General features: G+C 47.3%; 2 protein-coding genes and 1 pseudogene across 8 annotated transcripts in view; all 3 read right to left on the bottom strand.

Annotated features, from left to right (window-relative positions):
- Positions 1 to 28,800: 28,800 nt before the first annotated feature.
- On the bottom strand, positions 28,801 to 95,344 carry LOC119461526 (probable serine/threonine-protein kinase yakA). 5 transcript variants are annotated; one of them, XM_049673176.1, is made up of 6 exons: positions 95,202 to 95,344; positions 64,672 to 65,977; positions 49,030 to 49,217; positions 43,927 to 44,052; positions 36,450 to 36,744; positions 28,801 to 33,871 (listed from the first exon to the last, which is right to left on the bottom strand). In XM_049673176.1, exons 2-6 carry the CDS (start codon positions 65,930 to 65,932, stop codon positions 33,555 to 33,557), a joined length of 2,187 nt encoding a protein of 728 aa, XP_049529133.1. In that variant the 5' UTR covers positions 65,933 to 65,977; positions 95,202 to 95,344; the 3' UTR covers positions 28,801 to 33,554. The 5 variants fall into 5 exon arrangements, with proteins under 5 accessions (XP_049529133.1, XP_049529132.1, XP_049529131.1 ...); XM_049673175.1 differs by lacking the exon at positions 95,202 to 95,344 and adding an exon at positions 84,212 to 84,566; XM_049673174.1 differs by lacking the exon at positions 95,202 to 95,344 and adding an exon at positions 71,336 to 71,950.
- Positions 95,345 to 119,805: 24,461 nt separating this feature from the next.
- LOC119462975 (U2 spliceosomal RNA) lies at positions 119,806 to 119,985 on the bottom strand (annotated as a pseudogene).
- Positions 119,986 to 142,280: 22,295 nt separating this feature from the next.
- LOC119462251 (arylamine N-acetyltransferase / N-hydroxyarylamine O-acetyltransferase-like) overlaps positions 142,281 to 144,179 on the bottom strand; it is a 211,403-nt gene continuing 209,504 nt past the window's right edge. For 2 of the 3 annotated variants that reach the window (XM_049673180.1, XM_049673181.1), the window contains one exon: positions 142,281 to 143,002. In XM_049673180.1, the coding sequence (XP_049529137.1) occupies positions 142,298 to 143,002 (705 nt within the window). In that variant the 3' untranslated portion in view covers positions 142,281 to 142,297. Of the gene's footprint in view, positions 143,140 to 144,179 lie in introns of all 3 variants that reach the window. The other variant, XM_037723596.2, reaches the window with a different exon arrangement.

Raw genomic sequence — 144,179 nt, 5'->3', positions numbered from 1 at the left:
CAGGATTAACGATAATAAAATTACGTGTGGCGCATACCCGCATTGAATATGAGCCAAGGATATGCGGGAATTAGCAGAAATAACTCGTGAAAATCACCTCGAAACGCTATAGTCTGGTACCAGCGCAGCGCAAGAGAGGGTGTACATTGCGTACGCCCTCTCTTGTTCGTACATCGCGGCATGCTGAAAGACCGCTGCCGTCGCGGCGCGTAGCATATTGCGCTCGAGCAGTTCCGTACACATGATGTCTGCTTATCGCTGCTGTGAATTCATTTATAGCAAGCATTTCCTTGCGTTTGTGCGCCTGAATCTAGCAGCATGCAAACCTTACCCGAAGTTCAACTTCGTACGTGACTCGCTTCGCTTGCGATTGACACCGCGCTAAAACTTCGCCGCTTATTTCTTGAACGGCGTACACGTCCTTCGTCCTTCGTTGCATAATATCTTGCCTTTACGCAGCGTGCCACCCCTGAAAAAATCTTCCGCGCCTGATATTGGCTGCAAGCCGTGGTACAACACAACCGAAAGTGGCGGGTCCATATTGTAAACGTGCTTTCCGAAGCAGACGACCGAGTTTGGTACTACCCAGTTTCTGACAGAGGGCGCTTTTTAGCACCATTTTCGCAGCGCCCCCGTGGGCAACGCAGGAGCCCCATAGGGGCCCCAAACGTTTTGGGGCCCCAGAGAAATAGCGTCGAAACCACTGCGCATGCGCGAAACGCAAACTGCGTTTGGGTTTTGCGTCGGGCACGCTATTTCACTGATTTATCGGGAGCCCCAAAAGCTGCCCCAAAGGGTTTGCGTCAACAAACATGGCGGCACTCATCGAAGCGACGGCTCTAACCGCGCACCAAACGCTCGATTCGTGGTAACGCGTGAAGTTCGTAAGCTAGGAGAAGTGAGCGTGGTTATCACTTTCTCTCAACTAACGTGTGTAATGATTGATTTATCAGCAGCCGCTGAATTCTGACTTCGATTGTCGATTTCATGGCTAGTAGGCCTAACATGGATTAGCTTGGCTGGTGAAGGCACGTAAAGTTTGTTATTCAAAATTAAGCGCAACAAATCGCTTGCTGCTAATAGAATAACCTCTAAATTGTAATTAAACGCAAAAACACGAAAGTCAAAATGGTTCTTTTATCATAAAATGGTATAGTTTACTTTAATATTTATAACAGTTTTTCTTTGACACCGTAGTGGCGCTGCAAGCGCAAGACGTTCGCAAACGCAAAGCCCTATTCTAACACTCTTCACCCCTGCATGCCCCAAAGCTAACACCAGCAAAGCTTCTTGGAGGCCCCAAACTTTTGGGGCCCCTATTCTAAAACACAAGAATAACATAAAGGAAACACCGGCGCATCACTGCTTCGCACTTCCACAGGTTCCACGTCAGTGGAGCAGTATTCTAGTAACGGTGAGTGGAGCTGCATTAACGCTGGATTTGAACTACACAAGCGCAGAATTTGAGCAGGATTGGATCTACATTAAGCGCAGGATTTGAGCCGGGTTTGAACTACAAAAGCGCACGAATTTTTTTTATATGCGCAGACCAGCTGAACACTCAGTTTTCTTTTTCGTTACCACATTGTTGTTGTTGTTGTTTTCTTTATGGTTCTGGGAGAAGCCCGTGACAGAATAGTTGTCAACATTAGCAACTAAATGGAAATAAATTATGTATTCGTTAGTATAGCTGTCGTATGAGTGCGCTGCGGTTTTCGGCTGAACAAATTCTGGCTTTCATGCACCCTTCGTATTGTGCGAAAAAATGGGTTGTGATGGATTACGCATATTTATCGGTACTTCGACATTTTGCGAATACAAAGTTGGAATAACTTTCACGGGCGCAACCTTTCTTATGGCGCTTCCCGAGAGTAATAAGGCCCCGAAAAGAATCTGCATTCGTTGCTTTCAAGAGAACAGTGTGCTAATAGCACTAATGCGAGGGTCTGCCTTAATCAACACGATGTCATTTTTTTTCTAAGCCTATACATACATGCCCGACCGTGCTTTTCGTAGAACTGTTGTTGGTACCATACAGCTGCCCTGATATCCACAAAGCGGTAGCGATAATGGAATGAGGTACACGGTGGTTTTGCCGCTTGGTTGTCAACCAAAGGCACAATCGTCGGGGGCTTTTAGCGTTTTAGAGCGCAGCTCTTCGGCTGCCCGTTCGTGCGGCGAGCGTCGGCATTGTCCTTCGTAACCGAGCGAACGAACAGAGAGAAGGATGAAAGCGAACGCGGAGCGCAGCGAGAGATGAAAGACGGCGACAGCGAAGAGAGCGCGAGGGGAAAAGCGGAGGATCGAGGAGGGCATGGCGAAAGATTGAGAAGGAAAGCGTAGGGCCGCGCAAGACGGGTTTTGCGGCGACGATGGCTACGCGATGGCGCCACAGTAGCGCGCGTCGTCTGTACGGAAACAAAGCGCTGCGTGAGTGGGGGTCGGTCTGCGACGGCGGCTGTGAATCGCGCCCACGCGTCACCCACGCGCTGCCTCTAGCGATCTCCCGATTAGCGAGGCAGTCGCGCCACGCTTTGCTCCGTCTGCAACGTGCCGCGCGAGACAGATTGTCTGCACCAGCCAATGTATCGCGAAATAAAAACATGTACCGCTGCGCTCAAATTTGGTATTAGGGAGCATCGTAACCGTCGGTGAATGTCTTTTCTGTCTTTCGTGAGCTGTCCATTATACAAGTAACTGACACACTGATCCAATGGCAAAAACGCAAAAACAGCCAATATATAATATATTACATATATATACGGCGTGCCTCATAATTAGAACTGGTTTTGGCACATAAAACCCCAGAAAGAAGAAATTTCACGGAGACGCGATGACTACACCTCCTAAGATTAAAATAAGGATGTGGGCCACAGCGCCGTCCACCCGCCGCTAGCACAGGCTTAATTTCCGGTCTGTTTCTTTGTCAGAGGCCGCTGCCTGACAGCAGGAAATGGCGCGCTTCGGTAGCACAAGGAATGCGCTGCTAAGGAAGCGGGAGTGCGGAAGGCCGCAGCAGTCACCAATAAGAAGCAAAATGCCTTCTGCGCCCCGAGCAAGAATGAAAAGCTCTTAGTGAACAGATTGTCCAGTGCGCCGATCAAACCCCTTGAGGTCTGGTGAGATGCAATTTCGCCTTAAACGCTCCACATGCACGAAATAATACATGCCAGCAGCGTAGAAGCCGTTCGCGAAACCACCTTTTCGCCATTACAGTAAAGACAATGTTTGATGGGCACGTACGAAAAAAAAAGCGTAGTCATTTTATTTTTCGTCGACAAAAAAGGCAAAGCAGGATGGGTGTGAAAGCCGATGCTGTATCGAATGGCACCGATAAATACGTGTGCGAAAACTGCAAGTGACGCCAGTGCGCCGTGTAGACAGAAAAACAACTTAATCTTGTCGTCGGTATTGTCCGAAAAACGGAGCAAACCAAAGTTTCTATAGCCGTAAAGAAGTCATATTCCTTCTCATTCCTTCACGTACAGTGCTCATCGATCGAAACGTGATACATGGCGCGTGTAGCTTCGAGAACTCTTTGCGCCACCGGGCGGAGCTGGAGACATCGATGTCGTGCATTTTTGTATCCGATGAAAGCGAGCGTCTTTGTGACGCAATGTGCCTGCATTGCGCCCCCTCACCTATGACCAAGTGGTCACCGGTGAAGCAAAAAGGACCGAGCGTCATGCGGTCCGAGTATAGCGTTTCAATCGCCGGGCATTACACCTTTGAACCTTTGTTGTGCCGCACAACTACACTTTTTCACGTGATAGGGCCGGACGACTGAGCCAGGTGTCTAAACGATCGATTTACGGGAGCGCAGCAATAGACTTAGGAATTATCCTCACCGTCACATTTCTGTACACAGTCACAATTCCTGCAGCACGTCTTTTGGTTGGCTTGTTTGCCGACTGCGTTGTACACTCGCGCGCCATATAAGGACAAGACAGTGGGAGAAATAATTCAAGTGATCCAGATCAAAGACAGAATCTGCACGCGCCTTTGTCGTGTTGGTTAGCACTTCGCTCAAAGAAATTGCCTTTGTGCAAGCAAGAGCGAGAAAGTAATTTTGGTGCGAGAGAAACGGATTGCGCATGCTTTGAAGGCATAGATTATCGGAGATAAGTATATTGGACGTGACACAGCGGGGTGTCGTCTCGATTCCTTTGTGTGCTCGCGTTTTACCCGGCGCAACGCATTCAAAATATCAGCCCCAAGAAGCCCAACAAGCCGCTTTGCTGCACGTGCTGATGTACGTCATCCCCCCGTATTGAAGCGCGAAGCGCGGAGCCCGCGAGAAGGGCCAACTGCGTTTAGTTCGAAATTTCAGCTCTTTCCGCGGCGCGTAGCGGTGTAATACTTTGCAGGCACGATCGTTAGCGTACATTGGATGCACTGCGCTTGTCAGCTCAAAATGGCCAGACCTGGTGAGGGGCCCCCCTCACCAGCAACATGAAAAACTCCCTATACAGATTTCTGTTGCTCAATACGTGCTACACAAAAATGTTTTTCCGAGCGTGAAAGATGCCCGCGAATACACACAAAGTGCATCGAGCGGCTAGTCCACGGCAATTTTGAGTGTATTTGGAGGCTTCTTTCACGCTCGGAAAAAAACACTTTTGTGTTGCACGTACTGAGCAACAGAAAGCTCTATCGGGAGTTTTTCATGTTATTGATACTTTTCACCTGATTATCGTATTTGAGAAGTTAATTAATTAAGCCTAATTATGTAATTAGGCGGAATGCAAAAAAATATCTGAGTATCTCCAAGCGGCGGCAAACAACAGTAGCTTGGTTCCGTCCAGCTACGTGGCATTTGCATATTTTAAAATCGTGGCGCATGATAGTTGGAACACCCTGTATAGCAGTAACGTCTGTCGTGATTTCAGGAGGAGGAGGAATAACTTTATTGAAAAGGGGTTGGGGTGAAAGGTTATGAGCTCGATGGGTGGGGCCCCAAGTCCAGGGCTCCACTGGCCTCTGCCACCTGCCTTACGTGACCCAGAAGTGCTAGCTGCACCTCGGGGTCAGAGCTGGCGAGTTGTGCCTCCCATTGCTCCAAAGTGTTCAATAGTTCAAATTTACCTAAAAAGGTATTTAAATTTGGTGGCAACCCCACGAAATGTGGTATAGCGATGGCGAGCCACCACACCACGGGCAGGCGTGCCCATACAGCGTTGGAAAAATTTTGTTTAATCTTTGTAGGTTTGGAAAGACCCCCGTTTGAATCCTGCGGAGGTCTATGGCGTCCTCCCCTTCTAATGATTTGTGGGGATTCTAATGATTCTAATGATTGCCACGCTGGTGAGCAAGAACTTCGCGAGGGGTCATTCGGGATGGGTCATTGTCCTCCTCGGTTGACTCCTCCTGGAATGTTTGGGGGAATTGACAGTGCGGTCGAGGCTCTGCTCGGTTCGTGAGCCCTCGAGCAAAAGCGTTTCCCTCCAGGCCTGTGTGTCCCGGACACCAGATCAACCTGTATCTGTTTGTCAATCTCCCGCCAAGGTAACTTTTTATGGGGAGGCGGCCGTTCAAAAAGAAACGGCACGCATCCTGCGAGTCGGAGATAATAGTCGTGTGTGGTTCCTCCCTTCGTTCTTGCTCTTTGATCGCCAGGGCAATGGCAAAGCATTCCGCCCTTGCGATCGAGGACGTGTACAGGGAGGCACTCGTCATCATTCTCTTTTCGCTGCCAATTACTGTTGCAACGGCCCGTTTACAGTTGTACCTCGAAGCGTCCACATACAAAACATTTGTTTTGTTTTTTAGGTGTTTACGGAGCCATCTTACTCTCTCCGCTTTTTGTTTTGGTTTGGGTCCATGTTCTTGGGCAGGAGAGCGACCGAGATCTTGCATCGGACGGGATCCGGGATTTCCACCAGTACCTCGCCCAGGTTCTGGGGGTACGGTGGGAAGCCCACCCTAGCGAGAATCTCTCTCCCCGCCCTTGTCTGGCTTAGACGACTTCTCTGTGCGTTCAGTACCGCTGTTTTTAGCTCGGAGTAGGTATTATGTACTCCGAGGTCTAACAATTTTTGGGTTGGTGTGCCTACCGGTAGCCCTAGGGCCACTTTGTAGGCGCTCCTAATTATAGACTCGATGTTCGCTTCTTCACTTTTGTTTAGTGTGTGGAAAGGTAGACTATACGTTATCTTACTCATTACAAGGGCTTGTACTAATCTAATTGTATCCACCTCCTTCATTCCTTTTTTGTGATATGTTATTCTTTGTATCATTCTGGCGACTTGTTTTGTCGCTGATTTTAACATGTTTATTGTGTGGTTTGCTCTTCCGTTACTCTGAACCCAATAACCAAGAATTCGTGCAACGGTTACCTCTTTTATTTTGACTCCTTCAATTTGTACGTCTATGTCTCCATTACTTTTGTATCTTTTTTCATGTACCCTGATAATTTCGGATTTATCTGGGGCACAACTGAGTCCGCTGGCCCTGGCGAAATTTTCAACTGCTGTTGCAGCGTCTTGGAGTGTCTGCTCCTTGCTAGCCAGGCATCCGCGCGTTGCCCATAAAGTGATATCGTCCGCATATAAGGTGTATCTCAACTTCGGTACATCATCCAGGGCCCGTGCGAGTCCTCTCATTGCGATATTAAAGAGCGGAGGAGAGCTGATGGCTCCTTGAGGGGTATCTTTGTTCGGCATCTGAAAACGTTCCGACGTGACTTGTGCTACACTAATTGTAGCTCTCCTCCCTGTTAGGAAAGCCTTTATGTAATTGAAGCAAAATACGCACATCGAGCATTGAGCGAACGAGGCTTAAAACTGTAAAGTTACCTGGTCAGTGTGTCTTGGGATAAAGACAAATGAGAGTTCCGTTTGGGAGTCGGGGTGAAATATATATATTAGCTGGTCCGTGTGATAAGGTCGTTTGTTCCGATGACTGGCACTTGTGCGTGCGCTCGCAGTACGCAGTGTTCGAGGTATGGCCCGGGTTTCGGAACATAGCAGACCCCCCCCCCCCCCCCCCCGCAAACCCCGATGAAACGTGAGAAGTGAATAATAACGAATTAGACCAAGTTGAGTTTCTTCCAACAGGTTTCTGAAAATTACCTGAGTTTTTTTTTTTTAAGAAAGTCACTACTAATAATGTAAATGCATGATTTGGAAACGAATTGAGGCAGTTCTAATGTAATGTAGCTACGTGCACAGCTTCAGAAAGCTAACTAGCTGCGCTGTGCGCGGGTAGATTGCTCTAAAGCTGGAACGAGCGCCGTTTGCATTTGCTGCATTTGCTTCTAAATTTCTTGCGAGCAAATAAACTGACAACTCATCGGGTTGGAAAAGAAAACAGGATATTCTGCTTACACCGGTAAACTCAAGCATGCATATGAAAATGATATCTTGCCTCGCAGCGAAACATGTGACATGGCCAACTTCAGACCTTAGGAGCTAGTTATCGTTCCTGCTACCGTGCCTGCGGACAAAAGTAGATTAGCGAGAATATTCCTGCTGCTCAAAGTATTAGTAACACTTAGGGGCAGAAAACCAACCTAACCAAATGGAAACTTTAACGTGCATCACTGTAATTTATTAAAGCGCCAGCCTAAACGGAAGTAAACTCCGCAGTTTGAAAGACCCACATGATATGAATGACATATAATATGAAAACGACGGTCTACTCACCGGGAAAAAAGAAGTCGTTCCGAGTGAAATCTTCGAACAAAGCAGCACGGTGTCGGCGTCCTTTGCCCACGGCGCAAGTTTCTTATCCATGTCGCTCACCAATGCGCGTAGTCTGCTTCTTGCAGGAAATGACGAAATGATACATTGCTGTCTTCCCAACGTGATGACACGCCCATCAGCAAAAGTCTTTCAACATCCGTTGTTTTTTTCTTTTTTTTTTCTTTCTGAAGGGGCGGGGGGGGGGGGGGGGGGGGGGGGGGGGGGGGGGCTTGTGCGCCGCGGCATCCCGACGATTTGAGAACTACAAGGCATCCAACGCGTGCCCTGATATGAAACCACCTCTCATTTTCAAGCCTCAACTTGGATCGGCTGGTTCTCTAAGTGGCCGCTAGGAGGCGAGCAATGCCGGCGATTAAATAAAAAGTGAAAAAAAAAAAAACGAAATCAAGAAAAAAAAAATTATGATACCTCAAAGAGAAGCTCTTTACTTTTCGAAACGAGATCAGGATGCCTCATAACGCGTACATATAAAGTGAGGTACTTATAAAGCTAGGGAAACAATGGAACATGTTTTATTATTATTGGAACTTGTGGATATATCTGCCCAGCTGCCGGTTTAGGCGCATCTGGTTTCGTTGAAGCCATTGGGTTCAGCGATAGCAGGGGGAGAGGAAACGTGTCCGCAGTAAAGATTAGTTAGAGGTGATAGTAAGTTTGGTGGCAGAAAAGTAGGGAGACCATGAACAACGGATGCGTGCAAAAACAGTTCCCAATAGCTTTAAGTTTGGTACTGGGAATTCTTTGTGTGCGTATGTGTGTGTGTGTGTGTGTGTGTGTGTGCGTGCGCGCACGCACGTATGTGTGTGTGTGCGTGTGTGTGTGTGTGTATGTGTGTGCGCGTGCATGCGTGTGTGTGTGTGTGTGTGTGTGTGTGCGCGCGCGTGCGTGTGTGTGTGTGCGTGTGTGTGTGTGTGTGTGTGTGGTGGCGTGTGCGTGTGTGCTTGTGTGTGTGTGTGCTTGTGTGTGCTTGTGTGTGCTGTGTGTGTGTGTGTGCGTGTGTGTGTGTGTGTGTGTGTGTGCTTGTGTGTGTGTGTGCGTGTGTGTGTGTGTGTGTGTGTGTGTGTGTGTGTTTGTGTGTGTGTGTGTGTGTGTGCGTGTGCGTGTGCGTGTGTGTGTGTGTGTGTGTGCGTGTGTGTGTGCGTGTGTGTGTGCGTGTGTGTGTGCGTGTGCGTATGCGTGTGTGCGTGTTTTAATTTTTACTACAGTTTAAATGAGGTACGTCACAGTCGGGAAGTCAGGTGCAAGTATGGCGGCGTGTTTTATTTTTTTTTAACGTGCACTCAGTGCACGGTACACGACCATTTTAGATTCTACTCCCCTCGAAAAGCGGCCGCTCTTGCTTAGCAACGCAACGCCACCTGAGCAATACCCCGGCGTTTGCTGTGGTATTCTGTCCGGCCGCTCAGCCATTTTTAGCCACAGCCTCTTCCATGTTTTTTTTTTATTTATTGCAGGAGAGAGCGATAGGATCACGGAAAGACAGAGAGGTTAACCAGACGCCGATCCAATTTGCTATCCTGCAATGTGGGAAGGAGATAAAGGGGCTTGAAGAGAGAAAGAAGGGAAGAGAGAGAGAACTACTTTAGCGCACACTTAAAGTATGCAGCAAGTCTACAAACGATCGCAGATACCTATCGGCTTCAAGTACTGAGCTATAGCAACGCCATCGTTGCTTTCTGCGCCCGCGAAGTGCACGGTCATGGTCCAAGGATCTTGGGTTCTGAAGACGGTCTTGAGTGCAGCCAGTTTAAGGCTGTCGGGAGAGAGGGCGGTGCTCAACGTCATAACTGTAGCAAAAGCATATGACGTGCTCAGTAGTTTCTTCAGTCCTACGCCCCATCGAGAACCGACGCTCGGACTGTCATAAATCATCTCCTGCTTCATCGAAGTGTCGCCTACATAAGCCTGATGCTTCTTTAGAGCTGCAACTGCTATCACGAATTTCCCACTCTAATGTGACTGGGCTATGCCGCTTCTGCATTGGAATGTCATTCACGAAAGCTTACTTGCTCCGCATTGGAATGCCTGACACACCTATGTGTGACTCCTGCGGGATTGGCGGGAATAAAATGTCATTGTATAGCCTTGTACTATCAGTATGTCCTCTGGTCTCTATTGCTCCACCTCGCATTGGGAAAATAACAAAGGAAGCTAAATGCACCCTTGGTTTCCGCCATCGTAATCACGGCAGTAGTCGCCGTATAACTGGTAATACAGATATAGTATTGCCGACCCCATCCTCATAACTCTAGTGAAAAATCAAGCTGCTTTTTGGTGGTTCTTTCTTTCCTTAACACCCGGCACCTCATTTCATTTAGTGCATTCTTAGACGCTTAAGCAGTATGCACGTAATTTTTTTCATCGCAGTTCACATGCTACTGCGTGGTTTATGCTACGTGGGCTTATAGCCGAAGATTGACCACAGAACTGAATCCTCGCTAAAGGGACATGGGGCTGTGTCTAACACTGCGCTTTCACATGTTAAATCAAAATTTTGCTGTACTTGTACGACAGCGTACGTGTTTATAAGAAGCAGTACTTACCCCATAAAGCCTGAATACTATTACACATGAATAAAAATTAGGGCAACTTGCTCACTTCTATTTTTGTCCATAGAGAGTAAAAAAAATACAGTGAAATTTTGCTTGAGTAAATGTAATGGTAGTACATGTCGCAAAAGCGCGCTAAATCAAAGTGTGCGCCGCCTGTCACGCAAGCCAGCGAAAGAGCACGTCGGCCCCGCGGCAGCTTCGACAAAGGGAGAGAGCTCATACGCCACAGACAGCCGACGCGATCAACGGAGACTAGAAGCTTCGACAAGATACGCCAAGGTTACGGTAACGCGAGAGAAGAGAGGGAGGGCGCGCGCCGAAACACCCTCTCAGACCCAGACTCACGGTGAGCCGGGAGAGAGAGAGAGTGCGACAGCCCGAGCGTGCGCCAACGGATGAGTCCCCACCCTTCTCGAACAGCCTTCGGAGCCGCGGCCGAAAACACGAGAAATCTCCAGAAGATTCCCAGGCTTTGTTCATGCTATGGGAACAAGACTCCGTCAGAAGGTTCGAGAAACGCCGGCGAATGCAATAAAAGCGCCGTGCGGGAATCAGAAGGGGGATCAGACCGCACCGGTGAAGAGATGTGACCTGAAGACTGACCGTCTGCCGAAGAAGGGGATTCCCCGGCAAGCTAACCGACGAATTCCTCGAGCGTCTGCATTTCCGGAAATTCCTTCTTGTAGATTTGCTTCGAGCTACACCGAGATCGTCCGGCTCAAGACCAGCACGGGTGAATACGAGTGGAACTTAGTGTTCCTATTCATTCTGTACTGTACGTGTTGGACTCTTAGTGCTTGTCGTTCATTATTTTCCAGAGTTTTGTTAACACCCATTTGAATTGCATTGTGTTGCGCCTAGCCGAAGTGTGTATGTGTGTATGTAACTGCCTTATTTGAAGAATATATTTTGTTGTGTTTTGACAACTCTGGGCTCTGACTCTGTCTTTGACGACAACCGGCGTTCGCTGGTGTTATATGCACGACTAACACTATGCACGACTAAAAACTGTCAGAATAGCGGACAGGAGAACAATTAAATTTGCGCGGTCAATAAATATAGTTATAACTGAATTCCACTTTAATCGTGCGGATGTAATTCCGTAACAACACGGCGCGTAACTTTCATCACCCTAAAAGCGACTCTATGATTTTGTGGCTTTTACGTGCTCACTGCTATCACATACCGTCATTCCTGTATGTAAGGAGAGTGCTCGGCCCGGAATGTACTGGACGTTTCACGTAACTTCAACCAAACGTTTCATAGGAGTGGCACATTTTACACGAATCAGACTAACGGCATATTGTTCGCAGTCGTCTTCAGTTGCCCGTATATCTTTTTTTTTTCATGCATGAATAATTAATTGGCTAGTAAGTTGAGTTCATTGTCTAGTTTTTAAATACTTGTTCTAGGGAAAAAACTAATATGCTGAGAAGTTGAGGACCATGCTCAGGAACAACCAATGAATTCCATAACGTTAACCTTTACGTGTCTCTTTCGTCTGGGCTATGAAAAAGCCCATGAAACATGAAAAAAAAGAAAGAAAGAATGACGTCACTCCGCGCTTACGTGCCTGAATTGCAGAGTTCTGAATCGTGTTTCCGAAGAACAAAGCCAGCATATCCCAGCATATCCCAGAGAGAATATGAAAAACACGATCTAGTAAAAATAAAAGCCATCGGTTACGGCGTACAACGTAAGACAGGTTGCCACGTCAGTACAGGCAGTGTCTCAAAAAATGATATTATTTTGTCGGGTACGGAGCAATCTTTGAAAGTTCATAAAATACAAGTTTTTGTCCTGTCGGAGCTGGCCTTGTGGTATATTCCGCCATGGTAAAAATAACGAAAAATGAAAGAAACGAAAAATAGTAAAATAAAATATACCTCACGAAACAAGTATGGGCAAATCATGTGGAGCTGCGCGATAAATACAAGTACGGCGCGATAACGCGGTTTATATCTGCAGGGGGTTTGTTCAGGACGACAGGTCAAGTCGAAACAGTTAACTGAGGGCGCGAGAGATTCACGCATGCATTTGGTGCAGCCGGCACGGCGGTGCTGCCACCTCTTGGCGCTGTCTGAAAGCTTTTGCAGAGAACGCACGAAAGCGCTAGTTTTGAGTATTGCGTTCATGTATATGTCACATCTTTTCTATTCCACCATCATACTGTTTTGGTTTTCTTCCTTACTTTTTCTTAAATAGTGTTACGCGAAGGATCAGTCAAGTAAAGGAGAAACTATTTACAGATTATATTTACAGCAGCGGTTGCAGCGCTGACCGGTTGGATTCACAGCACTAGCTCCATTCTTTCTTTCTTTCTTTCTTTCTTTCTTTCTTTCTTTCTTTCTTTCTTTCTTTCTTTCTTTCTTTCTTTCTTTTTCTTTCTTTCTTTCTTTCTTTCTTATTTGAGATAATTTCATACAAATTGGCTCAGGAGGCACAACAAAAGGCCAGGAGAGAGCCTGACTAGGCTATGCCACCCTTACAGCGTAGGCAGAAAATCTGATTTACAGATGATTACACATCGTAGGCCGACCCAGGTACAATACATCAATGCAAATACAGTGAAATATGCTGTTCCTTTTTCGGAACAAAAATCAAAACCTAATACATATGCATACACATAATGAAATAAACCTACATAATACACAATGAAATGCAACATTATACACAAGATTAATACCAAGATTGGCTCAGGCGCTAAAATCTCACACCTGCTCAAATAGAAATAGGGCTTTAACTTGCTTCTTGAATTGAGTTGGAGAAACTCTCAAATTAATTAAGTTTAATATGTCAGGATACTTATTGAGGAGTTCTGGTATTTGTGACAATAACCTCTGTAAACCATAATTTATGCGTGATCTTGTCTTAACTATTAAGCTCTGTCGTAGTTCATAAGGGGACTGCTTAACTTGATAGGTTTCTTGAAAATTCATTCTGTTTTCTCGGTATTGACGTAGGGCTTCCAGAAATAGTTTTTGTATTAACAATTTTTTATCTGAAGTATGCTATATCTGGTAAAGTACTATGCAGTGCTTTCAGTGTAGGGGACGTTTCCAATTGCTCGTTTAGCTCGCTTTTGCAACGATAAATAATTAAGGTTTGTCTCGGTTGTTGTTGACCATGCCAAAGAGCAGAAAATCAGACGTGAGTGTACAAGTGCATATTATATTTTGCATTTTGCCTCAGGCGGGAGGAATGATCTTGGTTTATTTAACATGCCAATGGCTCGAGACACGTCGGTTCCTAACGCATCCACAAATTTTCTTGGAACACGACACCTAAAAATCGGATCGTTGATGTGTGTTGGATAGGTACTCCTTGAAATTCCAAAGGTAAGGTTGGTACATTTGTGGGTCCTTTTGAACTAAACAACAATTTTTTTCTGTATTTAGTTGCATTTTATTTGATATAATAACCACGTATTTAGATTTTTAAGCCATTTATTTGCTTCAGTGCATATTTCATGTGCGTTGACTCCTGAGAAGAATACATTTTTATCATCTGCGTAAAGCACCGTCTTTTACGTCCTTGTACTTACTTGTACTTACTAATTGAATTAAAGAAATGATAAATTAATGGAAATGAAAATGGATGAAAAAACAACTGGCCGCAGGTGGGGAACGAGCCCACGTCTTCGCATTACGCGTGCGATGATGTCACCATTGAGCTACCGCGGAGCCGTTTTCCCATCCACTTTCTGGGGTATTTATGTTTTACAACTAGAACTAACCCTGGGAGTGTTAGCCAGCGCCACCACTGACAAACCATAGGGCGGATGTGGAACATCCTTTCTGCCGCAGGCGTCACGAGCACGTGATCTTTTTTGGCTGATGGCAACCGGTCAATAAACCCACATATGCTACCTGAAGGCATCAATGTTGCCGGATTCGAGCCCTCGTTATGTAATGAACGAGAAGAAAGGGAACCGAGAGGCCCGTCTAATTTGTATTAGATGGAGTGCTATACCTCGGATACCGTAAAAGGGTAATTTACGCAAGAGGAATTCATGTTGCACGCAGTCGAACGCCTTTCTAAAGTCTAAAAAGATACCTAGTGTGTACAGTTTATATTCTGTTTTCGAGAATTTCTTCTTTATTTCCAAGAAGGGATGTTTCCACGGATTTATTTTTACAAAAGCCGTATTGCTCCTTCGGGATTATGTTGTGAGTATTTAAAAAACCTGTTATTTTTTGTTAATGATGTTCTCTGCTATTTTGAAAATATAGAGAGGATAGAAATCGGCCTATAGTTCTTTAAGTCGTCAAAGAATCCTCCTTTATGAAGGGAAGAAACTCTTGCTTGCTTCATTTTGTCTGGAAACTCGCCTGTTATCATAATAAGGTTGCAAATGTGTGCCAGTGGGACTGCAACTATACCACTTACCTCTTTTAGTGGTTTTGGCTTAACTTCGTCTGGGCCACAGGCGGAATTATCTTTCATAGATATAATTACGTCCTGCACTTCATGTTGGTCTGTTGGAGATAAGAAGGCAGTTGAGGGACAGTTTAACAGTGATGTAATTTTCACACGGCATGTCAGGTGGGACATCTGACGAGGAGCCCGCTGTGAGAAAGTGTTTGTTGAACAAGTTTGAGATTTCCCTCTTAGTGACACCAGGTTTCTCAAAATGAATTTCTCTGGAATTACTGGCATAACTAAGACATTTATTTATTAGGTATTCAGCTTTAGCTCTTTTGATGTCCTTTTTCAGCTTATAACGCGTCTTTTTATATTTATGAAGATCACATTCATCTTTTGTGTTTAAGAACAATTGGAAGAGGCGTTCGCGAAATTTAATCATTTCCTATAGTGCAGTAGTTATCCACGGTTTCCGCAATTTGCTGCGTTTTTTTTTTCGAGGCTTCAGCGGAAAACACTGCTTATATAGAGACATAAATGAAGACATGAAGATATTATAGGCCTTATTAGAGTAAGTCTCTTTCATTACAACAGTCCAGTTAAAATTTGGCACAAGATCAGCAAGATTTACAACGTTACGTTCGGAGTAAATTCTTTCCAAGTGTTCTTCATTTGAACGAGATGATGAATTCCCAGGCAGGAACAAGAAGAAATAAACTTTATTTAAAGAGCCGGCACTTTGCTTGGAACAAAACAAATTGGGATGTGGTCACTCACGTGTGATTTAAAACACCCGGTTTTACATCATCAAAGTCAGGACTTGTGATACAGAGGTCAAGTGTCGCTTCAGTGGTCTGCGTTACTCTTGTTGGGACATTGATTAGATTGCAGCATCAATGTGTCTCTAAAATCTCTTTGAAATCTTTACACATTAACATACCCTAACATTAAGATACCCTAAAATGACTGTTTGAAAGGTTTAACTGAGAAGCTTTTTCTAACAATATTTCTGTGAAGGACAAGAAATCTTTGAAAGAAGTTGACTGTGGCCTGTAAACAACAGAAAATAATATATCTAAGCACTATAACGCTGCACATTCATGACTGTCATTTATTACCTTAAATTCTGGTATTATTCAATACGGCAAGTCAGAGCGGATATAGATACACACGCCGCCGCCCCGTTTTCCAGATCGGCAAGCTGAGACGCAGTCGTAACCATGAAGTGAAAAGTAATCTTCGACGGTTGTGAACTATGTCTTGGTGAAGCAAATCAAGTCAAAAGGATGATATATGTCAGACAGAAGTGTCTGCACTTCATCGAACTTATTACGTAAACTCCTAGCATTTAAATGAAACAGTAATAGTTTACTATAGGTATTGAATTCCGGAACAACATGAGAAAAATCTGAAACTGAAAGCAACAATTCAAGTTACAATCGTGACGGTGTTTTTTTTTATTTTTTTTTCTATTGCATCGAGAAACTAGATCATCTGAGGCATGCAAGGTCTCGCTTTCCGCGGACAACAGCTGCGCTTTCACCGTTTGCGCGCCTCACTAGCACTTTTCCATTAATGTGCCATTCAAAAGCATAGCCAGACACGGCTGCCCATTCTTTTGCCATTGTGAGTAGATTGCGAGAGTGCCTAGTCATGTTTTCGCAGACTTATAAGTTACCAGTTCCGTGGTTCAGCCATGTTCTTTTTTGAGAGCCATTTATCACGCATTTCTTGAGTCTGAAACGGCACTATTACACCGGGCGTCTTGCCTACTTTGACACGTAGCCTGTGTACATTTGTGATGTCATTTCGAGTCACCATCGGCACTTAAAGTTTCATTGCTAATTCATTCACTTTCCCCATGAGATCTTCGTTTTCGCTAGCAGGGTTACCATGTAATTCGAGGTTTAGGCGCCGGCTGCGGTTTTCCAGATTATCTATGTCCTGCTTGATTTGGGTCAAATCCTTACTAGGGCTCTCATTTTCGAGTTCTTCGACTCTTTTCGTCAAATCATTCGTAAATTTTTCTTGAGTAATCAACCGTGTGTGGAATTCATCAAACTTATCAGACATCAACGGCACAGAAGTTTCTAAACCTTCCACTTTGCTAGGCAAAGTCAGGAGTGTTACTGCACGGGCCGATTTTTTCAGCCCGGGCCCGGCTCGGGCCCGTTTTTACGTTGGGCTGCCCACCCGAGCCCGACCAAAAGTTTTATGGCGAGACCCGGGCCCGGCCCGGGCCCGGAAATCATCTACGTTACCCGCCCGGCCCGGCCCGCCACCCCTTTACCTTAGGCCTGAGTCCGGCCCTAGCCCGGTTCGAAACCTGCCCGAACCCGGCCCGAGACCAAAAAAGATCACCGAGCAGCATTAAAAAAAATAAAATAAAGAATAGAATGAAAGGAATTTATTCTTAAGGCATAAATACATGCAATGTGCAATCATTAACACCATTTGAGCAGTCTGAACGCAAATACCAGCCCGCGAAGTAGTACGAATGACCCTACTCGTACCAGCGTGACCTTGATGCGGCCCAATCCACTTCTATCGCAGCGCCGCCACAGTATTTTTTCACGTCCGGCGCCTCACTGCAAAACATGCGCCGCCCCAGCCACTCGTCCCACTCAACCGTATTCTAGCCGAAGCGCAGCCACGATCGGTCGTGAGCGTAGCGCATGGATGGAGTAAATTAATGAAGAAAGTTTCCCGTTCCTCCATGGTGCAGCGTAATGCACTACTGCTAGGCGGCCGGTTGAGAACATGCGTGCAATCATGGATGGACGCAGTGCCATATTTCAGCCGCGTGACGAATTATCTTACCAGTCATCGTGTTCCCAATTCACCTTTGAAGAATCAGCAAGTCGCGAACGCGCTTGCACCGCGCTAAATGCATTAATTACATTGATTTAGGTAAGGAATGCAATGACATCCTTTGGTTTGAGGCGACTTCGGTCTTTCTGGACTTTTACATTCTGTTCAAACAGCGCAAAATACGACGGAAGAAGAAAAGGGAAGCACACAGGAGTAGCACTGCTAGCTTGCAGATGCACCGGGGCAACAGGTTTTTCATAGTCGAGACGCGCGACGATAACTCGCTGCACGTGACATGCAAACCACCAGAAAGTCCGCCGTGCAGTGCTCTAAGGAATGTATCCATTTTTCCTATCCAATGAGAGTAGGTGTTGCGCTGTGTTTTTTTTTTTTTTTCAATATTTTGTCCTTCCGTGTCCTCCTCTTTGCTCGAATTATGGCGCCCGCGTGCCTCGTTCAAACGGCCAAATACAACACGCGTGTAGCATAATCCCCCCGTGGCAGAAGAGACGTCTCGGAGCGTCTAAATGGCATCACTGGGAGGGTGATACTTCTTCAGTCATGTAACGTGCACGATATCACTGGACTGGGAAGCAGATGGGGCGTCAGGGGCGATTTCGTAGGTGACGGAAGTCACGGCACGAAGCACTCGGTATGGGCGTGTATAGCGAGACAGCAGTTTTAGGTGCGAAGCACCTTATGCGCTCGGGCTGTCGGCGTCTCCTGTCGTCGTCGTGGTCACGGTAAGCAAGCGGCACACGCTCCCGCGTTCTTCGTCGTCTTCCATAGCTGCCTGCATTGCCACTCATAATTCCACCGTAGAATTTCGCTTCTCTTCTGTCGTAGTAATGGGGAGGCCGCGTTTACGGGGTTATGAGCCATTGCTTAAGGCAGTATGAGCCCATTAGCGGTGCATCACTGCATGCTTCGCACCTCCCCAGGTTTCACGTTAGTAGAGTTGCATTTCTCAATGGGTCAATTGACACTTACGCATAAAATTTGATTCACCGCTCAAACCGAGCCTACGACTTAACTCCTGCTAACTGTAATAACAGTAAAAACAAAAGCAGTAACAAAGGCGTCCATAATGGCCAAATTGCTGAGGGAGTTAAAGAAAACAATGATGGTTTCGCTATTACTTCATGGTAAAAGACATCATAAAGCTTATCCTAAAATAATACTAGTGACGGCTTGGCCGCACGAAGAGTTTTTCCTGACAGGGCGACCTGACGCAACGGAGACCACAGAAGTCCCAAAGAACCAGGCGGGAAATGCACGTCTCGGTGTCGCCGGTCGTACGAACGCCTTTGACTCTTTTGGGAGTTCAGAAGGCGGTCACGGGAAATTTCCCTTGCGTGGGCAGCGCGGGCGATGGCGTCAAGTGCATATTCACTGGTCGGTGCTGTGTAAACAAGGAGGGTTGTGTCGAGGGGCATGGCCGGTTCAGACATACTTGTCGAGCATGTCTGTGAGAGTGCGATTGAGACGCTCCGTGAGGCCATTTGTTTGCGGATGGTATGATGTGGATAGCTTAATTCTGCCTCATTACACAGGACTGCAGGATGTCTGCGATAACTTCTGATAGGAATGTCCGGCCACGGTCTGTTAGAAGTTGTCATGGAGCTCCATGAATTAAAATAACGTCGCGTAGAAGAAAATCGGCGACAACTGTGGCGCAGCTTGAAGGAAGCGCTCGGGTGATGGCTTAGCGCGTGGCGTAATCCGTGGCCACAGCGATCCACCTGTTCCCAGAGGTAGATAGAGGAAAACGTCCAAGTACGTAAGTCCAAACCAATCTGAAAGAATGGCTCCGCGGGAATGTCGAGTGGTTGAAGGTACCCCGCAGGGAGCGTCGATAGTGGCTTGCGTCGCTGGTATTTCTTACACGCTGCTACCGGTTGTATTCACGTTAGCGCGAGCCCAGTACCTTCTTCCTTCTCTTTGCTCGAGTGATGGGGCCCGCGCACCTCGTTCAAACGACCAAATACAACACACGTGTAGCAATATTGTGTTTGAAGAACGAAACGATCAGCACTGGAGTTGCATTACTTTTTATTTAAGTATTTTATTTATTATTTTTTTGAAGAAGAAGAACAGGAAGCAAGCAGTAGAGGGGCGTTATCATCGATGTAGGACGCGAACACAGATAACGAGCTGTTGACGCTGAGCCTTTTGTTCCCTTGGAACTGCGTTGGTTTTTCGCCTGTCGCTTTTCGTTAGTAAATCCCCGTATCAGTTTATTTATTTATTTATTTATTTATTTATTTATTTATTTATTTATTTATTTATTTATTTATTTATTTATTTATTTATTTATTTATTTATTTAAGAACATTGCTCCGAAATCATCGGAAGAATAGAGTAAAATTCAAGAGGGAGCTGTATGGGTAGACCTGCTGAGATATGCTGCTGTGGCTAGCACACATGTTCGTCCGTGTCATTTTCATTATCCTTTGTGTCAAAAGTACAGCGCAGTAAACAGCACTTTATCAGTACATTAGAGTCCGAATGAAAGTTAGTTTTGAATTTCAGCCAATTGATTGAGAGTAAGTCAACAAGAAATCGAGAGTTTGGCGTTGCTTTGATAGAGAGTGCTATATCAACCTAACGTGCATCTCGGCGTCGAAGGACCTGATACAGTATTGTCAAATTTCTCTTGTATATGGTCCTGTCTTCACTGTACGCTCTAGAGTCTAGCAGAATGTGTTCGAACGATCACAACAGTTGTCGCAGTAGGCATTTGTAGTTTGGACAATACAGTACAATAGACTGTTTGTACATGCAACGTTAGGTCATAGCCTATAGTATAAGTTCATCATATATAGAGACAGTAGTGAAATCAAGGCAGCAAGACAGACACGATGTTCATCAGTGAAGATGTGAAAGTACAAATCAAGATACGAGGTCGTCTTGTTATTTTAGTTTCTAAAGCGAAGCTTTGCTTACGCTTACAAAGTTACCCCGCTTCCCTTGGAGAAACAAATTGGTGCCATTAACTGCAAAGCTTTCTTTGCCTATCCTGTCAGGGTTTCTCGTGGTTGCTGTTGTTCTTACCTACAATTTAAACAAATGGTATATTACAGTTCTAAAGGTGACTCTATCGGTTGAGTAGCTGCTTGTCACATATACGATGCTTTATTTTATTTTTTTAGAATACATGAACTCTGTACTGCCTATTCAGCCTCTTCCGGAGGGGGGTAGTAGCACTAGAGTAATTCAACCCTACTACGGTTTCATCCCTGCTTGTAAAGGAGAATACTAGTAACTGAAAACTGGTTTCAGAAATTACAAGTGCAGGTATGTCCAACCTTAAAGGATTGCAGTTATGCCTACGTACAGTTGCAGTGGTCATTCCAGGCTCCCCACTGCATTGTACATCAAAACCCTAAAAGAACACCCTCAGCTACGTAAAAGTATCACGTATATGAACATGGCCATTCAAGCTTTTGAAATGCATACATAGTCTGTACATACATAAAACTACTATCCTTTCTTCGTATAGCTGTCCACTAATTTGCTGTCGCAATCGATGCTTCGCCTTTCGGGCGAAACTGCGACATTTTTTTTTTTTTTTCTGCGCCTCAATATAGTCGCCGCCGAGCCCCATCGTTGTCCCGGCGGGCGCTGGTGCTTCGCGTGAAGCACGCAAAGAATGACGTTGCCGTCTAGAGACGCACACAGGCGATGAATGTTCGCAATTTGAGGTTCCGAGAACTCGCCTCGGTCGTCAGCTATGGGTCGCCGAACAGACGAAGACGCGACACATAATGTAGTGTGGTTTCGTCGCCAGCTCTTTGGCGTCGAAAAGACGATGAAGCGAGGATGGCATGGCATAGCTACACGCTCGCCTATGTGACGCACCCTTTGTCAAGAAGGAACGCCAGGCACAACAAAGCTGAGCAAGGCTAGAAGCATGAGTGTTGCGGTAGTTAAAGCGCCACCTAAGTGATGTTTTGGTTGTACCAGTGTATTGCTTACGACAAGTTGAGCAGCAGTGGGAATCTCGGAGAATCTCGCGCGCAAGGGAGGCATTGTAGCACGCCTTTCATCGCGGAGAAAGCAATTAAAGTGCTGTGCCGAACTCATTGCGTATGTTGCGCACGAGAATTCATGGAAGCATGCAGTTTCACCGTACTATCGATTTGGAGTATAGTACCGCTCAAAAAGTCACACGATGTCAAGCTGCAACGGCAGAAGATTATTTCGGTGTGTGTCTATTGGCTTATCGCGTATCAGTTCAAAACCGTGACCTCTGAACAATGATGCAGTCAAGTAATCTAATTAATGAAAGAATAAGGTGCTAGCGTTTGCACCGTGACTGGGTATGGCGGCTTCTGGTAGTACGTGTTGACGCGGCCGCAAACATTCTTATGCGACAAATACACATTTCCCGACAGTGACCATCGGCAAATCGCGCGATCGAGTGTCTGCAGCTTTTGCGCTCACATGCACGAATACTAGTTCTATAGAGAGAGCGATACGGAATTCTGACTGCCTGCTTTAACTGGCTGTCTGTACCACTTCAGTCGAATTTGTTTTGCTTGTCCTCTAAGCAACCTGCACTGCAGCAGTTTCTACCGCATTACGAGCTCTCATCCGCGGTTATTAGCCGCTGATGATGATGAGGACGATGATGATTTATTGGCATCGCCTTTGAAACGGGGCGGCGACAGTCACGTAGCCTGCTTGAGTAAATCAGGTATGCTATTCACGCTTTTCATTCTAGCATTTTTGTATGCATTTTCTTAATCTTTCTGTCTCTTCCTTAAAACTTCTCTATCTACTACATTATACACCGCTACCTACTCCTGCAACGGATCCGGTCGAATCATTATCTTCCCTGCATTTCTTCCACCAATACTCTAATCGTATCTTGCTTATCTCGAATGCTGACCTGTTGACGCTTCCGTCCACTTTAAATCCGGGCGACTCCGCGAGATGCAGTGGAGTCGCAGCTTGGCGGACACTGGCTGGACCACGATTGAAAAAGTAACAGGTAGTTATGTATGCGTAGAAGCGGTGAAGTAGAGTCACAATAACTAGCTATTTTAACTTTATTCTACAAGAATACAGGCACTTCTACAACCAGTGCAAGAATAGCAGAAAGCTGAGTTTCACAACAGCAGTACCAACCGAATAGGCTGAACGCAAGTCGAACACCAACAAAAAGCACCATGGATGTATCGGAACAGAAACTGCGTTTCGTACTTTTTTCGCGTATAGTAGGAATGTCCAGAGCGTTTAGTGTAAAATGTGGCGTTGGTGGACTATATATCATCAGTTCACTTCAGTCAGCGTGTTTTGTTATAAAACAAAACGGCCCAAATCGCTCACTGCGACGCGCCGCCGTGTATCAATGCGCGCTGCCGACTGCCCATCCAAACTATGGATGGATGGATGGATGGATGGATGGATGAGGCTGAACCCTTTAAATCGGGCGGTGGCATACGCCACCTAGCCATGGCTATTAACATAATTTGTACTTTGTGGTGGGTGAAATTTCACCCCTGCCTTAATTTTATCCACCAATCAGATAACCTCTGTTTGGTTATTTCTACCCGCTTAAAGTCTATTTTGCCTTCACTGTCCCTAAACCCCAATGCTTTGAAAAAATCAGCCCCGTTGCCTTGCACTGTAGGGTTAAGCCCCTTACAGAAAAGTATGAGGTGTTCAGCCGTTTCCTCTTCTTCTCCACACGCACAGCACAACGTGTCTATACCTTGGTACTTGACTCGGTACATCTTAGTCCGCAATACTCCCGTCCTGGCTTCAAACAACAAAGAGCTTCCCCTAGAATTATCGTAGATATTTTCTTTGGCAATTTCTTGCTTGGAAGTTCGGTATGTGCCCAGTGCTGATTTCGTCTGCATCCCTGTTTTCCACAGACCCCTCTCTGTTTCCTTAACCTTTTTCTTAACCGCTGTTTCCTGGTTTGCACCCCTCCTGCAGTCCAAATATTTGATTGACAGTTTTCTGGTCAGCTTCCTCCATTTTGTATCAACATTCCTCATGTACAAATAACTGAAAACTCTCCTTGCCCACCGCTTTTCTCCCATCTCTCTCAATCGCTCCTCAAATTCTATCTTGCTGCTGGCTTCCCTGCCCTCGAATGACGTCCATCCCATGTTACCCTGTACCCCCTGATTTGGTGTATTTCCGTGTGCTCCCAGAGCCAGTCTACCTACCCCTCGCTGCTTAACTTCCAACCTTGCTCGAACCTCTGATCTCATGCACAGGACCGCATTGCCGAAAGTCAAACTAGGGACCATCACCCCTTTCCAAATCCCTCTCACCACTTCGTACCTATTGTAATTCCACAGTGCCCTATTTTTCATCACAGCTTCATTTCTGCTACCTTTAGCCGTCACATATTTTTCATGTTCCGTTAGGTACTCAGCCCCATTGTTTATCCACTCTCCAAGATATTTGTACTTATCCACCACCTCCAGCGTAACCTCCTGTATCCTATGCTCGCTGCCCTGATTATCATTAAAAGTAATGACTGCCGATTTTTCTTTACTAAACTTCAAACCTAAGCTATCTCCCTCTTTACCACAGATGTCCATTAATCTCTGCAAGTCTTCCTTGCTGTCAGCCATAAGTACAATGTCATCTGCATACATCAGTCCTGGTAATGACTGTTTAATCCATTCTCCCTGCTTGAAATAGGAAAGGTTGAAGCCAAGTCCGCTCCTCTCTAATTTTTTCTCTAATCCTTGTAAATACAGCATGAACAACAGAGGTGACAGAGGGCACCCCTGCCTAAGCCCCTGCTGTATCTCTAACACGGTGACAGTCCTGCCACCTATAGCCCGATCTCGCGGCCAATCGAGAAGACTTCATTGTGGCGCCAATGTATTGGGCGAACTGGGTGTATTTTCGACGAGCTGAAACACGCGCTAGTCTCAACGACCGTAGATGCCTTTTCTTACCAATATATATATATATATATATATATATATATATATATATATATATATATATATATATATATATTGGTAAGGAGAGACACAGAGACAGCACCCGTTCCGGGGCCGGCTGTTCTATTATCTCCTTCGTCGTCGTCTTCCCCCAGCGCCCTTGCGAGCGCCCGCGGCCAAGATCACTTCGTCTTTACAATATATATATATATTGTCACGAGCTCTTGCCTTGAACCACGGCTGCCCCACTTTATCTTCCTCTGTCATTTGAGGGTTGACGGTTCGGCACAGCTTCAAAATTTCTTCAATATAGGTAGTGCAAGTCTCGCCAGGCACTTGAGCTCTCTGGGCTAATGTGAATTCCGCACGTTTCTTCTTTGCGTCCGAGTCTCCGAAACACTTCTTGATCTCCTCAACGAAGCGCGTCCACGTAGTTAGCATGTCCGCGTGGTTGTCGTACCATACCAACGCCGTGCCGGCCAACTCGGAAGAAAACAACGTCCCTACGCTGACTGGCAGCCTTCCAATTATTGTATTGGCTTACCCTTTCGTAATGGGTTAGCCACTCATCCACATCTTCCTCTGCCTTCGCCGAGAACGTGCGTGGCTCTCGGTAGTGCTGGATAGGGACTGGGCTCGCCGAGGCACTGCTGGTGAGAGTGTATTGCTCGGTGGCCATGATTGAGCGCGACGGCGAAAGTCCGGCGAGGTGACGGCTTCGGCGTAGTTCTTGTGCTGATGGCTGCGTTGTAGGTCGTGGGACCAATAGATGCGCGGGGCTGTGGGCACTAAATTGTTCCACTGAAGCGACAGTGCTACCTCAAGGCCTAAAGATTGCCACGTTTCAGGAAGACTCGCCTATATCCGTGGCAGTACTTACAGAGCGACCCGATGGAGGAGCAACCAGTGTCTCGAACCCCGGGAGCTCGAAGATACTTTCCATGATTGACAAATCACTCAGTGACCACGAGCATCGAGTGTTGATGGCCCTACTTACGAAACACACCTCGGTATTCGACTTTGCGCAGCACGATGACCCGCCATCGATTCCTGCGTCCAGAACTCGTCAGCGCATCAACACAGGAGCCGCCCAGCCAATCCGACAAAAACCCTATCGTGTGTCCCCGTCAGAACGCAAGATAATCAGCGATCAAGTCCAAGAAATGCTATGCAAATGCGTCATTCGAGAATCATCTAGTCCTTTGGCAGCCCCCGTGTTATTGGTGAAGAAGAAAGACGGTACGTGGCGGTTCTGCGTTGATTGTCGTCGCCTAAACGCCGTTACTAAGAAAGATGTATATACGCTCCCACGAATTGACGATGCCATCGACTGCCTCTTTGCGGCATCTTGCTTTTCCTCCATTGATTTACGGTCAGGTTACTGGCAAATTCCTATGCACATGGAAGACAGAGAAAAGACAGCATTTGTAACGCCCGACGGACTATTTGAGTTTAACGTGATGCCTTTCGGGTTGTGTAACGCGCCCGCAACGTTCGAAAGGTTTATGGACACGATATTATGCGACTTGAAATGGTAAGTTTGCATGTGCTACTTAGACGACGTTGTGATCTTCGGACGTTTAGTGAGCACAACAAGCGTGTGGACTTGGTCCTGAACTGCTTGGAGAAAGCGGGTCTTGTGCTCAATTTAAAAAATGTGGTTGATCCCTCTTATATAGGAATCGGTATAGAACACGAAAGTGAAACGTGTCTTCACAGAAGTAGTGTAATGTTTATTGCACATTGATATATATTGGTGTTTTGTGGCTAAAGCGCCCTTAGGCGTTGATGCACCCACGCTGACGCCTGGTGGCACGTCTCCTCCATCACGACTACCAACGTCGATGACCATGAGCAACCGTCGTGCATATGGAAGCTGCACTACGCTGCACACGCTAGCACAACGCGAAAGACGAAGCACGTAACTGACACACTAATACAACGCGCAAGACAAAGCACGTAACTGAATCGTCACCGAGTCAAATCAGCGCGTACAGCGCGTCGTAATTGCAGCCTCCGCGATCAACTTCAGAAACATTTTCAGAGCTAATTGCGGAGACCACGCTCCGCTGTGCTGAGTACGGTGAACGCCACCTAGGTGGCGTTGGTAGTGCTTCTTGATGCCAGCGTCCCTTCGAATGCTGGCATCGAGGCGTCGTAGTGCTGAGACCACCGAAGCGTTCACTGTCGGTGCGCGTTAGTGTCATAATGCAGTACTTCTCTTTTCTGCTCGTAGGCGGCGGCACCGCCCCGAGCAAGAGCGCGGGTACACGGAGGAGTGTTAGATATATAAGGCGCGTCTGTGTAGCTCTCTGCAAATGCGTTTGTGGCGCAATGGTTAAACGCTCGGCGATCTATCGTCGCGGACCGAGAGGTCGTGGGTTCGATTTCCAAATTTTGCATGTTTGTGGAACTTTTTCTTCTGGTTTCTTTCTTTGTATTGTGTTCGCGTACATTGTAAGAACGTCATTCCGTATTTCCGTATGACGTATTTCCGTGACGGAAATACGTCAGTGAAGTCTTGGTGGACCCCGGCATAAAACACTTTCGTGTTAAAAAAAAAAAAGGTGGTCGCAGTTTCACCTGAAAGGCGAAGCATCAATTGCGATAGCAAATTTGTAGAGAGCTATACGGAGTAAATGATAGTAGCTTTATCAGCTGTATAAACTTCGACATGCAGCAGCACCGGCAACACGCAGAACTAATGTCGACGCCGTCGGTTCGCTCAAAATGCGTGCGGCGTTGCTGACTGGTGCCGGAGCCTCTGATATAAATAGGCACTTGGTGCCGCAGCTAAAGTCACCTCCCTTCCCTCCCCCTCCCCCCCCCCCCACCGCCTTTAGCGCGTCGGAAGAAGGCGCGTTTGCTCTCATATATGGTGATTGTAAAGGAGGAAAGAGATGCCTACTTCTGCAGCCCTTAAGGGAGCACAGCGCAGAACGCGCGTTTGTTTTCCGCCGTGGGTTCACTCCCCGTGAAAGAGCGCGTCCCTCGCGCCCTTTCACTCGCACATGCAGCGTTCGTAGGCGCGCGGCGACGATTTCATCTCCATTGACGTCATACGGAACCTCACGGTAACGGCGACGGCGACGACGACGGCGACGACGATGGCAGAAATCTGCTTTGGAGTGTCCATATAATTGCTATCGCAATAAAAAAAATGCTTTCTTTGCCCAAGCAATTAAAGCGATGATGTAATATGATGGTATGTTGATGCTGCGTCTGGATGTTCTAGCCCATCTCATGGTATTCAAAACTCAATTCATGGGTGTTTTTCTGCGTTGCCTACCAGACATTGGTGTAGATCCAAGTCAGTGCTAATATGTTCTCAAATGTTTATGGCAGGTAGGTAGGAAAAACTTTCTTTCGTCAGCGTTAGGTGGGGTTATTAGGAGTGGTTTGATGGTGACCTCTTCAGCTCGTTCTATGGCCTGGAGTTGGGTGTCCAGGCCAAAACTGAGTAGCACAGCCTCCCACGCTTCAGGTGAGGGAGAGGCCACGAGGTTAGGAGGAGGCTTGTCCTCCTCGCAGTCCCATATTATGCGATTCCGTGTTGCTAGTTCCCCACAAAATCTACAGACTGGGCTTACATGGCCGGGGTCTATGTGTGTGGGTTTGAGTAGGAGTTCGTTTGTAGTTGCCGCCATGTGATTTCTTGATGTTTGGTGACCGACTCGTGTGGTGGGGGTTTTGTTTGTTAAGACGAGAATATTGTGTGATGTCGTGGTATGTGCATAGGCTTTCGCTGGGTTGTCCACTGCCTGACGGCCTCATCACTCAGCTGATGAATCCTCGGCTGACAAATCCTCGAGCGTGTTGATGTGCCGCTTCATTCCCCAGGTTCTCCGCGTGTGCCAGAACCCATACCAGTTCTATTGTTCTTCCTTCTGGGTGGCCCGAGAGCATGCTCCTGGGTAGCAGTTTGATGATGATCATTTTCTTATTTCATGCGGTATTGTGGATGTGTCCTCATCCAGGCTGACGTGGTGCCCCATTTTTGCCAATATCTATTGTCCTGTTGTTTATTTAGTCGGTGGATTTGAGCCATTGCGTGTGCTTCAATGAGATCATGTTTATGGCAAGAATATAAATAAACTACATCCATGTAGTTCTGCCGGCTTCCAACTTCATGTCGGGGGTGAATATTTTATGTAAAGGTTTCCGTGATGATTTGAGAATAATTGAAGGCGGTGTAACATATATTATACAAGGGTGGTTCATGGTAAGCTTCATGAGGACATGAGGCAAAATACCTTTACAGGCAACCAGTCATTTTGCTTTTCTTAATTATAGGAAGCTTCTCCTCAATGTGCACTTCAGAAGTTTCGCTCCAGAAAAAGCCTTTACTGTGTTACAACATCAAGCCTTGACGTTGACGACGAGTCGTCATGACAAAGTAAGAGTTCACATTTGTTTCACCTTGAGCAGGCAGCAAACACAAGGTGGCAATCTTTCTGACCAAATTTTAATGAAATCGAACAAGAACAGAAACCACACTGAAGGGGATTAATGAACAAGCACACAATCTTTAGTATGAACGATGCTGCGAGACCTATTACCCGTTTGTTTTGAGCAACGAAAAAAAGAATGCACCCCGACTAAATCCAAAATTGTTCATTTGATAAGCCTGAAGGTTAAAGAACAAACAGCTTGTACGCAAGAAGAAAGAAATAAAGAACACCACGACACATCACACCCTCAAGATTTCAGTGCGTGTTCTTTCATCGGGCACCGAAGAATACCTTAAACTAAACAACACTGACTACACGATACCAAGACTTAGCGAGATCGTTTAGTACGGGATGGCAAGCTAGCCAAATAACATATAAACGCATTGCAAGAGCAGAAACTGTACACACAATGAGTCTCTCAAATACGACAAGAAACAAAGAATATCGAAAATCACATACAAGAGTAGAACAATGGTGAAAACAAATAAACTTAAGTACAGTGATGAAACGAATTGGCAAAACAAACAAACTATTCCATGCTCTTGGGACAGGTACTAGTATTGCAATACGCCCAGACCCCCTTCAGTTCTTTTTTTTTTAATTTAGTCTTTAACAGGGGAGGGGGCCACTTAAATTTACTCAACAAAACAATTCACCGCACTGGCACAATGCTTGAGCCGGAAGTGAGAGGTGCGTAATTGCGGCAATGCAGCATCTCAGATAAGACTGGCCTCTTGTGAATGCGAAACGAGCGCCCGCATGCTCTCTCAATAAACCGACGAAGTGGTTGCACAGAAAGGGTGAGGTTTACAAGTGAGAACGCTGCATGAATAGATGCACGTCATGGCCAGAAACCATAAAAAGGCCACGAAGATGTACGTCTAGTGCAGTTAGAGTGCAACTCAGATAAGAGTAGCCACGAACCCCCACGACCAACAGGTCGCAATTTTGCTGCGAGTCTTGCCTCCTAGCAACAAGCTCTCAATGGTTCGAGAAAAAACCATACGCAGCTTTGATGTTTTCCTATTGGTTGAACATTTTTGAACTATTCATATTTCTTCGTGCATGCTTCACAAGGGTTTCAAACAACCGTTAAATCCACAAACTGCAGTATGTTTGATTCCAATTGGTCTTAGGAATAGCACAGCCCTACCCTGTTCTGGTTGTACTAATACGTGTATGCTGACACTGGTTCATTTAGCTAACCATAAAACGAAATCATGATGTACTTTGGGCAGTCAACACATGACCAAACAAAACGCACACAATAATAAAAAAAGAAGTCAATTCCAGCTCGCTTTACCGCATTACAACATTGATCACAGTGCGGTTTAACTAAAAAGCTAACTTTACGGGAGTTCGTGGCTGAGCTATACTAGTTTTCCTTCATGTGAAGAAGCGCAAGCAACAACATCTGATAGGCATGAACTGGAAAGACTCATCTGTCCTGTTTGTATCTCTTCTGCTCTATCATCGTTAGTGGTGTCTGCTATGCTTGCAACTTCGACTTGAACGACGCAGCATTGTGCCCATAACAAGATATTTCCACTGTACACGTAAATGAACAGCCCAAGAGCTGTAAACAGACCAGGCACAAAGGGGGCACCACAACATGTCCAGCCGCATATTTCGGTAGGACAACACCTTAAGCAAGCACTATGTAAATTGAGCAATCTCCCCATGCACCTTCAGACTACCCACAAAGGTGTTTTTTGAGTATTGCAATTTGATTGCACTGATGATGCTACGCTTCTGGTGATACTGTCCCAGCCACATACAAATTTGACATGAAACTGTCATAGTGCAAAGCAATAACATATCTCAGAAGATGCAAATGGTGCTTTTGTATATTGCAGTGGTACATTACGATGAGACTTGTACTTTAGAGAGGCATATGAAATTGACATGTGTAAATATCCATCTTCTCAGGTGTGTTAAATATGGCGGAAGCTTCAGAGTGCCTTACATGCAGTATTTTGAATGAGTCTGCAGCAAGCATTTCTGAAAAAGCTTAAGCTGAACAAAGCTATTTCTAATCGGAAATTGTGACTCGTAACAATATACAAATGAAATAACTTGGAACGACTTTGGCACTGAGTGTTTTCAAGTATCTTAATGTAAACAACATTCATTTTAATTCTTGAGGAACAAACTTCATGTTACTTGAGCTTAGCAAGGAACTATATGAATTAACAAACTTCACATTGAAGAGCAGCCAAGGCACATTGTTCGCTGTATGTAATGTCAGAAAAAATTAGTGCACAAGATTGCCTATTCACTGGCCAACTCCAGTAAAACAGCCGTACTCTCAAAGAGTGCTATGCACTTAACTTCCTGCATCTTGCTACCTACAAGGCTTTATCAGCACAGTAGCATGTCCCTACATATTGCACAGTACAGGAAAATTAGGTTTTAAGATGGTAGAAATGCTAAGAAGCTCTATGTTTTCCTGAAATTAACGGTTTCTTAATCAACCTATCAGGTAACAAAAAGTATACTTAGAAATGTAAATAAAGTAAAGTACAACACTGATCACAGGCTTTCATGATCAACTGTACAGCAAAGCCTGCATATACAGGGTGTCCGAGCTATCACGCAGCCCGATTTAAGAAAAAAGAGGAACAGCGCTACGCGAAGCAAACCTAGTGTATATTGTTTCCAGTACAGTGGAGTAGCTGCCAGTAATTTTTTCGTTACTGAGATTTAATTAGGTAATTGTAATTAATTATCTAACTCAATAAGTACTGTCCTAATTAACAAAGTGTCAATGAGAAAATGTAGAGCAACATGAAAAACTCCCAATACAGCATTCTGTTGCTCAATATGTGCTACATAAATGTGTTTTTCCAAGCGTGAAAGAAGCCCGCAAATACACGCAGAATTGTCGCGTGACTAGTCGCTCGAGGCACTTCGCGTGTATTCGCGGGCTTCTTTCACGCTCGGAAAAACACATTTATGTAGCACGTATTGAGCAAAAGAAAGCTGTATCGCGAGTTTTTCATGTTGCTCTACAATTTTCTCATTGACACTTTGTTAATTAGGAAAGTACTTCTTGAGTTAGATAATTAATAGCAATTACCTTATTAAATCTCAGTAACAAAAAAATTACTGGCGGCTACTCCACTGCACTGGAAACAATATGCACTAAACTTGCTTCGCGTAACGCCATTCCTTTTGTTTTAAATCGTGCTGTGTGACAGCTGGGACACCCTGTAAAAAGAGAGCTTGTACAAACACTCCTCAGGGCCATTCTATGACGAATGGTTTTGATTGGCACTTGGAACGAGAGATGTAAGGTACAATGTAAGGCACATGTCAGAACTACTTACAAGTTCATGGTGAGGAATCGAACACAGAAAAATGGCAAACTCAAGCACACCACTGTGACTCAATGAACTATGCCAGGGAGTTTTAATTCAGATATGCAGCCTCTCTGTATAACAGAAAAAATCAACAACAGTATTAATGCAGCTAAATAAGAAGGCACTAATAGGTGAATGCCTTGTGTAATACCCTGTGACCAGGTGAATGCCCTTTGTTGAACCGTTTGTTTCGTCATGACTACAGGCACGGAGGTGTCATTTCATTCATAAAATCCATGAAAACCTATTGACCACGAGCACATATAGAGAGGCTAGGCTTTTTGCAGAGCCAGAGATCACTGCAGATCCCTCAAGCTAGTCTGCTCTTGACAGTAAGGTAGCCCATATGTGGAAAATTACGCCAAACCACGTCATAAAGTGAGGCTTCTATCTTTCCTGCAATGACTTTCTTAAGATGCTCATACTTTTATGACTACGATTGCAGTTTGTGGTCACTTATCAATAGGGTGCAGTGTCGCATCCCTATTTATGGCTCAATTCTGGCAGCGCACGAAGCTTGAACGCTCACTGCTGTGAGCCATTAACACAATTATGGCAATTTAATGCTGCAAACTGACCAAATTTGCAGTTCAATCCACCACATATCAGATAACTGTGCTTGTAGACAAGGAATTGTCATCAAGCAAATCTATGCAGAAAAATAGGCACTGCAAGATCATGTCCAGTGCTTCTCACTACACACGTTCCCCAATATGAAGGGCTCAGCCTTGTGTGCCAGTCTCTCTTAATGAGAAAAAAAAAGAACGCCGAGAAATCGTTTAGTGATATCTATTGCTTCTGCAGACATCACTCCCAATGTGAGCAGCTTTGTGGGGGCGATGGCCATGACGTCAAACTATAAGCAAGCGAGGACCTTTTTTGGCGCAGCAGATGCAATGCACCACAAAGCACCAACCGTCGTGGTGTGTGTGAATGAAATGGAGATGAGAGGTGACTGGGTGTGAGCAGCGAAGAATCACTGGGCAAAAACTTCACAGGATGAAGTCCTCGGCAACATTGCAGCTCAGGCGAGCTAAACCCATAATGAGCATAGCGGGTGCACTGCACATGGAAGTTGCAGAACGTCCGCTGTTTGATGCACTATGCAAACCAAAAGTAAATGAAACACGTTTCTGCAACGTAAATATAGCAACACTAAATCTAGCAACAACACCATGCCACGTCACTGCAAACAGGGTGCACTTCGTGGTCATGCGCAATGGTGACACATTTACAGTTGCGCATGCACACAAAGAGTCTGTCGCATTCCCCTAGATCGTGCGACAAGGCATTTGCATCGCAGGAACCATATTCCATTTATGTTTGGAGTGCATGTACCCTAAGCAATGTTCAGTCGAGCAGCTTCAGTCAATTCACGTTAAGTCCCGTTTCATGACGTAAGGCTCATTAAATTTGACGCCCTCTGCTCTGCTGATTGGGCTGCAGCAATGGGATCCAGGGCTGCCAGTGTTGACGGGGCATAGTGGCCATTGGTCTGTTGCCGCAGAACTCCTCCGGCGGCGCTGTAGGCCATCAGTGAGGACAGTGTCATGACTGCGGGCACGCGGGTGACGGTAGTGATGCCAGCACTACCGGCTTGACTAGTGGGCGCCATGGTCGTCATCCCAGCTTGGCTGAAGCTGAAGGGTAGGCTGAGGCTGATGTGTGGCAGTGAAGCGTTCTTGCTCATCAGGCTGTTCATATCGGCTGCGAAGGCAAGAGAGGGACGCAATTAAAGTGGACAAACGAACATGATGCACAAATTTTAGTCACATGCAGGGAGTGGCCATACAGGCAGAGACCTTGTAGGAGGTTCGGTAGACCACCTCAGCATGTTATCAATTCTTCACAGAAGACTTGCGTCTTCAGCACAAATCAATCAACACACAAATGATACACATCAACATGAATGCACAATGCGACCAACAGTGTTCATGTTCCAAAATGTCCTCTGCTGTACCATTTCGAGGAGAAAACGTGACTGTCTACCAGCACCAACTTGCAAAAACCCTGCATATATAGCGCCCTCTCACTTTGAGCTATGAAGCCATGCCTTGGTGGAAAAAGGGTAGAGCTAAGCAGTGCCCATGCCACCGTAAGAATGTGCCAGTTATCGTGTTCTAAATGACATAAGGAATGAAAGTACTTAAGCCTGTTATTAGGAGCTCCTATATTTACCCACAAATCAGCACATAACGAGACTCCCAAAATATTTAACACATGAGAAACAATACTTCCTTCACAGGCATGACAACACAAAATATCTCGGTCAGAAGCTAACCTATGTATTCAGAACAAGCAGTATACAAAAGTATAAACGAGGCAAGTACTTGGCAAGACTGCAAATTCTGAATGCCATCTATGTAATGAACAATTTCTCTTGTTGAGCTGCTGTGTGCTAAAGCTCTCTCTCCACTATCCTCACTGAGAATATAAATCTACATGAGAACCTAACTGCTAGTTTGGGCCCTTTGAGATCCAAATTGAGCGTGCTTCTAACATTTACATGTCAACAGCCCTACTTTAATTATTTCTTTATAGAGGAAGCTTCCCAAAATTTTCCATGATTTGGCATTATATAAGACTTGATTAACTGTTTTTATTTGGTGGGGTTTAACAGTCCCAAGTAATCAGAGGGGTGGCGAGATATGCCGCTGTGGAAGGCTTCAGAATAATTTTAACCACCAAGGGTTGTTTCACGAGTACCAAAAACTTGGTAAACGAGTAACTATGCGTACCTCCCATTTCTAAATTCACCCGCCACGACCGGCAAACTGAACCTCTGACCATCTGTTCAGCAGCAAATCATCATAGCCACTAAATATAAAAATAGACACTAAACAGAAAAAAAAAACATTTGAGCTGCATTAGTAAATGATGCTTCTACAGTACTAAAAACCCACTCTTTGCACAAGATGAGGCTGGGTAAGCGAGAAAAGGTTCAAGAACTAAAAACGCCTTGAAGTTGCCGCACTAGCAGACCTAGGACGTCAGATTGTGACAGCGTCTGCTTGCACCTATAGTTGACTATCATTAAAGACAGAATACATCGTATCGCAAAAGGGCCAAAGACTAAAGTTGCCAAGTTTCAAGAACTTCTTATTAAGCTACAGCGGCCTATGTATGAAAATATACTATTGAAGACCGTCACGTCAGCCCATTGGTGCTAGGATTTTGAGCAATTTAATCAACTGGAACTTTGACCTTGATTTTCTCTTTTAATAATAAAAAGCGATCACCAGGAAATTAAGCTGGAGTTTTCAAAGAATCCATCTAAACCAATTTAGTGTTTTGCTTTAGTGTGAAGTAACAAAACCATGGAGCTATCTATGGTTGAAAAGGTCTCTTCTATGGGTGGGCGAATATTCGAAGTTTCGAACACGAATCGAATATTACACCCCAGCTATTCGTATTTCAAAATTAACTATTTGGTATTTCTGAATATCCACTAACAAAATAGTTCGCAGAAACTAACTGTCTAGTTCTGGTTACTGTTTTTAGTTTTCTAAACAAGGTATCACAAGCTATCGGGAATGAAAGCCGACAAAAAAGTTTTGAAGCAACGCACAAAAACCAAGCTTTGTTAGCAGTTTCGCGGCTGGGGACTGCATGACAACCTGTGATTTTTGTTTGTAGCCTTCCATTTAGTGTTCATGGCTTTCTAGTCATGTAGCACTTTTATCGTTTATGCTACAAGTGATGTTTTCCTTGCAACGGACTGCATTATATAGTATGTGTCTGCGGCTCACAGATTTTTTGGCAGTTTTTATTTTCCTTTCTCCACAACTTCTGATATTCTTTCAGCAACCATTTGTTTAGTGTTTTTCGGAAAGCTAGTCATATAGCAGCCACTCATTCTTGGAAAGCTCATTTGGAACCAACCTTTAAAGATGTTGAGATGCTATTCCTGCAATTTTTTTTATTAGAATTACTAATCTTGTGTTTAAAACCGATCCTAACTGTTCCGGGTTGTTAGCTGCCTTTTTTTTTAATAGTCAGTACAAGCATGGTACCTAATTATATGGAAATAAATATTCCTGTTGTAAATATCTGCATCTGCATTTGACTATTCGATTCTATATTCGATGTTTACTATTCGTATTAAAAAAAATGTTGCTATTCTCCTACCTCTAGTCCAGTTTGGCTAAAGCTCCCCGATCAGTTATGCGGCGCCCACAACACGGCGACCATGACGTGTTTCCTACTCATACACTCGCTTCCGGCGCTTGCAGTAAGCAAAAAGCATGGATTTCGAGATTCGCGGTCCTGCAATAGTAGTACTCACCCATAGCAGGTTCGGGTATGCGCGTGGAGCCCAGCAGCTGAGAATGCTGCTGCGGGTGCTGCTGACCATCCTGGTCCTGGTGCGCTTGCTGTGGCTGGTGCGGTGACTGGTCGGCCGTGACCGTCGACAGCAGGGCGCTGCCGTGCGCGGCAATGGCCGCTGCAGCCGCGGCGGCTGCGGCCTCCACCTTCACGATCGGTCCGCACGCGGCGGCCGCGCTGCCAGCGGCTGCACTCTTGGGCTTGCGTTTCCTGGTCTGGATGCTGTCCTTCTTCATGGCCAGCGGCCGGTTCACCTGCGGACGAGCGGCGGCGGCGATGGAAAGTTATTGAACCCGCCGAGCCCAAATTCCATTCCACATCGAATAAAATTAAACTAACTTGTTCCCGTTTATTTCTGGCCAGCAGAGGTGCACGCTCGCACGCAGAATAAAAAAGTAAGCGTGATAACTGATTAGTGAGTTTCCACTCGCAGCATAAAATGCCATTTTTGGTATGTGTGTGTGTGTTGCAGAAGCATAATTTCTTCACACAACTTAATGCTCAGCTGTAGTATCCCTTTTAAACAATGTATTATTTTATCTCAAGTGAAAGGTGTCGTCACCGGCCCCAACCGTTAGAACTGGACCTCGGTAAGCTCGTCACCGCACGCGCCAGTTGGTTGCCGCAGAGCTCAAGCCCGCTCGAATGTCTCCGAAAATATGTTTACGCATCGCGATCCGCTGACGAAAGACGTCGCAAAGTTGTTTCCTCTTTCTCTCTCTCCATTTGTTTGTCTTTTTTTTTATGTTTCAGCTGGCAACCGCGGCGCACTATAGCTGGTCACGCGACGGGCACGCATACGGCGGCGCGGCGCCACGCTTGACCTCTCTCAGCCCGTCCAGCCCGGCGCGGCGGACGCGCTGAAACCGAAGCGGACACGTGCGTCTCGGGACCAACTTCTTCCTCTGCCCTCCACGCTTCACTTTTTTTTTTTTCTTTAGTTTTTCTTGCCCTCCTAACGTCTCGTTATTTCCCCACCGCTGCCGCTTCTTGGGAAAAGCGATCCCTGCGCCCACACGATCCTCCGCGGCCGTTTTCTTTAACTTTTGTTTTGGGGAACTTTTTATCTTTCTATTTCTCTCTCTCTCTCTCTCTCTCTATCAATGATTTGTCTCTTCGCTGCTGGTGCAGCGCCCATAGAGTTTCTCACTATATTACCTAGAGGTAAATCTCGCGCTTCTGCGCTGTGTTATGCATGGGAATGCCGGTATATTGTGACTTCGGATTGGCATCGTTCTCGGAGAGCCAGGACGCCTTGAAGATGTGCCTGGCCAGCGCCTCCTCTGGCCTGGCTAGTACCGTTCCTTCTGTCACAATGATTTATTTCCTGCTGAAACACCACGTAAAAAGCTGTTTTAGCTTTATTATTGCACACAAACATGATTTGTTTAATTTTGAGGACATATTATTGAATGTACAAGTATATGAAGTGTAAAAAGTATCCGCTGGCAGCTAAAGTTGGAGGATAGAAGACAAGATTCTCGCTCGCTTTGGAACAACTTGTCTGTTCTTTCTTTTCTTTGTTTGATCCTGCATTGCAGGTGAGTAAACTTTACTGAGAAATGTAATATAGGTACGTGAATGTAAGCCTTTTACGTAGGGTTTAATTTAAGAACGTATTATTTGTGTAGCCATATCCACGTTTTAGAAGAAGCCTCGTTCAACGCCAGCCAACGCAAGCCTCGCAGACACATATCCCGTCATTCCCATGAGGGCACAGCGCCCTTTACGAAACTCGCATAGACGGTGGCGCCAGATTACCCTCTAGGTGTTATAATGAGAAACTTTGTTCAGCGCCGGTACGTTCGAGCGCCTTGACCACGGGTTTCGCTCTCCTGGCGAGGAGGGCTTTGTACTCTCGCTTCGTGCATATAGCAGGCATATGGCGTACAGAAAGCGTCCGAGATCCGAACTTATTTGCCGCCAAACGAGCGGCGGAGTGACACGCTTCAGCGACCACAGGCCACAGCGCACCGCTTGCGTGGTTGTAGTAATGTTGGAACAGGCGGATTTAGCTTGGTAGTCGAGGATGGCGATTGCTCCGCCTGTGTATAGCGCCTCTCTCGCGAGGTACGCGGTTTGTCAGCTCACGTCGGCGATCTTCGAATTTTACCACGCTCACTTATCCTGCTTTCGTAGCGCAAGTGTGTTTCTCATGAGCGTAATATACATAACCGCGGCCACACTAAAGCGGGTCCCAGTCATCGCGGTAGCTCGATCGCTACGTGAGCTCACCGGCTGGGTGCCTGCCGCAGCAGCGTGTGCCGTGCTTTTGGTGCAAGTTTAAGAACCTCCAGAAGTCAAACTTAATGCGGAAATTAATGCCTCATCATGAGATCATAACTTTGGCACATAAAACCTCAGAATTCTTGTTTATAATGGTCCTGTAAAGGAAAAACCGAGCTGGCGCAACGCGTTAAACGTTACAATGGCCATGGGCAAAGGAAAATCAGGTCTGCTGAACGCTAGTGCAACGCGAACACTAGCACCGATGTGATGAAAACGTGGTGCTCGAAATTCGCGCGCATACGTGAAATGCTCACCACCCCGCTTCGTTTTTAGCCAGCAGGTCTCCAACTCAAAGCGGCAAGAAAGGATACAATGACCAGTGAATCTCGACGCAAGAAACGTTGGTTGCTTTCCACGAAAAACAACAGAAAGGAATACGAAGAAAGACGCCATGGAAGCGTCCGTCGGCGCGGACACTGCGTCACAGAACCCGATGCACGCGCCGTAAACACGACGCGTGGACGCGCGACGCGGGAGCCGGTCAGAGGCGCCGAGAAAACCGAGACCGGGCTGATAGACGGCGACGGTGGCGGCCAGGGGAGCGCGATATAAAATAGCATCGCACGCCCCCGCTCGAGATAGGGGGGACCGCCCTTATCTGCCCTATTAAGGCCCTTCATGAGCGCAGCCCATGTATGGGGAGAGGACGAGGATTTAGCTGAACGCCGAAAGCCGCGCTACTGCACTGCGTACATACTTCTAGAAGGGGCCTGCGAGAAGATGCGTGGACTCAGATCTTGAGTTTTTCGCATAAGGCTATACCACTCGACTGCTGCTCAAAGTTCAAAAGGGAAGGTATTGCATTTGCGTCGCGGCTTGAGCGAGGGTCTTCCACGCGAGAGCTTTCGAGACACAGTGTTCCCTGAAAGGCCCGGAGTAATCCGAAAAAAAAAGAAGGTTATATGCCTCCTAATTGCCACCTCCGAGACACCAAATCGATAGCAGTTTGCTGAAGCACCCGCACTAATAGCCCAAGATCAAAACAATTACCGGCCGAGCTCGCCAGGAAAACCCCCGCCTGATGCAACACCATCACCACATACACAGTTCTATAGGACGACATTTCAGGGCCAGCTTTCTAGAACCCGCTTTGCTAGAGTGACATTAGCGCGGAATGTAAGTTGGGATATGCCACGATCGCCTCCGCCTGCATCACAACTTCGACGGTTATCGCGTTTCCGCTGAAGTCTCTCCTCAGCCTATAGACGTTGTCCGTCCAATAATTGCTGTTGTCCTCTACTGCTTCGTTGTTCGTGCTGCTTGGTCCACCTGCCTTGCTCTTTGTCTTCCCTGTTAAGCCTTTCCCCAAGCATACGGTAGCCAGTTGGTACTTACACTGGCCGACCTCCTTGTCTGTTCCTCTCTCCTTTCCTCCTCTGCGGTTGCTCCGATTTTGACTTGATGACATTGAAAATGCTCGAAACTTTCGTTCACCGGCTTTTCCACAACATTTCGTTGTCTAATGCATACAGAAATGACATGAATAAATGAGCAGACAAGAACAAACTGGCTTCCTGATTACGCCTTTAAACACTGACATACCGGTTTGAGATTTGAAATTGAGATACCAGTTTGATACCGGTTTGAGGTACAGATTGAGGACCTTAACCGAGAAAGTGTAAGAGTGGGGTTGAAGATTATATGCAGAAGACAAAGATAATGTTCAATAGCCTGGCAAGGGAACAAGAATTCAGGATCGCCCGTCAGCCTCTAGAGTTTGTAGAGGAGTACGTTTATCTAGGTCAATTACTAACAGGGGACCCTGACCCTGCTTATGAGAAGGAAATTTACAGGAGAATAAAATTGAATTGGAGTGCTGGCAGGCATTGCTAAATCCTGACTGGGAGCTTACCACTGTCATTGAAAAGAAAAGTGTACAATCATTGCATTCTACCGGTGCTAACATATGGGGCAGAAACTTGGAGGTTAACAAAGAAGCTCGAGAACAAGTTAAGGACCGCACAAAGAGCGATGGAACGAAAAATCTTAGGACTAACGTTAAGAGACAGGAAGAGAGCGGTGTGGATCAGAGAGTGAACGGGGATAGCCGATATTCTAATTGACATTAAGAGAAAGAAATTAAACTTGGCAGGCCATGTAATGCGTACGATGGACAACCGGTGGACCATTAGAGTTATAGAATGGATACCAAGAGAAGGGAAGCGCAGTCGAGGACGGCAGAAAACTGGGTGGGGTGATGAAGTTAGAAAATTTGCAGGCGCAAGTTGGAATCAGCTAGCGCAAGACAGGGGTAGTTGGAGATCTCAGGTAGAGGCCTTCGTCCTGCAGTGGACATAAATATTGGTTGATGATGATGATGGTGATAATACCGGTTTATCTTTAGCGAGGTAATCATCTAGAGCGACGCTTGCGCGTAGAATTTTACGGCGATCTGGTAACGCTACATTATGCGACCGTCGCAAAGAAACACTGTATAAGAGGTGCCTTAACGGGAGCTCGGCGTTAATTTTGACCGCATGGGATTCTTCAAAATGTGCTCTGCAGCCTAATCACGTGACGTGTTTTTGAATTTCGCCACTACCAGAGTGCGGAAGACTCGTCCGGGAATCAAACCCGCATCCTCGTGCTACCCAGCACCAGAACGCCATAGGCACTGAGGGAAAACGCCTGCAGGCAATTTTCTCTTCCTACTTTTAAGTGTATTTTGGTCCAACCTATTACAATTTAAAGTTTAAATAAAAGCCGTCATGCCAGAAAACAATGTATTGATCTTCGTGACTACATTGCAATGTTACTAATCAACTCGGTAGAAATAGAGAGAGAGAGAGGTTCCTTAATGAATCTTGAAGAAAATGAAATGATAAGCAGTGGCACGGCCTACACAAAACACTAAAGCATCTCAATAGGAGATGCTTTAGTGCGCTTTAATCAGTGTTTGCGAGGAAGGTTAAACGTTCCTTCGTTGCGCGCGTTGCAGGCAGCGTTGGTTCGGGGGCCAAGTACGTGTCGCATCTGGTATTTCCTTTACTAAATACTACTACATGTCCAGAAGCACTCGGTCTAGTGTGATTGTGAGTCGCTAACCAAAACTGAACGGGACGCGCGAAGACTGCTCCGCACGACTGACATCGTTATTGCAGCATTCAGCAGTATTAACTGACTACAACTTTCACTACTATATTGCACGAAGGTGCCGTCCCGCCTTCAGCTGCGCGTACAGGCTTGCTCAAGAACCACGTAGTCGGTTCCAAGCTCGCTGCCAAAAGAAGAAAACGACGCAGAGCTGCTGCTCGGCGACACGTTGGCGTCGGAGACACCCTAGACGCAGCGGCCTTACTCAGGAGCATGCGGTTATGATCAAAATCTTGACGCTCCGGGTTATCGCAAAAAGCACCGAGTCTCTCAAGGGGGAGGGTTGGGGCGGTTGTACACAGCACCGACTGGCGTCCCCTGTTGCTTGGATGACTCGGCTTCTGGTCGCTTCAAAACCGAGAGGAGACCCCAAGGTTCGAGGCAGCTCGCCCGGCCTGATAACGTCAGTCTTCTCGCTGCTCGCGTCAAATGCGCGAACACCCGGTCTGGCGAAACTGAATGTGCAAGATCGCTTTTCATGCTCGGCCTCACCCTTTTATTTTTATTTCCTTTTTTTTCTGGTTTAGCTCGCGCGTGTAAGTATACCCTGTGGACGCTCTGTGCGATTCAGAAGGCTACGTCTGCCCGCACGATGCAGTGAGAACGGCTGCACCGTACAGCGTGAGAGTATTTACCACACGCGTCGCCCGCATTGCTGAATAATAACATCGAAACTACAAAAAGAAACATAGTAAATGACTGTAATTGTTCGGAAGACGCGTTTAACTTACAAGCAGCTTTAGAGAGTGCAAAGATGAAGAACTAGACATTGTGGACGATAGCATGTGCACTGAACTACTCGCACCTATCACACACACACGTGTGTGCATTGTCTGCTGGTAGCACTATGTCGTCCGCATACATCAATCAGCCCAGGGACTTTCTGTTGCCCCTTTTGCCCATTATGGATGTAATGGCACGTACACACTAGCGGCAAAACGCGTGCGGCGCGCCGCCGGCGGCAAAACGCAGCAGCGGCAGGGCGGCCACACCAACCGGCGGCGCGCCGCTGCGGCAATCACGTGACAGACTACACTCCTCTCCCCTTCTCGAACTATCCGGGAGCTCACGCGTGCAGATGATAGTGCGAAACGAGAAACAAGCGATCGGGCGTGTCCGCATGGCACCAGTTTCCCGCGCGCACGTCACGGAAGCGGGCCGCTCTCATTGGTCGCCTTCATCCGCGGCACGCGCCAAACCGCAAAAAATCGGTCCAGGAGCGATCCCTGCCGCGGCAACAAAAACCCGTTCCGCGGCTGCTTTCGCGGCGCGCATCTTGCCGCCGGCGGCGCGCCGCGCGCGTTTTTCCGCTAGTGTGTACGTGGCATAAAACAGATCAAAACCTAATTCACTGTTTTTCAGTTGTCTTCCTATGCCCTTAACATAAAGCACGAACAACAATAGAGACAGAGGACACCTTTGCTTCAGTCCTCGGTGAACTTCCACAACTTCATTGCAGTTCCGGCCTCCCCATACGATCTGTACTCAGTTATCTCTATACATGTCCATCGGTCAGGTTGGCGGCGTAACTTTGTGGCATAGAGCTCCACCAGAGAAACGCAAAGCTATTATTGCTGTAACCAAGGCCGGTATTTTGCAGCGATGCGTTATGCTCTATTCTATACTAGTCTTATCATCCACCGCTCACGGCCAGCTGATCCCGTTGATAACGTGAGCGGACCGTCGCTCTGACCACTGACCAAACGCGAAAAGCGCGAAAAGGCATTAGCATCGGAAAGGCATCGCTACAAAATACCGGCCCAAATATATTTCTCCTTGGCTGCTGATGTAAATTTTCGGCGACGGCGTAATCGTGAGCACGTCGTCTTCCAAACGTTCCTTTTTCGACAACGTGTCTGTGAGGCTATCGGCGGCCCGGTATTAAGCAAACGTCATTGCGTACACCGTAATAACAGGCACGCTGGAACTCTACATTACTCTCCTTTGGTTCCGGTAACCTGGATTTCGTAAGTGGTAACGAGTTTTAGGCAAATCTGGAACTCTCCAATCCACCCCCTTCCTCTTTCCTTTAGCAAAGTCAGTAGTGTACGTACCCCATGAAGGCGGAAGTAGAGGCCACAGGCGTTGCACACAGGCTCGCCAGCGTTGTTCCTCCTCCACAATGACGTCGTACTTGTGCTGCAGTTGGAGCAGGTCAGTCCCAGTCGCCGCGCAGCGGACTGCAACGCGCAAGAGGAAAGTCAGTGAGAGTGAAGAACACTATTCTCAATACGGCCAGCACGCTTTGCAAGTAAGGTTGCCAACCGTCCCAAATTTAGCGGAAGAGTACCGACTTGATCCAGTCGGGACAGTCAAGTGTCCCGCCTTTTTCTATTTTTTTTTTCTACTGGATACCAATATATAGAGCAGAGTTCCTTTTTTTATATTGCCTGGCAGCACGTTTGCACAGTCTACATTTTTCTGTGTGTGTGCCCTGTTGCATCGTCACAAACATAAAGGCGGTTTCCTGTTTTTGTCGTGCGTCGACTAGTTCTCTTATAGGCCCCCTAACCGTTCACAGTAACTCTTTCCGTATTGGTAGTCATGTTAGTCAGACAACTATGCTGCACCTTTTTTTTTGTAAATCTAGACATGGAAGGATAAAAAATAAATGGGTTCAACTTTGTTGCATGTACAAACTGACACTGACAGGGTCAGTCGTTGACAGCCTCTGAAAACCTTTGGCAGTGGTGAACGAAAATTAACGTGACGCTTAGAATGCAAATTTTTAAGCACGAAAGTAGACGAATTAATATGTAGACTGCCCATAGAGTTCTTAGCGAGCGCATTGCCTTCTTAGTCTATATACACTGTACACAGATAAAAGTCGTCAACAAGTAATACAGTTTGGTCTATTATGGTCCGCGCACTTGCTGTACGCGTTGACAGCAGAAAGTATAAACATATTTGTAGATGAAAAAGTCAAGCTGTATACAACCAATCTGTATGGACTTGATAAACAGAAGCATTCTTCACAGATTCCACAGAGTTTGTCTTACTAAATTTGTGCGAGTTTAGGTTCCGAAGGGTGTGCACGCAGTACGAGGCTTTAGTTGACACAATTCAGTATTCACTGCCTTGATCGCCGAATCAATATTTTCATCAAGTAAATTTCCAGATGGTTAGAAAGAGCCGGTAGTGATCAGACCAGCTCGGCGTCGCTAGTGCATCAGCCACTGCACGTTTTAACTCGAATTTCTTGATGCGGCTTCACGGTGACGGAACATTGTAAAGAAAATAATTCAGTGGCGATTTAGCGGTAAATTCGAAATAAATATTTGAGCATTACGACGCACCTCTACGAGGCCCCGGATCCGTGATTTAAACCGCGTTCACCACTTTGCAAGGCGTTGTTCAGGAGTTCACTCGACACACGTCCTGTCTTTTCCGAGGAGCGAAGTGCAGTTGACGGTGGTGCAGAGCACATGACCATCGGCAGTTGAACACACACACACACACACACACACACACACACACACACACACACACACACACACACACACACACACACACACACACACACACACACACACACGTGTGTGTGTGTTAGTTCAACTGCCGATATATATATATATATATATATATATATATATATATATAGAGAGAGAGAGAGAGAGAGAGAGAGACGAGATAAGGGAAACCGAGGGGCTCGATTTTGTTAATCATGATCTTATAAAGCCGACCGACACTGAAGCCAAGGAAAGCATCAGGCAAATTAGCTGTCATTGGAATTGAAATGTAATTGGAATCAATGGTGAAATTGCTTTATGTAGCGTTATGTGGTCATATATACATATATTACTAAAATACACCAATTACAACATTTACTTCACAGTCACGTCCCACCTAGCTGTCAAGTGCAGTAAGAGCTGGGAACATTCTACGCCAAAGCGGAGCTCTAACAAATTTCGCCGGTTCACAAAACGGTTTCGCAAGAAACGCCTTTCCGGGCTCGTCTAATGCCACAACTTTATTGCGCCTATCAGCGTGCGACGATTAGACAAGAAAGCACGCACTAAACGAGGCGTTCGCCCGCTAATGGCAAGAATAACTTCGACAAATCGACCCTAGACAAGAAACAGCGCACGAGTCTGCTCATAACGGATGGTGGGGGCGGGAGACAAGATAATAACGGATCAGCGCAACACAAGCCCTCGCGCCGGCGAAAGCCAACGTCATCACTCACGCCGGGTAGGCGCGGCGCGGTCGGGACAAAGACGAACTGTTGTGCGGGGCGCGATCGGTTTCGGTTACACACGCAGCCGCGCCGCGAAGTGTTTGGACAGCGCAGTGTCGCCTTCGTCCAGCGCTGTCAGCTCGCGGCTTCCGCAACCGGTCCGCGACGCAAACGCCTCGATGCGCGCGCAGGAAGCACCTAGCTACAGTAAAGAAGAGTTCGCCGCTGTGAGAGAAGTTCACGGGGAGCTGGGAGTTTCGAAGTGATGAACAGCGGTAGAACAAGAAACAGCTTTAAGGCCTAATTTAAGAGTATAATTCATATTGGCAGGCTTCGTGTACACTGCTATCATAGCGATTATCTCTGCGCCACCGATGCCGTAAAGGATGCCGTTAGATGTAGTCCTTAGTAAGCTGAAGGGCGGGCAACAGTGGCAAAATAGCGCATAGTTTCGTTTTTTTTAGTGTCCTTTTTAGCCGTGACAGGCGCGCTTTGCTCTAATGGATCGGAAGAGAGGACAAAGGTTCGGAATCGGATGACTGAGGGCTGCAGCTTCTCTACCGCTCCCGGTACGACAACTTCAGTATATTTTATTTTTTACACGTGGTAACATGTGGCCATTCGTTTTCTTTCTTTTTTTTTTTTTCGGATGACTTACGTACCGGGAGCATAATCCGAAGCGCGAACAAGAAATAACTGATCAGAACGCCTGTTCAGCCAGCTTATTTACGTTTAATCGCTGCGTGCACTGTTTCTAAGCATGGAGTTGCCCCAAGTATACATATTGAAGTCTGAATTAAGCCTCTTTTACAAATTCAGGTGAAACTGAAAACGAAACAACGCAATGAAGTAGTTTCGGAATTGCTCGATCTTCATGCTCAGAGAACGTCCATATCGTTGGTATAAGTAGCAACATTGCATCCTGTATACTATGCGCCTGCCAGGTCATCGTCCAACCATTGGGAAGCGGCCGTCGTTGGAACTATGGTGGTGGCGCCACTTACCGAGGCTGTCTCGATTGCACATTTGCCATTTTGTTTTTCGCTGCTAAAAACAAAAGCGAAAAGCGGCAGTACCAACAAAAGAGCGGTAACGACAAGTGAAGAATGAATTTATTGCGCATAGCTGTTTTTCAAAGCGAAATCATCTGCTACGTCTACTATACCGCCACACACGAACACAATCGCGATAGAGCAGAGACAATTTTTGCCGTCCGCCGCCAATAATGTGTGGTATGGCGATGGCAATGTTTGCCGCCGCCATGCCCATAAGATCACGACTCTCACCATACGTAAGCGGCGCCTCCATTGACGACGGCAATATTTGATGATCCGACAGGCGGAAAGTGTATATACGAGGCTATGGCAGCAATTACACTTTCACTTACTAACAGTTGGCGACTAAAGGAAGCATCAGCCCAGAGCCAACGTTTTTAAGTCGGGACTTGTTCTCCGCGGAAAGGTCGGGGTCGGCAGCCAGGTAAGCCGATAAAACAAGACGCGTTCTACGCATTTCCCTCGATTCTCATGCGAGGGGTTGCCTACACGAACGCCATATTGAAATTGATTCCCGTTCCCTTTTTCGGGCAGTACATCGCATTGCCTACGAGCCAAGACTAAAGGATCGTAAGCTATAGACTCTATAGAAGTAGAAGTAGATCTACTATAGAAGTAGATGCAGGCTATAGATTTTTTTTTTTCTGGGGTTTTACGTGTCAAAGTTACGATATGATTATCAGGCACGCCATAGTGAGGGACTCCGGATTAACTTGGAATACCAGGGGTTCTTTTCCGTGCACCCAATTCACGTTATTCATTAATCAATGTATTCGATGTTCTTTTTTATTGTTTTTTTTTTAACTTATATTTCCCTGCAGAGCTTTTTTATGTATCCGTGCATCAGCAGTCATATCCTATAGGGTCGTTCCGGGGCACAGTAAATTAATAGTTCATTATTATTATTATTTTTTTTTCTTAGAATAAGAAAAAGTATTTCTTTTTCTTATTCTGTAGATTCTGTGCCGTTGTGTAAGGTCTGCGAGATCAATGATCTTGGTGTACTTTTTGATGCAACCTTACACTTTTCGGCGCACATTAAACGTGTTGCAATGCGGGGTATGCGCTCTCTAGGTTTTGTATGCAGACTATCGAGGGAATTCAAGTCTCCTACTCCATTCCGCAAATTGTACACAACCATCTGTCTTCCTCAACTCGAATATGCCTCGGTCGTCTGGAATGGCTCTTCTAGATCCAACAGTGACATTATAGATCGTGTCCAGAAAAAGTTTCTAAGCATATATAATCACCGCTTTGCAAACCTGGACATTGCACCCTGTACTAGCACTGTTGGATTGTTGTCGTTGCCCTCCCTTCGCGACCGACGTAATCGCGCTGACCTCCTGTTTCTCTTCAAACTCATTCACGGTAACCTCACGTGTCCCGAACTTCTCAGCTGTGTCATGTTTCGTATCCCACGCAAGATCACCAGAGAACATAGACCTTTCCATGTTCCTGCCTGTCATCACGAACACTCAACCGTCCACAGGATACAGAGTCTTTACAACGCTTACTTTCGTGATCTTGATATCTTTCATAACTCCTTGTCATCGTTCTCTTCCGAGCTTTGCCTTGTGTTATAATTTCATGCATTGTTCAAGTGCCCTTCTCCTCCTTTTTCTTTTGTATTTACTTTGCGATTTGTTCTCGGTACTCTCTTCTTTTCACAATTTTTATTTTTAATCATTTTTTTAATGATATTCCCATGCAGTGTTTTGTTTTTGGTTTGTAATGTATGTGTGCGCCAGCACTCATACCTTAGGGTTGTTCCTGGGCACGTTAAATAAACATGATTGATTGATGATTGATTGATTATTATTATTATTATTATTATTATTATTATTATTATTATTATTATTAAACAAAAACCACAGCGCGTAATTAGCGCAGAGTAGAGAGAGAGTGTGCGAGCCAGCCCTGCTCACCAGTCTGCTCACCACTCTTCGGGGAGTCTTGGCGACCGGCCTGTTGGCACCGTTCATCTTGTTGTAGAGTCCGCACGCGTTGCAGAGGTAGTGGCCCGTGCCGTCACGGCGCCACAGGGGCGTCGAGATGGCGCCGCAGTTGACGCACTCGCGACCCTCGCCCCCGTAGTACTCCATGTCCGCTGCTGCTGAAACCGCACAGAGAGAAAGTGGGAAAGACGACGCTCATCCATCAATTTCGCAAACGAGCTCGCAAACGGATAGGGTGCCACAAAAACTCTGCTAAGAACCACCGCCAAGGGCGCGAGTATCGGATTTCCCTTTCCGTGTCAAAGGCTCAAACTCTAATTGAGCTCCAGCTCGAACCGTGTTTCATTTCTCAAACTGGTCGAGACATACTATACCAAGCAGTTTTTTTTTTTTTTAGCCTTAACTTAACTTTATGTAATCGCATGTGGCAGACAGTTCAGTTCTACTTCCCTAGATGGATTACTCGGGAAGGCAGACTAAAAATCCCGGTAAGTATTTACGCAGTTAGCAATATTTCATGAGATTCTTTCATCTTCTTTTATTTACTTTAAGGGCCACGGAGAGAGAGGAAAAAGGGAGGGAGAAAAGAGGGAGGTTAACCGGCGTAAGTACCGGCTCGCTACCCTGTGCTGGGGAAAGGGGTAAAGGGAATAAAAGGTCCACGGAGCATTACATGAAGATATGGGTAGAGAGGGGGGAGGGGGCGATTTCGGTGTAATGAACACCATAAGTTACATCAGTGCAGCAAAACTTACAACAGTGAAACACATTTTGAACAGTACAAAACAGCATAAAACACAACACAGCAAGATATAAGAACACACATCGTCACTTGTGATCGTACGATACAACGTAGGTTAGTTGGAATTTATAGGGGTCGACAACTGTCGGGAACGTGTCTTGTTATTACAGTACCGATGGAAACATCGTTACTCACAATGATAGGAGCGAGCATAATTTTATCCCTTAATTAAGGAAATATATTTTTAATAGGCACCGAAGCTAACGCGGAAACAGGCGCTGAAATTATGCACCGAAACGTGTCAAGAGGCTTTGAAAACCGTGTCCATTTCCTAATAAATGTGGAAGTCTTGGTTGGTTTCATGCGCTATTTCTCTAACGCCACAAAAATGTTTATTTCCTGTTATTGCAAATTATTTTTATTTATCTCTGCATTCGTTATCTGCAAATAGTTTTATAGAAACGTGACGCTACCGACGCCCAAGGAAGCGGAGCCATCTTTCGACACATTTTTTGAAACGCATATCTCGGAAATTGTGCCATCCTCGAAATTCTTTCCAAGCGGACGCATCTTGTCAACTCGCCGGCTTCAGTTCGCAGGCTGCAGTATTTGTCTGCCAATTATCATGAATTAAAAGTAGTTAGCAAAACATTGTTAAATGGTCTATTAGTTTTTCGTGCAATTGCCCAGCTCTAAGCTGAGAATTGTATCTACCAGAGGCGATTCTTATAAATACAGCTAGCATTGAAAAAAAAAAAAAAACTCGCCACCTTACCTTGCCAGTAAAGCCGCAGTATCAGCTTATGTGACTGATTCAACTGACCGAACGATGAACAATTGTGAATGCGTGTGCGTGCACACCGTGGCTTATCTATGAGTTCATATTTCCCGTTTCCCAGTGTAAGGTAGCCAACCAGGCTCAGCCCTTCCCTTGTCACTGTCTCTCTTACTCGTAGCTCTGTTGTGTTCTCATGTGCGATTTCGCTGCGGCGCCGGCAAGGTAGGCGCTGCTTTCACGCGCGCCTATAATTATATAAACTTCTATAAATCATAGTTGGAATGACAGACAGTGGCAACTGTTGCACATGTGGTACAGCAAGAAAACTAAAATGTACACGAAAGAGCAACACTGAATAACTTCAGACTCGTGAAGTGATCTTCCGGCGCTCCATTTTCATTAATTTGGCTGTAAAAGCACGAATATTAGTGCAGAGAAACGAAATCCGAACTGTCTTTAAACTTCGCGCCATACCTTTCACCATATCCCCTTTTCTCCGGTGCAGGGTAGTCAACCGGGTTCAGCCTGGTTGACTGCCCTGCCTTTCATTAACATATCTCTTCTCTCGACTCCTCTCACATACTTCTGTTCAAGAGTCACAAGGGGCCAAAACGCTGGACCTATATTTGAGAACAACTTCCCAAACTGCAGGACAGGCTCGCGTTTTCAAAAAAGAATCCTCGCGATCCTCACTGCAGAATTGTCAGAGCAGTGTGTCTGTACAGTGTATACAGTCAACCAAAAAATTGTTTACGGACCAAGGGATCTCAGGAAGCGTCCAATTTCCGAGCAGCCTCACATAGCAGCCTAGTATTCGCATTGACAGCTTCTACCAGTATATGCTAACAACATTGTGATGTTCGGTTTTACTGACTATTATTGCAGGCTGCTCGGAAATTGGACGTTTTCTGATATCCCGTGGTCCGTAAACTTTTTTTGATTGACGGTACACACTAATGACCAGCCTGTTGCCATGCGTTTTGGATCTCGTGGAGCTGCACACGGCGTGCGGTGTATTTCATTGCAAACCACATCACCAGAAGCTAAGTACCGAAAACAGAACAAAAAGCGAAGTCAAGTTCCTGCGACACATTGCGATGACGCATATGGTGTAGGCATTGATCGAAGAGTTCGGTCGCCACTGTACCATGACGTGGCCCGCGTTCTCAAGTCGCTGGGTGCGCCAGTAAGATGGAAAATGTGCGTGACCGGGCTCGTACTAGCGCGAACTGGGCGTTGCAAGCGACGAGGTCGCTGCCACATTATTCTTCGGCTCGCGAGCGAAGGCGTGTAACCGAATCTTGCTGTCATTTTAGCAACGAGAAGACGAAAATGAAGTGAAGTCATTTCTGGAGAAGTTCTTTTTGTAACATTACATCCCTGTAATTGCAACGTATAATGTGCGACTGAGTCGGAGCACGCTGGTTAATCCGAGTATGTGAGAAGGTGTTGTAGACAATAGGGCCGGTATAATGAAATAATGTACTTAATGTTTGCATTGCGGGCAAGTTGGTAGTCCATTACTAAGGTGTTATTGCGCAACAAAAGGACAAGGACGGTGTGTGTATTTTTCTCTGCCGTCCTTGTCCTTTTGTTGCGCAATTAACACCTTAATAATGAAATAGTTTCCTTCGCCTGGGCCGCGATTTTGTAGCGATGCCTTATCACTTATTTTAGAATAGTCTTATCATCCACCGCTCACGGCCGGCTGATGCCGTTGATAACACGAGCGGACCGTCGCTTCTGACCACTGACAAAGCGCGATAAGCGCGAAAAGGCATTATTACTTTAAAGGCATCGCTACAAAATACCGGCCCTGGTTCTGATCATTCCTTATCATCCACCGCTGTCCGCAGCCCGATGGTGCTTACAACACGGACGCAGAGCCGTTCGGACCAATGACAAAGCGCGAAACAAAAGAACAGGTGTGGAACAGGTTTGATATATTATCCTGCGTGTATACTTGCAATTTCTGGTTATACAACACCTCTCATAAGCTTGTGACTCCTATCGTACAAGAAACAACGTTTTAACACCGGTGGTCTCCCGGGAATTATACCTGTGTATAATTCGGAAGAATTATAGCTGTGTATATAGCGGAAGAATTTGGTAGCGTCAAAAAGAAAAAAAAATACCATCGATCGATTACTAGGGGAGAAAACGAGGGCCGCAGTCCCCGTTCTCGAATTTCCCAGCAGACCCTCAGGGCGCTCAGGTCACTGTAATGTCATTAATATCAAATGACATTTTCGTATTTTGCCTGCCCTGGCAGTGCAGAGAATCCTGAGAACTTTCTAAATTAGGTCATTGGTTCCCTTGGAAAGCAATGCAATCTTCATTTGCCGATAAGCAATTGACTAGACCCGTTTCGATGCCATAAAAATAGATGACGTCCGGGCGAGCTGTTGCGGCAACTTCACGGCGGTGTCGGTACGAGTCTATCGCTCTTGCATTCGTTCACTGCTCACGAAACCTCCCTCCACAGTGACGGGGGTCAACATGCTATTGCGGGATTGTGCTTAACTAATACAGTTTAACTTAACTGATCGACTGAAATTTGGTCAAGTTTCTTGTGGCAGAGCGATTTACTTGGGCGTTTTTAATAAAGTATTTCTGGTGCGAGTAGCGGCGTTGACCATCGTCTTCTCATTGTGTTCTGCTTGGCGCATAAGACATAACGACGTAACTTATAAAGTGCATCTTTAGCGTCCCTGCAAGTGCTAAGATCTCGAAGACGGCAGCTTGTTCGGAGGAGGATGCCTCGGCGTCGCGCAGACTGCAGCCTGTCGTTTATGCTACCGCGCAGGCACCAACCGGCAGTGATGTGTAGTTCGCCATTCTCTTTACGACCCTGCAGCGCCCGCCTGATCGCGGTTTCAAGTTCGCGCGCGATGCACGCGTTGGACAGCCTTCGTGCATTCGTAAGGAACGCATGATATTTATGTGAATCGTCGACACGTCGTTAGCCTTCTCTTCTCGTTTTGCTTTCCTTACTTTTTATTTTTGTTCGTCAGCTTTCCCGCTCTTCGGCCGGTTCCGACTGTTTTCCATCACGAGGACGACGACCGCGTAATTCTTGCGCTTGAAAAGACATTGAAAGGCGGACGAATACGAGCTTGAAACATTGCTCGGCGCGATGCTGACGGCGCAGGAGTTTCATATCCAAGTGCGTGTCAGAAAACGGAAGTACGTGAAAAGCTTGCCAGAGCCATACGGGCCCGAATTAAATAATGAGGCAGTCGGGGAGGGAGTCAGGAAGTCGCGCAAAGCGGAGGCTCCCATTATGCATGTCAGAGTGGTTGGTAAAATAATTATCAGTCTTTTTTTTTTTTGTTATTCAGAAGTCGCAATGCGTGCTGAGTCTGTTGAGACACGCTTTACTTTCGAGCAGTGTTGTACGGAACGGCATTCCAAGGAACGGCGTCCTGGAACTAATTTCCTTCTGGGAGGAACGGAGGAACGCCACCGTTCCGTTAAGAGTTGGTGGAACTGTAACAGTAACTCGTTAGGTTTTCGAAGGAACGGCAGAGGGAACGGCGTTCCTTCTATAAACGTTCCACGGCATTGAACAGACACACGCACGTACGCAGTACATTATGCAGGGCGGATGGGCGACCGCGTGATTCGCAAAGAACTACCGCTTGCCTGTCACGTGACTATGGTGCATTCTTTTCGTGAGTTCTTCGTTATATTTTAATGAATAAGCTTCAAGATTATCACGTGACGCTCCCCCCTGTATTTTCCTTCCTCCATGCCGGCATGCCGGCCTGCCGCAGAGGAACGATGACGTCAGGATCGCACGCCACTCGAGGGACTTCGCGGCGGATCGACAATTTCCAGTCCTCGCGTAACTCGGATTCGTCATGACCCCACCAACCAATCCTGGTTTTTACTTCAAGGGGCACGCCGGGGGCGCAGGTGAGCGCGCGGCGACGAGACCAAACCAGCCAGCGCAGATGTTGCCACCTCGTCCGCGCCCGAATATTTCTTCTCGTTCAGGCACCAAACAATTCCAGCCGTGGCATAGGATGACCTGTTGCGTTACCTGCTATAAGACCAGTGGACTACCCGCTGTTGCAGATGAACTTCGAGGGTCTGAGCCAACTATTCTTCAAGTACAACGCGGCAGTACCCTCAAGCGTTTCGGTGCTACGGCTGTTGAACTTTGCCAACGAAGTGCTGACGAAAAAACGAGTTCGTCTGTCGGACATCAACATCGAGATGCAACTCTTGCTGAGTTCAAACAAGGGACTTTACTAAGTTACGAATATGTATTCTGGATATTTTTACCCACTCATACAGTACTATTAAATCAGCATTCATTAAATGCATTTGTATTGTTCGTTTCGATGCGGTTTCTTGTGCAGGAAATTTGATTATATTGGTGCATCTGAGTAACTTTCTATTTGAACATCTGAAGCGCAGTATCCTGACTGCGCATTTGAAAACCGAAGTCGAAAGTGCCATATGTGTTCCGCTTGTAATAGACAAGCACCAATGTTGCAGTTAGACATGTCTGGAGTATGTCCGGTGCTACCTGAAAAAATTCGTCTAAGAGTGTTGCTTTGGATTCTTTTTATGTTCCAGATAATCTGCTGCCGGCGATGTTGCGATTCCTATAATATACGTAGTTCGATGCGCGTTTTAAATTTCTTACTTTATTTCGCCTCAAGATTATCCGACGCTACATTTGAATAAAAAAAATCAAATAGAACGTTAATGTAACGACACGTCCGAATGCTCCAAGTGTAACTGGAACGCGTTCCTTTCGCATTAAAGGAACTTGTAACGGGAACTCGTTTCAATATTCGTAAGGAACGAGGAACGAGCTTTCGTTCCTGTTTTAGAGGAACGTGTACAACACTGCTTTCGAGAGAGCCGGCGAAGTTCAATTATAACTATTTGGAAGTTAACTATTTGATTATGTACTGTTGAACTTATTTCTTGCTTCTCCGACACAGATGACTGCTTGTTAGTGGTATTTTTCTCCTGCCGGTGATCTCACACGCATAAAAAAAAATTGAAACGAAGTTTACCAGTTGCCGTTAGTTCTCGCAACAGCATCACACACCAAGGCAAACAAGATCTCTCCTTCTTCGACGTATTCGCGTAATAATAAATCAACTTATTCGAGTAAAACACACTTCCGTTTAGACAACACGACGTGAGAATTTTCTGTCGTGTAGACAACTTGCATACAACTGTAGTCATCGAGGCCGTTTCTCGGTTTATGCCAGACTCTCGGAATTACTTGACGGCTCTCCTCAAGTGAGCGCATTCAGGTGGCCGCTCGATAAGAAGTGTCAAGGCACTCACTTCGACTTTTTGTGGATCCCGGCGAAAGAACAAGCAGACACAATCGCCACAACGCCAACTCTCGACCAACCGCTGGCACAAATAAACGTTCGAGCGCAGTTTTTGCTAAAATGTGCACATGACATATTTGCAAGTTGGCACAAACTTGCATGCAAAGCTGGTGCGCCTATGCCTCCATTTAGGACGGCGCCAAAATTTTGCTATGTGACGGGAAAAGCCCTGCCAAGCCACTGCACCTCAGCTCCTTGTTCTGGACCAACTATTAGTTTGAGGAACTGTGAACTGTGAGTGAACTGTGAGTGAACTGTGAGTGAACTGCAAATATCCGAAGTTGTCAGCCAACAAATTCAATGGACTGAAATATCACGTTATCGTGGTGCTTGCGTTGTCTCGTGCTCAGATGCACAATGGAAGGGAATAGAAATATGAGAAGCAAGGACAGATGCGATGACTATACTACAGGCTTCTCAAGATACACGCCGTGGTATGCCCACGTCATACACCCTGAGGGCGGTTGCAACGTGGCGTGTTCCCACAGCCATGTTCCCGCAGTCATCGCCATACTTCCTCGATTTTAGTTCGCTTCATTTGGCTCGAATCTCCGCGCCCACTGTATTATCGATACTCATCCGTCCGTACGGGTAAGTGTGGGAACGAGCCTCAGGATGGGAACCAGTGCCATTTAGCCACATGCCAACTAGCGACACGTCACAGGCCGAAACACCACTGCCCCGACATGGATGCGCACAGCTCGCTGAGCGCTGCAAAACGACGCCGCCTCGTATATGAGCGCCGGGGCACCGCGGGGGCCAAATCTCACGCCCTCCCGGCAGCGCCGCAAGATCCCTTTGAAACGAACACTTCTGCCAGGCCACCACAGCGCCGGTCTCCGCCACCATGAAAGCAAACAGCAATCGTAAAGGCACGCGCACACACGCAACGTGTCAAGCCAGTGATCAAGACGGCACGACCAAATTTTCTGAGCCCATGGAACGGCGCGCGGCGGGGCCGCGAATGAATCAAAGAGCGCCCTCCGACCGCTATACAAGTCGCGGTCGCGGGACGGGCGAAAGGGAGAACCCCTGCAGGGTGCTTCTTCAACAGCCGTGGTGTCTCGTTACCAAATTGCAAGTTGAACACTGCCGCCGGACGGAGTCGGCGACTGAACTGGGCGCGTGGGGATGGGTGTCACGCGACGAAATAAATATGTCACGTCAGCGCCGACCGAAGGGGGCCGGCCGAGCTCGTACGTAGCTGCGAAGGAGCAGGACCCCGGTGTAGGGCTCGGCAGTGCTTCGCGCACTGTCGTGTGTGCGGCATATTCGTCGGTACTCGATCGTCAAACGGAGGGTCGTATGCGACGGGAGGGGGGAGATCGTGTTTGGGGCGAATGACTGCGACAGCACTGCATGCCGTGGACACGTCGTATACGGTCATGGAGTCGCATTGAGGCAGTCCAGACATCCTGTAGAGAGCCCGGCGCTTGCGCCATAGGCCTGGTCACGTTATATCTCTCTCGTTAACCGCATTCATCGAAATGCGCCTTTCTATCTTTTATTTAAATCTTTTTATCCCAGCGGCCGCCCCAATTTATAGCTTTTCGTACAGCGCGTTAGAAACAGCCTATACGGTCAAGCGCTGCTTCGGGCAACTCTTGATTTTGTTCCTGCCGCCGTAGAAGGCTAAAAATGGAGGGGAAAGGCTTCATGATGTCCATTTACACGCCGCCAGAATTGGTTCCTCCGAAACCGGTCATGTGACGTGAACGCGTACGGCAGCCGAACGTCTTAGATTACAACTTGACTAGTGGATCGGAGGCAGTCCATTGAGTGAAAAGAAGAACCGTCGTGCCATCAGTCCTGTTATCCTTAAATGGAAGGAGTATGTGAAAGAAGTACCCGGCGATGTGCCGCTTCCCTCGAAATTTGACAGGTTACTTATTTTAAAAAGTTCATATTCTCAAAGAGTCGAGCATAATGTAGATGTGCCTGAATGTACGCACAGCAAGTAACGCTGTACAGGGAGAGAGCGGGCATCGCGCGGGTAATATCTGACGTGAAAAGACGTGCGCGGCGCAAACCCCTTCGCTTTGATACGTGATTGGCAGTTAGGATCGCTTTGATTAGTGATTGACAGGTGGCGACACACATAGCAAGGAAGCTACTTCTCACTACGCATCACTGATTTCTACAGTGGAAATACTACCAAGCTAAGCAACCAGTGCACAATGAAAATTTGCATCCACCAGTACATATCTCACCGGTAATGAAACTCCCTCCATCTTGCAAGGTTATATTCTTTTGATCCGACTAATCAAGTCTAGTCAAAAAAGTGTGTATTTCCTTGAGACGCCTCGTACAATATATTGCACATTGGTTTCAATACATTCCAAAGTTAATTCGGAAGAAATTACGTGAAACATTCATATCAAATGTGAAGTAAGATGCCTGCGAAAGTGTATTTAAGTGATTTACTTATGTTCTTGCTGCCAGCTTTCGAGAGAACTGACACTAATTTGGCACAGGCATTAACGTCGTCAGAGACGACCAAGAGAAACCGGGAAGTGTGTTTTAGATTACCACGAAATCACATGAAAATACTAGGTTGTGCAGCCCATACATGCCAACGTGCACAACACGATGTTGAATCTCCATCTATCTGTTTATGCCAAAAGCGGTTTTTAAGCCCGAGTAGATCGTCACTTTGTCTACATACGTACCCGGATGTTTCATTTGTGGCATCTATAAACGGCATACTTAAGCAAAGAAATTATTTTTCGCATTTGCAGGATACAAGTCAGTAAAAAAAAAAAAAAAAAAGAAAAACTGACTTGCAAAGAGATTATGCCCATAATGCTGCATCCGGGTCTGAGAAGGATATACGGCGACCGATAATATTAAACTATACAACAGCCGACAGACTAAGAGATGTGGACATGACGGCATTATGAAGAACTGGCGCTGATGAAGACACGCGACGCGTAGCAGACGACTCTCTCTCTCCGTTTTCTTCAGTGACCTCCTGGAGCATGAAGCTCGCAAATCTTAAGAAACTACCGCGCATGGTTAATAAACATCAGCTACCTAGAGGGCATGGTCTATGCAACTATCCCAGGACATCCAGATCTCCCGTTAACCCGAGTGACACGATGAATCCGGATCTGTTCCGCCCTCCACTCGAGAAGCGTTGGCCGAGATGCAAGATCGACACGCAGCTTTATCGCCTTGTACTATACGATGAAATAATAGAAAAAATGCACCGTGTCGTGCCCCCTCGAGTGCTTATCGCGGTTCGATCGCACTAGACGGCCGCGACTCGCGACGGCCATCCACTGGGCAGCGCTTTCAAGACCGTTGCCATATCGGTTACGAGATAACGAAGCGCAGAGAGCTTTGGAATAACAACTGTGTATCTCTGGGCGCTGCCTTCTTGAGGGTTAGACAGAGAAGGAGATAGGTGGATGAGGCCCGTTATATGCGCGAGAGACAAGCGTCGAATTTCCGTGAAGCGAACTATTTTCTCCGCCAAGCTTTGGGCAAATATCGGTCACAACGGGGAGCAGATATTGATTACAAGCGAATATTCACAGAAACGAAAAACAATTATCCTAGTGTGCCTAAAGGTTACAGCAACCAGGCTATTTATCCAGCTTTAAGTATATTATAGTTGTACCCAAGCACCAGCAGTTGTTCCCCATACCTTGGTCTTCCTTTTGCTGTTTTCGCGTGCTGTACTGGGCAAAGAGCAACTTGCGAAGCGGTACACTTATAGACACAGAGAACGTGATTTCCAGTCAATTCGGAAAGCATATCGCATTAAAACTGCAATCCAGTTCACGTCGGGCACGCTATCACAGGATTTTGTTGCCAAAGTGCGATGCAAGCGATATCGTGTCGAGGTCCGAAACGTTTAGCGTAACATAACGGTATATACTCCGTATACCTTAAATACTAATAATAACGGGCCTCACCAAACCAGGACTCGCAATCTCAAAACGCCTACGTGACAACGTTCCCTCATTGGCCGGCACTATGGCGCCCGCCACTCGTGATAACAATCGGCACGATAACGAAGATGATCACCGGGACAATGGTCGCTTGCAACCAGCACTCAAGATTTTTTTGCTGCAAATGCGAGTCTCAAGTAGACTCCGAAGTATATATATATACTCTGGAGTGCAAAGCTAATTAGGAGAAACCCATGAAAACAAGACATGCACCGCACTATAACTTGAACTGTTTTGTTAATAAAGCACTCGCGGAATCTCGCTAAGCTTGTACAATGTATACGAACGACTCTCCAAGCATTGTCGCTTCCACTGGCACGCGTTTTGCGACATTGCGGCGTGACTCCAACGACACACGCACACAATCACGAAAAGGAACGCTGCATTGCAAAGATAACGCAACCCCCCACGGGTCGCCATGCCGATTGCGACACGCGACTCCGGGAAACGAAAGAAACTAAATTGTAATAAAACGGGAGAAAGAGAGACTGTCCGTCATTCGGCCGTACCTCCTCGCTGCGCCAACCGTTGCTTGAGATGGAACATGGATCCTGCCACTGCTGCTGCTGCTGCGGTTGACGGGCGTTGCGCTGCGGCGTGCCTTCTCGTAAGGAACGGATGCGAGTCTCTGCGCGCGCGCGAGCGCGCCAAGGCTTCGGGCGTACGTGCGCCTTATCACCGCGCCCGCGAGCTAGCCTGCAAGCCCCGTATCGTGCCTTATCGACTGTCTGCCAGATACATCGGCCCAGTGCAATAAACACCGCCGCGAACGACCCAGATTAGGCGCCGGGCGGCCGGAGCACGCGCCGCTCGCTATAGCTATATATACACATGTATGTATATATATCGCACAATTCACGCAAATCGCACAATTCGCGCAAACGCGCGCTCCACCGGTGTTTCTGTTTCGAAACAGCTGAGCCAAGTGCACGCAATGGGATATAGCGCGCGCGTTGAAGAGTAGCCGGAACTGCGGTTATTGCAATTCAAGATAGGTAACTCACGTTACCTGCCCAGATTAACCTGCGCGCGCAGTGAGACGATCTTTTTTTTTAAATAAAAACACAATACCGGTGCCACCGGAAACCTATGGGTTTCCGGCGACACCGGGATTCGAGCCTAATACCTCCCACATATATACCCGAGGCGGACACTGTACAATTTCACCATCACTGCGGCGAAACGCTCACTTCAAAACGCGGCCGTCGCGGCGTGGAATCGAACTGGCGACGTCGAGCTCACAAGTCCTGCTCACTCCGGTCCATGACGTCATGGTACCTGGCCCGAAATCTCCATTGCCAAGCCCGGCGTGACGAAAGCGGTGACGTCGAAATCACCACTGCTTACTCGGGAGCATCTCCATTAGATTCTAGGGCAGTCGGGCTTGGTAACATGACTTCATGGATCGGAGTGAACAGGCCTTGTGTTATCCAGCTGGTGTTAGCACAGCAGCCCAACGCCATAGACACTGAGCCATTACGACGGGGAATTCTGACGTATACCAGCTGAATTTCTCAAAGAGGCACGTGGTCATTATCCGAACGAATACTACAGTGTGAAGTAACAAGCTGACAAACAAAGTTACACTAATTAGCCTAGTAATTATTCACTTTGACGCTATCGCAATGGCGGAATTGAACACGAGAGGGTAATGAAGCCGCACCCTTTAAGGGAAAAATCATACGCTTAACGCTATCTTCGAGAGATGCGTCCCCGAAATCTGTGGCGAAATACGATGTCGTTCCACCGGTTGACCACTTATCAGAGCTGCATTTTACCAGAGCACTGGCGGGTTATTCTGGAACTGTCCACCTAGTGGACATGTGCATTCTGTCTGCTGCTTAAGTGCTGATTGGCTGGGGGCACCTGTCTCCTTCTGGCGCGTATACTGGGCCCAGCTCAGCCAATCAAACCTTCAACAGCCAGTTTAATGGACATGTCCACTAGGTGGACGCTTACAGAATACCCCCCTATAAGTGCTAACTGAAACACCAGTGTCATACCACCACAGAATTTGAACACATACTTCTCGAGGCTGACGCAAAGCGCACGATGTCTGATAATTTGATGTCACTTCATGCCAGCTCTGCTTGTGCGTTCACACGAATAATTTTGAAGTGAATTAGTAAATTTATTAAAACATAACATTTCGCTGCGACTTGTGCAAGTAATATCAAACGCTTGGAACGATTAAGCCGATAAAACAGAATTGCGCTATCTAACACAGGCGATCTTTACTGAATCTGTTTTGATGACTAAGCGAGCCATAAGTATATGATGGGTGTCACCATGTTTGATGACGTGAAGCATATGAGGCCAGTTCGGGGCAGCCCGCTTATTATCCAGGAAATACCGTGCTCTGCGCAAACCCAGAACAACATTTATAACCAGCGCATGGGACGTTGCGAGGACGTTATATTTCTTCGGAGCCCCGAGTCTTTCGGGCCCTTTCATGACACATTTTTTTTATGGCACGAGAGACTGCCCCATTAACGCCTGTGAACTGCGTTATCTTTCGTCCGTCGATGAAAAGGAGACACCAGGAAGGGTGTCTCCTTCCTGATGAGCCACGACAGTTTGAAATTTCAGCAACATCTAGGGTGCGATCTTGTACGCGTTCCAAAATGGAACGGAGGCGTTCCGTTCCATCGAGCCGCACACGATTGGTCAATTTCAACCGCGACGTTCAAATTGACCAATCGTGTGCGGCTCGATGGAACGGAACGCCTCTGTTCCATTTTGGAACGCGTACAAGATCGCACCCCTAATTTGCTCGGACTTTCTCGCATCAAAGCGGCCCAAGTACGAAAAGATACTTTGAAATACGCGACGTCCCACTAACTAAAAGTTCGCGGAGGACGAGGCGCGAAATTCGAAAATGGGCAAATCTGGCCCTGCTCTTCTGCATTGTCAAACAACGTTTTCACGTTAAACGAATGCAAAATTGTGATGAAATCATGAACTAATATACTCGAGCATTACAGATGCGTGTGACACTGGGCAAATTGGCGCAACATTTCTCGTGACGGCAAGCAGTGCAGGAAACGAAGACCGACAGCAAAGCAAGCACTTGGTAGTGTGTGCTCTGTTTTGTTCTGTCGTGTCCTATTTGCCTTCACTCTACCAGTCTTTTATTGGTGCTTTTTAGTGTACATTTAAAGGTGCTAAGTATGAGGATTCAAATGTGAACAGCGGAGGCCGTGGTATTTTCGATGGCCCAGCGCAAAGGTAAGGCCGCCGAGATCTAGTGCGACCAACTGCGATGTGCCACAGGCACATCGCAGTTGACAAATCCTGACCCACCGGAGTCGGTCGAATACATCTTTAGTGCATTTTGCTTCTCGCAGGGCTGCGCAAGAACGACGCTTCCGGTGTTCGCATTTGAACTGTACATTAAACGAAGTCGTCGTAAATCCAGCTGTACTACAAGACTGCATTGCTAACGTGACTTCTTTGTACTAGCTATTCTTGGTTTTGTGCTAAGAAGTTGAAACCACGCGACACATTCTTTATGTTTTGTTCGTTTTTCCTGCAGTAACCATCGGTTGACAGTGTCGCGTGGCGTCCCCTCCAACTCTCAATCCTGGTCTTGCGTACAGCGCTGTTGCAGCCTTGAATGTAGTGCACGCCCACCTTGCCCGATTCCCTCTCTTTCTGTACAACACTGCACTTCTGATACTACTACTACTAAGTGGTTCGTTTGGAAAAGGAAAGGTTAGCGCTATCTTCTGCAACCCTTGAGGGAGCACGGCTCAGCGCCAATATGCCAAGCATGGCTCTTACCGAGGGAGAAGCGTTTGCGTAGTAAAAAAAAAGGAAAAAAAAAAGAGAGAAAGAAACGGGAACAAAGTGAAATGCTTCGCGACACCTAGTTCGCTGTTAAATCACATTTCGTGAATGCATCTGACGCAGAACAGTTACTTTTTGGCCATTAGACAGATCAATGGCACTTGAACACAAAAATGAGTTCTACAAAAAGACAACGCACATTTGCGAAAAGGCCCGAAAGATCAGGCGCCACATTGTCATCGCCGCAGCGCTTTTAGCAGGCGAATTGAAGAACTTACTTCCTTAATTCTGATTTGATCCGCTAATCACTTTCTTGGTTCGCCGAACGACAGTTTCAAATTAATCACTAACTAATGCGTCCTGGTTTACTGTCTCCCCAAGTGTCCTTCTACCATCCAGCTTGGGAGCGTCAGAAGTTACAGCCCTATAAATTATCGAGGCTCATTTGGATTGAGAAACATTCAGAGCAGAATCGGAATGTCATCCAAACGTCGTAGATCTGCTACCGAAGCAAGTAAATCAGTCCTATCACTTGAGGTGGCTGTTCTACCGCACGAATCATCCTGATAAGTCCGACGGAAATCCATGTAGCTTTCAATGATAACAGACTGCAACAAAAACATGACTATCGGACCATTTTGTGACAACATTTTTCAATGAAAGGGAGGAGTATAGACGGTGCCATCGAAAGGCGCAAACCTATCCTATTACATCATGTCAATAGAATGAAAACGACACACACCTCCAAAGCCAGTGGGATTTTTTTTTCTCTTTTACTAAATTACTTAAATGAAAATTGTTATTGTTTATTGCTTTGTTTTTAGCCATGCTTCAGAGACAGTGTAATCTTTAATAGCAATACTCTGCTTTAGTAGCACTGCCGAACTACCCTAAACAACTATGGAGATTACATGTTCGGCATCGAGCTTACAGCATTTCGTGTTTCAATATATAATGGGGACAAAATGAACATGCACTCACGGTACTCGCCGATGAGGCCCCTTTTGTCATTGTTGGGAGGGGCGTAGGCAGCGAAGCCAGCCATGACCCCGTGACCGGAATCCATGCCGTGGTTCCATCCCATGGACGAGTGCTGCGCCACGTGGTGTTCCATTCCCTGGAGAAAGTGCGAGTAGGCGTTGCCCATCTGCTGACCCGTGACGCTCTGCGGTGTCCTCGGAGGACTCATCTGGGACTGGTGCATCTGTTGCTGCTGCTGTTGCTGTTGCTGCAGCTGCTGCTGCTGCTGCTGTTGGTGTTGTTGTTGTTGCTGCTGCTGCTGTTGGTGCTGCTGCTGGTGGTGATTATGGTGGCTGTGGAGATGGGACGAGTGTTGGATTCGGCAGGAAGGCCCGCCCAACACGCTAGTGACCAGCTTGGACGACGTAACGAAGTCGTCGTGATGGTGCGACGGCTGCGGCGAAGCCGTCCACATGGTGGTGTTCGATGACGACAGCAATACGGGGCTCGGGGACGAGTTTGAGTCGGGGGGCGAGTATTGCTGGTAGCCCTTCGACTGCATGCTGTACGGGCTGCTGGGCGGGTAGCCCAAGGGGTCGGTGCTGGCCGGGGTCAGGTGAGAATAGGTGGCGTTCTGTTCTTCCAGAAGAGCGCCATCGCGCGAACCATTCCCTGAAGAGGTGGACATCGTGGAAGCCACCGGAGGCGAGTAGTACGGCGACGACGATGGCTGGACGGTCGCGCTGGAAGCGGACGGCTGGTACCGGAGCACGGTCGTCGCCGAACCGTCCACGATGTGCATGCTTGCCAGGGACGTGGCCGGCGGGTAGAAGCCACTATCGTCGAAGCCGCCACCGTACTTTCCAGTGTAGAACATGGGCGGCGACGGCTGAGCCACGCTCCGTGGAGCCGCCATGCTCGGGCTGTGCTGTTGCTGGTCGGGGTCGATGACTTCGCACTTGATGTTGGGCGCCTGGGGCGACGAACCGCCGCTGCCGCTTCCCGCGTCCCGAGACGTGCCCAAGACTGGGGAGTACTCGCCTTGCCGTTGCTGCTGTGGCGGCTGCGGAGGGGATCCCGAGGCGCAGTCATTCTGCGCGTTGGTCGGGGTGCCTTGCTGGTTAGAATTGACGGGGGACCTGTCCGCGGTTTCCTCATCGAGACGCTCTTCCTTTATCCACGACTGCAGTCCCGCTGGGGAAGCCTCCCGCTGCTGTTGATTACTGGTCTTGTCAGCCATGCTTTCGGAGTCTCGCGGAGAGGAAGACACCAGCTTGCGCATCTATAGGCCGGCCTGGTTATCGATTGATTCCTCGAAGACTGGACTCTGCATGTGCAAGAGGGAAAGGGGGGGGGAGCGAAATAAGAAACGGGAATTGAGCTGTGTTGATTCTAGTTAGGTCCGTCTTTGGCCCGCACCCTCAAAGACACCAGAACAGAGATAGGATGGCAACGAGCGGGAGGTTCTTCGCGGAGATAGCCGCAGTTAATGTCGTTTAGGAAGGCCGCAGCGTTTCGGAGCCTGCTGCGAAGAGATAAGCACGTAGCTCTTATCAACCGAAAGGGTTAGAAGCAAGCTCCCCCCATTTCCTCCATTGCTGGATGGGCAAGGTCAGAAAATCTCCGACTCTAATGTCTCCCTCCATCTTAAAAAAAAAGAAAAAAAGAAAAAAAAAACGAGGCATAATTTCGTTAAAGCATTGCTAGGAAACCCAACACTCGATTGGAAGCTGTGTGTTTACAGAAACTGTAGAGGCAGAGATAGACAACGTTCTAGCACTTTTTTTTTTTTTTGCGCACTAAAAAGAATTTGTTTTTCTTGTCTGAAGCAACGTTTTAGTCCGTGCACTTCTAGCTGTATACCATCGCCGCCACCGTTCCGCCTACTTAGCCAGTTTGGCACGTTCTAGATAAGCCTCAAAGGGTACAGCGGCGACTAATTAGTTATACCATCATTCTTATACACTCCTAATAAGTCTGTTTGCAACGGTTGTAATTACACGTGCCGCTACATCCAATCCGCGCAAGCTGCGTAAAGTCGTTCCACAAGCGTTCTCATCATTATTGTCTACGAGCTTGTACTATATGCAGATAGAGGCTGAAGCACCCCGGCCATACTCTTATTCGCCCTTTGTTCTTCAAACTATTCGTAATACCTCGTTCATACGTAATGTAAATAGAAATGATACAATGCAGAAGGGTGAAAATCTGGAGCATTTGAGTCGGCTACACTATGCTGGTGATAACACAAAAAATTGAGGAGGAAGCGAAGATGCGATAAGCACGTGCACGCGACTTTTGCCCAACACGCAAAGCAGAAGTTACATTAACGAGGCAAGGCTAAATTTCTACTTGCACAGGTCTCGCGTGGTAGTATCTCCTATGTATATGCATTGCGGTGAAACGCAAACATTTCAACACTTTTTGCTTGCTTGCCAGCGATGTTTCTCGCTAAGAAGGTTTCTAGAGGTGCCTATATAAAGCATCCAGACTTTTCAAGTTATGCGAGATTTTTGAGCAAGCGTGGTATAAAAGCTTTTCTTTATACATAAGGTCAGCACTGCTCAGAGAGTTGACTCGTTCGCCCGAACGATACTTCCTAATCACTAACAACATTAATTTTGACCGAACGCGCTCACGTTCATGTAATTTCTTTCTTTCTTTTTTCTTTCTTTCTTTCGTTCTTTCTTTCTTTAAGTCCCATGCAAGTTGAAAACAGTTTGTAAGATCAGCAATCCACTACAGGATAAGACGCACGCCTGCCAAAAACGCCATAGAATACGGTTTGTGCTTTGTAGGGGAGAAGTTGTTTACCGAATACTCTTTTCCTGTGGCAAGCGGTATGCCGGGCACACGAGTCGCTTCCTAAATGGTAGATTTGCAGAGCGCTGTAGTTATGTCAGGAAAGGGCACTATCGGTGGCTGGCATTGCACTGTAGCACGCGTGGGTTCGAACCGTTCTTTTTTTTTTTCGTAAGAGCGTGGTTTGATCGATCCCTTCTTTGGCCAAAGAAAGAACTATAATTTATGTATGCGTCCGAGTGTGCGCTTTGATAGTGTGTACGTGTGGAAAGAAATAGCACAAACGGCATATATCTGCTCTTTGCATTTGATCTAGCTACGAGCTTCATCAATGTATGCAGGTGTTGCCGCGGTTTCAAATAAACAATTTGTTGAAAGCTACCGCTCGTGTTGCGTACGTCTCCCTCGTCCTCGTCTTTTCCAAGCGTTTCATATCTGTTACTGTCAAGAAACACTGCAATGCAGTGAATGGCGGTTGTTAACTGGGCAGTTAAGTGGGAAAATCCTTATCGAAAGCCAAGCTAGTAGTGAGACAGAAGGCTTCAATCAGTAAGAAAGTTCTTAATCTATTTGGCTACAAAATGTTGTAGTATAGCTTGAAGCGTCTCGTAGCTGGCTAGAGTCAAATAAAGCGACTGCATGCGGACTGGTGCAAACGTTCCTGCCGGCCTCCGTTCCTCGCACCATCCCATCTTTCAAAACGCAGTTCTCCGATTCAACAGTTGCATCACAGTGCTATCGGAAGCTCTGCCAAACAGGTTGGGACAACTTTGACGCGTCGGAAAGCCTGCTTACAGAATTTCGCATATTGTTTGTTCAGCAGCGGCACTTTTTTCATATCAGCATGATTTTCAATTAGAACACGACACTATAAGCATTGCGTCGCGATTCTCTTGTTCCGGGCATTTGAACTGGGAGACGCAGGACCGTTTCGAGTACGAAACACCCGAATTTTCACTTCCGGATAAACACGTAAAGGCTGCAGATGTGCCGTCCAATGTCAAATAAACTGATGTTCACGTGTGCCTCAAAGCTACATACAATTCGACTACGAGGGAGGTCTAAATATACGGTTCCGCATTAACTTATGCAACCTGTATGTTTCCTAAAGTCTACCTAAATGTAATCATAGAAGCACTTTTGTGATGTGCCCCCATCGGACTTGCACTGAAGGAACACTAAAGGAAAAAAAAAAAAAAAAAAAAACAAGTCGGCCACTATTAGTAAGTAACGATTCTAAAGCACAACGAAGAAGAAAAAACTTTGTGGGCGCATTCACACTGGAAGGGCTTTTTTTTTTCGATGGCGTGACGTAGTTGTTTTTAATCTACGTCACACGGCAAAAAAGAAAAAAAAAATGTCAGCAGACTTCAGCAATTTCTCTGTGCTCATGACAAAGAAAAAACGTACACCGAACAAAAAAAATGTCACAGTTTTGCCCTAAGGGCGAAGCAATGAATGCGATAGCAACACAGCAATGTCATAATACGAAGTAAGGTGAGCGGCTTTGGTAGCAACAACACGCAGAACTGTTGTCGACGCCATCGGCGTTTTGCCCGCGTTAGCTCAAAATGCGTGCGGCGTTGGTGACTGTTGCCGGAGCCTCTGATATAAATAGGCACTTGGTGCCGCAGCTAAACGTCGCCTCCCTTCCCTCCCCCTCCCCCACGGCCTCTCGCGCGTCTGAAGAAGGCGCGTTTGCTCTACATATATGGTGATTGTAAAGGAGAAAAGAGACGCCTACTTCAGCAGGCCTTAAGCGAGCACGGCGCAGAACGCGCGTTTGTTCTCCGCCGTGCGTTCACTCCCCGTGAAAGCGCGCGTCCCTCGCGCCCTTTCACTCGCACATACAGCGTTCGGCGGCGCGCGGCAACGATTTCATCTCCATTGACGTCATACGGAACCTCACGGCGACGGCGACGGCGACGCCGACGGCAGAAATCTGCTTTTGAGTGTCCATATAATTGCTATCGCAATAATAAAACTTTAAAAGCAGGACGTTTATCCGTGCTCATTTAATGCGACCGCAGCAAGCTCGCACAGCGCACACGGCCATGTGCTCAAGAAGATTTTTTTTTTTTTTTTTTGTGAGGCGCATGAAAGCCGCGTTCGTTCGCTCCTACAATGCTTGCAGTGGCCTCCGAAATATGTGCGCGTGCAGGCGCCACCAGTCTCGGATTCTACGTGGCGCACAAAACGAGTGTTGCACGATAGCTTACTGAACCGTCGGCGCGTCTCGCTCCCAACTGCACATTATATCACGACTGTGACCAAAAGGGCAATAACAGGGGCATGCTGTTGATATTCTTCTTGCACCATGTACGACACGGAAACGAACGGTGCGCGAACTTACATTTGGTTTTCTTCGTAACATGTCATGTGCTACATGGCTGCTGAGTAGGAAGTAGCTAAAAGGCGACGAGGAAGTAGCTAAAACGACGGACTCAACAAACGTATAGTTTCGAGCTATTAACTGCTGTCAAAGTACTACAATTGCGGCGATTCGTCACTGTTTGCATCATTGTCTAAACAATGTGTTTCGTGCTTAGCGAAATTCCCAGTCGAAATCCGCCCGACAACCTAACCTCAGCACCGCAGTGCGCGTGCTAGATTCCTGTTTGAAGTTTATCGCGGAGGCGGGTCACAGATGCAGTTACAGCTTTCTTTTTTTTTTATTAAATGCGTGCGCAGTAGTGGTTGGCATCGTGTGTGACGCTGGCTACACCTTTACCCTTAGTAATATTTCATATCAAAGATATCGAAGACATACATGTAAAACAAGCAAACAAACAAACACATCTACTGAGCTTTCATTTGCCACAATCACAGCCCCCATGCAAAATAGAGCCTAGAAACTTAGGCAGGTCGACGTATCCTCCTACTCAAAGGCATTCTGCCACCCTCGCCATGCTCTACATTTTCGTTTTCAACTGCAGTTTACGCCAAAGGACTGCCCAACGCAAAATGTTGAATGTATTTGATTTAGACGTTGTGCTTGAAATTCAGCCAGTTTATTCAACTCATGAGTCCCTTCAAGTCTGGAGAGTGAGCAGGCATGTTTATTCCATGCTTAGCCTGAGTACTAAGTACAACAGAATCGATCTAACCAATCAACAACTCAATCCCAAATGCTGCAACGAACATGCCTTAACCTGGGCGCTAGTAAAGCAATGTCCAGAAATGTTAACGGTACAAGTTCTCGTTAACAATAGATCAGAATTTATGCGACATCTAGGTACTTGCGACTTAGGCAAAATATTTGCGAGGAGCAGAGACGCGTCGCAAGATAAAGCACGCAATGCGAAGATGAATCGCCACCTTTGCACCGAAATATCTCCAGCATAAAGGGGCCGAGCTCTGGAGGACCAACGCACGAAAATGTTTCCGCTAGAGAAGCCTCAAGAAGTCGCAATCAAGTATGATACGCGTCGACAACAGAAAACCGAAGACGATTCCATTTTTCCAGCGCACAGAGACCGTATGCAAGCTGGCCTAATGCAGCAAGCAGCACGCCAACAAACTACGATAAAGCAAGCAAAGACCATTCCCGAGCGCCCGCCCAAGGGGTGTGCGCCATCGACATCCACGGGAGAAGCGATAAAAAAATCGGACGCTAAAAATACGGGTCACCACGTAACTCGGCGGCACGCATTCTTTATCGGGCCGTCCGCCCCGATACCGACGCCGGGAGGGGGACCGCACGCTCGCCGAGGTTGATAGGGGCGCAGCCGTTCAGAGGCCCAACCCGTAGAGCCCCTTATATCGGCCCCGCGTCGCCAAAGGGTTCGCACGCGGCCGGCAAAGTCAGTGGGCGGGCGGAACTGCTGTTGATAACCCCAAGGGAAGAGACAAGATAGCCGACCCTAATCAAAAGCCGGGTTACCTTGCATATAAGGCGTCGGGCAGCGCTGGGCCCCCACGAGAGCTGTTCCGGAGCCGGCACAGTGCAGCAGGAGCGACGGATGTGTGCGTCGGGTTCCGGGAGTGCCACCACGGCTCGACGTTGCAAGAGCAGCAGCCGCGAAAGAGCGAAGCTGGCGGACGTGTAACGGACGTCTCCGAGCCGGCGAGGAAGCGTTTTTAACAAGCTAGCAACCACGGCCACTGGGAGGAACTGCTGGAGGCAAAGCGCGGGGCGGTGGTGGCGTGTGCGCGCGCGCCCGTGTGTGTGTGTGTGAGTGCACGATGCACTGAAGGCGCGGGCATGCGCAGCGCGCGGTTTTTTTTTTTTCTTTTTTTTTTTTTCAGCGGGTCCTCTGTCTCTTGTGCATCGTCGGCGAGACACTGAACCGCGTGCCAGCGTCCGGCTAGCCTTTGCCGCCACTGGCGGATCCGCACGTGTAAAGAGAAGCGACGGCTGTGATTGGCCGCGTCGCGGTGTTTCGGGGCCCGATCTTGAGTCAGCAGTAGCGTCGGGCGGCTTCGGTGACAGCCCGTGCCTTCGATGGAGAAGGGCGAGCCGTTGCGAAGCTCGCTTGTGTCGCAAGACGCACGCTACGTTTCAATTTCTTTCTTTGTACCTTTTTTTTCTCACAAACTAAGAAGCTTTGCGCTATAACGTCACGTATATGTAACGCTCTAGAGACGAAAATTACCTAAGCTTCTTTTTTTTCTGCTTCTTTGGACGCTCTAGTATGGCGAGCATGATTGAAGCAGCTTTGTGGTGGACGTGCGATGCCAAAAAAAAAAAAAAAAAACGTGAATTATTTGCTGCGGAACGGAGCTGCACTTGCGCAGACGGCGAATTAATGTACAGCAGCCGTAAGACTTAACCCGAACAACGAAGACGCACCACCCATAGCGGTTAAACTTAAACACGTGCTGCATAAGGAGCGAACAGCGAATGTCTTGGAGGAAGACGCATTCAGCTAACACATTCAAGGCAGCTCCCAACAAGAAACCACCAGTGTCCGCCGAAGAAGAAAGAAAGCATTCATGGAGTATTCGGGTTAAGTATGACGGTAGTGACTAGTCTTAAAAATGTTTGAAGCGAGCAGCGAATTGGTGCGACTCGTCGTTCCCCCGCGGTCGATGCCTATATACGTTAATTGCTATGGTCTTCTATACTGGTGGTCATGAAAGTCAGCGGTTCAATTTCGGCACAAAAGGGGAATAGAAGAGTAGCCCATTCAGCGTGATTTCGATGTGCATGGCGTTGTATTGTTTCAGCGTCCGCCATTATATTTTCCATAGCCAAGATGCTATCTTGGGACGTTAAATCCATGAATTGTGACGTGTAACGCATCTCCCTTCGCAGACCAAGCCGTCAGCACTGTACCACATGCTAAGTAGGCAGCGTGGCGAAACCACAATTTATTTTAATTGCCCGCGTTTGAACGCTACCGCGGGCACTGCGAAATATATCACAGAGATGGGAGTATATAGAGCACGAGATGTCTACGAAGGTCTTTTCTGTCAGCCACGTGCGGTGGTGAGATGTGGATGAAAATGCGTGAGCAGACTCCATCCACAACAACGCGAAACATTCATTGGATTTCCAGTCAGGTTTCTTAACGCCAGTGCTGCATATTTGAACGGCTGCGAACTTCGAAAGAAAGCTTCTCCTGTGTATCGAAGCCGGAAGCGATGGGTGGCAGCGATGAGTCGCTGGATCGAACAGCAATAGCTGGCGGGTTAATTTATAGTCAACGCTCGCAATGTTTGCTTCGTTCCTGCCTCGCCGTCATTTGAGTGCACGTATAAATCGCTCGAGCTCTGCGCCAGGGGTCAAGTGAGCGCAGTTTCGAGTCCACGGCCCGACGCACGCACGCCGTTTTCCGCCTCTCTCCCCGTACACTCCGCTCTCAGCGTAGCGCTCTGCGGCGTCAGTCCGGTGACTTATGTTTCTCAAAGAGTGTCAAATTTGCTTACTCCCAGGGCCGCAGCCCCTTTCCGAAGGGAGGGCAAGGGAGGGCAAGGGGGGTCGAGCCTCTTATCGGCTGCGTCGCCGTCGAAAGCAGAAGCAGCAGCAGTAGCTTTTGCAGCTCACGTTTTTCTCCCCCAGCTCGCGCGGCACAGTTTTCGAGGCTCCCTAAAGCGACCTCGTTGGCAGATCTCAAGCGCAAATCTTGCAGGACCAGCAGTGCTGACGCAGTCCCAGAAACGAATTCCCGGCTACCGCGCAGCGAACAGCTGAAACCACCGAACTCATCACAGCGCGACCGCGTGCACTAAAGAGCTGGGCTTTCCGACGCGGGTGCGTGGGTATTGGGTAAGACCATAGCCTCCGAGATCGGTCGGCGTGCGCACCACGCTCATGATCGCGGAGGTCCTGGTTTAGAACTTGCTGATTCACTGACCACAGACGAGGAAGGAAGGTGGAGGAGCGGTAACTACTTGGGAGTATAGCACAGGCAGCATTTTCTGCTCGACAGTTTGCGTGTTTGTAAATAAGGTCGCATGGTAACGCACAGTTCATGGACCAAAAGAGTGTCCATTCTTCGAGCCACTAGCAACCGGTGATCAGGATGCATGTGACCACCTTCCGGGCACTGACCAAACACAATGCTGCTAAGGGGCAAAATGAGAAGGAAAGACGCACACCTCTGCGGATGTCGTGATCCGGTTCTGGGGTTCATGGTTCGGACACACAGAGGGTCGCTTGCCTGCGCTGCCGGAGCGCATAAAACATGGTAGCTGGCCTGCACAATGCAAAGTGGACTCATGCCGTCGTCCGTCTCTGTCACCAAGAGTGGCTTGTTGGTGAGGAGATGAGGTCGGGAGGTTTGAAGAAACCGAATTGGTTTATTTTATAGACTTACAACTCGCAACCCTCCATGGATATGGTGTGCACTCCATGTCAGAGCACTTTAGATGTCTTATCCGACTACATGTCTGGGCACGCTACATGGCACCAAAGATCCGCTCTTTAAGCAATCGTTTTCCCTAGATCACTATAGACGAGGGAATTCGACTACTCTATATCGGCCAATTATTTGTCGTGATGCTGCAGCGCACAAGCCCAAGGAAAAATGACCGATGTCGAAAGACTTTTTTTTGTGTACCCTTATGCATGTAATCGCGGTGAAAAGACAGCAATGCGTGCGTGATTTCATCGTTTCCCGAAAGAAGCAGCGACGCGAATCGGAGACCGATTTGGATAATAATCTTACGCATTGGAAAAAGGTGACTGATATCATGCTGGTTTGTTCAAAACTCTTCGCTTGGGACGATTTCTTTATTCCCGGCGAGTAGATCATTGCTATCATTTTACATATTTTAAATATGTTGCTGGCGTTTCAAATCGCGGAGTCTACTCCGTTTAGGAAGGCGCTTTAATAAATTAGTCATATACGCGTAAGCTTCATTTGGTCTTGTTAGTGTTACTAATGCCCGAAGTAGCAGGAATATATTGTTAATGTACTCGCAGGCATCGGTAGGAGGAACGATGACTTCCTCGGAAGGTCTGAAGTTGATCATCACCTATGTTATGCATGCCGCGAAGCGACATATCGCTTAAATAGCATGCTTTAGTTGAGCGGTTTAAACAGAATATGCTGTTTTCTCATTCAGCGCGGTGATTTGTCAATTTGTTTGCTCGCAAGAAATTTAAAAGCAGCTGCAAACAGCGCTCGTTCCAGATTTGGAGCATTCGGCCTGTGCACAGCACCGCTCCTGGTTCGATTCGTTTCCAAGTCATGCGTTTACACTAATGCAAGTGACATTGCTCAACAGAAAGTCCTCGCCAAATTTCGGAAGCATGTTGGAAGAAACGCAACTACCCTTTAAATCGTCGTGCACTTTGTGAACTCTAGTCCACGTCAGTTCAATACCACTTCCTGCTCGTTCAGAACGAGCCTCATCTGCACCTGCACGGGCTGTGTACTATCTGTCCGACGAGCGCGGAGAATGCTATCAACTGGTCCTGCACGAAGCCTGCGCTGTGTCGACTGAATGGCGACGTTCAGATGCCGCCCCGCCGAAATGGTGAAACGAATAGCAAAGTGGAGCAGTCCCTGAACTAGCGCATGGAGTGCATACGAAAGAAGTAAACCTATAGGTTGGCACAGATCCTCTACACAACCTCATTTGAACATAAGAAACGGCGTATTGAAGAGGTGCCGTATTTTGACCACCCGAGGTTCCTCATACCGCGCACCTAACACAGGCGCTTTTCGCGTCCCGCCCCTATCGGCCTTCCGCGTCGAGCGAACGAGCGAACGAACTCGCGACCTCGTCCTCGGCGGCCATATAGTCAGTGCGCCATAGCGGCGGGCCGCGCGGCGGTGGAGAAGTTGGGACCCAAGACGTGGCAGTGCAGAACCGTCGACAGCCTCGAAGCCCTTGGCAACGGACAGAGGAGCGACGCAGAACAGCTAGCCGCACAACTGCGCGGGAGGTCACGTGGCGCATGCATTCCGCCGGATGCCTTATGAGCGGCTCGTCTATTCCTGCTTCTCCGGCGCTCGCCGGATGCCGGCGGAACGGGAAATGTACAGGGAGGAACGAAAAGAACCACCAACGCTGCCGGCCGCAGAATCACATGCCGCCGGGTTTTCCACGCGGCAATACGCGCGGCAACAGCGAGTCACCGCAATGTCTCTGTAACTTACCCCTATTCTAAACTGACGTTAAACAATACCCGCTGAAGCGCATGTAGACCCAGTTGACGAGTAAAATCTACTGAACAAGAGTCCTTTTCTTTCTGTCCTTTTTGACGCATCATTAGACTTATGCTGGATTACGCAGGGGGCGAGTGCCCTTCGTTGTGCAAATGTTCTGGAAAAAAAAAACAGAAAGAAAGAAAACAAGAGTGGAACAGTAGTCTTCAGTGATTCCTCCAGCAGTGATCGCATTTACTGAGACAGTAGTAAGTTCTCACCGGCGGACAACACTGTGTTTTCGAAAACGACTGCTTCATTGCGACGCGCACTAAGGCTTCCTCGTCCGCTGCTCTATTTCCCGTTGCGGCCTCCGAAACACACGCACGCACGTCTGCATGCGCGCAAGTCTGCATGGCGCGCAAAACCGCGAGCGAATTGCGCTAAACGCCAATGTTGCGCGAAGGCGCAGTGGTTGCCGGGCCAGGCCCCCAAGCGTACATCGCTACAATGACAGGTGTTCGAATCCTGGGTCGGTAATTTGTAGCGATGCGTTATGCTTTATTCTATGCTAGTCTTATCATTCACCGCTCACGGCCGGCTGATCCCGTTGGTAACGTGAGCGGACCGTCGCTCTGACCACTCACCAAGTGCAAAAAGCACGAAAAGGCATTAGTATCGGAAAAGGCATCGCTACAAAATACCGGCACTGTTAGCGGCGATGACGGACTAAGTTTTGTTTTCCTTCTCCTCGTGGTGAGAGTGAAACAGAGGGCGAGGAGAAGGCCTTTACGAAGACGCGCAGTAACGGAAACGACGGACGGACACAAAGCATATCTCTCATAGTTTCGAGTAGCGGTGTCCGAATATTCGAAGCTATCGAACAGCGAATCAGATATCGTCCTATTTGATTCGGTCTTCGAATCGAATAGTCACTATCCGTGAATGCGAATAATTTTGTGAATAGGTTTCGAATATTTGAGAATCGTCATTCGCGCTCTCCGAAAAGTACTGGTTTTGCGAGCAAGCTACCTATTTGTTCACAATGCTCCATTTGGGCCTTTAATAAGCAAGCCTTTATAGCGCGTGCAACGTTATGACAGACACTTACTAACGTCATTAATTCTAGGATGTGAACATTGTTTAACAATAATGGTGAAAACAGCTGTTGATTATTCGAAAACTATTATTCGACTTTCGTCTATATAGCACTATTCTATTCGGTCTCCTAACGAACTATTCGAGCACCCTTATTTTTGAGTAATAAACTTATTGCTTAGTGTTTAGTGCTTGCGTACACGTGCACAAACATCGCTCGGAGGACCAAAACAAGGATCATTTTATGAATATCATAAGGTTCGGCGCCAACATTTATTGTTTGTTCTCTTTTTCTTGATTTAATGTATATCGGCGTGTAGAACTACGCAGCAATCCGTTCCCTTTCTTGCGAAAGACGTGACCAATCGCGTGCGTGCAACATGATCTTTCGAGCTCATCTATAGAACCTCTTTATCGGAATTATTTTCTCCCCTGCTCACGAATCATATCGTTGTTATCAAAGCCGACTGAATGAGAATTCGGCTACACAGACGGCTATTCCAGCGCCGCTGCTTACAAATTTTCGACTACAAGAATTAGCAAGAAGATCAATTAAAACTGAAAACACACACACATGGGACAAATATAACTAATATATGACCTCCGGCGAAGTTAAGTTGAGAAAAAAGAAGGCATTCTCGGAGATACGCATACACACACACACATATATATATATATATATATATATATATATATATATATATATATATATATATAGTGCAACTGGTAACCAGCGCACAATATGCGAATTGGTTGCCTGCCTTTTCGAAATTTCAATTCTTCAATTTGGGACACCCTGCTGCATTACGCATAACGAGTCCACTTATCTGAACAACTGATATTAGCTAAAGTAGAACTTCACTGCACCAACCTCAATACAGCAGAGGTCATCGAACGCATCCTCGTGTCACCGACACGTGGCGTTCAATGCGCGCCGCTCGACCGCCAAGCGCGGGCAACGCGCACCTCGCCTCACCGCCAACCAGAGGCGGCGCGAATCGCGCGGCTCTACGGGGCAGGATGCCGGGAGGGCAGATACGGAGGTATCTGTCCTCGAAGGAAAAGCGCCAACCGTTTAAGATAACACACACACACACACACACACGCGCACACCGCTTATAGTTGACGGCATTGGCAACGGATGGAAAATGGGGGATGTCCCCGCGCACAAGAAGCATTTTCGATCCCCCGCCCTCTCCAGTTTACACGCGGAGAGAGATAAAGGGAAAGCCGATCCTAAATTTAGCAAAGCCGCCCCCTCTTGTTTACACACAAACTCCGCACCCTGTCACTGTCCAGAGGCGTCGCCGCGCTTCCTTTCCTATATATTGCTGCTCTTTCGCCATACTCTTGCTATACTTCTGCGATGCAGAGGAGACTGCTGAAAACATCCCGCGCCTTTAATTGTTCCAGTTACGACGTTTGGCGCCACTCTTCCGGACAGCATCAGGCCGGCTGCACTCAATTACGACAGTTTTCGGAAGCAAAGGTTCCCGGACCACGGTCATGCGTGTCGTTGTCGCAAAACGAAGCGAGGGCGTCGCACAAGCTGAACTCAAGACGATGAGTCTGTCTCGGCGACCGCTTATTCCGTACATGGTGCGCACATGCACGCGTGCGTGCGAGTGCTATCTGCGTAATAATAAAAATATTATGTTAAAAAAGCGCATACAATCTTGGAAACGTTTCGCCTTAACACGACTGCCCCCCCCCCCCCCCCCCCTGCTTCTTTTTCTTTGTGCGTTTAGCGCTCCAGCAACTTATTCGGCATAATTCCCAGCAAACCCACACTTATCAATTTTCTTGTTTCAGTTTTGAATACAGGTACGACCCGTTTACAGAGCACAATATATTGGAAATGGTGATTGATGTAAGAAAAAGATGACGTCTTTAATTGTTACGCGATAGCATTAATTATCATCGCTGGACGTATCTAGCCCGGGGAATGTGCACGCTCCCACGGTAGGAGCAAGGAAGCAAAGGGTTATTGTTAAGCCGACTAACATGCAGGAGCGAGGTGCGTCACGGTGGAAGTAATCCGTTTCAATTGAAAATTATGCGAACGTCAGTACAGCGGCACAAGACCACGTAATCTTGTTTTGTTGACTAATTTTGTCCGCCCTTGTATCAGGCGTTCCAGACCACATTTTGCTGCAATGCCTCTATACAGCAGTGCATGCATTAACGTACCGCAGTGACCACTTAGTTTCTTGAGACTTGCATCAAACTTCTTCCGTGATATGCTTAACGCGTTGGGCAGCAGCAAAATCGGAATGTCTGTGGCAAACGAAGTGGGTGACCGAACACGCAGCACGCATTGAACAGACACACTATTACAGCGCAGGCACCTTAGCTGAAGGCCAAATCCCGCAGTTCTTTGTCAGAAAATCATTATGAGTGCGCCATGAAAACGGAACAGCAATGGAGAGAAGCCACCGCCGTACACGCACGTATACACACTGATGACTAGCAGACGACGCCAGGAGCAATCCACACTCAACGTGATGACGACTACTAGGCTCGATTTCGCAGGGAATGGTGTCCTGGAACATTCCGTACATACTGGTCGAAAAACCCACAGACTAACTTTTCAAAAACTCGAGCAGAGCAGGACGGTCGACAGCTTCAAGTTGCCTTCACGTAGTGAGCGAGCGCGCGGCCCGGCAGCGGAGTCCCCCCATTGACGTCACACGCGAGAGGGCGCCACTGAAAGAACTTGGGGCGAATAGACGATCCCTACATGCAAAGAACCGCGGTCTTTATACAGCTCCCTCTATATAAGGCCCGGTAAGCCATACATGAGGTGGCCCAGGGACGACTATCCCTATTTTTAAAATAGGGCATTCTACACAAAGGGATAATTCTTCCTAGTCCAGAATGCTAGCAGTGGCCAGGCATCATAATTGGTGTCATAAATCTTGAAGCTATAGCATCGCTTCAAGGCCCCTGCAAGTCTTCTAACTAACGGTGAAATGCTCCAATGTTCTAGTTATCATGATGGTTAAGATGCAGATGTCATTTTTTAGGGTTGAGATTTTTTTTTCCGACGTACTGGTGAATGAGGCTTTGGTGGCCAACGTTTCATATCACAACAATGAGCAAGAAAGAGGCCACATTATGCCAGGAAACTTTGTTTGCTGAGTATGTTCTGTCACGCACCTTCGTCGTATCCTATGTTCCTCAAAGTGCCGTATACATAAGCTGGATCCTTGTTTAAAGCTGCCACTGCCGGCACAAGGTCCCCGCTCCAATTTTCACTATTGTTTACGCAGCCTCTGGATGGGGGTGGCACTTACAAAAGCTTACTCGTTTCGCATTGGAATGCGTGACACACATATATGTGCGGCTCCTGCGAGACCGAATAAACTATTGAATACCCCCTGTTGCTTTTTAAGACGTACAGCACCGCCCTCACCGGACAGCATTAAATCAGTGGGACTCGAGGCCGTTTTCAAAAGCGAAAATCCCTGAACCATCGCGTGCGCGTAGCAGGCGCAGAAAGCAACAAATGCGTTGCTGCAGTGTACCACTTAAAATCGACAGGTTTCTGCGACCGTTCACCAACTTTTTCAACTGTGCATGCGCGAAACTAGTACTCTCTCTCTCTCTCTCTCTCTCTTTGCTTCTTTCTGCACATCCAGTAATGTGCGTCTGTTTCATTTCCTTACCTTGCCACTCTCTCTCTCTTTCTCGGAGTCCATATTGTACTTGCTTTCAGTTCGCATCATGGAATGTGAGGCGATCGACTTTAAACAATACGAAGCCCTCCGCTCCCTAAAACTCGCGTATAGTGGTCGCTTGCTTCTTGGCGCAGCACGCAAAGGAGTGGACGCCCCCGCCCCACCGACAAGCCTCGACGTGGAGCGTCAGTTGCGCAGGGAGCAATAAACGTTATTTCCTCCTTCCTCATCGCAGCGCCGTTTTAGAAGGCGAAACCGCAGATGCCGTTTTATGCCACCGGCCCCTTGCGGCAGTATAACATCTACTGCAGCCAAGTAATGAAATCCATTCCAGCCACGGAGTTAAGTCCAACATCAAGTTCGCGCTGTATACCCCCTCCCCCTCTCTCTCATTCGGGTACTGCGAGAAAGGAAGCGATCGGGCGGCGGTAGTCTCAAGTGTCCGCGGGCAACGCGTTGACAACCGCCTGTCGCGAATCGAAGATGAATTTGGTGCCCGACAGGCATGGCCCATTACGTTATCTGGGGAGGGGGGGGGGGGGGGGCGATTTCTCGACGCAAGCGAACTGCCGCTCGTGTAGAGAAAAAGCTGACCGCATCACCGATAAGACTCCCGCGGCCCGGTCCTATACACCCGCGGCCAATCCATTATATACTCGTACACAAACGAAGCCGCGGCTCGCCTCACGACTGGCGCTTTGCGCAGGCAACTATCACGTGTCTCTGCGGGAAGAAGGGAGGAAATGCGAAGCATCGTATCCCCCGATGCATTGCACACAAATTCGCACGAGCAGCTGTTGTTGCTATGTCAAGCCAAGGTGATCGTGTTTTACGAAGTTAATTGGACAGCCGCCATCATGGGCTGTTGACATGGTTATCGTCTAACTCTATATAACAACCGATACCCTGCGCTGTATGGTCGATTCATATATACCCACGATAGTGGTGAGACGAAAATAATTCCGTGTTTCAGGACCACGTTAACTTGACGTCAATGCGCACAAAAGTGAGAAATCGTTTTCGTATATAGCAGCCCCAGAAGCCGGCGCCCATGCATGAGCCGAAACTCCGAAAGGGAGAGGTCGCGCATGTATAGTTGCGGTAGCAGTAGCCTGGATTACCCTGGCTCTATAGCTGCATTGTGCGTATAACCGTCAGTATAGCTGCATTGTCAACAAAACAGCAATACGTCACTACCTTGCAGGTTATAATAAATTTGACACTCCCTTGAAAACTACATATGGCGGGCTCTTGCGGAACGTTCTGCGTTCGTACTCACAAAAAGCTCTTAAGCTACATTGTTCGTAAGAAGAAATGTGAACCAGTGGAAATGGTGAACGGTAGCGAAAGCGGCCGCCGACCAAGGACAAAGCGCACTTCAAACGTAAAATTTTTGGGAATACTGGCCCCGGTGTTTCTCGTATATATATATATATATATACAATCATCGCGGTGGAACCCATGGACTTGCGCCTATTCGCCGAGATGGCAACGATGACTGCCTTCTATATAGGCCGAAGACTTTTCACTACAACTTTGCCTGGGAAACGAAAAACGCCTAGGATATATAGGTCCGCCTTATGAACGACTAAGACATATATACAGACCTGCATACTAAATCATGTGCACACTTACTCACACTTGGTCCACATTGACCTCACAAACGTGGCACAGAGTGCGAATGAGTGACGAAGGGGTACGATGCTATGTACGGGAATGAGTGCAGGTGAGTTTTGAGTATATCGCGCAACCACGGCGCCGGCCGTGCGGCGGAAAGAAAAAAAGAACCAGGAAGCTTACTGACTATACCGGTTAGTGTGAGCATCGATGCAGCTCGGCGACAGTAAGCGAATGTCGGCGAGTGTGATGGGTCGTGAGTACGGCCGTGATTAAATGCTGGTTATTGTGAGCGAACGCGAGCTTCAGTATAGGTGCCGGCAAGTGTGAACGGAAGCGGGTATGCAAGCGAGTGATTTTTGACGAGTATATAGCGTGGGCGCGAGTATAGGCACGAGAGTGAGTGCCGATGAGTGCGAGTATACACATGAGCGTGAGTGAGTGCATATAAACTACAAGAATATTGCCGAGTCAGCATGAGTGAGCATCTTATTCTGCATACCTATATGCTGAGAGCAGGCCACGCTAGGCTATATGCTATGGGCAGGACATGTAATGCGCAGGGTGGATAAACGGTGTGCCATTAGAATTACAGAATGGGTACCAAAAAAAGGGAAGCGCAATCAAGGACGTCAGAAAACTAGGTGGGGTGATGAAGTTAGGTCATTTGCAGGCGCAAGTTGGAATCAGCTAGCGCAAGACAGGGATAACTGGAGATCGAAGGGAGAGGTCTTCGTCCTGCAGTGGACATAAATATAGGCTCATGATGATGATGATATGCTAAGATGACGAGCGTTTACCTACGCCACCTATAGTGAACAAAGTTTGATATACGCTGCCACTTGAAAGTACGCAGAGAGGTCTCGCCAATGTGATTAACCTGGCTGGTAATTCGTCGTAGCCGTCAGCGATGGATATATATAAAACGCCTCCCCGAACACAGTTCAGACAACGAAAAAGTGCATCCGACGCCGGTCCTGCATGTCCGCTTTCTGTTCATGACTCAAAACAGCTCCTATCTCTTCTCTCGCCCTCCTTAAACGCGATAAAGAAGGAAAAAAATGCATTACCCTGACGCCCCACGGAGCACGGGACAGTCGTGCACCATGCAACGAGTTGAGGGAAGCTAAGTCAAACTTGCAACATTATGTGTGGTCGGTAGTTGCTGAATATGTTGAGCACGATCTCCGCGAATTTTCTGTAAGAATCAGAATCCCTAAATCGCAATACGATAGTCAGATATACTATATACAGCCGGTGCACGGTGCTCCGCATCTAAAGCAATGCCTAGTGGACGTACAAGACCACTGCTCAGCTGTAACGGAGGCTATAATATCGGCGTTTGCGAGTAAGGGATGAAAATGGACGCCGACGTTTCTGCAGTTGCAACTTCATCGCATGCGTCTGCGATACTAAAACAAAACAAAACAAGAAGAACCATTGGTGCGTATAAAGTCAGCCTCGCGTCGTTGCAACGCGGAACACGATTGGCCGTCAGGGTGCGCACTTAACGCCTACTGCGTCACCTAACACGAATGAAGATAAATTAAGCTGACAAATTCTCACAAAAGGGACTAAACCAGCGCAGCAAACATAAGAAGCTGAGAAGTTGGCAGGACAAAAGCATGTGCTAAGAAGAAGTGACATTTATTCAGAGGAAACCGATCACACCAATACCGACACCTTTTCTGCGTTGGTTTATTCCTGATATTAGCATGGATGAAGTCGACCAGCAAACAATTGCAAGAAACTGTATGCGTGTACCTTTCTTTCCGCGGCTTTTCTGTACGTCCCCCAAGTCCTGGTGCACAACGGGTGACTTACCGCGTCTCGCCGATTTCTGACGCTGATGTCTTGCACGGAAGGACCGCAGAAGAGACACGTAACGGAGTGTCCCTTTTCTTTCGATCGTGCAGCGGACGACGCTGCTTCTCGTCTGGGCCTGGAGACCGCCTCCAACATTCGCGCCACAGCAAGGGCAGCCCCGGTCGAAAGTTCGCGCTGCCGCTGTCAACCTCAAGTTCCTCACAAGTCACGGTCGCCGTCGGCGAGGGACAGTCGACACCGCGTTCTAAAACGACATGGAAAACTCTTCCCGATGAGAAACGGGCTCCTCTCGAAACGGCCGCCCCCTGGCGTCGAGCGACCGCAACCTACGGGGGTGCATTACGCGTACGCAGCACTCACGGCTCGGCAAACCGGGAGCGGGCGGTTTAGAAAGGCAGGCCCCTTTCTGCTCCGTTCGGGGGAGGTCCCTTCCCGGGCCGACACCTCCCATAGTGCCGCGAGGCCTGGCCCTCCAACGTGGGACCTGATGCAATACGCCGCCCACGGATGCAGGCAGGGGCGACGCGACGGGGAGAGACAGGAAGAAAAAAATCTAAAAAAAAAAAAAAAAAAAAAGGAGCGAGCGAGCGAGCGAGAGAGATGGGAAGAAAACAAGTTGCCGTCGCGGCTGGATCAGCTTTCGCGCGCTGCAGCTCGCTTGTGTTCCAGTGCGACTCGGACGGCGCCGCCAAGGGACGTCAACAAGACGGAGTCGTCAAGGGAGGAGGGCTCTGGGACGAGTCGGGCTCGCCCGTCCCACCGCCGCGGCAACACGGCGCGCGCAACCGCGCAGTCCGCCGCCGGTCGCGGTTGCCAGGACCGGAGTCGAATTCGCCCTGGACTCGCTCAACGCCTCGACAAAAATGCAACGCGATCGGGTGTAGGGTCTTGTTTCCTCGTACGAATGCACTGGCAGCAATCCAGCTGACGCTGGTTGAATGTGAAATAACTCGCCTCTCCAATATAAGTTGCAGCGTGCTTCACTATATTCTTATAGGCGACATAATTCAGAACAGTTACGCGTGTGCTCCCATCTGGAAGCTGTAACTTGCTATAGCGGAGACATGACGCAACGTGGAACAGCCACTGAGCAGCATTCACCCTTCCATTTAAGGCATCGAAATGTCCGTGCTATAGTGTTATGGCACAAAGGAAGCCACCATCGTGTAAACTGAAAACATCAACAAATGCAAGTCAGTTTCATCTTCAGGACACCGCATAACGCGAGCAAGTTGGTAAGAGAATCCATTGCCTTTTTAGCGGCAGCCTGAGCCTGACGTGTCTCGCCCAAATGTGCAGGATATGTGCATGCACCGGCTCAAACTACAACACTTGCAGCACAGATGAAAGCAGTCTATAACATTCCGTTATTCGTGTGACTTTTCAATTAAGGGGGCTGCCATGATGACCATGAAAACAAATATATTTGACATAAACAGCTTGAATGTGTTCAGTTGACCCAGAAAACATATGACAACAATGAATGATTAATTATCAAAAAGGGATTGAGCTACGTATAGTCTTCTACTATCACTCTTTCTCAGATAAAATATCACTATACAGGACCAGCAGCAGCGATAAAGGCTTCACTGACCTCAGTAGAAACCCAATCCAAATAGGCTGAATATCACTGGTCGTGTATAGTGATATTTTATCTGAGAATAGGTGATAGTAGAAGACTATACGTAGTTCAATCCCTCTTTGATAATTGATCATTCATTGTTGTCATATGTTTTCTATATATATACACATTGAACCATTAAAGTTACAGAATGAATACCAAGAGAAGGGAAGCGCAGTCGACGACGGCAGAAATCTAGGTGGGGTGATGAGGTTAGGAAATCTGCATGCAGGCGCAAGTTGGAATCGGCTAGCGCAAGGCAGGGGTAATTGGCCATCGCAGGGAGAGGCCTTCGTCCTGCAGTGGACAGACAACGCAGCCAGGGAATGCATTGGGGAAATTAGCTGTGGCTAAAATTGAAATGTAGAAACTAATAAATAAAAGGGAAATGAAAGTGGACCAAAAGATAACGTGCCGCCGGTAGGAGACGAAGCCACAAGCTCCATATACGTATATACTCAATTTGGTGCCCGTTAACAAAGCTCCTTCCCTTCCGCTACTTTCTCTTTACGAAATGAAACTCGTGCTTCGAAAGGTGGGAAGCTCTTATATACTGTCCCCTGTTTATGTCTCAAAACGGCAATGGGCATTCCTTGGATGCTTACCACCAAACGACCACTTGACCAGCGCGATATATGACGAAGCACGGCGCCGACTGTTCGCGGGTCAACAAAGCTCCTTCGAGGTGACCGCGACCGCCGCTTTGTGGAAGCGGTAGCAACTGTCAAGGCTGGGCTTCTCAACTCGCTGTAAGCTGACCGCCACGGAGAGCCCACTAATTGAGGTGTCCTCTATTGAGAGACAGTTACCGCGTTGCACTTAACCCAACCTTCACTAGTTGATGCAAGGGGCCAACGTCGACGACTTCCGTGGGAACAGCGTAGACTTCAGATTCCCAATTGCCTCGTGGTTGCGTCGTATGCGGGGGAGCGCGGTCGCAAACCATAGGAGGCGGAGTCCGGCGGAACGGTGCGACATCATGGGTGGTATTTTGCGAACAATTCGACCATTATGACTGTCCGAGAGACGCCGTCAGCAGATGCTCTATAGTCTATACAGTTACCTAGAGAAAACCACTGTTCTAAACACGGACATCTTTGGTGCAGTGCGTGTGCTGACATGTAATGTGCTCTGACATGTAGCGTTCTCCCACACATCCATGGAGCCAGTTGAGTAAATGTATAGAATAAACCCACTCGTTTTCTTCAACCTCCCGACCTCATCTCCTCACGCCACAGTCCGAACCACGAGCCACAAAATCGGATCACAACACACCACACCACTCGTTATTATACTGCTCTGTCATGTTTCCTCAAGTTCCACCACTTCACCGATCCTATTGTCACTGCGTTTTATTTTGAGCGAAAATGTTGACTGTACAACTGATTTTCTCGATTCACGTGTTAGAGCGCGCATTGTGCAATCTTCAGATGCTTGTCAACGCCATTTATCTCCATTACTTAGACCTTCTTGAGCGCTTTTCCTTCTCAAAGGACACCTTTTCCCTCTCCTATCACCACAACATTACACGTACCGCATGTGTTACAGATTTGTTTCACGCGGGCAATCGTCTATTCGTTTCAAGATTACCTGCTGAACTTAACGTCAATTTACGAAGCAAGTGAAGCCAAATTAAACTTTCTTGGGTCCTTTCAATCACCTAAATACTGATAGAAATTAAAAAAAAAGGAGCGGTATATAAGGTATACTGCCTATATATGTGCTCACTTCCGCAAAGAAGCCCACCAATTGCAAGCTCACCATGAATGAACGACGTTATTCAATGACGAAGTATATTGCACATTTGCGCAGTTCTCGTGTCTACACGATACACACCCGACAGCTTGCAGTAACATTTCCAGCAAAGTATCAGTGAGAACATTTATTTGGCTAGGTTTTTTGAACGCGCACCCAATGCTTGGTACACGAACGTTTTCGAGCCATTCAACTCGTAATATGAATGTGGCTGCCATGGTAGGGAATCGAACCTATGAAACGTGCTCGTAACTGAGCCATGCGGGGGTAACTTCGTATGTATAGCTTCATTTTCGTGTGTACACGCACCTACACAACACCGGATAGTTGGCGGTTTTGTGTAGGCGGCTCGTGAACGCTAAATGGGCGATACCTTTGTTTGATATGGGTTTAATTGAGAAATCGTGACCATTACCGAACTCGATGAAACCATGATTGAGTTGCCGACAAGATATGTGTAACACGATCCTTGCAACAAGTTATGGCTTTTTTATGCGCAAGCGCAGACGTCATCAATGTGGTACGCAAATCAGCAGTGCGAGCATGCACGTGGAATTCATTTGCGGGTTACTTCACTGACAGTAAAATGTACATCAATGACATAGGCGCGTTGAATTTCTGAAGGTTTACACGAGATAAACAGAAAGAAAACACACGGAATAATGCAAGTATTTACGTAATTTTAGCAAGAAAGTAGAATTAAAGAAACATAGATAGATAGATAGATAGATAGATAGATAGATAGATAGATAGATAGATAGATAGATAGATAGATAGATAGATAGATAGATAGATAGATAGATAGATAGATAGATAGATAGATAGATAGATATTGCACGCTACAATACGAACATCAAGGTTTGGCATATGATGCATAAAGTAGCATGCAAACAGAATAACGCTAACAAAAGGAATAACGAGTTTCACGGCCACGAGAACCGGCAGCCAGTCGGTCAGGCTTATACTGTCCTCAGCATTAGAGTCGCAGCCGTATTTTCACCCGCGAACAGATTTCCTAAATATCTACACGCCCAAGTAATCAATTACAACGATTATTATATTTTTTTCAAACGGTCTCAGAGAGGAAAAGGGTGACATTGTTGCGCAGGGAAGCTCCCAATACCAATAAATAAGAAAACAAAACACAAGTTTCGCCCTTGACTGTCACCCAGACCACACCATCGGCCGGTCTCGGTGGCGTATCTCTTCCGTGTCACCTCTACACTCCACTTGTATTCTACTGACGGCGCCACGATAACCCCATGCGCGACGTACGAAGATGAATTACTCTTATATCACTGCTCGGCGACTGTCAATTACTGCACCATAATTGCATCATTCGCATTCCTACAGGGGGAGAATGGCAAGAACGCCGCAAAGCCCTGTATTTCCCTTTTTCTACCGCCGTATTCTAGGACGTTCATCTTATTCAGCCCTCCACCTCAACTCAAGGAAGTAGAGTTACTGATTAAAGTCCAAGTGCGAATATACTGTATATGGTCTTCTGGGAGGATATACAAGAACTTTACAACGATGATGATGATGATGACATTTTGTGGCCAATGAACCCCTGTAACGGGTGGACGTAATATTAGTGTCGGAAGAGGGTGGCAGCGCCGTCCCCGGTCCACAGAAGCGGTCACTGCGCTTCATGGTCACGGCACTGAACGGCGATTCTTGAAAGGCGTAGCGCCTACTTCAGCCGAGGGGCGGCGCTGTGCTCAACTCGGTGGAAGAGAGAAAGAGCTCCGAGTCGAGGATCGGTTAGGAAAACGGAAGTCAGTTTAATATCACGAAATTCTGGTTTAAGCACGGGGGAACCTAACGCAAAGCACATAGTAAGGGTTTTTTTTTTTTAACATGCTGATGCTACAATTCAATTGCGGACAGTTCAGTAATCACTCATGTATTATTATACTAGCCATTTCTTACGCAGGAAGCACGTCCTTGCTTTTTTTGTGTGTGAGACTGCACAAATGTACACGTTTGGAACGTTTTAATAATATCTCGCGAGAACCGACCGCACGGCGTGTCGTTGGCCTTGTCGCGGTGAGGGGCACTTGTGACGGGAAGAGGCGCAGGAGAACCCGCTGTGTGGTCGACGCTCGCGTCATATTATTTTAAAAATTGCAAGAATGTACTCTGCATGTCCAGAAATAAAGGTGAACGAGGTGTCCTAATTTTCTTTGATGTGGCACGGTGTTCGCATTACAGTACGGTTCGATCGACGGAAGCGGGTGATGCAATGGCCATAGGTCAGCCGCAGCACAAAAAACAACAGTTTCTCCTGCGTCGTGAAAGAAAAAATACAACCCCCCCCCCCCCCCCCCCCTCTCTCTTTGTGTGTTCCTTAATCTTTTCGCCCGAGAGCTCCTTCCCCTTTCAACACAAATAGATGTGTTTGTGTATAGGGCGGTGGCTTATCTCCGATTATTGCGGTGTCAGCATTTTTTTTTTAATTCACTTTTCGGTCTCCTGTATATATAGAGGGTGCGTGAGCGGCACGCGCCAGTCATGGGCCCGTTGTCGACACACCCCCACTCGAACCGAGACGCCTCTCAAGAGCGACACAAAGGAACCCGCTCACTGCCACATGGGGGAGAAAAAGGCCCGGCGCGGCGGCCCATCGTGTCTGAAGCACAAAAAAAAAAAAAAAAAGTGCTCATCTCTTCCGGCACTTCGCAGGCACCCGCCGTTAATCCTCGTTGTCCGGCGGGCACACCCCACTGTCTGGGCCGACCCCAGGAGGTGTTTTCTCCACAGGACATCGAACGAAGGTAGCGGCAGCAAGCCAGCAGCCAACAACACCTTGCCACGCCAGAACGGTGCACAGATTTTTAGAAATAGCGTGCGCTGAATGCATCCTAAGCGTGCTCAAAAATTGGTGTTGGGAACGCTGAGCACTGACGTATACGCTTGGAATGAAATTACTTTCTCGTGATGCGTTCAAATGTGTCTAGAGAGGAAGGATAAATGAAAGGCAGGGAGGTCAACCAGGATTGAGCCAGTTTGGCTATACTCCGCGCTATATAACTGCACATTCATGACAACAAATTAAAAGACTTGCTTTTTTTATTATTTGTTTTATTATTATAACGCAGCTGCGCTGCTCTAAAAGGTCTCGGCGCCTCTCAGACGTTTGCTCGTGCATCTAGCCGCTTCACCTAAGGCAATCTATGATACGAACTGTAACAGAAGCAGCGTCAGCCGTGACCCGGTACAACTATATTTCTGCGCTTAGACAACATATCATCATCATCATCAGCCCATATTTATGTCCACTGCAGGACGAAGGCCTCTCCCTGCGATCTCCAATTACCCCTGTCTCGCAGTAGCTGATTCCAACTTGCGCCTGCAAATTTCCGAACTTCATCACCCCACCTTGTTTTCCGCCGTCCTCGACTGCGCTCCCCTTCTCTAGGTATCCATTCTGTAACTCTAATGGTCCACCGGCTATCCATCATATGCATTACAGCAATAACACACTCATAACTTGCACTGTACTGCACGCTTTTACGCGCACTCGATGCAGTTCGCGTGACTCTGCTACACTGGGGGTTCACTAGTCACCGGTGCGACCTCCCACGCGTTCTCGATTGTATGTGTGTGTAACAGGGGGGGGGGGGGGGGGGGGGCTACAACCATCTACAGCAAACGCTTCACCCGTCGGCGCAGCAGGTGTCCTCGCAAAGCGAGCGGCTTTCAACCGCGCTTCCCCAACTCGGGAAACGGTGACTGGGGGTCACCACTTAATCCCTCCACCCTTTACCTTGCACCCCCACCCCTTCAAACGAGCCCGCCTTTCTTCCGCCCGCCGCTCACAGAGGCAAAGAACTGGCATGTGCCGCTTGGGCCACGAGGTGCCCAACCGACGGGAAAGCGGCTTTCGGCGCGCTTGAAAGGCACGAACACAGCGATGTCGTCTTTGTTCCTTGGTTGACCTTCGGCGCTTTTAAATGAGCGCTGGTTTGCTGAAAGAATGGATCTGGGTGCTTCAATGCGGCGCCTCCCCTTCCGCTTCGAGCAACGTGGTGACATTCTTTGAATGGGTCCGATGCCGACAAAACCATTGCGAAACCAGTTTTTCCGAATTCGTACCACGTACGTCTTCACGAAATATGACGTTTTGATGTCGACTGCCACTGAAGTTGAGACTCTTACACCAGAGCCGTATATAAAATGTGAACGTAAGCGTCTTTTTTTTTTCACACTTACGTCGTTACGTTTAACATACTGACTGACCCTCTAGTATCAATAGATGCGACGAAAAGTGTGCCAATACGCAACTAGAGCAATGAGTAACCGATCCCATAATGCATTCCCTGCAGTCCTCAACGCGGCAGCTGGACGTGACAATAGCGTACGAATTGATATTACGCTTGGCATGCTACGGTTTATGTAAAGCTACAAGAGAGTGAAGGAAGCAGAACTGATAGTTGGGCGAGTTGGTACGAATTCATAGTGAAATCTTTTTGATTTCACTATGAATTCGTACCAACTCGCCCAGCTATCAGTTCTGCTGCAGTTCATTTCTAGTACCCAGGGCTCTTTTCCGTGTTCTATCCTTCCTCCCGCTAACCCAGCTGTCTTAGCTTCACTAATTGCACTATGTGTGTGCCGAGCAAGAGTGGCCTCTTGGCATGTTCGGCATTCTACGTGCCCCCCTGACGTCCAAAGATTATGCGGCTTCATGAAACCGTCGATAGGACATACCAGAAGAATATGCCGAATAGTTGCGTCTGAATCGTGGAGGCAAGTTCGACACCATAAAGACTGCTTGCGTGTAGCGTGCAAGACACAGTGCGGTGATACCAGCAGACGACTTTTCCTGGACTGGTGCAAAACAGCGGATAGGACAACGGAGTTCCTCTGGAACACAGTGAGACCTCTCTTGCCCACTGTCGAGAAGGCACCTTCTACAGAAGGAAGAGTGGTACGGCTCCGGGCAATATTTTATTCCAGAAGAGGACAACAAGCTTCTGCAGCTTGGGCCAAAGTTCGCACTGGAACCGGTACTGTGTCCAACCTGCGAAGCTGGCAGCATCGAGAGCCGTCTCCCGACTGGTCCCTGAGGAGGAACGAGCAAGGTGTGTTTCTGAGTGTGTAGACGCTATCGCAAAGGCAAAAACATCACGTGTGAGCCCCAACCAGCTCAACCTAGTGGCAAGAGACTTGGCCTCTAGAGGGTTACGTGTTCTTACCGCCGATAAAGAAGGATGTTTTGTTGCCCTACCTGATGGTATGTTTGGTCAAAAAGCTTTTGAAGCTATGGATAAAAATTTCAAGAGAATAGATGTTAAACCTGCTAAAGAAAAACAGCGTGCTATTGAATTACTACGTTCCCTCAATTTAGAAAGCCTATGTGCCTCAGTCAAAAAAGCAAAGGGCCTGCATCTTGAAACGTTTTTCTCATGCAAGACGCACAAACCTGGAGAGCCGTTCAGAGCCATTGTAACTGAAAGAAGCACTTGGCAGCAGCAGGTAGCATCGTTTATGCAAAAACAGCTTTCCTCGTTAAGAATCCCAGACCCGTTAGCAATCTGCAATTCTGAGGCAGTTGTACGCTATTTGAGGGAAAACAAAACAAATGGATGTAGCGCCTTCAGCGTAGACGTACAGGATTTATTTTACTCGATTCCCCACACAGAGTTGTTAAAAAATGTTAAACTGTGTATTTGCGAAGATAATGATGAAGTAAAATTTAGAAATGACTGTGGAGTACCCGTGGAAAGCTTTATGGAAGTACTATTCTTTTATCTTAGCTCTACTTTTGTCGGTTGGAATCAAGCAATGTATGTGCAAAAATCTGGTATATGTATAGGCTCCAAGGTAGCCCCACTACTAAGCGTCATTTTTCTAGCTCGTGTAGACCAAAGTATTCGCAGCGCTTTAGGAAGCTTGGCAAAAATTTTCCGTTTTGTTGATGATTTTTTGGTTATATTTGATGGGAATGAACATGGCTGCAATGTGGTTAATGTACTAAAGGTGTTTGCATGAATGTGGACTTGGCCTTAATTTTACCCATGAGATCGCTAAAGAAAACGAACTACAGTTTCTAGATTTGTCTCTGCGATTGCTACCCGACCACACATGCTGGATGTACAGCCCTAGATAAAAAAAAGCCCATATTACAGTACAAATCAGGACATTCGAAGATTGTAAAAAGCGGAATTGCGGTGTCTTGCCTTCGGGCCGCTTTAGAAAAATCTTGTTGCCACCGAATAAAAGATAGCTTTGCCAATCAGGTATAACAAGGCTAGCTTCCGCGGGATTGCCGGAACACATTATAGTCAGAGCGGCCGAAAAAGTAATTAAAATAGTAAAAGGTGTACAACCCACCGATCCAAGGAACAGGTTTAGCACAAACAGAAAGCGCCTTGCGATTCTACCTTACGTCCATTATTTTTCCCATGGGCTAAATAATGTAGCCAGCCGGTATGGCGTTGAAGTGGTTTTCAGTGCACCTAACAAGGTGCAAAAACTGTGCCAAGCTATTTCAAAAAAGTTTGATAATAAGGTAAACAAATGCAGCTGCGGTCTTAAAGAAGATAAAAAATTCACAAAATGCAGAATAGGTGTTGTGTACCGGCTTCCGTTGACCTGTGGCCAGATGTACATAGGACAAACCGGTCGGCGCATAAACACCCGTCTAAAAGAACATGAACGTTCTCTCGGTAAAGAAAATCATTCACACTTATCAAACCACTGTAATCTATGTCATTGTGATCCGGTATTTATTGACACTGACATTTTGTTTTCAGATAAAAACAAACTAACACGTGAAATAACAGAAGCGTTCCATATCAAGAAGTGTGCTGAAAAATGCATAAGTCAACCATCGGTTGCAATTTCTGACAAAGAATTTACATTTTTGAATACTGGGTAAACCTTTTTAATCTTTTCTGTTTATACTGACGGCTCTTGTTGCACATGCTCAGTGCAGATAGCTGGGGTATATATGTTTTGTATCTTTCCGAAAATAAACAGTTGTGAGTAAGCGCTCGTCTGTCCCCCCTTCACTGTGTCCGTGTCGATTGTGTGCGCAAAAAGATTTCACTATGAAGAGTGAAGGAATACGAAGGCAGGAATGTATGGAGGGTGCGGAGGTTCGTATTGACAGTAAACAAAAACTGGGACCGGGTCATTAGGACGTAACTTCCACAGCGGAAATTCATAATATAAATCACTATCATGTGACCATGGCCTCCTAGATGGCGTACGTGATGCCGCAGGCCATGATGCGACTAAAAGCGTCCTCAAATGCACAGCACGGCTACAAAGGTTGCAACGTTTAGGTGTCATAACGCTGCAATCAAAGGGATGCCATAACCCTGAGAGCTTCATAGATAATGCAGTATATCAACTCCTTATTTTGTTCACCAAACCTTTATCGATCCCCTTTTTGACAAGTAAGGGCTGGTGATAGCAGCGAGGCGCACGCTTTCGTACGATTAAATGAAGGCGCGACACATAAATTAAATATATAGGAAAAGTAACTGTGCGGCATCATAGCATTGACAAGCCTCTAGCGTCCGTCATACCCTACAGGATGAAAGAAGGTTTATACAATACCCGACGATACCGCCATGCGAGAGAGCAACGTTCGCTTACCGCCGTCGAAAGTGATGTCCACCGAAGCTCCTTGTTTTCCTCGTCACATGTCGCAAAGGGCTTTCACACGCACGCGAGCCTGGGCCGAGCGCACCTACTGTCACCCAGCACAGTACGACAGTCAAAATGTGAGCGCTGCGAAGGTCACCCGCGACGCCAATAGTCGTGCGACGGTGTCACAAAAGTTGCAACGCCGCGCTCCCACCGCCGCAATTCCTTTCTGTTCGCCGTCTCTCGCAGCACACGCGGTGGTGCGAACCGACAATGACGGAGCTAATTGACATTATAACAAGGGGCCGCTCGCCAGCTGGACATTTTCAAAGAGAGAGACAGTGACTGTGCAAAAGAAGAGGCGCTATTTTCGGCTACCCTTTAGGGAACGTGACTCAGCACTGTCGAAGAGAGAGAAAGAGAGAATGATTGTGAAGAGGAAGTGACGCTATTTACTGCAAACCTTTAGGGAGCACGAGAGACGGTGAAAGAGTGAGAGATTCGTTCGCGGCGGAGTCACGGTGCTGTCAGGAACGAAAAAAAGGTGCCGGCACAATGTTTTCGCGGAAAGAGCAACGCCCAAAAATTTTCGGCCGTCCACGCAAATGGGTTGAAAGAACGCCACACCGCTCGAGAGTTGCGAGTTCCTCGTATCGGACAGGAAAACGGAGAGCACGAAGGCTTGTCGCTTGGGTGTTGACCGGACTTGTTTCCGGAGGTAGTAGGTTTAAGCTAAAGAGGCTTGCTTCCTTAGCTATACAGGCAACATACTTACATTACTCTGTCAGCTATACCGTGCGCCCCTAGCCCCCCCCCCCCCCACCCCCCTAAAAAAATATAAAACAAAGAAGAAAAAAAATCGGTGGATACGCCGAACAGAAGAGGCATTGCAAAGTACCGATGGGTCCACTACGCAATATATTTTGCCGCCCCAACGCGCAACACAAAGTTCGCCAAGCCGATGACAAAAAGACTAATTTCAGAGCGATGTTTTTCTGCTTCTGTCGTGCTCTGAGAAGTTGACCAAATGCAGCGCTGACTCGTATCTATATAAAGAGGGCCTCAGTAGTGTAGGCCAATGAAACGCTATCACAAATTAGTCGAAACCGGTGACAATTACATTGACAATGATGCAAAAATCTTACGATTATATTGACGCTAGGGAGGCACTGCGGGTAAAACGTACGGTGGAAGCGGTTTTAAAGGATTGCACGATTCGAAAAGTAACTAACCGAAAGGACAATATAGCTCTATCGTAACTCACACGTATGGAATCGGGTTAGGATTATATCAACAAATAGATCCGCCATATCTTGGAATGCGTCAAAGAAGGACATACATTTATTTTTATCGGCCCTGTACAAAGCCTCGAACGACGTCGTCTGCGGCAATGTTAGTAGAACCGAATAAACCTAATGACTATTACTCCCTGTGCACTGCATGTGAGGAAATATTTGTGAAGATTGAAAAATAAGGCGAACACATCGAGCAAAAGTACCTGTTCGTGGGTTGGCATCGCATGCGGTCATTCGGTCCAAACATACTGGAAAGGCGTGTGCTCGATCGTCCCCAGTCGGTCGCCTTCAGTAAAGTGCATGTGAAAACACGATTGCGTTGTGCCGGTGGCCACCGTTTGGCTGAGGGGAGGGACATCAATTCCATCGCTATACTTTCAGAGCTGCAGCCTCTGAGTTGTGAACAATCGACAGCAATAGAAGAAGAAAACTGACACGCCATCCTGCGAAAGTGGGTGTCCAGCAAAACCCGCACTACAACTGCTGTGGGCGGTATGCAACGCTTTATTTATGGTTCGCATGCTTGTTTCGAGCTTGTTCTTTATTGAAACGTATGCTGTTCTGTGCGTTGTATGGGTGATTCCAATGAATGTACGCACTGTTTCGCTTCACTTTGCTGAGCGCCTGTAGCCTCTGCCTCACGGGAGTATGATCCATTGCATTTGTTGCATGCTTAGGGGAGGGGGAGGGGGAGGAGGCATGAGCCATTGCTGATGATGATAATTTATGCTACCGTACGGACACGAAAAATGCCGATCACCGAGAGGCTAACAGATTCGCTGTAATACGAGTCGGTTCACCTCATGATTGCCGACATAGAACCATCGCGATTGAAATGAATTTACATGCTTCCGGTCAAGTTGGCGTATATGCCGCACCATGCGCAATCGACCTCTTCGAGAAGCGCGTCCAAATGTGCCCGTCGCACCTACCGGACACAGCGGAGCCACGCACGCTCGATCCCGACCGGAAGCGGAAGTTACGCGCGCATGCCACTGGCGGCGGGCCGCTGCAAATTAGCGGCGTGAGGGAAACGGGGCGTCCTCTCGCGCTCAGACCCTGACCCAACTTCCGCGCGAGACATCCTGCCCCAGAGAATGAACAGCGTGCGCAAGCGACGCCGCGTTTTACAGCGGTTGATGACAGGCAAGCCCTGCTGGCCTTGTGTTCGTACGCGATTCGAAGGGAAACACGGGCCTCCCCTTCCTATTATAGGATCTGGGATCGACCAACAACTTTGCGGTGACCTGCCCGGATGCACGCAAAAGGCGTAAACAGAAGACGTCCGGTCATCGACTACTATACGCCTTTCGCTAATCCGGGAACGTCAGTCGATGAACTTTCTATACGTGTTCGGCGAAAGACAAGCACCGAAAAAAAATTGTGCAGAAACCATCGACGATGATTGTCAATGCATAAGCGAGCAGACGAACGCTTCTAGAAAGCTGTTCGCTTTGTGAAATGTATGATGCGCTGGAAGGCGCATATTTGCTATCCTGCTTTCTCATTCTGTAGTTCCGCAGAGAGCAGAGCCGTTAAACAGCACATCTGTCATTTTGTGCAAGAAATATTCTATTCAATTCAATTATCCTTCCTTCGACACGAAAATGTTGAACCGGCAGCAAAACCCCTTTTTATCGCTCTACATGGTGCGCGGTCTATTTTAACAGGCAGTGGCAGAGCATAAGGTGAGGCGTTACATATGCAGTATAATCATCGTAGTCCCAATAAGATGAGTGACAAACATAATGCACATATATAGAATGAATACAACTAAAACAGAAGGTATACATGGCACGTATAAAATGTACGTATGTAATGATACAATTGAAACAGGAAGAAAAAAATTACGCGAATTACGAACGCACATTATAACAAATGAAATCTACAAATATATCGGGCGATACATACTGCAATGCACAATTCGGCAAATACACAGTAACAAAAAATGAAAATTTTGTCTTTTTTCGCAAACAAAGAAAATAAAAAGCAGGATAACGAATGTTAGACAATGTAGATTTTGTTTAGACAAAACGGTAACCTAAAGCGCAACATTTGGTAAGAGTAATTGGCGCCGGCCCTTGGCATTTCCCAGAGTTCGCAACTGCGCCTATTTAGCTTCTTATCTCTGTGTTTTAAGCTTGACATTATTTATGTTTAAGGTGTTTTTATTTCTGTTAATACCTGCATTCAACCGGTGAATTAGTAGTGCTTCCTCATAACTATCAGGCATACGAAGTAAATTTAGTTATTTTTAAAAAGGGGGCGCGTATGGGTGTCGTGGGAAACACCCAGAATACTACGGACGGTTTTCTCTTGCATTCTATCAGCGTCGACAGCAAACAGCAAACCAGGCGAGCCGCCTCGCACAGTATATACAGTCGCTGCGCGCTACCACTCTGCTCGCTCCGCAAAAGATCGGCAGTGTGTCCGATGACGTACACTCCACCATTTATTGAAGGATTGCACATCACTCGCACCAGTCCCGCGTTGGCATTAGCAGTCTCCAAATACGTGATATCTTTAACGTGCTGTTAATACTTCCTTCAGTTATACACTTCGACAAGTCGGAGCTCCACGTCATGTACAGAAACGGGAACGAAGTGACGCCGTCTGCAACCGCTTTTTCCACCATGAAGAACGTACGCTGCTGCCGTGGTACAGTGTACTAGATGGGGGCAGTGGGCTTACTCAGCCGCTCCTCTGACGCAGTCAGCGTCGCATCCAAGAGGTGGCGCCACTGGCAACTTCAATGGAAGCTTTGCTTGCAGAAGCTTTGATTTTCCTTGCGTTTCTGGCGGTTCAGTTCGAAGCAGTTCACACTCTTATTTGTTTTTAGTTTTGGCGTACTTGACAGTCTTTACATATCTTTAGCAAGCACTATATTTGTTTAGGCCACATGATATTTGCCATATTAGAACCTTGTGGAAAAGGAAGACGGCAACTCTTGGGCAATTTGCTGCCTATCCTAACTCTTAGACCTTTTGTGCAAAGAGCTCGTCGCTGACGGACGTTGCTTATGCGGAAGGGGCCTTCGAATTTTTCGAATTATCGGGCAATCGTAAAAAAAATTTTGAAAACGGTTCCATGCCGTGTCGACCTAATGTAAAATTTTGTCAGACAGAAAACAGTGCGTGCATACTTCCCAGCTGGGCTCAAAAAAAAAAAAAAAAAAAAAATCAGGCATGCTAACCAGGTTTGTGCCTTTGCTTAGCCAAAATGAATATGTATATATGGCTTAAATATTTCATTGTTCCACTTTAGTTGTTCCATGCTTCACAGTAGCCTTCTGCGTTTATTATTAACCATCATTACGCCGGCACACATTTGTTAAATCACATCAGGTTTGTTTTTTCCATAAAGAAATGGAGGGAGGCCTGAACAAAAAGTGAAAACTAGTTCAATTGACAAAGGCTCCGGCCTATGCTCATGTACAGTTATATAAGGGTAAGCAAAATGAAGTTAACAGGGCTGTTGCTGACACAAAGCTTTTATTTGCAAGAAGTACAGCAAGCCATTGTTTCATGCACTTCGACTCATGTGCAATGGTTCAACTTCAGCTGCTTGGCCCTCTGCCGCTTTCCTGCCTAGTCACAGTTAATTCCTTTCACATAAGAATGCAGACGTGTGACAATGTAAAAACTAATTATTTTAGCTGTGAGGCTAAGAGAGTGCACATTGCAGCCAACTTCGAGGGAAAGCTTACTCTTAACAACTTCCAGCATATCCATAACGCTGTCAGAGTGTAGCTCACTCTGAGAGAAGCCTTCTGTGAAAAGATCCTCTAGAATTTTCACAAAGCCGTACAGCTGACTGGAGGGATAAAGGAGGCCTCCTTGGTCACAGAAGTTTGTTAGCCGGGCAAGTTGAAAACTTTCGCCTGGTGGCGTCATAGTGAGCAGCTTTATGCATTCTTGGCATTTTGTGCTGGAAAGGACAATACACTTCCGCGCAACATAGCCCGCAATGTGGTAAGTGAGCCTCGAGTCGCTTCTGGCCACGTGCTGGTTATGGTCGTTTGAAACCCGCAGGCCTCTGCAATGCTAGGGTACCACGTTTGTGTGGCCTCTGTGGCAGTAGCGCTAGCAGCAGTTTGACTGCACTCATTTCTGTCACCTGATGCTTCGAGAGAGTCAACTTCCAGTAAGGAGGCCAGTGTACCTTCTTCGCAGTTTCCTTCGCTAACTGACCTAACTAGACCATAAAAAGAAAAACAATTCAGAGTGATCAGGAACTACGTTGGGGTTGAGCACAAAACGTGGCTCGTAATGGAGCTCGCATACTGCGCTCGTGTCGTCCAGGGGAGGTTCTATGGAGGTTCTTTTCTCACTCTTTCCGCCTATTTTTATCCTTCGGGATGCCAAACAAGGACAACTTCGGCCCATCCTTCACATAAACATAGCCTGTTTGGCACCCAGGCGCGTAACAGTGGTTTTGTCGATGCCGCGGCATGGCTCAGTTACTGCAAGGCATACTAATCTCGTGCAGGTTATGTGCGAAAAAAACACTGAAGGAAAAAAAAAACCACGCGACGACGTCCACAGAAAAAAAACAACGCAGCTCAGCAACTCCAACTAATATGATCGGGCACTGGGTGGGCACTAGGCAGCTGCGCCGTCGCACCAACGTTCCATTGAAACCGACGCCAGCGCCGTGCTCGGGCTATTGGAGAAGCTCATATTTGTGACATTCGTGGAGCCACCGCATCGCATAGCCTCCGCCAGAGAGTAAGCCCACTGCCCCCTTCTAGTACACTGTAGCCGTGGCAGAGGCCATGCACAACCCTGCGGGAACGAAACTCACTTTCTGACCCCATACTGTCACATTCGGAGCGCTGGAGCTTCGTTGGTTGTACGTCAGGTGGCGCTCACTATTTTGCAGACCGTGAATTCCCTGTCTACGTTGTCGTAGGCTCCCTTAATATCTAGAAATGCTATCCATAAAGGTCTATTCTCAGCTACTGAAATATCTATGCACTGAGTTAGTACAAACATATTATCCTCTATGCGTCTGCCTGGTCTGAACCCATTCTGTAGTTTCCCCAGTACATCATTTTTTTTTTCACCCACTTAGACACTTCTAATTTTATGGCTTGCACTGCCATTCTCTATATCACCGACGTTGCATGCTGTAACTCGCCTGTACGAGCTTGTCTTATCCTTATCCCCGTTACTTTTGTAGATGAGCTTCATCTTGCTTTCACACCATCCAGCCGGAATTTTCTTCATTTTAATCACTTGCTGTATTGCATTAACCACCAGTGACTTGCTCTTTGGACCAAGGTTTGTGATTAACTGTATTGGGATTTCATCGGGTCCTGCGGCCGTGTGATTAGGAACATTTCCTTCTGCTTTTCTTTTTTTCTTAGTAAATGTTTTCTGTGCTAAATTGTTATCTCTCAGACTTTTCCGTTGCTGGACCTCTTTGAGACTGAACTACGCTTTCTTTCGTGTCGAAGTTGTCCCTAATAACGTCTCTGATCTACCGCAGCGCATCGTCTCCTTCAAAGATGCCACCGTCATTATCCCTTATAGCCGTTCGCGAATATTTAGTTGGAGATCCGAGTGCTCTTAGATAGTTCCAGAATCTCTTTGGTGCGCCTGTGTCTCTTTTGCGAATGTTATGCACCCAACGCTCACTTATCCATCTAATTTTCTTTTTCACGAGCTCACTGGCCACCCTTTTTTTTTTTCAGTATTTGTTCCATCTAAGGAACAGCTCTTCTTCGTGTGATACCAACTTTTTGGCTTCTCGATGATCCCTAGACCTTGGCTATGATGATGTTGAATTATGGCTGATCCCTTTGAAACGTGCGGGAGCAACCTAACCCCCCCCCCCCCCACCCCACCCACCCAAAAAGAACAACCAAAAACAAAAGAACAAAAAGCCATATAAAAAAGAAGAGCTAGCGCCATCTAGTGAGAAAGCAAAATACTACTGCACCAATATTGTGGCCTTCGAGATTAGCATCGCAACAGCCGGTCTCGCATCGCTTGATTCAGAGGACATTCCTACAATAATCCCTAGAGGGAACCTTGGGCGCTCCAATCGTTCAGCCCCCATGGGAATGATGGGAAGTACATGGATTTGTCTGATCTTCGTGCTTGTGGATTCAGACGTTCTTGTGTAATTGTTTATTACGCTCTATCTGCCTTAATTGCTTTAAACTTTATAGCAATTTATATTTTCTAGGTGCAGAAAACTCTGCGAACACGCACAATAGTTACTGATTCTGTCGGTTCAGCCTGTTAAGGTGGCAAAATCGGAACGCGCTGGCTTGCCCGCGAGAAATTCATCAGGGCGTTCTATGCCGCTTGTGCATGCGGGTGTTCTACATATTGGACATCATTTATATGCAATAAAGAAAAAAATAATAAAAGCTTTCCTGGCGTCATGATTTCATTATCGGATTGTGTTTCATTATCGGGTTGTGGTCGAATCCTGCAGTCGGGAAATTTTAATATTGAAAGGTAAACATTCCGCAGGTATTTTCCTGGTTGGGGGCAACTGAATTAAAGAGCAAAGGAACGAAACATTAACAATTTTTTTTTTTTTTAGAAACACGATGTTTCGGAGCACGACCGGCTCCTTGTTCAGGGGTGAGATGGCGTGAGGCGTAGCAGTGCTTAAGTGCTCTTAATGCGAATATGCGAATTAATGTTTCCCGACGTTTGTTGGATGTGCCAGAATTTCAAAAGGCGCCACCGCCGGTGGTCCTTTTCTCGTGATGATGATAATGATGATTTATCGGCATCCCCTTTGAAACGGGCCAGTGACAAATAGTCAACTAGCCTCCTTGAGTTACTCAGGTATGCAATAACGTGCTTTTCATTCTAGCATTTTTGTAGACATTTCTTTAACTTTTTTTTTTTGTTAATCTCTCTCCAAGACGACAGCGCTGGTCGGGGCTGCTCTAGCGATTAAAAAGGTCGCAGTGTTCTGCCACAACTCTGCGTTCTCTGTTTTAGGTGGCGAAGGTCATTCATGTATTGACGAATTCCTTCGGGAAGTATTTAGTCCTTTGAATGCACGACGCGGGGTATTCGGTGCAGGTAATCTGGTACACAATACCCTCCGCCTTTTCGACATAACAGCGGTCTTTTGGACGGTGGAGGATTCTACCCACCGTAGAGAGGGTTGGTCAGCAAAGCTAGTTGGGCGAGTTGGTTCAGCATTGCATAAGAGAAAAGCCGCAAGCGATGACAACCCCTGCTTCTCGCATGGCGTCAAGACACGGCGCCGTTGCCGGGTCGGCAGCCGTCGTCTTCCCTACATTCTCGTTCCGTCGGCGGAGAGCGCAGTGAATGAATGCCTTTGCATAATTGTGCATCCTAAGGTCAAGGATTGCTGTGTTTTTGCTTCCTTCTGGAGGTGCGGGGTCGAGCAAATTCATTCGGATCTCCTTCAGCGGTTTAAAGAACTTCTCAGAAAGAATTCGTGAGCACAAGAATGACCTTCGCCACCTAAACAGAGAACGCAGTGATGTGGCAGAATACTGCGAGATCTTTTGATCGCCAGAGTAGCCCTAACGCGTCATTCCTTCTCCTAGAAAGCCTAATAGCGGAAGTTCCGGTTCGATATAAAACAAAAAGGGATATGCTGCCAACACGGTAATTACTGCTAAGACTGCTAACAAACAGAAACGGATTGCTTATTTACAATGAAGTTTAAAACAAACAAAGCCCTACGCTGCCTCCTGTTTATTAAGGTTTTGACGGTAACGTTTGGATTGCCATCTCGTGGTGGCTGTCGCAAACGAAACGCGCATCGCGCTTTTCGCTCTTCTGGCATCGCGCACTTCGTGCACCCGCACCGGAGGACCACGTACATCGATTGCATTTAGAATTTTGAAAACCTCTGCAGTGGGAAGAATTCAAAATTTTATTTTCCTTGAGGGCAAGTCGTAATATGTGGATTCAGTTGAATTGATGACTATATTCGTCGTCTTTTTTTTTTTTTTTTTTTGTAGTGCGCGACGCGACCACACAGTGCAGTCATATAGGCACATGCATGCAGAATAGATTGTGTTTGAGGAAGCGGTAAGGAATGAGGGCAGCTTGAATTTGGAAGGAAACGTTGCGAGGATCGAAGAAGCGCTGCATAAGTTGGTTTTGTTAAAGTCAGCTTTGGCGCAGCACACATTTGCTACGCAGTGAAGCAAACGCAACGTATTGCGGTGAAGCATGCCAAGAGTGAAGGCCACTGTGTGTGCCATAATTGTGCGTACAAGCGCGTAGCCACCATTTCCTGTCGAAGCACGAGCTCCTAGACGCCTCATAAGTGTGCTGGCATTCCTTCAGAGCTATATCGGACGAATCTGTGGCGATTTGAGCCCTTGTTTCGTCGATCTTGCGCGCCCCGTATGCGATCGTACCGCGAATTAAAAGGCAGCCAGTAAAAAAAAAAAAAAAAAGAAGGCGGTTTTGATAGTAATTGTACATGACTTCTTCTTGAATAAAATTAAAAGCTTTGTGCCCCGAAATAAACTGCGTAGAACAGCTTAATTAACCCGGACATAATGCTCCTCTTTAAAAGCTGCTTTTTATATCAAAGACTGTGGTTGGACTCAACAAGGAAAAGGTTCGCTCACTCGTTCGTTCGGGTTCTGATGTACCGCATCAGAGCCCGACAATTGGCTCACATTGACAATCATCGTCGATGGTTTCTGCACAATATTTTTTTAGCTCGTAACACATTGCGAACTGGCTTCTTTCTACTTTTATTAAGCTTCACCGCAATACATTGCGTATCCTTCACGGCATATTACTGCAGTAATACGAAGACGGCATTAGGGAACTGAATTATGCAGCCCATTTCAAACCTTTGCCAGGAAACATTGCATTAGATGGATGCATGCGGTGAAATATAAACAGGGCAATCAGCAATTTTTTGACTGTAAAGTAAAGGTGGCAGAGTTGTTCTGTACCGAAATGTACGTACATCACCTAGGGCAGCACCCATTCGGAAGCGTTTTCTTAGCTGGCAGTGTCACTTCGCAACAACACAGTGTCGCCGGTATATGCGGAAATGTCCCGAAAGCACTGCCAGCCGAGGCTAAGCTCGTCTTCGGATGAAGCAAGCATAGTCCCGTCCGGAAGAACTCGCAGTTAGGAGGGCAGTCAACAGCGGGCAGTTAACAAAACGATGCACACACTAAGTAAGGTTATTAGTGGGGTCACTATAAATTCTAGCAAACGTAGCCAGGAAGTTCAGGTTGCACATGATTGTCGCGGGCTTCCGCGGAGAAGCGTACATGCGTGTAGTGGGGGTCCCAAGAAATGACCATCGCATGGTGGGAACTGCGGAAATCCGACTCATTTGGACATGCCGTCGAAGGAAATGAGTGACGTATCTAAACACGAAATGGTACGAACATTCTGACGAGTTTTGCGGTAACTGGACATTGGAACATATAGATGCCTCGATCCTTATTCAAGTAAACCCGAACGAGAAGCAGCAGACGAGAACAAGGGTCGAAGGGACAGAGCTTCTACTTCCTATTGCGTTCGGCTCTGCTTATATCAGTTATTTACCAATTTGCCGCACAATTGACGCTGCTAAAATCAAGTCTAGTTCTTGCTTTTTGTGGTCAAGATTGATAGCTACCACGGTGCGCAATCGGTGGCTGTCCGATCGCCTGCGTTAATAAGTTAGAGTCAGCGGAGAGAATAATTAGGAAGACAGTCACAGAAACGCGCAGATTATACCAGCATCTAAATGGGGAGAATAGACAGCGATATATCGAAGTAAACGGATAAGCTATCTAGCGAAAATTTCCGCGTTTCCAGAGAACACGAGGGCTATATCATATCAAGCTGCTATATAGGCCTACAGATGCAAACATCATATAAACGTGTATATAATCGTGCACGCTGTAAGCTCCTATTTTTAGCTCTCAAATCGCAGTTTCGGCGCGTCTCGATATCAGCGTGTTCGCATGTAAAGGCGAAAGAACTCACATCGAGGGTGGGCCACCAAGGCAGACGGCGTTGAAGTGCAGGCGACGACGGTCGCGATGGACAACAAGAAGACGACGTCTTCAGCACTCTGCGACTGCTCGTGAATGAGTCTCTGCTACCGAAGAACGCCCCTATACAACTGTACAAAGTGGCTTCAATGCGCCGTGACTTCAGTGCACCGTGATAACATCGACGACAAAGTGCGGTCGAAACGACCGCACGGTGACTGCGCAGAAGACACCGTGGAATCCGACTGGCAAACGGCTCGCAGTCGTAGCGCCAAGACAAAGAGAAAAGATGGCGTCCGCTGAGAGCCGGAGCGACTACGAGAATGTTGGTGAGTGCGCGCGACTGCGAGAGAGTACGGTGACGTAGACATGCAAATGGTGACTAGCGTTGCCAGAGCGTCGAGGGGCAATGACTCACTCGTGGCAGCCGACCACGAATCACTCGAGGTTGGAGCGCGTGGAAATACAGACAGGGAAACGAGCTCGGACAAGCCCTTTGATTTTACCAACTTGCCGCGGCACAGCACTGTCCGAATTCTTGTAGAGAGAAAAAATAATAATAAATAAAATAAAAGCTCAGAAGACGCCGCGAAAGGAAACGAGGTCCGAAAAAAAAAATGGTGGGGGTGGGGGGGTGGAGGCGCCTGAGTGATAACGCGAGTAGCAGGGTGGTTGTCATGTTGGCGGGGGACCCGGGGGAACGTGACTCTGCGATTTCTTTTTTCCCAAAAAGCGGAGTTGTAAGGGCGGATACCGCAGGTAATTGAAGAACTGGCGCATAATGCGTTGAATGTACTCAATACTGCATTTGAAGTCTTGCGAACGTCTGCCGCACGTTCATCTTAACGGAGTGCCTGGCAGAATTCAAAACACAATTTCTACGTTGTGTGAACGAGGAATATAAGTGTCACGCTCTCTCTAAGCCAGTACCCAAGGATTATTCTATTTTGGGCTGCCCCTAGCGCATTTGCGACGTACTCAGCAAGCATTTCGTTTATTAACATCTTGCACTGATGAGGCTAGGGCCAATAATTAAAGGCCTACTGCAACGAAATTTTGAACTGCCTAAAAAAAAAACTTGTTTAAAATAGTGTAGATATGGAGAAGCATCCGTGGCAAATTTTGACGTTTGAAATACGGGCGCAAGTGTCACAAAAATCTCGCAGAAAAATAGGCGCTTCTTATATAGTTTTATACCGTATCAAGAATCCCGAGAATACAGGCAAAATTGCCGCGCGACTAGACGCTCGAGGCACTCTGCGTGTATTCGCGGGCTTCTTTCACGCTCGGAAAAACACTTTTACACGTATTGTGCAACAGAAAGCTCTCTCGGGAGTTTTTCACTGATACTCTACAGTTTTCTCGTTGACACTTTTCATCTAACCATAATATTTGAGAAGTCGATTAATTAATTAAGGCTAATTGCGTCATTAGGCGGAACACAAAAAATAATCTGAGTGTCTCCAAGCGACGGCGAACAACATTATACCTTGGTTCTGTCCAGCTAGGTAGCATTTGCATATTTTTAAATCTTGGTGCATGATAGTTGGGACACCCTGTATACACGCAGCGCGACAACTGCGAATGAGGCTCCATCCCTCCCGCAGCCATTTCATGCGCTTTCTTCCAGGCCACCGAGGAGGAAACGAAAACACGCGCAGAAAGCCTTCGCTACACCTTCGCGGCCGTGAGCTTGAAAAGTTCGCACTCCGTTGCGAACATGGCAAGACTGTCAAGAATGCCCCTCCATGTACGTTTGTGGAGGCATTCGATCTTTAAGGTTTTAGGCACGGCGACTAAGAAAAGCGATGTTTCGTGACAAGGCTGAAGGAGGGTGGTAGTTTCCCGCGGAACTCGGAGCCATGCACAGAGCGTTTTTTTTTTTAATTTTTTTCTGCACCTATCCTTCTTTAAGATTGCCTGTGGCAGTTAGCACAATTCTAACCATTGATCTAAATTACTCGACGAGGCGGCCAATTATTACTTCTACGAGAAATCAAGATGCGTAATTCAATAATGAACATAATTACGCCACTTAATCTTTTAATTACTTACGTTACGGCGCATATTTCAACTTGCAAATTGTAGCTAGTGAGTTCGCATATCCACTTGGAACGAATTCCCAGAAGTTCACCAGTTTCGAGATATTAATTTTCAAAGTGTCCAACCAAATGCGTTGACGTTCCAGTTACATTTGTGCTTGAATGCAAAATGGGACCTCTTGTAGCTTAGCTTTAAGCGCTATATAAGGTGTCGGCAATATTTGTTTGCCCTTACAGGTGAACCTAACGAGTCACATCAAGCACTTTTTCCCACGAAGCTGACACATTCAAGTTAACTTGATTCGAATGCTAATTTGGTTTCAACACTACTCGCGCGGCACCTGCTCATTTATTCCCCTATAGTGCGGCTGCACCTTCCATTTGCACAAGCCAGAAGGTGCATGCGCCACATTCAGTCATTCACCGCACTCCTCCAACATTTTGTCAGACGGGGGTGAGGGCAAAGGACAGTCCGTGGTACAAACGCACGCAGAGTAATTCAGATTGTCTTTGCAAATATATTAGCACTCGTGAAAATACTCCACGTAAGGGCCCATAGATGGATTTTTAGGGTAAATATAGGCATCACTTCACAAAAAAAAAAAAAAAAATGGCATCAGCCTGTGTTGATATATTGAACGAATTCATCTTGTTTGATTCTATTCCCTTCTTGGTATCGTCCCTTATCACAGCCAGCCGATCCGGATAATAACGCTGACGGATCGCCGCTCGGACGTACTTGACGAAGCGCGAAAATGAATAACATGGAAATAGAATTGTTATGTTCTTCCGTTCGAGCCGCAATTTCAATTCAACAGCATAAGCGAAATACTTCTCACGGTTTGATGTGCATTTGAAGGAGCGAAGATTAAACTGCAGCAAAGTATATAATATCTGCTCACTAAAAATGTGGACCTTGTGGAACGCTGTCGCACAATATATAAAGATAACACGCTCTGGAAGACGCGAAACTCTCATTTTGAATACGCGGGATTCCGTGCGACCACTACGAGTTAAACAGCATTGGGCTTGGTCACTCCTTGAAAATGAAGCCACCTATAGGGAACGCCGACTCTGAGGCCTATTCACTTTCCGGCCGATCTAACTAACGTATAGGTGCCATAGCGTGGCCTTCGAGATCGGGCAGCACGACTTAAGTCACCAGTCTCGGAGGCCACCATAGTGCGTGCATTGATGTTGCGTTACATCATTTCGTCGTGGACGGAGGAATATGGACGGAGCATTCGGAATCAGGCGTGCCTTTGGGCATACCTGGGATCAACATTGTTAACAGTCATTATAATAGAGAACACTGGTCTTGTGCAGTTTGCCGGTGTTCGAACTATTCGTTGAACGCTCACCCTTCACGGCGGGGCGCGCAAATTCAGAGTCAAGAGTTTTCGGGATGGCGGATTTGAGGAAAGGCTAAATGAACCTGAACAAGTAACCATAAAATTCGAATTTGCTCTCTGCACTTCTGTTCGCGGGTATGTTCAGACTAACGCAATAATGTATACTGTTTTGCTCGCTAAGCTAAATTATTTTCGTGTACGTACACGTTGGTTAATTGGTGTGCGAGCTTGCAGGGTGGCTTGTAATGATCACCATATAGTGACACTTGTCGAACACTATATATATATATATATATATATATATATATATATATATATATTTCTTGCTTGCTGCGCACGCATTGCTGGACTGCTGGTGGAGTCGCCAGAGTGGTAGACTCGGACCTGGTCGTCCCGCTATGATCGTCTCGTTTAAGTTTCCAGCCATCCACAAATGTAAGGAAGGATTTAAGGCCATCAACGAGAGAACAGTTTTTGACATTCGCGATGGGCATATCAAAATTATGGAAGTTAAAACTGAGCAAGTTGTTATGCGTATTCATCTTGTGATTCGCGAAGGCGCTCACGAAACTACGTTTCGCGTTTCCTGCGCCTAGATATATACGTTGGTGTTCTTCGAATAAATCTTGCTAGCGAGTCAGCGCGTGTCTTGCGCACTTTCTTTTTTTGTCGCTTCGCGTTTCGTGAGCGCCGAACAAATCACAATATGCATAGCAAGATGATCATACACCGTGCTATCGAAGAGCGAACACGCATTCCGTGCTCGAGCACTAGCGACGGCTATCAAATCAAGTTGACCGGCCGCCAGCAGCAAACATCGTATAAACGTTCACATTATCGAGCAGCTTATATACAAGATTGCATATACAAGCTATCAAATCACAGCGTCGGCAAATCTGCACGTTTTCATATAAGAGCAAAGAGGGACTCACGTTCTCGGTGCAGAGGTAGGCAGACGGCGTTGTCCAGAAGACAGCGATCGGGCGTCTTCAATATTCAGCTGCTTCGTTACCACTTCACGAAACAATCTCTGCTGCACTGAAACACACGCCACAACAGCTCGGGCGGAACTTGGCTTCAGTTCGCAAAAGCGACGGCGAGTGTGCCGAAGACCCAAGATGGACGTAGCAAAAAGGCAAATAGGTTCGCGCTCGGAAACTCAAGACAAGAGATGATCTCCGCTAAGAGCCGATATGACTGTGAGATGGGCAGTGGCGAGCGCCAGTGTTTATTACCCTTCCAGCGGGGAAGAGCGCAGTGACGTAGGCGAATGGCGGTCAGAGCCACCAGCGCACCACGCGGCGGTGAGTCACTGGCGGCACGCGAACGCCAATCAAATCACCAGGGGCTGGACCGCGTGGACGAAAGGGGAAAGGAAACGAGCACGGACCTTCGGACTAAAGCCCCTCCATCCACGCTGGTCGGCGAAAACGCGTATGGAGGGGCTTTACCGCGGACCGCCCTTGGCCTTTGTCAACTTTCCGCCGCTGGCCATTGTGAGGCTTCTGAGAAGAATGGCGGCAAAGGCGCCGATGAAGGAAATAAGGCTGCATGAGAGAGAGAGAGCGAGAGAGAGATAAAGAGAGGCGAAGAAGGTGGCGGAGTTAACCGGGCGCACGTCTGGTTTGCTACCCCGCACTGTGAGAGAAGGAATTAAGGGGTGAAAAGAGATAAGGGTTGGAGGGTTTTGTGCGCCTGGCCCACAGTTGCAGGCCAGAAATGCGTCACCCTCGTCACTGCGACTTTCCAATGTCCTTTTTGTCCCCATAGCCGGCGGCGGATCTAAAGTGTAGGGGCGTGTAAATGAAGGATACCTTTGCGGTGCCGCCAAGACGTTCTGTGGTCAACTGTAAATCAGAAGAACGGATGGTTGACCAATTTGGTGGCAGTTCATTTTGTGGTACTATACGCAAAACCAAATCCATCGGAACTCAAAGAGAGAGACAAAGCTTTACTGAATGTCCTTACAAGGGTCAAGTCAGCTCTCAAAGCGATGACGCGCACGCACTTGGCTCACGATTGCTTACGTAATTTATAGACGAAGTCACATGCGTGAGGCAAAGTGGATTTTCTACTCTTTGTATACCGTATGTGCTCCTGTATGGTCCATAGTTTCTTTTTTTTTTTCGGTTTCTTGGTGAGGTGCGGCCCCGGGCGCGCCATATGTCAGTGATTTTTTTGTGCCCTGTGCTTAATACCCGTGATCACTTTGTGCCACAAGATAGAACGATATCATTTTAATAGTGCATTTTATAATTGTTACTATGAGCCCACCTTCAGCGCGGACCATCAACGTGCGCATTTTCCCTCAACGTCGAATCTGCGACCGGCTGCACGCTTGCCGTGTTGCTCGGCGCACGCCACAACACTTTAGCTTGAACTCAGCATCGTAAGCTGTCGTACGTTTTTTTTTTTTTTTTTCAGCACCTGCGCAGGAGAAATGCGACGCAAAGCCACCTTGCCGCCTTCTTTTCGATCAGACTGATGCCGTGCATAGCCACCGCAACAGGTTGACCAGGGAAATTCTATAAGCTATCGAGATGGCACGGGCAGGAGATGATTGCGTCAGTTGGCCGTCAGTGTCTTTATCAAAGAAAGAGCTTGCATTCTTGACATAGGCGGCACATGGCAGTTAACCTCCTTCCTCTATGCAGATTCTTCTTCTTCTTTCTTTCTGGGGTTTTACGTGCCAAAACCAGTTCTGATTATGAGGCACGCCTTAGTGGATGGCTCCGGATTAATTTTGACCACCTGGGGTTCTTTAACGTGCACTACAACGCAAGCACACAGGCTTTTTTGCATTTCGCCTCCATCGAAATGCGGCAGCCGGGGCCGGGATCTCTCTGCAGATTCAGAGGGGTATATATATATGCTCAGGATCTGCATTAAAGCCTTTGTTGAAAGTTAGCGCTTGTCCTGTCTCGACTTGTCCCTCGTCCCTACTACGCTGTTATTTTTTACTACGGCGAATAACCAACATGCCCAAAACTATTCCTTTATCAGGAAAATACGCCTCATTTTACGAAAATACACTTCATTTTTATTATCATTATTAACTTTCGGTTGTCAAGTTGGGGGCGCGGCTTTATGCGAGTGGTGCCCTTTCCCGAGCGTCTATATGGTTTGACCTGTGCTGTGTTCGGCTTTAATGCTTATTATATCTACAACTTATGCGGATACCGAACCATATGTTTGCAATCTTGCGGCGGCTACTCGCCGCGGTATAAGCTCCATGGCTGCTATGGCGTTGCGCTGCTGAGCTCGATGTCGCGGGTGCGATCCCGGTAGCGGCGGCCGCATTCCGATGGGGGCTTAACGCATCAACACTAGCGTATACCGTGCATATTGTGCGTGCTAAATAAACCCAGGTGGTTAAAAATAGTCCGAAGCCCTCCACAACGGCGGCACGCTTCATAATCAGATCGTACATATAGTTATGGTCGGGCACGTGAAATCCCAGAATTTAATTCACACAGAATTTAGCTTTGCGACCGATACGGAAAGGGGTTTTGTTGAGCACTATCTGCAACGACAGAACGGTGTCGGGTAAGCTATAACGTTTATAGATACTCGGGTTGAGCGGGGAACACTGCGGCTGCCAAGGCGAGGACAATACCCTCGCTCCGGGCAGGACACGTTAAATTTGTTCCACGGCCGAAGAGTATGACTCAACTCCGTCCTTCCCAGGGTACACTATCATCCGATTCGATAGCCCACCATCTTGCGGAAGCAAAGACCCCTGCGTGGAGGCATGGCCTCGCTCTTTATCGGCCCAGACATGCGCGCGGGCAGTAGTATCAGATACCACATGTCAATGGACTCGCGTGGCCGCTTATACTACATGGACATGCAGTGCATTTCGCGCCCGCTCACTATGTTGGCACCAGGGCTTCTCTCGTATATATGTGTTGTGTCATCCCCATACTCGTATAATGCAGAGGGAAGGCACCATGGCTCATGTCTGGACAACTTTTTTTTTTTTTCGTTTGATAGATGTGCTTTGGGATATGCTCGAGCCTGAAGAACGTGTCGGATATTTGTTTTCTGCCGCGTGCAAAAAATAAAGAAAAAAAAGGTGAAAAAAAAGTCCCGATGCAAATGTTGATAGAAGGAAAGAAAAGGAACTAGGGGGAGAGGCACTCTCAAGGTTAGCAAATGTTCCCTTATCTTAGTTAACTTTCCTTTCGCTCCATGTTTCTACTATCTCGAGTACTTCTTGATGTTAAATATAAGAAATAAACATGCCATGCCACGGTGACTTAGTGGCTGTGTCGTTCTGTTGTGCGAGCACTGGTTCGATTCACGGCCCCATTCTCTTGAGCGTAGAATTAAAAAAAGAAACGCTCGCGTCACTGCGCCACGATTCCACATTAGAGGACCTCAGATTGTCGCGATTCATCCGGAGCCCTCCAATACGGCGACATTCACTATCTATGCTGTGCAGTTTCGTTGCGGTAATTTAATAGAAAATTTAATAGTTTTAATGCAACACATCTTAATAGGAAACATCGCTGAAATATAAGCGGAAGTAGATTGCGCTCAACTACTGCTGGCATTTATTGCCCGCATAAGAGCGACAGGGTACCACGCGGTAAGCCGGAGTTACAAATCTCACCACAGCCGTTGGCTCCGTGCATATTCTACCGGTGAAGTCGCTAGCGGCCCACATGTATAAGGCCGGTGTGTACGTAATTTGCGGCTAGTTATACGTAAGGTTTGGCGGAACGACAGCACATCGTTCTTAATAGAAGGTTTTGCTGTTCAACAACAAAGCATTTTGCTCGAGTACAATTCTCAAGTGAAATAATAATAATAATAACGCGCTTACTTCGCGGCAGCCACACTAATCGTCAATCTATTGGATGATTTCGTGACCGAATACATTATCAATTTCGCGCCAAGTGCTTTGTCGCCCTCGCCATTTGCGTCATCATTAAATGATTACTTGGTGACTCCCAGACGCCGCTGTAACTCCGCGTTTCGAAGTATGATGGACAGTCGATAAAGGTGTGAAAATTACATGATTTTATGCGGATTGCTGGAGACTTTATTGAAAGCAAGTCAAGTTGGTAGAATGACTCTTTGTGCATATTATGATGAGCCATCGTAATTAGAGAGTAATTAAACATCTAATTGTTGTACAGTCAGTCATGCTACGTTTCTTCATGAAAGGAACTGAATCAGTCAGCGACTTGAACTGCACGCGCAATGTAATTTACTAAAAAGGCAAGCATTACTAAAAAAGAAACAAAAATCGCTATTGCTACTGACAGCTAGGCCTCTTGTTACACGTCCCGTGAAACGCCATAGTGCCTTCACCAGAGCTGTCGAGTCTGGATCACTCAGAAGTAAAATGGACGTACTTGAGGTATGCAGAATGTTGAATTTACCCTAAGCCTAAAGCGACGTCGCCAAATGGTGCTCAGAGATCCCAGCGCACCACACGGCGATGAATCACTCGCGGCAGCCGAAACCCAATCAATCATTGGCCGTTGGAGCGCGAGCAGCGTTGACAGAAAAGGTAAACGAGCTTGGACACTACTTTACTTTTGTCAACTTGCCGCCGCTAGCCATTGCCAGATTTTTTAGAAGAAACGCGCCGAAGGAGAAAACAAGGCTCCAAGAAAGACAAGTTGAATTTCTTCCTTCCTTATTCTTTTTCATAAAAGTTGCGGCGGATCAGAAGTGGCGGTGAGCGATTGAATGACGTCATTGCAGGACCCCTAAGGCGTTCAGCCGGCGCGTCCTCCTTACGTGCTGAACTCAACAATAGATCAGAAGAATGGTACCCCGAGCCAGTTGGCGGCACCTTAAACGCATAACCTGACAGTGCAGAAGGGGAAGGGGTGAATGACACATCAGGCGCTCGTGCGCGTCTTCTCTTCCGTCACTAATCTATGTCCATAGACCGGAATTTGCAGCTCCTTAGGGGGCTGTCATCTTTTGCAGGGAACTGCGGAAATTGGCGGGAAGAACGAAAGAACCACGATAGTGATCAGCCTGTTCTTGTAGCGTGCTTGCCGCCGATTTCCGCTCGGCTGTGCACACAGTTAAATGGTGACAGGGCTAGAGATTAGGTGCACTTACTCTAAACAGGCGTGTCAGAGTAACATATTATGGTCTGTATAGTGTATACGGTTTCTGTGACAGTCTAATTTTTAAGAACCACACTTCTTTAGCTACATTTTCCAATGAACTATCGCGCGCAAACCGAAAGGGTTTTTTTTTGCGCTTTGTAGATTTACATGTCCTCTTTTCTGTGTCCATTAGGGACACAAAACGTGTTGTTTTATCGCTTATTCCTCACAGCCATACTGTGGACAGCAAACGATATAAGTTGGAACGTTGCTGCCGATAAAGAAAACAAAGGACCAAAGAATCGGTTTCGCTGTGTAGGATCAGCAACTTGATACGTTGTCGGTTAACCGAGGCACTGCGGCTTCTTAAGTGAGTTGAATGATCTGGCTCGTGGTCGGATACTACATGCAGCCTGTAGAGGAGTATATTGTAGAGGCAGCATGCTCGACCGATTCGATAGCTAAAGTATTATTGCGCAACAAAAGGACAAGGACGGCAGAGAAGAACACACACACACACACACCAAGTGCAAACTTTTAGCTTTCCTTTTTTCAACATATCTAAAGAAGATATTAGATATGTTGATGACTTTCTTAAGATATTTAGATATGTTGATGACTTTCTAATTTTTATTGACTGCTGTTCTGGTGCCTTCATTCTGGAAACAAAGAAAGCGTTAGAAACGTTTCAAAAGTGTTTAGTTCCCCTTCAAACTACTCACGAGTTGCCCGTGGAGAGGTCTATTCGCTTTCTTGATCTTCGCCTGAGCTCTCAGGATAGCCACACGTGCTGGTCGTATGAGCCGTGAGCAAACAAGCCACTTCTGCCATATACGTCCGCACATTCTAAACTTGTTAAGCGGGCTATCATCAGTTTGTGCTTCAAGAATGCCCTTGGCAAATATTGCTGCCATGTAGTGGACGCACGTTTTGAGAAGCGAACTCGACGTTTGTCCTTGGCTGGATATCCCAAGCTGATGCAGGTGTCTGTCACGGAACGCATTTTACGAGAAGCGCGACCCAGCGCGCCGAAACCTGTTGCCGATGTCTCTCCCGGCAAACGGCCCAAAGTATAAGTGTTGTACCCTACATGCACGGGATATCCCATAAATTGAAAAAGATTGCCCAAAGAGCAAATGTAATAGCGGTTTTTTCTGCTCCCAACAAGCTCGGCAAGCTTTGCAAGTTGACGGATCCAAATGCCGTCCCCCCCCCCCCCCCCCCCCCGATAAGTGCACTAAGCATAACTGAAAAAAGTTCGTCGAGTGTGCTCACCGCGTGGTGTACAATCTCCCGCTTTCATGTGGGAAGCAATACATCGGGCAAACTGGGCGTTGCCTCAGTGATCGGCTCCGCGAACACCGCAATAATGTAAAAACTGGCACCGGTGGGTTCTTGGCGATTCATTGTCGCGATCACGGCTGCAAACAAATCGAGGACGAGTGCACGATTGTGTCCCGTGGCAGGACGCAGCTTATCCGTGAAATAACTGAAGCGCAGATGATTGCAAAATTGGGTGATAAGTGTGCTAGTTTCCCTTCACTGGCTCTCACAGAAAAATAACTAAGTTTCTTTGAGGCGGCATCACTTGACTCGTAACTATGTTACACGAATACGCAATCCTCTTTAGTTCGTGTAAGCGCCTGCGCAGTCTATACTGCTTCACACATATAAACTGATTCAGCGGCACAATAAATTTAGTTGAAAGTTTGCGCTTGGTGTGTGTGTGTGTTCTTCTCTGCCGTCCTTGTCCTTTTGTTGCGCAATAATACTTCAGTAATGGACTACCAAATTGTCCGGAATGCTGCTCTCTTTCCGATTCGATAGCCCATCATTTTGCAGAAGCGAAGATTCTGAGCGCACGACCTCACCCTTTATCAACTGAAACATGCACGCGAGCGTTTATATATTACATACCACATGTCAACGGACTCACTAGGCAAGCCTAATATGTATGAACGTGCATGCAGCGCATTTCCCACTCGCAGAAATCTCGTACTTCTTTCATATTCATATATATCTCGCGTTGATCCGTCTCCTTATTCGTGCTGTTATATACGGAGTATAGAAAACCTGATCCACGTCTGGACAAGCTTTTTTTCTTCGTTATAGGCGTCCTTGAGGAAAAGCTCGAGCCTAACAATTTATAACGGGACACTAAAGAGAGAGAAAAAAATGTTCTTAGCTGTGTGAGTAAATTTCCTTCCACAATGCAAAAACAGCCACTCTTACCGCGAGAGTGATGTCTTGCTCTGGTTTCTTTTTGTTTTATTTGGCATTGTTATGACGTGCGAAACCTGGTATCGCAACGCAGAAGAAGTTTTGTGAATACCAGGCTATGTCTCAGATTATCTGAATAGACGCAGTGAGAAAGGCGGCGGTGTTCTATTGTTGACTATAGGAATGAGTTACAGTTCCAAGTCGTTGAAAGATTTTAGGCCTAATTACTACTGATCTTGAAATTGTGACTGTTCTTCATGATCGACCGTTTCTTTTTCTGCGTTGTATTACCCACTAAGAAGGAATGTGGTTTGTTTTCTTAAGACTTCGATAATATGTTATCCTAGATTAACTAGAGTGAACGATAATGACTACAGTTTAATTTTGGGTGGCGACACAAATATTAACGTGTTGCATGATAGCTTGATTCACAGGGGCATATGACGAGTGGTTAAATCAAATTCATGTATTGATACCATTGCTAGTCCTAATCGAATTCAAGGTGTCTGCGAAAGTTTGCGCTGTGTTTCCATCATGAATTTCGACGCACAAAACGCTGAGTCAGGTGTAATTATTGCTAGTGTGAGCGATCCCCATGCCTATTATTTTACTTGCTAGTTGATCTGTGTAGCCCTTGTGTCTTTGTAAAGATCAAACTTCACATTTCAAGATATTCACCCATTTACACTTGAGAAATTCACACTTGAGCAAGTACAAAGTGAGTGCAGAATACCAGTTCGGATTCAGAAAAGGTCGCTCAACAGAAGTACCGTTATTGATGAAAAAAAAAAAAAAAGAGATCATTCTGCGATGCTCTGAAGAAGATTGAGTTACATTTGGCGTCTTCATCAATTTTTCAAAAGCTTTCGATACTACTAATCATAATACCGTACCATCAAAACTTGACATTTATGGTTTTAAGGGAACATTTCTGAACCTAATTAGAAGTTATTTACAGTATAGACATCAGACCGTTGTTGTAGGTAACAACTATTCAAATAATTCGACTGTATTCGCCGAGTTGCCTCAAGGAAGCATTCTAGGGCCTCTATTGTTTAACCTATATGTAAATGACATAACTAATACCAACACCAAAACACAACTTTTTATTTATGCCGACGACGCTAGTTTATTCATAACTTCTAAAAACGCGAGAGATCTGCTATGTATTGACAATGCTACACTAGAACAAATAAACAAGTGGAGCTCAATAAACTCATTAACTATTATTACTACCAAAACAAAAGGTGTTTTTTCAGTCAAAGAACAAGAAGCATAGCATCGATGGACATCTAAAAATTGGAACTTCTATGGTGGTAGAGGTAGTATCACCAATTAAAAACTTGGGTGTAATTTTCCAGGAGAACAGATTGTGGAATGACCATGTTGGCATCGTTGCTAACAAGCTTGCTCCGATTGTTGGGATACCAATAAGACTACGCTCCCTGTTACCATTAAGAGCAATGCTCCTACTTTATAATTATTTTCTTTTACCTCATGTAAATTATTGTCATCGCGCATGGGGCAACACGATCAGCTATGACATCAACGTTCTTTTTTTATTGCAATAGAAAGCCGTCCGTACAATTTTAAACTCTTAAACCAAATACAGCGAAGCTGTATATGGCTATATTCCAGCGGATCGATGTCCGTAGACCAAAAGCCGTGGGCCGATCCCGAAGATAGTGAAATACCAGGCCGACCCGCGGCTGAGGTGAAGCAGGGTTCGAGCACTCCACCAACTTACAAACATAACTTTAATATATTGTGTTCAAATACAACCTGTATGAGATATTAAGCTGATAAGAACAGATACTACACTTTGACCCGCGTCGGCCATGTCTACGTTCGCTCCATACACGTGTACGCCATACTGGGTATTCAAACTAGTGCCTAGCAATCTGAGTGTCTTCCGTCCCCTGACGCCATGCTCTACGTAGGCTCCTTTCCTCAGTTATGCTCTGACTGTGAAATGGGTAGGCCGCGTGTTGTACTGTCTGAAGAAGAACAGCGTGGCTACCAAGAACGACGTCGTGAATAGAAAAAGGAATGGGAGCAGCGGCGGCGGAAGGAGGCCACCGACGATGAGCGGGCCGCAGACGCCAAGCGTCAGCGTGCTGCACGCCAGGACCGCGACGCGGAAAGAAGTGCGAACCGTCCACGTGGCCCCGATCCCGCAAACTTGGAACGTTTCACCGGAGCAACGGTCAATCACCACATACACAGCTTCACTGGTCATCCACCTTCACGGAGTGGAATGGCACTGAATTTTTTTTTTCTTTTGTAGCTTAGATATAAGGCCGATAAATTGTTCTATGATACAATTTTACTAAAACGTTTTCTTTTTTAACGGAAAGAGAAAGCAACGTTAATTTTCTCAAGTACCTGTCAGAACTAACATTAAATACAAAAAGTTGCAGCACAAGTCCCAGGGAAGCTTGGCATATTCAAGTTTCAAAGAACAAACTATACGGGAATCGAATTCTGCGCCGTGCGTTGTCATCATTACTCGGCTGTCTTCATTAATAACCAGATTTATTAACCTTTCAATTATGCATCCAAACTTGACGTTCATACTTTTATTTGCGTTTTTGTTTGCGCTGTCTGTTTGTTTTCTTCTTCTTTTTTTTTTTGGTATGGGGGTAAACAGATTTCAAGGTGCAATTGCACAGTAACGCAGATATTTATTGGTGTATTGCAATTAATGTTTGCCTTAAGCGAAAAGCGATTTATGTTTTGCATTTAAGTGTTTTTTTTTCTGTATGTTGTATGAAATTCGTGCCTCTGCACCCATGTCGGTGTTTTCTGCTGTGCAAAAATAACTTTGAACATTGTCTCAACACACCTATTTGATATGTGCATTGTATTGCCCAGGTTAGGTGCTACATGCTTATATATATGTTCATGCGTTGTATTAACGCACGTTTTGGTAAGTGCTGCCAAAGAAACCCGCTGGGTACACTGATCTAGCCAAGCCGTATGTGTGGCTTTTTGTCTGTGCCTCTGTCATGTGTATCTTGTACGGATGCGAAATAAAGTTCAAGTTCTTTTAAGTTCTAAAGATGCCTCGTAAACGCACGTCGCGGTTAAACGCATTCGCTTCTTCGGACCGCCCCGTTACGACTTTATAGAAACAGGGAGAACCCGACTTCATGCGCCTTTCCGTGATACGAACCTATATGGTTTATGTGGCCTGATTTAAAGTGCCTTTTTGTGAACTGTCTTATGTTGTGTCTACGTTAACTAATATCGTGTCTATTTATGTGACCAATCGTCCTTATTTCGGAGGCCTTTATGCTGCTCAGTGCCACCTTGCGTTGTGCATCTTCATGTATTGTTTTAATATTTATTACTTTGTACTCAGTTAATGTGAAAATTAGCAATCGGTCCCACTTAAACGCGCCGACACCTTCTAACCAACCATATATTAAAGAAAGAAAGAAAGGGGGGGGGGTTGAGGGGGAAGGTCAGCTAACAAACTCTTAATTTCCGCTTGTCTACCCTGCACTCGGGGTCGCACTTCGGAATTCTCAGAGAAAAGGACGGTCGTGGCTCCGAACGGTCATTTCCTGTTTACCATTCAACGTGCCGATATCAGCGCGTTCACTTTGTGAGAAACGGGCACACACGGCTTCTTGCTCTGTGTGGCGACGTGACAACGCTGCCGGCGCGGACGTCATGCACGACGGCCCCCTCGCGTACCAACACCCGGAAACAAGAGGAAAACGCGTGCAAAATGACCGCGGCGTACGCAAACAACAGAACCGCGAGCACTCATCTTTCTCACGTTCCGACGCTGGTTCCCCAGGCACCCTTTTCCTTTGAGGCATTCGGCATATACAGTCGCCACGACAGCTGTGTGCACTTCGTTTCCCACAGCTGTGCGGTTAGATTAGATATCGGTGGCTCGGTCCTGTTTTTCCAGCTCCTTTCTCGCCGCAGAAGAGCTGCTCCGGAGGTAATGGGACGCGGCTGTGGCTCGAACGGACACCCTGTCAGCAACAAGGCACGGAGCCCAGAAAGTTGCTTTAAAGTGTTCACAGTGACTCAAAAAAAAAAAAAAAAAAAAAAAAAAGGTGAAACGTGACTAAATTTATTATGCATTCTTGTTTTACTCCAGCTTCTGTCTAACGTGCTTCAGCTGTGAATTTTCGTTCTGCGCAATGCACAAATAATGGTTTTGAACCGATTAATTGTCTGAACATATATTTTTTTCGTGTGCATACTGTATTGGTAGTATTACATTTTATGTACGTATTCTAGGTAATTACGTATTCATCTATGTGTTGTGTTTAGTGCGTGTTTGGAATTAACGTGTTGACAATTACCGATGGGAACACATGTAGTCGAGCCGAATTAGTGACTTTCTGGTCTGTGCCCGCCCCTTGTCGTGTGCACGTTGTATGGAAGCGAAATAAATAAGGTTTCACTGGATACTTATGCGCATGTTGCTCTTTCCGGAAACGAAAGACGTTCCACCACCACTCGTTTACCTTCTTTAACTCTCTTCTTGCTCGATGTTCCGAATTGCTGATGTTTGTTCTTGGCTGCATATGATTATTTCGCTCAATTTTTGCTACATGATATGATCCGCCGTAGTTGCTTAGTGGCTGAGGTGTTGGGCTGCTTAACACGAGGTCGCGGGATCGAATCCCGGCCACGGCGGCCACATTTTGATGGGGGCGAAATGCGAAAACAACCGTGTACTTAGATTTAGGTGCACGTTAAAACCCCAGGTGGTTCAATTTATTCCGGAGTCCCCCACTACGGCGTGCCTTCGTGATTTTGGCACGTAAAACCTCATATTTTTTTTTTCTACATGATATGCGAAAATGAATAACCGCTACACACAAAAGGTGACTAAATTTTTTATTTGCTCTGATTTTTATGAGACTTTGGACTATATACAGTCACGCTGCCTGCCAGCAAAGATTTACCATAAATTTTTTAAAAGGTTTATGACAAAGTCATAATGTCATTTTAACGTGAATAAAACAAAAGCACTTCCGCGCCACCACCTAGCAAAGGACACGCACGTACAACGCGTGCGCGCAAGCCCCCCCACACACACGCGTGGCACGCAAACACGCAGGCACGCTAAATCGCTGTAGTCTTTCATCGCACATTTCTTATTTGACATGGGCTATAAGTCACACACAGCGATCCAGTAGAGACTGCGTCATAGAGACAAGCTGCCACGCATCGCTTGAAATTGAGGCTCGCGCGGGTACATGCAAACATCAATTGTCTACTTCATGATCGAACATGCAGTAGTAATGCCTCCACGCTTGAGGCAGCCGCTTTTCGGCCTCAGCTAGCTTAATTCGCGTGCCCGCTAAATTACTCTTAGTCCATCGTTGTCCACCAGTGCCTTCGACAGTAATGTCCCGGACATGACGATTGCAACAAAACGTCTTGCCGGAAGGCGCTGAGAAATCTAAATGTATAGAAATTAAGTAAACGAAAGACCGAACAAGAAACCATCAATCGTGGAAGCGTGCTTCGAACAAACATCTGGGTAGGACAGCTGGTGACTCATCATGTCCACCATTGAAAAATGCCAAGTGACAGAAAATAAAGGATAAATTTTCTTTCACATAATCTTGCTTAGAGATAGTTTGCAACGCTAGTGATCGAGTCCTGCTTCTACAGGGTCACCCCAAAAAGGACCCCAGTTTGAGATGTCAAACGAAGCAGTGACAAGTTATGAGTCATCCCCTTCTTCGTACAAGGGTCTATCGTTATTTCTGGTGAACGACAGTGTCAGCGCGATGACTCATGCTTTCAGTAGGCTGATGCTGGAGTCATGCTGGTGACTCATGCTGGTGACTCATGCTGGTGACTCATGCTCGAAAGTTGGCCGTGCAAAGCTAAAGGAAAAGTTCGGTGCGTGTAGAACTATTAAACGTGCTGCGGTGAGTCACTCAGGATGAGTCAGGCGGGTGAGTCATGCGGGCGGTGAAGAAGAGTCAGTGTATTCCTGGCTCACCATGTCCACCATTGAAACATGTCGGTGCGTGTTTAACTATTAAACGTGCTGAGGTGAGTCACTCAGGATGAGTCAGGCGGGTGAGTCATGTGGGCGGTGAAGAAGAGTCAGTGTAATCCTGGCTTCATTGTATGCTACATACAGAAGGAGAAACACAGGAAAGCCAATGAGGTTAGGCAGATGAGGTATGGTTTGCTACCCTTCACAGTAAGAAAAGGCATTTAAGAAGATAGGATGGGAGGAAGGTATGTCGCGAAGCGGAAATCAGCGCACAACATTCTGAAGCGGAACACGTCACTATACCGGATTTTTATTTCTTTTTCTGGAAGGTCAACTTTTTTAAAGAATCGCCTGCATGTGTCAGGTAGCACAAGTCTAACCCTTGATTTAAATTACTCGATGAGGCGACCATTACTTCTACGAGAAATAAATATGGCTAAATAAATAATTAACCTATTGACTCTATCCAATCTTTTATTTAATTATTTCACGGCACATATTTTAATCTACGAATTATAGCCGGAGAGTTTGCAAGGCGTATCCACCTGGCACGAATTCTCTGGACTGCAGCAGTTTCGAGATAATGATTTTCGAATTGTCCGACGAAGTGCATTGGTATTCCAGTTACTTTCGTGCACCAATGCATAAAACAGCGTTTTCTAAGAAGTAACTGGAACGCCAACGCATTTCGCCGGACACTTCGAAAATGAATATCTCGAAACTGGTGCAGTCCTGAGAATTCGTTCCAAGTGGATACGCCTTGCGAACTCACCGACTATAATTAGTAGATTGAAATATCTGTCGTAAAGTAATTAATTATAAAGCTTATTAGCGTAATTTTTCATGATTTAATATTTTAAGCATTTTGATTTCTCCTGGAAGTAATGGTCGCCTCATCGAGTAATATAGATCAAGGATTAGAACTGTGCTACATGACGCAGGCGATTCTTAAAAACTTTGGACCTGCTAAAAAAAAAAAGAAAACATCCGGTATAGTGACGTGTGCTGCTTCAGACCGTTGTGCGCTGATTTCCGCTTCGATACATACATACCTGCCATCCTATCTCTTTAAATTCCTTTTCTTACCGTGAAGGGTAGCAAACCATACCTCATCTGCTTAACCTCATTGCCTTTCCTGTGCTTCTCTTTCTGTATGTAGCATACAATGAAGCCAGGATTACACTGAGTCTTCACCGCCCGCATGACTCACCCACCTGACTCATCCTGAGTGACTCACCTCAGCACGTTTATTAGTTAAACACGCACCGAGCTTTTCCTTCAGGTTTGCACGGCCAACTTTCGAGCATGAGTCACCAGCATGACTCCAGCATCAGCCTACTGAAAGCATGAGTCATCGCGCTGACACTGTCGTTCACCAGAAATAACGATAGACCCTTGTACGAAGAAGGAGATGACTCATAACTTGTCACTGCTTCGTTTGACCTTTCAAACTGGGGTCTTTTTTGGGGTGGCCCAGCAGAAGCATGACTCGATTACTAGCGTTGCAAACTATCTCTAAGGAAGATTACATGAAAGAAAATGTATCCTTTATTTTCAGTCACTTGGCATTTTTCGATGGTGGACATGATGATCGAGTCACCAGCTACCCTACCGAGATATTTGTTCGAAGCACGCTTCCACAATCCGCCTTTTGCATTGCGCTGAGGCGTCACCTAGCAGGCTCCGAGAAAAAATGTACGGCGTCGGGGCGCCGCGGGAAGCAGAGATGAAATGGTTGTGTGCATTTGTCAGTCGTTGTAATTTTTGTTTTGTGACTGGCCGCTTCCTGGACAGGACGCCAAGGCGGGCAACGACTCTGCTGAGACTTGCAACCGCAACTCGTCGAAAGATGATGACGGGATTTCGTGCAGCTATATATACGCCGACAATACCAGTCACCGTGCGATGTGCCTCTGAACGAATACATCGTATACCGTAACGCGCACGACCGACCGGCCAATCGACGACTGCGAAGCTGCGCATCTCCGCCACCGGCGACACATACATCAGCTGCAGCTTCTGTTCCAAGCAAAATAACTTCCCCTAGATGAAGTGGTGCGTAAATTCTACATATTATGAAAAACGATATCCACTGTCAAACGTGAAACACGAACGAGAGCTCCGATACTTGTCGAGCTCAGCTGCAGTGCACGGCTACCGACGGCAGACGACCGGCTCGGCTGTGCTCGCATCGCAGCCGACGGCGCCGCTAATATCAGCGTATTTTCTTCTTTGTGTACAATTATTGCGAAGAGCCACAACAACGGTAAGAAAATATTGCGGCTTGTGAGCGTCGGCGATTCATTCCGAAGTGCCGTCCGCTTTAGCTTTAAGTGAACCGGCGAAGGCCTAGCGACGGTATCGGCGCCGTCGAGCGATCGGTGGCGGTGACGCTGCCGCCCAAATGGGTCCCGGTCTCGTCCTCTACGGCAAGGAAATCTCGCCGTTCGCGAGGAAAACCACCGTCGAACGGCGGCCTGCGAATGGCAAACGGCGAGTTACCGTGCCGGTAACGTGGACAGGCCTTAGCCGAGACTATAGGCGCTTCTCGGCTACCCGCTGCCGTGCCAGCCCGTGCTCATGCGAAGCGTGCCGCGATAGACCGTGTGTTGCGCGAACGTCTGGAAAGGCCAACACTGTCGCACTCTGTTCGCGCAGCTAATCAGACCGCTAAGCCCGACTGTGTTGGAACGTGACTCATTTGGCACTTGCGTCGCGGACTGTAATTAATAAGATTCGCAAAAAGGGCACACAAGCGAGCAACACGACGAGGAAGAACAGGGAGCGCGCGTACCTGCTAGCAAACAAACCGGAAGTCGTAGGTTCTTAACTGTTCGACCAATGGACATCGTCACCGCCGTTGACATCACCAGATGCACCCTGGTGACATCGTGACGACCGCTGGGGATACCGGAAAGGCCAGGAGAGGAGGACGGCATTAAAAAAAAATATTTTGGGGTGCGCTCGCGGCGCTGCAGCACTTCAGCGTTTGGCATCGATGATCGTGACGACATTCTGAACTCGATGCGCGTGTTTACTTGAAATGTTCAAAAAATATCTGAGGTGGTTTAGGGGCCCTTTAAGCAGAAACTTGGAGGTCAACAAAGAAGCTCGAGAACAAGTTAACCGCACAAAGAGCGATGGAACGAAAAAACTTAGGCCTAACGTTAAGAGACAGGAAGAGAGCGGCGTGGATCAGAGAACAAACGGGGATAGCCGATATTCTTTATATGTTGACATTAAGGGGGAAAATGGAGCTAGGCGGGCCATCTAATGCGTAGGATGGATAACCGGTGGTCATTACAGTTACGAACTCATATTTCTTCCTTACTGGAATGCCCAACAGCCCACCATGCGATATGTGCAGCAGCGATGAGACGCTCACACATTATCAGTGTCTGCCCGCGCTATAGTCGCGACTCCAGCAATTCATGCGACACCTAGCGGCGAGCGCCGGAAACCTCACACGGAGGTCGGAGCAGACGCTCCGTCCGTACGCAGCCTTCGTACTGCGATCGGGTGCGCTTCTATAACGATGGAGCCACCATGCAACTACGAAACTCCGCACGGCCGTGGAATTATGCTGCGTTTTGCAGTTTTGCGGCGCCGAAGAGCCACATGTATTGCGAATATTATCACAGCAATGCTGCGACAACGGCTATATATAGTTGTGTTCTCAACATCTTGCTCGAGAAAGTTCTTTTATTTTCATTTTTTTTTCAGGCGAGCATCGGTTTGTTGTTTATGTGAAAAGAATGCGATCCTGTTGCTTGTACTACGTTTGCAGTAAAGCGCTACAGCAAACTTCAGGAAATTTGCGTTGAGATTAGACAGTAGACAGATTTAGTTTAGCGTTAGCGTAATAGCGGGGTTACAGGAAATAGCGTTACCGTTCCGCAAACGAACTTTGCAGAAAGAGAGTTTTAGTATAGCGTGATAGCGTAGTTTAAGTGCGGGACGTTATTCCATTGCGCTTTGAATTTCGCATACATAGGGCACATAAGATATGTGTGTGTGCGTCCGGAAAGTGCGATAGGCAGCGCAATTGAAGCCAGGAGCGCGTTGTATTTTTACTTCACATGTCCGTCGATCTGCAACGAAACAAACAAGCAGTACAAGCTGTCTACCATCGCCTCCGAAATCCTCCCATCTCAGATGCCATATGCCGTCGTCGCGCCTATCTCCCGACATTATCGACAGGTGGCGCTCGCTTCTCGGATAAAATTTCTTTCGTTAGGCTTAGATGCGTTCGAAACGAGAAGCGATCTCGAAAACTCCGCCAAATTATCCATAAAAACATATTGTCGATCCTGCCTCAAGGTAAGCGAAAGCCGTTTACGAAGTCATTTCCTACCAACGAAGTTAATTATTCAACAGCAACTCCAAATTCAGTTCGAAGCGGACGGCCGGGACCGCCGCCATGTTTTACGTACACTACGTAAACAGGCTAACACGGTAACGTTAACTCTGAGAAATAGCGTGCGCACGGTAAACGGTATGGCTCGTTTAGCGTTCTGCGCATGCGCATTTCGATCCCGCTATTCCGGTACGCCCGCTATTCCGGTAACCACGCTAAACTAAAACTGTCTAGTTTTAGTTTAGCGTGGTTACCGTAATAGCGGGCCTACCGGAATAGCGGGATCGGAATGCGCATGCGCAGAGCGCTAATCGACCCATACCGTTTACCGTGCGCACGCTATTTCTTAGAGTTAATAGACAGTTTTATTTTAGCGTTAGCATAATAGCAGGGTTACGGGAAATAGCGTTACCGTTCCGCAAATGAACTTTGCAGAAAGAGTTTTAGTATAGCGTGATAGCGAAGTTTACGTGCGGGACGCTATGCCATTACGCTTTGAATTTCACATACATAGGGCACCTAATTCTATGTGTGTGTGCGTCCGGAAAGTGCGATAAGCAGCGCAATGGAAACCAGGAGCGCGTTGTATTTTTACTTCACATGTCCGTCGATCTGCAACGAAACAGACAAGCAGTACAAGCTGTCCACCATAGCCTCCGAAATCCTCCCATCTCAGAGGCCATATGCCGTCGTCGCGCCTATCTCCCTACTTTATCGACAGGTGGCGCTCACATCTCGGAGAAAATTTCTTTCGTTAGGCTTAGGCGCGTTCGACGCGCTCAATTATTTTCATACAGCGGAACTATACCGTGGCTCCCCCAGCGGTATATGCAGCTGTCGCAGCACCCGCCGTGCGCGCCGCTCCGGATTCCTAGAAGAGAGAAAGGGTGAAAGCGTAGGAGAGGAGAGAGAGGGGAGGGGACGCGCATGCGCTGTGGGGGTGTGACAGGCGGGCGCTGCTCCGTATTGACCCTTTTCGCGGAGCAGTTTGTTTTAGAGAAACGAGATGGCGCTCACGGCGGCGCGCCAGTAAAGCCCCTTGATGTTAGAAAGTAGCGACACTCTCTCGCACGCGCGCGCTTTCCTCCTCAATTCTCCTCGGATTTCTCCCCTCCCCGGGCGCGTATTTCCATTTGCTAGTAGGTACAGCGTTTGACCGCTGACGCCACGCTGCGCCGCTCGCGCTTACCATGTTTCGAGCCGCCGCCGTTGGAACGGAGGAGGCGTTGACGGAGAAAACGCTGGGCTGGTGGTGACTTAGCCTGCTGTTGGGATCGGTGGTATTATAAACGCATCACTGTTTTGATGATCCAAATATAATCTCACTATCAGGGAGGGAGCAGTCTACCTGACTGGAGCAGTATTCTTTTATTTGGGGTGTTGCTACGCTGCGCTCCGCAACACCTCAACGACCGCCGCTTCGCGTCGGCGCCCGGCACCACGGCTGCCGCCGTGACGCCGGAGTTCAAGCGACCGCGCTGGCAAACAGTGAGAGAAAAAAAAAAAGGAAAAGCGTGATATTAAAAAAAGAAAAAAAAAGTAGCCAGAGCAGGTTTCGAAGCCGCGTACGCAAGATCCCGAAGCGAGCGCCGTAACCACTCAGCCACGCTTCCAAGGGTAGCATTCGTGCAAACCATATCATTGCGTTTGAGCGCCCTCGGTGAACGGAACCACCTAGAAAGGCGGTACGTGCGAGCGGCGCAGCGTGGCGCCAGCGGTCAAACGCTGTACCTACTAGCAAATGTAGTGTTGCTCCCCGGGCTGGCGCGGTGCGCACGGCACGCTGAACCCTCCTTTGGCTCGCTGCAGCCGCATTAGCATCAATGCGCGCGCTTGTTTATTCGGCCTTTTGAAGCGTTGTATGGGAATTTAACCCTTGTGAAACTGTCATGACGAAAGTACGCTTCCGATAGAACGTCGTGACATTTTTTTGAGGAAGCTTCGATAAATACAAGCGCAAGTGCTCCGAAAAGTGAGTGCCAAGCAGAGGCCGAGCTGTTTGCCTCTACGTCGCGACTTGGGTTGTCCGAACGTGGAGGCGTATTGGGCGCATATAATATAAGCTGCGTAAAGTATAAACGAGAATTTGGTTCATAATCCTGGCTCTTAAAAGGCTCAGAGAGGTAACCAAGAAGAAATGTGATAGTTTACTTAAAGTTAATGCGCCAAAACGAGTGGGCCAAAAGCCTTTGTACGAATGCCACTGTGCAAATTACGTGCTGTGTTTGCGAAACAGGCAACATAGAACTTTACACACGCGCCTGTGTTCCCTCACTGTGAAACGAGGAGAAATTGCATTCCACCACCTCTGGGAGTACCCTAAGTCTCTCTATAAAAAAAGGCTGAATGCTCACACGGAAACTTCTAAGACTATGACACTTGATGATTAACTTACAGACTTCAAGATGTCAAGTTTATCAGAATTGAGGGAGGTTATCGGAAGCACGTGCCTTTTACTTTATGAGCATGCGCGAATAATGCATGCCAGATACGTAACTTCGCCTCCGTGCGTATGGCTTTTTACTTTACGGCGGCTGCCAAGATATCCTTGAGCGGTTGTTAATTGACTGATTTTTATACTTTCGCTTTACCAACTCCAGTTCATATGCTTATATATATGCAGGAAAGAAGATAATTCTTAATTCTTTGGTTTAATTCAACAAAATAATACTTATTCACGCTTTTTCGCACAATGAAAATCGCTACCAGTATTTCGTATCTGACGGCACCGAACTACAGAATGATCTAGGCGGCACCGAAGGTTGCTGACCGGACCGATGGATAGTTAGAAAAAAACTACCACGTTAACTACAACGTATTTCCCCTTGGCGTGCACACACAGAGACACGCGCACACACAGACACATACATACACGCACACACATACATACACGCACACCCACACCATTTCAGAATAGGAGTTACAGCCATTAACTTATAAATTACATACATTTGAAAACAAAAGCACGCGCGAGAACACAAAAAAAAGCTTTGTCACTGCACGAAGAGTCAACAAAAAAGTTAAGCGACTCACTTGGAAAAACAAAACAAAAAAAATCTATATCCACAGTTATAGGTGCTCTGTATTGACTGAACAAAGAGTCCGGCTGTGCAAAGAGCATTAAAATCTCCATGCAACTTCACCTACTAATATAAGGAAAGCTGTAAGATTCACCTCGCAAAGAACGACGTGCTTAGAAGGCGCGAAATCCTTTCTCCCGATGTTATGGAGCCACGGAGCCGGCCAACGACATTCCGTTCTCCTCGGGAAATAGAAAATAATGCTAGCCCTTTCTCTGACCTGCGGCTGCATTGAAACGCGCAGCAACAAGGCATTTCCACAGAGAACGAAGCTCGGATTCTTACGGAAAGACGGGAAAACAAGGAAACGCACGTTCGGAGCGGCAGGGCGACCACACACTTGGACAGCGCATGGCGGGCGGGAGAAAATGAAAGCGCGCGAAAGCAGGTTTCGCGCCGTTTTCGTGACGTCAGGGTCACCTGATGGGGTAGTATCGCGCGCCGCCGCCATTCAGCGTGGCGGATGCGCCACCTCCGCGAAAGAGGGGGAGAAAAAGAGGAGGTTGACCGCGCCGGCGAGGGTGTTGCGGCGTAGATCAAAGCGTGTCGCTACTTTCTAACATCAAGGGGTTTTACGCGCCATACCTCTCCTCAGCGATCGGGCACGAATACTAAACCATTACCGCTTTTACCTTGCTTCTGTGCGATCAGCTGTCGGAAGTGCTACTGAGTTTTCACTAACGCAATGTGCTCTAATCATGCTAGATTGAATCATGTGGATTGAAGACGTGTGCAGTAGTTGGCTGCAAAAATAGTTACAGGCATGTTAAGGAATGGAATGAATCTGTGTGGCCAAGTTCGCGGACCGCTGCTGCAACTGTCCGAACGTGTTACCGGCACTTCGATATGTACGGTTTTCCTCGAGGATACAGGAATTTGCTCATCCGCCAGCATTGTATCGCTAGCCTTCAAAGAAAGGGCTTCATCAACAGAACGTCGGCAAGGGTGAGTACCACTCGTTAAACAATGACAAAGGGAGTAGCGCCGCTTCCTGTCATAGTAAGCTTCGCGCACGTTATTTATGCGGATCTATCCCAAATGGCAGGAAAACTTACGCCCACTCTATCGCCGACGTATCAATAATAAGTGAATGGGCGCTCAATTGAATATATATGCGCACTATATACGCACAATAAATGACGGACTACACCGATGGCGCACGAATGGTCGAAGTTGAATGTTTCGTGACGGTTCACAAGAGTAAGCGAGTTACTAGAGGTAATATATATTTGCTACAAGGTATTACAATGTACAAAACAGCTAAGTTCCAAGCCTTGCGTGCAGCAAGAACAAATATATCGGAACTGAGCACACCCGCGGGCGATTAGGTAGAAAATAATCAGATAGTGGCTGCACCGAGGAACTTCACTGACTCAGAAACTGACGAGCCGCTGCTTCAAAATATTTGCCAAATAAAGAACAAAGAGCAAAACACACTAATCCTGATTCAATTCATGAGCGGAATGTTTGGATAGATTGGAATACATATTTAGCCCCGCTTTTAGAACAAGCACCTTATACGCTGCTCGCGCCGTTAGGACAAAACTTAATGAGCTTCGAAAGCGCTTTTACATGTTCTCTGAAGCTGTGACCAAAGCTTCGTGTCGTCCACCCAGCTACCGTCTACGATATCTCCCAAAACAGAGGCTTTCTAAGCCGTGCCGGCGTCATACACTTCCATTGTAAACAAGGAGGCAGCGGAGGCAGTTGAGGCAAGCATGCAGTGGACGCGTCACCACGTGATCAAACATGGCAGCGCCCACGGGATCGCCGCGAAAAGGGTCAATAGGATTCCTAGAGGAGAGAAAGGGGGGGGGAGCGTAGGAAAGGAAAGGGGGAGGTGACGCGCATGCGCTGTGGGATGTGGGACGCCGCGGGAGGGACGGACAGAGCCGCCGGCAAGAAATGCTTCGCATTTAAAAACAATTTGGGGTGATCACTCTTTCGTAGGAATTGGTAGAACACGAAAATGAAACGTGTCTTCACAGAAGCTGTTGCATGTTTGCTTCATGTATACTCGCGGTCCGCTGCAGCAAAATGCCCACGATTTGCTGGCCGGCGACCATGTTGCAGGTTTGTTGGCGCGCGGCGTCCTCTTGGCGAGCGCCGTCCTGCTGGCGAGTGGCTTCGGCGAAGGTGCGAGCATTCTGGTCCGGCTCCGTAGTGGCTACGGCAGCCAGTCCAGCTGCGACGCGCACAGCTGCAGGAATTCCAGTGGCAGAGTTCGCACCAAGGTCGATTCACATAGGTCGCGAAGCTTCGGGCGAAAAGCGGTTCAGAACTATTTGTCACCGACATCAGCAAGGGTGGCTATTGGAGCAGCGATTGAAGCGCGACTATGTTTGGAGGGAATAAACACTGGGAAAGAAAAAAAAAGCGTTTTTTAATTAAAGCGAGACGCAGTTAGATTTATTCAACGAAAATAAAAATTCTAATCCATTTTATATACGCATGGAGAGAAAAGGAGATACAACTCTATTTTACTTGATCATTATCAATAAATACATTTTTTCAGCGCCCACCACGAATGCGCCCATCGATAGCGGCGGGCGTTGACGCCGCTATCACTTGCAATACAATGCAGCTCTTGGAGTGCGTGAAAATACGCGCTCGTAAAGTTCACCTGTTACAATACGCCCCCCTCAAATATTATGTTGTTTTGCATGTCGACGTTTGTCTGAATTGGGTGACGCGGGTAGTTTTATTTTTTCATAACCTGTGCATTCAAAAGTAGTGAGTTGCGGCCGTCAGATACTTGTTTACTTTAGTTGCTTTTGTGCGACAGCGTTGGCTGACGGGCTTGGCGTCCGACGAAAGGACGAGCACTCTACGCAATCTACGCCCAAAGCGTTCGTCGGCCTCCAAAGAAAGTATGTTCTGTGCAGCGATGCGATTGCGACACCCGTACCTTTTCCTGGATCGCGTTCCGCGCTGAAAGCTCGCAACGCCCATCAAGTCGAATGGCGGGGCATTTGAATATATAGCTCTGCCTCCAAAAACAAATTTCGCGCCAATGAGAACAAAATGACGTCACTACTGTTTTTAACACATATGACGTCAAATAATTTTTTTTCTTCCGCCGGAAGCGTTCCCTCCTCACACAGATGGCGCTAAGCCCCATGAACCGCTAAAGCCCCTATATATAAATAGTAGCGCCATCCACTTCCCTCCTCCTCCGTTCCACTATCGCGCTCGGCGCGACCAGCGCGATCGAGGCGCGATATCGACAGTGGCGCCGCCTGTGTCGGGCCTGCCGTGGCAGACGACACCTAACGCGCTACCAGAGGAAATCCGAGGAAAACTTCGATCGCGCCCTGCGGAGAAGTTTTTGAGGCGCGATTTTGCTTCTTCAGTCAGTAACTGGTCTTAATGCCGTTTTGAAAGTAGCAACGCGACGATGCGACAACGCGCCAATATCATAGTGTGCAGCAAGCGTTTGCGCGCGCCGGATGAAAAACAAAAAAAGTCTTTTGCCCTCGCCTTGTCGGTTGCGGCAACTTAGGGTGCAGCAGCATGCCATCACAACGAAGTTCTTGTCCCTGACACGTTTGATCCGTTTGTGCGTACAGCACTTTCGTCGCACAGGCCCGAGAATGGCAGTCGGAGCGCGCTGGAAAGAAAAAAATATACAAAAGCGCAACGCGTGCTTCCACGTGACACGGATTGGCCAATGGGGGAAAGGAGGAGGCTGGGGCGACAGGAGGCGGCAAGGAGGAAACGCCGGGTTGAGCGCGGTGGCGGCAAGATCTAAGAATGGCGCTACATTTATTGCGATAGCAATATATGGACACTCAAAAGCAGATTTCTGCCGTCGCCGTCGCCGTCGCCGTGAGGTTCCGTATGACGTCAATGGAGATGAAATCGTCGCCGCGGGCCGAACGCTGTATGTGCGAGTGAAAGGGCGCGAGGGGCGCGCGCTTTCACGGGGAGTGAACGCACGGCGGAGAACAAACGCGCGTTCTGCGCCGTGCTCGCTTAAGGGCTGCAGAAGTAGGCGTCTCTTTCCTCCTTTACAATCACCATATATGTAGAGCAAACGCGCCTTCTTCCGACGAGCGAGAGGGCGTGGGGGAGGGGGGGGGAGGGGGAGGGAAGGGAGGCGACGTTTAGCTGCGGCACCAAGTGCCTATTTATATCAGAGGCTCCGGCAACAGTCACCAACGCCGCACGCATTTTGAGCGAACGCGGGCAAAACGCCGACGGCGTCGACAACAGTTCTGCGTGTTGCCGGTGCTGCTGCATGTCCAAGTTTATACAGCTGATAAAGCTAATATCATTACTCCGTATAGCTCTCTACAAATTTGCTATCGCAATTGATGCTTCGCCTTTCAGGTGAAACTGCGACATTTTTATATATAGGGGTTTTATGAACCGCCAGGGCGCCTCGATGCCAGCGCCGCTTTACAGAGTGGCGCTTTGAACCGCCACGCGCCGCCGCTCTGGCTTTTCGGCGCTATGTTGGTTCTTTCGCGCCGGCTGTCGAGCTGAACGAACACGCGCTCCATTTTCATTTCTTTGTGGCGTTGTGGTGTGAGAGATCGTGTTTTGTGTAGTCCCTTGTGATGTTCGTGCTTGTTAAGGAAACATGACGGGCTGCTTTGTCGCTCTGTGCACTGTATCGACCGCAAAAGAGCCGCGGGTATTTTGTTACCCCCGTGACGTTGAACGAAAGAAGAAAATGGCTGCGCAAGTAAAACGTGACAGCTGGGTACCGACGGACACAACGAAGATATGCGAGTGAGGATTATGATTTTGTTCCCTTTGTAATCCTTTTCCTTTTCTCTGAGAAGTTGCTTGTATATGTTGGCGTGCCTTTTCTAGTGATTATAAGGCTGCAGTATGGTGTGATCGCCGTGTTTGACTTGTTGCAATGGCGTAGGTTTATTCTAGACGTTTCTGAATTGACCTTTTTGTAGCTAGAAGTATTGGGGCACTTATAAACTCGTTTCCTGGATACGCGATCGATGACAGTACCTACCTGGTCGATTTTTTTCTCAGCAAAAATTAAACAAGCACAAAGCATAACTCAGCCGGAAGTGAGTGATGCGAGAAGCGACTTCGTTCTCGACTTAGAGGAAGTTTCTTCTCTTGGTAAAGATGTGCTCTCCCACTTGGCAGGCTTTTTGTTAAAGCCGATTATCCGCACTGTGGAACACGGCTCTGTGTGCACGTGCATGCTAGCGGCTGAAGAACCTGGACAGGAACACCACCTTGCTCAACTAAATGAATATGTCCAAGTTTGCAAATTTTAATTTATGCAAGCAGACAAATTCTTGACTTTGTTTTTTAATATGAGGGTGTTCTCAAATCTTTTGCTGAAGCTCAAGATCCGAGCTGTCTGAGAAACACCATTGAAAGCACCGAAGGAAATTATTGGAAATAACGTAACCGTTCCAGAAAACCCATGTTATCAGCACAAAGATGTGATTGGAAAACTTCGTGAGCGAGTTATGTCCACACATCTACGCATCTATCTGTGATGGCTTAACTCTCCTGAAAAGGCAGCTGAGTGTTATGCTAGCAAGACTGCAGTAGCAGGTACGAGCGTGCAGTAGGGCAACCACGTTTTAACCAGATAACCTCGCTGAGAGCTTATAAAGTGGATTAATTAGTGCTTACTTTTGTAAATAAATTGTGTTTGAGTGTCGAAAACGGTTCTCAATGCATTTTTCTTCAGCAGGCATCTGAACGGCTGCCGGTCTACTCACGCGACGTCTCCTAATTTTTCTCTGAGTTTTATATATATCCGCGAAAACCCTAAGAAGCAAGATTACTATTAAAAGAGCTTCAAACTTAACATTTCATCAAGTGTACAATTCCAGTAATATTTGTGGGTCGTTTACCAGTGAAATGAGTAAATAAAAAAAGGGGGTAACCTCACAAACAAATCGTGCTACCTTCAGGTTGCGATACACGCGAAAAGTGTCGGACAACCTCTTTTGAAACGAGCACTCTATGTAAGGAAACTGTTCAGCAGATGGTAAAACAGAAAATCTGCATTTAAATTGCGTCGGTATCGCCCTTAGCACACCCGCCGCCCTTTCTTTCTGCCCAATGGTTCATCTGCAGCCGCCACGCGCCCAGCGCCTTCGTATTGGAAAGAACCAAGATGGCGCCGAAAAGCGTGGGTGTCCCCACCCTGAAAGCGGCGCTGGGCATCGAGGCACCCTATGAACCTCCGATAAGCCGCCATGTTTTGAACGTATGGGCTTTTACGTGCGCCGCGAACGCGCGAAGACATTCTGCTTCACACTGGCGTGTGTCTCGCCGGAGCAAAGCGAAATTCGCCCGTCGACGTCGTTGCCTTTCTGCGCCTTTTAGCGGAGCAGTTTGTCTTAGGCGGTGCGATCGCAAGCGAAACAGTAGGCGATGCACTGCTGGTGCAAGTTGAAGCCGCAATCCGTAGGCGACGAGGTGCCATAGGCTAATCCGACGCTAACTGCCTACACGAGGCCACAGAAGTACATGGATTTGTCTGATCTTCGTGCTTGTGGATCTAGACGTTCTTTGTTTATTGCGCTTTATATGCCTTCATTGCTGTAAACTTCAGAGCAATCTATAGTTTTCGAAGTGCAAAAGACGCTGCGAACACGCACAATTGCTACTAATTACAACGATTTAGCTTGTCGAGGCGGCCAAATCGAAACGCGCCAAGCGTCTCAATGTGTTGGCTTCCCCGCGAGAAATTCATAAGGGCGTTTTATGTCGCGTGGCGAGGCATTCGTCCGGGGCGTAATGCTTTCAACATCGGGCTTCTCTTCCAGAGTTCCTGTGTTCGAATCCTGCCGTCGGACAATATTAATGATGTTTTTGATTATTGTATAATTATTGTATGAAACTATGCACGAGGCTATACTTAGGTTGTTTATTCTATGGCTAAACAGGTTTGAGCCGTCCGCTGTGCTGTGACTACCGAAGCGCTCCCTGTCGGCGCTCGTTAGTGTCACAATGCAGTGCTTCGCTTCACCGCTCCTAGATGGCGACTGTCCCATCCGTTGCCGGAAATCAGTCGTGAAACCCGGGATAAAACACTTTCGTGCTAAAAATGCATCCTGAACATCACAAAGACAGAAGGTGAGCGAGAGAAGGCTCTATATAAAAAAATTGTCGCAGTTTCACCTGAAAGGCGAAGCACCAATTGCGATAGCAAATTAGTAGAGCGCTATACATAGTTTGCACGTGCGTCACTTCCGCACCGGTCCGCGAGCCTGTCCGCCATCTTTAGGCACCTGCTGGCCTGCGGAAGCGTGCTGGGGCAGGCTGCGCGCGCTGATGCGTTGTTGATCCGAAGTTCCTTTTCGCGTCGTGATCATGCCAATCTGCGCGATTTTCGGTTGCCGCACAAGAGGTACCACTGCCGCGAAGCCGAGCTACGCAGAACCGGGCGTAGGTCCACACCAAACGTAGTAACGTGGCAGTGCGAACGCACAAGAATGCTGTCGGAGAAACGTCGGTGCCTGTGGCTTTCCCGGATAAATCGGAAGGACCTGAACAACGTGCGTGTCGTCACTTTGTTTCAGGCGAGTATATAACGCGCCAAAACACTGCACATCACGCATGATCGTAAAAGGGCGGCAGCGAAAGCCCCGTACTGGTTGGTGACCGCCCGCTCCCACACGCATAGTCGCCTTTACCGCTCTGGAAAACGCCCGTGTACTTGTGTTGTAGTGCACGTTAAAGAACTCTGGGCGGTCAAAATTATCCCGGAACCCTCCACTGCCGCGTGTTTCACAATTAGATCGTGATTTTAGCACGGAAAACCCCATTTTTTTTAACGGCCTACAAACTGCTTCGCATCGTCATTTCTTAGTATGTGTGCTTCGCTTAGCGATATGCTAAGCAATATTTGAATGTCTGCATGCTTTCAATATAGTGGGCTACTTCTATTTAACGCAACAAAATTCACATGCACGGACATGCACCTAACTCTAAACCAAAACTCGCAGAAAGAAACGAACACACGTTTTGAAGCTTGGGGAAAAAGTGCATATAAGTGAACCATTGTGGCAAGAAAGCTTTCCCTGAATGAAGCAGCACAAAAAATACTGAGATAGTTTTCTCTGCCGCACGCCAAGAAACATATATATGCTTTCATTGACTCACCTCGCCGAGGACGATGGTAAGACCCGACGACGGGCGCTTCGCTGCAACCTTCCTCATCCAACCGCTCGTGAAGTAATTGTGCGCCTTCAGCGATTTGTAAGCCTTTATTTCGTTCAGCGTGACGTAGCTCGTGGACGGGACAAGATAATTAATAATATCCACGTACGTCGTGGCCGGGTGTGGTATCCACGCCAACGTGCAGCTAGTATGGGTCCACGCCGTCACACATTCCGACCTGTTCTTTTCTAGCGAGCCCGCGTCGGCCCTACAAGCTCGTCCATGTAGAAAGGGCAAATTCAGGGCTCCGGACTTTTGCCATCGTAAAGCTTTCACGATAGCAAACACGCGGCGCTAACACGTAGAAACGAACGCCGAGCACAAACGCAGCGGGCCAGCGGCTAGTAGCGAGGTGCCTAGCGATGGCGGACGGTCGGGGCAGGCGGCGGATATGACGTCACGTGCAAACTATGTATACGGAGTAAGGATAGTAGTTCTATCAGCTGTATAAACTTGGACATGCAGCAGCACCAGCAACGCGCAGAACTGTTGTCGACGCCGTCGGCGTTTTGCCCGCGTTCGCACCGAACGCGCGCGGCGTTTTTATATAAATACGTATTTGGTACCGCAGCTAAACGTCGCCTGCAAATTCTGGTACCGCAGCTAAACCGGCCCTGCAAATTCTAAACATATATTCACCACCTGATCGCGAGATTCAAATCATCTGGGTCCCGACACATTCATCGCACCCAGGAAATCAGGCTGCTACAATTAAGCCCGAGGTTTTGCCAGACCTCGACCTGGGTTCAGCGAGGGATCGCATGATGACGTTCCACGAAATTACTATACTGGCGGACAACTTTCTGTGGCAATAAAGGGAAAGCTACGCAGGCAAAGCGCGCACAAGCGAGAGCGCTTCTGAAAAGAGTCCCTCGTTTTAAACCACGTTGGTTTAGGCTGGGGAAGAGAAAACATAAACAGCTTATTAGCAACAGTTAAATAAGACAGAACACACTACTGAGCATAACTTATATTGTGGCTTTTTCCTTCCGCGTCTGGGCGAACGCGAAACCGTCGCACGTGAAAGCCGCGTCGATTCAGCGTCCGTTCCGAGCAACCAAAAGCACTGTCAAACGCTGCCGGACTACTTGGCGCGATAACACATGTGCAGCATCCACGCGCCCGTAGCTTTCCCTTCATTGCCACAGAAAGTTGTCCGCGAATATATGCACTACCGCGAAGGGTAGGCAAAGATCACCGCCCAAGCACTCCGTACAGATGGTTAACCAGCTGAATCTGAAACGTACGGTCCCGGTGTGTAGCAGTGGGTTAATCCCGACGCTGTATTGAAGCGTTTCTCAATTATTGGTAACATGTTTGTCTTTCTAGTGGAACGCAAGCGCCAATGGCGGGCGCAGGCTGCTAACCACGACGCGGAGCTAACTCGAGATATCGAACGCATGCCACAACAGCGAGCCGAGGAGGCGGCGTTGCGGGCAAAGCAAGAACAACGCAGAGAACGACGTCGCTGACGGCGCTGCCAATGGCGCGCGCGCTTGGGTGCGACGTAGAGAACGACGTAACTGACGGCGCAGCCAATGTAGACGTTTACCGAAACGTGTGGCGAACGGTCTTTCGTTTCGCCTAGCAATATACAGCTTTCGTTGTAAAATACCCTCTCCACATAAATCGCTGGATAAACTGCAACAGGTGACCTGAAGACAGTTGCAGACTGGCTCATTTACCAGCCCTTATATACAAGTATTCGCTAATATATCCGCGCTGCTTCTCACCTAAATGCAAAAACTGCGACGTCCATACAGCGAACCTGACACATATAATGAGCGACTTTCCCTGGCTAAAGCCTAGGGACGAACTCCAACTTAACACTTCGGACTAGGAGGTAGCGGTGTCCAGCTCGGAACCCGCGGTCCAGCTGCGGACCGTCCAGCTGGGCTGCTGGACCGCGGTCCAGCTGGGCTTTGGAGGTCGCCGAAAGTCAAGGGCTTACAGCCACCTCACGCCGCCTGGCAGAAGAAAGAACCCAGTAATTCAAATAACTTTACATCTGACGAAAATATAGTTTTCCCTCCTAATATTCTCTCATAATTGGAGGAATTAGCAAATGAAAACAATCGCCAAACACGCCCACATATCATTCCTCATAGCTATAGAAAGAACTAGAAAAATGAAGAAAAATAAAAATAAGCAATTTATTTACATGAATTGGTTATATTTGGGTTTCGTTTAGCCGAAATCCTTAGTACGAATGAGACAACGCAAGTAGTGACTAAGTTATGATGCGTTCTTGTTAACGCGTTGCTGATCTTGGCGTCCTTATTGTCGGACAAAGGAAGCCCAGAGCATAGAGATGGTTCTACGAGGTTTCAACATTTGACTGCGCCGAGGAGCACATTTTTGTTCTCGCGCAAAATATGTTCGCCACGTGTATACGTGAGAGATTTCGTCCTCTGGGCTCGCTGTGCCATCCTACACTATATTTATCGTACACGCAACAACAACCTTGGTATGTGCATATTTATCGCACAAAAGTTCTTTCCGCTATGTCTTTTTCTGTTATGCACTGGAAATAATTTTAGTCACCGCGACGAGCGCGCTGCAGTTATCACTCCGGCCACATCGGCTTTTTCTGAACGAGGTTCTGACCCAGTCTCAAGTTCTCCAGCAGGCCTCGCAAGCGAACACGCAGCGGTGCCTCGTCGTCCGCCGCGTTCAGGTTCAGCCCGAACTCGTCTCGCAGAATCTCGAGGATGTCGTTCTCGTCCCGCATCACCCGCTTCTCGACGACTCCCCGCGTCGGCGACCAGCGTACGAACCGGTCGTTCACGAGCCGCAGCCAACAGCCGTCGTCCCGGGGCGATCGGCGTCCCACCAAGAGGAGGCGCCTCAACGAGCTGTCCGGGTTGGTCGACGAGTACCAGTGGAACGTTCTGAAGTCGACCCAGTCGAGGTCGTACGGTTCCACGACGTAGAAGACCTTCCAGCCGCCGTCGCTCGTGGGCAGCGCGACCTCGAGGGCCTCCGTCGCGGCCAAGCTGCGCACACGGAACGGAGTCGCGTCGCCTTCCAGGGGCAGTGCCCGGTGCAGACCGCACTGCCCCATGCCGACGTCCACGAAGTAGCGCCGGCCGTCGGTGGGCTCGACCAGTAGCAACATGTGGGTGAGGCGCGTGCGCACGGGCGAGTCGTCGGGAGTCGTGAGACGCAAGCGGGCCGCTCGCAGGCACACGCCGTAGCCGAGCGCCAGCAGCAGGCGGGCGAAGAGAGAGTTGAGCTCGTAGCAGTAGCCTCCACGGCCGCGCCCCGTCACCTTGCCGAATATGGCCTCAGCGTCGAGGCTGATGCGTCGTTCCAGCAGCACGTCCAGATTCTCGAAGGTGACGCGCTCCAGGTGTGCCCTGATCAGTCGATCGAGGTAGTCCAAGGTGGGCTCGGAGCGCTCGGAAGCTCCCAGGTGCCGGAGGTAGCTCTGGACTCTCTGATCGGACAGCGGCTCCAACGTTGCCGTCTCTCTTTCGGGAGTAGGTCGTTGGCATTGTGGGGACAGACTTGTTCCTGCTCGTGTGTCCGAACACTGGCTCATACTTCCGAGCTTGTTGTTGTTGTTCGTCAGTGTCCTGGCACAAAGCACCATGGGAGCGCGGCCGTGAATTCCGAATGTTAAACAAGACCGCGCGCGGCCACTGCGTCTTCTTCCTCTTAGATCGTCTTCACCTTCTTTTCAGATACAGCAAGCGTGCAAAGAAGGCATTATTACCTGAACGCCGGGCTGATGTAAATATAAGTTATCTTCGACGGCCGTCGTTTCTTTTGCAAGTTATCTGCTCGTCTTAAACTTTACGAGAGGTTCCCTTCATAAAGCAATTTCGACAACCTACTACGAAAGACACGGTAATTCTTCGAAAGCGGTCATTCCGAATTTCCTCGTCACAATGACTAGCACACTTGCCCGTAGCAACATCGACAACGTATTACGTGATGCTAAAAAAGTTTAAAGAGTGCACACTGTGACGGCACAATCTTTCATGTTTTGAATAACGCTTAGAATGTTTCACATGCGGAGCTTTAAGTTGACTTGAGCTTAAAAGTTATTGCGCAAAATCTCCTCTGTTTTAGTATCACAGAGGGCAAATCGTACGAAGAAGAGAAAGCAGCTGCACGTACAAATGAGATGTGGGGCTCTATTCTCGACACACATGGCGGCTGCACGGCCGCCATGTGTGTCGAGAATAGAGCTCCAGATCTAAAATCACTTCCGTTTTAGTATCACAGAGGGCAAGTCGTACGAAGCAGAGAAAACTGCTGCACGTGCAAATGAGATCTGGGGCTCCATTCTCGACACATATGGCGGCTGCACGGCCGCCATTATCCGCCATGTTGACTCTCTGATTGGCTGTCCAGAGGTCACGTGTATTGAAATTGGTGCTGGGAAGTGGAAGTTTTGCAAAATGAAATTTTGCGTTCTCTTCAAGATGACGAAACGTGAC

The sequence above is a fragment of the Dermacentor silvarum genome, chromosome 8, assembly GCF_013339745.2.
Source record: "Dermacentor silvarum isolate Dsil-2018 chromosome 8, BIME_Dsil_1.4, whole genome shotgun sequence".
NCBI lineage: Eukaryota > Metazoa > Arthropoda > Arachnida > Ixodida > Ixodidae > Dermacentor > Dermacentor silvarum.
This window is presented reverse-complemented; position numbering and strand designations above follow the sequence as displayed.

Excerpts from the sequence above, each read along its gene's own strand:
- LOC119461526 (XM_049673176.1), bottom strand. The coding sequence starts at position 65,932 with ATGCGCAAGCTGGTGTCTTCCTCTCCGCGAGACTCCGAAAGCATGGCT. Across the intron at positions 49,218-64,671 it reads GGGCCTCATCGGCGAGTACC|CAGCAGCGGACATGGAGTAC; the intron begins GTGAGTGCATGT and ends GTGCGGTTTCAG. Across the intron at positions 44,053-49,029 it reads GAAGAGTGGTGAGCAGACTG|TCCGCTGCGCGGCGACTGGG; the intron begins GTGAGCAGGGCT and ends TGCGCGTTGCAG.